The sequence below is a fragment of the Calonectris borealis genome, chromosome 3, assembly GCF_964195595.1.
Source record: "Calonectris borealis chromosome 3, bCalBor7.hap1.2, whole genome shotgun sequence".
Taxonomy (NCBI): domain Eukaryota; kingdom Metazoa; phylum Chordata; class Aves; order Procellariiformes; family Procellariidae; genus Calonectris; species Calonectris borealis.
In genome coordinates this window covers 116,534,643-116,678,012 of record NC_134314.1, presented here as the reverse complement: position 1 = coordinate 116,678,012, position 143,370 = coordinate 116,534,643, and the positions used below count along the sequence as shown (strand labels likewise).

The following is a 143,370-nucleotide window of genomic DNA, read 5'->3' as shown; positions in this document are numbered from 1 at the left end:
GATGCCCCTTAACAACTCCCAGGGTGCAGTTGTCCTAAAATGCAGGAAGCCCCAGGGTGGAGAGCTCCAAATAAGCACTGGGATGAAGCGCTCAAAATATCCAAAGGGTGAAACACTTGGAAAAAGCCCCAGGGTGGAGAGCTCCCAAAAAGCTCCGAGGTGGAGAGCTCCCAAAACACCCTGAGGTGGAGAGCTCCCAAAAAACCCAGGCGACAGAAGGCTTCAAAAAAGCCCTCGTGTGCAGAGCTCCCAAAAAGCCAAACGCTGATGCACTCCTCCAGGCCCGCGCGGCGATGAACTCCAAAAACCTCAGGCGTTGAAGAATTCCAGGAGAAAAACAAACCTTAAAGAGCTCTCAAAAACCAAAATGGTGATAGGCTCCAAAAAGCCCCAGAGTAGAGAGCTCCCAAAAAGCCGCAGGGTAGAGAGCTCTTGAAAAGCCCCACGCCGCAGCGCTCCCGAGAAGCCCCAGGCAATGGAAAGCTCCAAAAAACTCCACGGTGAAGCACTCCAGAAATGCCTGGTGGTGTAGCATTCCAGAAACAACTCAAACCTTAAAGGGCTCCCAAAAACGAAAATGGTGAAGCGCTCCCAGGAAGCCCCGGGGTGGAGAGATCCCAAAAAGCCCCAGGGTGGAGAGCTGCCAAAAAGCCAAACAGGGAGTGGCTGCCAAAAAACCAAACGCTGATGCACTCGTCCGGGGCTGCACGGTGATGCACTCCTCCAGGGCTGCGAGGCGATGGACTCCAGAAAAGCAAGGCGTTGAAGAATTCCAGATAAAACCCAAACCGTAAAGAGCTCTCGAAAAACAAAATGGTAAATCTCTCCAAAAAGCCCCAGGGTAGAGCGCTCCCAAAAAGCCCCAGGCTGGGGAGCTATAAAAAACAAACGGCTCCCAAAAAACCAAACGCTGATGCACTCCTCCAGGGCCATGCGGTCAAGCACTGCTCCATGGCCGTGCGGTGAAGCACTCCAAAAATGCCAGGTTTTCCAGAAGACCGGAAAAAACCCAAACCTTAAAGGGCTCCCAAAAACCAAAACGGTGAAGTGCTCCCAAAAAGGCCTCGGGTGGGAACCTCCCAAAAAGCACTGAGGTGGAGAGCTCCCAGGCGGAATCGAGGTGGAGAAATACAAAAAACAAAGCAGTGAACGGCTCCCAAAACGCCAAACGCTGATGCACACGTGGAGGGCTGTGTCGTGAAGCACTCCTCCAGGGCTGCGTGGTGAAGCACTCATCCAGGGCTGCACGGTGAAGCACTCCTCCAGGGCCGCGTGGTGAAGCACTCCTCCAGGGCGACGCGGTGAAGCACTCCTCCAGGGCGACACGGTGAAGCACTCCAAAAACGCCAGGCATTGTAGAATTCCAGAAAAAACCGAAACCTTAAAGGGCTCCCAGAAAACAAAATGGTGAAGCTCTGCCAGGGTGGAGAGATGCCAGGAAGCCCCAGGGTGCAGAGCTCCAAATAAGCACGGGGATGAAGCGCTCAAAATATCCAAAGGGTGAAACACTTGGAAAAAGCCCCAGGGTGGAGAGCTCCCAAAAAGCTCCGAGGTGGAGAGCTCCCAAAAAGCTCCGAGGGGGTGAGCTCCCAAAAAGCCCCAGGGTGGAAAGCTCCCAAAAAACCCAGGCGACAGAAGGCTCCAAAAAAGCCCTCGTGCAGAGAGCTCCCAAAAAGCCAAACGCTGATGCACTCCTCCAGGGCTGCGCAGTGAAGACTCCTCCAGGGTGGCGCAGGGAAGCACTCCAAAATTGCCAGGCACTGTAGAATTCCAGAAATACCCCAAACCTTAAAGGGCTCCCAAAAAACAAAAAGGTGAAGCGCTCCAAAAATCCCCGCGATGGAGAGCTCCCAGAAAGCCCAAGGGTGGAGAGCTCCCAAAAAGCCCCAGGCTGGAGCACCCCTTAACAACTCCCAGGGTGCAGTTCTCCTAAAATGCAGTGGGCTGAAGCGCTCGAAATATCGAAACGGTGAAACGCTTCAAACAAGCCCAAGGGTGGAGAGCTCCCAAAAACCCCAGGGTGGAGAGCTCCCAAAAAGCCCCAGGGTGGAGAGCTCCCAAAAAACCCAGGCGACAGAAGGCTCCAGAAAAGCCCTGGTGTGCAGAGCTCCCAAAAAGCCCCAGGCTGGAGCGCCCCTTAACAAGTCCCAGGGTGCAGTTCTCCTAAAATGCAGGAAGCCCCAGGGTGGAGAGCTCCAAATAAGCACGGGGATGAAGCGCTCAAAATATCCAAAGGGTGAAACACTTGGAAAAAGCCCCAGGGTGGAGAGCTCCCAAAAAGCTCCGAGGTGGAGAGCTCCCAAAACACCCTGAGGTGGAGAGCTCCCAAAAAGCCCCAGGGTGGAAAGCTCCCAAAAAACCCAGGCGACAGAAGGCTCCAAAAAAAGCCCTCGTGCAGAGAGCTCCCAAAAAGCCAAACGCTGATGCACTCCTCCAGGGCTGCGCAGTGAAGACTCCTCCAGGGTGGCGCAGGGAAGCACTCCCAAATTGCCAGGCACTGTAGAATTCCAGAAATACCCCAAACCTTAAAGAGCTCCCAAAAAACAAAAAGGTGAAGTGCTCCAAAAATCCCTGGGATGAAGAGCTCCCAGAAAGCCCAAGGGTGGAGAGCTCCCAAAAAGCCCCAGGGTGGAGCGCCCCTTAACAAGTCCCCGGGTGCAGTTCTCCTAAAATGCAGCGGGCTGAAGCGCTCGAAATATCGAAACGGTGAAACGCTTCGAACAAGCCCAAGGGTGGAGAGCTCCCAAAAACCCCAGGGTGGAGAGCTCCCAAAAAGCCCCAGGGTGGAGAGCTCCCAAAAAACCCAGGCGACAGAAGGCTCCAGAAAAGCCCTGGTGTGCAGAGCTCCCAAAAAGCCCCAGGCTGGAGCGCCCCTTAACAAGTCCCAGGGTGCAGTTCTCCTAAAATGCAGGAAGCCCCAGGGTGCAGAGCTCCAAATAAGCACTGGGATGAAGCGCTCAAAATATCCAAAGGGTGAAACACTTGGAAAAAGCCCCAGGGTGGAGAGCTCCCAAAAAGCTCCGAGGTGGAGAGCTCCCAAAACACCCTGAGGTGGAGAGCTCCCAAAACACCCCAGGGTGGAGAGCTCCCAAAAAACCCAGGCGACAGAAGGCTCCAAAAAAGCCCTCGTGTGCAGAGCTCCCAAAAAGCCAAACGCTGATGCACTCCTCCAGGCCTGCGCGGCGATGAACTCCAAAAACCTCAGGCGTTGAAGAATTCCAGGAAAAAAACAAACCTTAAAGAGCTCTCAAAAAACAAAATGGTGATAGGCTCCAAAAAGCCCCAGAGTAGAGAGCTCCCAAAAAGCCGCAGGGTAGAGAGCTCTTGAAAAGCCCCACGCCGCAGCGCTCCCGAGAAGCCCCAGGCAATGGAAAGCTCCAAACAACTCCACGGTGAAGCACTCCAGAAAGGCCTGGTGTTGTAGCATTCCAGAAACAACTCAAACCTTAAAGGGCTCCCAAAAACCAAAATGGTGAAGCGCTCCCAGGAAGCCCCGGGGTGGAGAGATCCCAAAAAGCCCCAGGGTGGAGAGCTGCCAAAAAGCCAAACAGGGAGTGGCTGCCAAAAAACCAAACGCTGATGCACTCGTCCGGGGCTGCACGGTGGTGCACTCCTCCAGGGCTGCGAGGCGATGGACTCCAGAAAAGCAAGGCGTTGAAGAATTCCAGATAAAACCCAAACCTTAAAGAGCTCTCGAAAAACAAAATGGTAAATCTCTCCAAAAAGCCCCAGGGTAGAGCGCTCCCAAAAAGCCCCAGGCTGGGGAGCTATAAAAAACAAACGGCTCCCAAAAAACCAAACGCTGATGCACTCCTCCAGGGCCATGCGGTCAAGCACTGCTCCATGGCCGTGCGGTGAAGCACTCCAAAAATGCCAGGTTTTCCAGAAGACCGGAAAAAACCCAAACCTTAAAGGGCTCCCAAAAACCAAAACGGTGAAGTGCTCCCAAAAAGGCCTCGGGTGGGAACCTCCCAAAAAGCACTGAGGTGGAGAGCTCCCAAGCGGAATCGAGGTGGAGAAATACAAAAAACAAAGCGGTGAACGGCTCCCAAACGCCAAACACTGATGCACACGTGGAGGGCTGTGTCGTGAAGCACTCCTCCAGGGCGACGCGGTGAAGCACTCCTCCAGGGCCACGCGGTGAAGCACTCCTCCAGGGCCGCGTGGTGAAGAACTCCTCCAGGGCGACACGGTGAAGCACTCCTCCAGGGCTGCGCGGTGAAGCAGTCCTCCAGGGCCGCGTGGTGAAGAACTCCTCCAGGGCCACGCGGTGAAGCACTCCTCCAGGGCCGCGCGGTGAAGCACTCCTCCAGGGCTGCGTGGTGAAGAACTCCTCCAGGGCGACACGGTGAAGCACTCCAAAAACGCCAGGCATTGTAGAATTCCAGAAAAAACCGAAACCTTAAAGGGCTCCCAGAAAACAAAATGGTGAAGCTCTGCCAGGGTGGAGAGATGCCAGGAAGCCCCAGGGTGCAGAGCTCCAAATAAGCACGGGGATGAAGCGCTCAAAATATCCAAAGGGTGAAACACTTGGAAAAAGCCCCAGGGTGGAGAGCTCCCAAAAAGCTCCGAGGTGGAGAGCTCCCAAAAAGCTCCGAGGGGGTGAGCTCCCAAAAAGCCCCAGGGTGGAAAGCTCCCAAAAAACCCAGGCGACAGAAGGCTCCAAAAAAGCCCTCGTGCAGAGAGCTCCCAAAAAGCCAAACGCTGATGCACTCCTCCAGGGTTGCGCAGTGAAGACTCCTCCAGGGTGGCGCAGGGAAGCACTCCAAAATTGCCAGGCATTGTAGAATTCCAGAAATACCCCAAACCTTAAAGGGCTCCCAAAAAACAAAAAGGTGAAGCGCTCAAAAAATCCCCGGGATGGAGAGCTCCCAGAAAGCCCAAGGGTGGAGAGCTCCCAAAAAGCCCCAGGCTGGAGCACCCCTTAACAACTCCCAGGGTGCAGTTCTCCTAAAATGCAGTGGGCTGAAGCGCTCGAAATATCGAAACGGTGAAACGCTTCAAACAAGCCCAAGGGTGGAGAGCTCCCAAAAACCCCAGGGTGGAGAGCTCCCAAAAAGCCCCAGGGTGGAGAGCTCCCAAAAAACCCAGGCGACAGAAGGCTCCAGAAAAGCCCTGGTGTGCAGAGCTCCCAAAAAGCCCCAGGCTGGAGCGCCCCTTAACAAGTCCCAGGGTGCAGTTCTCCTAAAATGCAGGAAGCCCCAGGGTGGAGAGCTCCAAATAAGCACTGGGATGAAGCGCTCAAAATATCCAAAGGGTGAAACACTTGGAAAAAGCCCCAGGGTGGAGAGCTCCCAAAAAGCTCCGAGGTGGAGAGCTCCCAAAACACCCTGAGGTGGAGAGCTCCCAAAACACCCAGGCGACAGAAGGCTTCAAAAAAGCCCTCGTGTGCAGAGCTCCCAAAAAGCCAAACGCTGATGCACTCCTCCAGGCCCGCGCGGCGATGAACTCCAAAAACCTCAGGCGTTGAAGAATTCCAGGAAAAAAACAAACCTTAAAGAGCTCTCAAAAACCAAAATGGTGATAGGCTCCAAAAAGCCCCAGAGTAGAGAGCTCCCAAAAAGCCGCAGGGTAGAGAGCTCTTGAAAAGCCCCACGCCGCAGCGCTCCCGAGAAGCCCCAGGCAATGGAAAGCTCCAAACAACTCCACGGTGAAGCACTCCAGAAAGGCCTGGTGTTGTAGCATTCCAGAAACAACTCAAACCTTAAAGGGCTCCCAAAAAACAAAATGGTGAAGCGCTCCCAGGAAGCCCCGGGGTGGAGAGATCCCAAAAAGCCCCAGGGTGGAGAGCTGCCAAAAAGCCAAACAGGGAGTGGCTGCCAAAAAACCAAACGCTGATGCACTCGTCCGGGGCTGCACGGTGATGCACTCCTCCAGGGCTGCGAGGCGATGGACTCCAGAAAAGCAAGGCGTTGAAGAATTCCAGATAAAACCCAAACCTTAAAGAGCTCTCGAAAAACAAAATGGTAAATCTCTCCAAAAAGCCCCAGGGTAGAGCGCTCCCAAAAAGCCCCAGGCTGGGGAGCTATAAAAAACAAACGGCTCCCAAAAAACCAAACGCTGATGCACTCCTCCAGGGCCATGCGGTCAAGCACTGCTCCATGGCCGTGCGGTGAAGCACTCCAAAAATGCCAGGTTTTCCAGAAGACCGGAAAAAACCCAAACCTTAAAGGGCTCCCAAAAACCAAAACGGTGAAGTGCTCCCAAAAAGGCCTTGGGTGGGAACCTCCCAAAAAGCACTGAGGTGGAGAGCTCCCAGGCGGAATCGAGGTGGAGAAATACAAAAAACAAAGCGGTGAACGGCTCCCAAAACGCCAAACGCTGATGCACACGTGGAGGGCTGTGTCGTGAAGCACTCCTCCAGGGCCGCGCGGTGAAGCACTCCTCCAGGGCGATGCGGTGAAGCACTCCAAAAACGACAGGCATTGTAGAATTCCAGAAAAAAACGAAACCTTAAAGGGCTCCCAGAAAACAAAATGGTGAAGCTCTGCCAGGGTGGAGAGATGCCAGGAAGCCCCAGGGTGCAGAGCTCCAAATAAGCACGGGGATGAAGCGCTCAAAATATCCAAAGGGTGAAACACTTGGAAAAAGCCCCAGGGTGGAGAGCTCCCAAAAAGCTCCGAGGTGGAGAGCTCCCAAAACACCCTGAGGTGGAGAGCTCCCAAAAAGCCCCAGGGTGGAAAGCTCCCAAAAAACCCAGGCGACAGAAGGCTCCAAAAAAGCCCTCATGCAGAGAGCTCCCAAAAAGCCAAGTGCTGATGCACTCCTCCAGGGTTGCGCAGTGAAGACTCCTCCAGGGTGGCGCAGGAAAGCACTCCAAAATTGCCAGGCACTGTAGAATTCCAGAAAAACCCCAAACCTTAAAGGGCTCCCAAAAAACAAAAAGGTGAAGCGCTCCAAAAATCCCCGCGATGGAGAGCTCCCAGAAAGCCCAAGGGTGGAGAGCTCCCAAAAAGCCCCAGGCTGGAGCACCCCTTAACAACTCCCAGGGTGCAGTTCTCCTAAAATGCAGTGGGCTGAAGCGCTCGAAATATCGAAACGGTGAAACGCTTCAAACAAGCCCAAGGGTGGAGAGCTCCCAAAAACCCCAGGGTGGAGAGCTCCCAAAAAGCCCCAGGGTGGAGAGCTCCCAAAAAACCCAGGCGACAGAAGGCTCCAGAAAAGCCCTGGTGTGCAGAGCTCCCAAAAAGCCCCAGGCTGGAGCGCCCCTTAACAAGTCCCAGGGTGCAGTTCTCCTAAAATGCAGGAAGCCCCAGGGTGGAGAGCTCCAAATAAGCACGGGGATGAAGCGCTCAAAATATCCAAAGGGTGAAACACTTGGAAAAAGCCCCAGGGTGGAGAGCTCCCAAAAAGCTCCGAGGTGGAGAGCTCCCAAAACACCCTGAGGTGGAGAGCTCCCAAAAAGCCCCAGGGTGGAAAGCTCCCAAAAAACCCAGGCGACAGAAGGCTCCAAAAAAAGCCCTCGTGCAGAGAGCTCCCAAAAAGCCAAACGCTGATGCACTCCTCCAGGGCTGCGCAGTGAAGACTCCTCCAGGGTGGCGCAGGGAAGCACTCCCAAATTGCCAGGCACTGTAGAATTCCAGAAATACCCCAAACCTTAAAGAGCTCCCAAAAAACAAAAAGGTGAAGTGCTCCAAAAATCCCTGGGATGAAGAGCTCCCAGAAAGCCCAAGGGTGGAGAGCTCCCAAAAAGCCCCAGGGTGGAGCGCCCCTTAACAAGTCCCCGGGTGCAGTTCTCCTAAAATGCAGCGGGCTGAAGCGCTCGAAATATCGAAACGGTGAAACGCTTCGAACAAGCCCAAGGGTGGAGAGCTCCCAAAAACCCCAGGGTGGAGAGCTCCCAAAAAGCCCCAGGGTGGAGAGCTCCCAAAAAACCCAGGCGACAGAAGGCTCCAGAAAAGCCCTGGTGTGCAGAGCTCCCAAAAAGCCCCAGGCTGGAGCGCCCCTTAACAAGTCCCAGGGTGCAGTTCTCCTAAAATGCAGGAAGCCCCAGGGTGCAGAGCTCCAAATAAGCACTGGGATGAAGCGCTCAAAATATCCAAAGGGTGAAACACTTGGAAAAAGCCCCAGGGTGGAGAGCTCCCAAAAAGCTCCGAGGTGGAGAGCTCCCAAAACACCCTGAGGTGGAGAGCTCCCAAAACACCCCAGGGTGGAGAGCTCCCAAAAAACCCAGGCGACAGAAGGCTCCAAAAAAGCCCTCGTGTGCAGAGCTCCCAAAAAGCCAAACGCTGATGCACTCCTCCAGGCCTGCGCGGCGATGAACTCCAAAAACCTCAGGCGTTGAAGAATTCCAGGAAAAAAACAAACCTTAAAGAGCTCTCAAAAAACAAAATGGTGATAGGCTCCAAAAAGCCCCAGAGTAGAGAGCTCCCAAAAAGCCGCAGGGTAGAGAGCTCTTGAAAAGCCCCACGCCGCAGCGCTCCCGAGAAGCCCCAGGCAATGGAAAGCTCCAAACAACTCCACGGTGAAGCACTCCAGAAAGGCCTGGTGTTGTAGCATTCCAGAAACAACTCAAACCTTAAAGGGCTCCCAAAAACCAAAATGGTGAAGCGCTCCCAGGAAGCCCCGGGGTGGAGAGATCCCAAAAAGCCCCAGGGTGGAGAGCTGCCAAAAAGCCAAACAGGGAGTGGCTGCCAAAAAACCAAACGCTGATGCACTCGTCCGGGGCTGCACGGTGATGCACTCCTCCAGGGCTGCGAGGCGATGGACTCCAGAAAAGCAAGGCGTTGAAGAATTCCAGATAAAACCCAAACCTTAAAGAGCTCTCGAAAAACAAAATGGTAAATCTCTCCAAAAAGCCCCAGGGTAGAGCGCTCCCAAAAAGCCCCAGGCTGGGGAGCTATAAAAAACAAACGGCTCCCAAAAAACCAAACGCTGATGCACTCCTCCAGGGCCATGCGGTCAAGCACTGCTCCATGGCCGTGCGGTGAAGCACTCCAAAAATGCCAGGTTTTCCAGAAGACCGGAAAAAACCCAAACCTTAAAGGGCTCCCAAAAACCAAAACGGTGAAGTGCTCCCAAAAAGGCCTCGGGTGGGAACCTCCCAAAAAGCACTGAGGTGGAGAGCTCCCAAGCGGAATCGAGGTGGAGAAATACAAAAAACAAAGCGGTGAACGGCTCCCAAACGCCAAACACTGATGCACACGTGGAGGGCTGTGTCGTGAAGCACTCCTCCAGGGCGACGCGGTGAAGCACTCCTCCAGGGCCACGCGGTGAAGCACTCCTCCAGGGCCACGCGGTGAAGCACTCCTCCAGGGCCGCGTGGTGAAGAACTCCTCCAGGGCGACACGGTGAAGCACTCCTCCAGGGCTGCGCGGTGAAGCAGTCCTCCAGGGCCGCGTGGTGAAGAACTCCTCCAGGGCCACGCGGTGAAGCACTCCTCCAGGGCCGCGCGGTGAAGCACTCCTCCAGGGCTGCGTGGTGAAGAACTCCTCCAGGGCGACACGGTGAAGCACTCCAAAAACGCCAGGCATTGTAGAATTCCAGAAAAAACCGAAACCTTAAAGGGCTCCCAGAAAACAAAATGGTGAAGCTCTGCCAGGGTGGAGAGATGCCAGGAAGCCCCAGGGTGCAGAGCTCCAAATAAGCACGGGGATGAAGCGCTCAAAATATCCAAAGGGTGAAACACTTGGAAAAAGCCCCAGGGTGGAGAGCTCCCAAAAAGCTCCGAGGTGGAGAGCTCCCAAAAAGCTCCGAGGGGGTGAGCTCCCAAAAAGCCCCAGGGTGGAAAGCTCCCAAAAAACCCAGGCGACAGAAGGCTCCAAAAAAGCCCTCGTGCAGAGAGCTCCCAAAAAGCCAAACGCTGATGCACTCCTCCAGGGTTGCGCAGTGAAGACTCCTCCAGGGTGGCGCAGGGAAGCACTCCAAAATTGCCAGGCATTGTAGAATTCCAGAAATACCCCAAACCTTAAAGGGCTCCCAAAAAACAAAAAGGTGAAGCGCTCAAAAAATCCCCGGGATGGAGAGCTCCCAGAAAGCCCAAGGGTGGAGAGCTCCCAAAAAGCCCCAGGCTGGAGCACCCCTTAACAACTCCCAGGGTGCAGTTCTCCTAAAATGCAGTGGGCTGAAGCGCTCGAAATATCGAAACGGTGAAACGCTTCAAACAAGCCCAAGGGTGGAGAGCTCCCAAAAACCCCAGGGTGGAGAGCTCCCAAAAAGCCCCAGGGTGGAGAGCTCCCAAAAAACCCAGGCGACAGAAGGCTCCAGAAAAGCCCTGGTGTGCAGAGCTCCCAAAAAGCCCCAGGCTGGAGCGCCCCTTAACAAGTCCCAGGGTGCAGTTCTCCTAAAATGCAGGAAGCCCCAGGGTGGAGAGCTCCAAATAAGCACTGGGATGAAGCGCTCAAAATATCCAAAGGGTGAAACACTTGGAAAAAGCCCCAGGGTGGAGAGCTCCCAAAAAGCTCCGAGGTGGAGAGCTCCCAAAACACCCTGAGGTGGAGAGCTCCCAAAACACCCAGGCGACAGAAGGCTTCAAAAAAGCCCTCGTGTGCAGAGCTCCCAAAAAGCCAAACGCTGATGCACTCCTCCAGGCCCGCGCGGCGATGAACTCCAAAAACCTCAGGCGTTGAAGAATTCCAGGAAAAAAACAAACCTTAAAGAGCTCTCAAAAACCAAAATGGTGATAGGCTCCAAAAAGCCCCAGAGTGGAGAGCTCCCAAAAAGCCGCAGGGTAGAGAGCTCTTGAAAAGCCCCACGCCGCAGCGCTCCCGAGAAGCCCCAGGCAATGGAAAGCTCCAAACAACTCCACGGTGAAGCACTCCAGAAAGGCCTGGTGTTGTAGCATTCCAGAAACAACTCAAACCTTAAAGGGCTCCCAAAAACCAAAATGGTGAAGCGCTCCCAGGAAGCCCCGGGGTGGAGAGATCCCAAAAAGCCCCAGGGTGGAGAGCTGCCAAAAAGCCAAACAGGGAGTGGCTGCCAAAAAACCAAACGCTGATGCACTCGTCCGGGGCTGCACGGTGATGCACTCCTCCAGGGCTGCGAGGCGATGGACTCCAGAAAAGCAAGGCGTTGAAGAATTCCAGATAAAACCCAAACCTTAAAGAGCTCTCGAAAAACAAAATGGTAAATCTCTCCAAAAAGCCCCAGGGTAGAGCGCTCCCAAAAAGCCCCAGGCTGGGGAGCTATAAAAAACAAACGGCTCCCAAAAAACCAAACGCTGATGCACTCCTCCAGGGCCATGCGGTCAAGCACTGCTCCATGGCCGTGCGGTGAAGCACTCCAAAAATGCCAGGTTTTCCAGAAGACCGGAAAAAACCCAAACCTTAAAGGGCTCCCAAAAACCAAAACGGTGAAGTGCTCCCAAAAAGGCCTTGGGTGGGAACCTCCCAAAAAGCACTGAGGTGGAGAGCTCCCAGGCGGAATCGAGGTGGAGAAATACAAAAAACAAAGCGGTGAACGGCTCCCAAAACGCCAAACGCTGATGCACACGTGGAGGGCTGTGTCGTGAAGCACTCCTCCAGGGCCGCGCGGTGAAGCACTCCTCCAGGGCGATGCGGTGAAGCACTCCAAAAACGACAGGCATTGTAGAATTCCAGAAAAAAACGAAACCTTAAAGGGCTCCCAGAAAACAAAATGGTGAAGCTCTGCCAGGGTGGAGAGATGCCAGGAAGCCCCAGGGTGCAGAGCTCCAAATAAGCACGGGGATGAAGCGCTCAAAATATCCAAAGGGTGAAACACTTGGAAAAAGCCCCAGGGTGGAGAGCTCCCAAAAAGCTCCGAGGTGGAGAGCTCCCAAAACACCCTGAGGTGGAGAGCTCCCAAAAAGCCCCAGGGTGGAAAGCTCCCAAAAAACCCAGGCGACAGAAGGCTCCAAAAAAGCCCTCATGCAGAGAGCTCCCAAAAAGCCAAGTGCTGATGCACTCCTCCAGGGTTGCGCAGTGAAGACTCCTCCAGGGTGGCGCAGGAAAGCACTCCAAAATTGCCAGGCACTGTAGAATTCCAGAAAAACCCCAAACCTTAAAGGGCTCCAAAAAAACAAAAAGGTGAAGCGCTCCAAAAACCCCAGGGTGGAGAGCTCCCAAAAAGCCCCAGGGTGGAGACCTACCAAAAAACCCAGGCAACAGAAGGCTCCAAAAAAGCCCTGGTGTGCAGAGCTCCCAAAAAGCCAAACGCTGATGCACTCCTCCAGGCCCGCGTGGCGATGAACTCCAAAAAACCTCAGGCGTTGAAGAATTCCAGGAAAAAAACAAACCTTAAAGAGCTCTCAAAAACCAAAATGGTGATAGGCTCCAAAAAGCCCCAGAGTAGAGAGCTCCCAAAAAGCCGCAGGGTAGAGAGCTCTTGAAAAGCCCCACGCTGCAGCGCTCCCAAGAAGCCCCAGGCAATGGAAAGGTTCAAAAAACTCCACGGTGAAGCACTCCAGAAAGGCCTGGTGTTGTAGCATTCCAGAAACAACTCAAACCTTAAAGGGCTCCCAAAAACCAAAATGGTGAAGCGCTCCCAGGAAGCCCCGGGGTGGAGAGATCCCAAAAAGCCCCAGGGTGGAGAGCTGCCAAAAAGCCAAACAGGGAGTGGCTGCCAAAAAACCAAACGCTGATGCACTCGTCCGGGGCTGCACGGTGATGCACTCCTCCAGGGCTGCGAGGCGATGGACTCCAGAAAAGCAAGGCGTTGAAGAATTCCAGATAAAACCCAAACCTTAAAGAGCTCTCGAAAAACAAAATGGTAAATCTCTCCAAAAAGCCCCAGGGTAGAGCGCTCCCAAAAAGCCCCAGGCTGGGGAGCTATAAAAAACAAACGGCTCCCAAAAAACCAAACGCTGATGCACTCCTCCAGGGCCATGCGGTCAAGCACTGCTCCATGGCCGTGCGGTGAAGCACTCCAAAAATGCCAGGTTTTCCAGAAGACCGGAAAAAACCCAAACCTTAAAGGGCTCCCAAAAACCAAAACGGTGAAGTGCTCCCAAAAAGGCCTCGGGTGGGAACCTCCCAAAAAGCACTGAGGTGGAGAGCTCCCAAGCGGAATCGAGGTGGAGAAATACAAAAAACAAAGCGGTGAACGGCTCCCAAAACGCCAAACGCTGATGCACACGCGGAGGGCTGTGTCGTGAAGCACTCATCCAGGGCTGCGCGGTGAAGCACTCCTCCAGGGCCACGCGGTGAAGCACTCCTCCAGGGCCGCGTGGTGAAGCACTCCTCCAGGGCCACGCGGTGAAGCACTCATCCAGGGCCACGCGGTGAAGCACTCCAAAAACGCCAGGCGTTGTAGAATTCCAGAAAAAAATGAAACCTTAAAGGGCTCCCAGAAAACAAAATGGTGAAGCTCTGCCAGGGTGGAGAGATGCCAGGAAGCCCCAGGGTGGAGAGCTCCAAATAAGCAATGGGATGAAGCGCTCAAAATATCCAAAGGGTGAAACACTTGGAAAAAGCCCCAGGGTGGAGAGCTCCCAAAAAGCTCCGAGGTGGAGAGCTCCCAAAACACCCTGAGGTGGAGAGCTCCCAAAAAGCCCCAAGGTGGAAAGCTCCCAAAAAACCCAGGCGACAGAAGGCTCCAAAAAAGCCCTCGTGCAGAGAGCTCCCAAAAAGCCAAACGCTGATGCACTCCTCCAGGGTTGCGCAGTGAAGAATCCTCCAGGGTGGCGCAGGAAAGCACTCCAAAATTGCCAGGCATTGTAGAATTCCAGAAATACCCCAAACCTTAAAGGGCTCCCAAAAAACAAAAAGGTGAAGCGCTCCAAAAACCCCAGGGTGGAGAGCTACCAAAAAGCCCAAGGGTGGAGAGCTCCCAAAAAACCCAGGCGACAGAAGGCTCCAAAAAAGCCCTGGTGTGCAGAGCTCCCAAAAAGCCCCAGGCAGGAGCGCCCCTTAACAAGTCCCAGGGTGCAGTTCTCCTAAAATGCAGGAAGCCCCAGGGTGGAGAGCTCCAAATAAGCACTGGGATGAAGCGCTCAAAATATCCAAAGGGTGAAACACTTGGAAAAAGCCCCAGGGTGGAGAGCTCCCAAAAAGCTCCGAGGTGGAGAGCTCCCAAAACACCCTGAGGTGGAGAGCTCCCAAAAAACCCAGGCGACAGAAGGCTCCAAAAAAGCCCTCGTGTGCAGAGCTCCCAAAAAGCCAAACGCTGATGCACTCCTCCAGGCCCGCGCGGCGATGAACTCCAAAAACCTCAGGCGTTGAAGAATTCCAGGAAAAAAACAAACCTTAAAGAGCTCTCAAAAAACAAAATGGTGATAGGCTCCAAAAAGCCCCAGAGTAGAGAGCTCCCAAAAAGCCGCAGGGTAGAGAGCTCTTGAAAAGCCCCACGCCGCAGCGCTCCCAAGAAGCCCCAGGCAATGGAAAGGTCCAAAAAACTCCACGGTGAAGCACTCCAGAAATGCCTGGTGTTGTAGCATTCCAGAAACAACTCAAACCTTAAAGGGCTCCCAAAAAACAAAATGGTGAAGCGCTCCCAAGAAGCCCCAGGCAATGGAAAGCTCCAAACAACTCCACGGTGAAGCACTCCAGAAAGGCCTGGTGTTGTAGCATTCCAGAAACAACTCAAACCTTAAAGGGCTCCCAAAAAACAAAATGGTGAAGCGCTCCCAGGAAGCCCCGGGGTGGAGAGATCCCAAAAAGCAGCAGGGTGGAGAGCTGCCAAAAAGCCAAACAGGGAGTGGCTGCCAAAAAACCAAACGCTGATGCACTCGTCCGGGGCTGCACGGTGATGCACTCCTCCAGGGCTGCGAGGCGATGGACTCCAGAAAAGCAAGGCATTGAAGAATTCCAGATAAAACCCAAACCTTAAAGAGCTCTCGAAAAACAAAATGGTAAATCTCTCCAAAAAGCCCCAGGGTAGAGCGCTCCCAAAAAGCCCCAGGCTGGGGAGCTATAAAAAACAAACGGCTCCCAAAAAACCAAACGCTGATGCACTCCTCCAGGGCCATGCGGTCAAGCACTGCTCCATGGCCGTGCGGTGAAGCACTCCAAAAATGCCAGGTTTTCCAGAAGACCGGAAAAAACCCAAACCTTAAAGGGCTCCCAAAAACCAAAACGGTGAAGTGCTCCCAAAAAGGCCTCGGGTGGGAACCTCCCAAAAAGCACTGAGGTGGAGAGCTCCCAGGCGGAATCGAGGTGGAGAAATACAAAAAACAAAGCGGTGAACGGCTCCCAAAACGCCAAACGCTGATGCACACGTGGAGGGCTGTGTCGTGAAGCACTCATCCAGGGCTGCGCGGTGAAGCACTCCTCCAGGGCGATGCGGTGAAGAACTCCTCCAGGGCGACGCGGTGAAGCACTCCAAAAACGCCAGGCATTGTAGAATTCCAGAAAAAACCGAAACCTTAAAGGGCTCCCAGAAAACAAAATGGTGAAGCTCTGCCAGGGTGGAGAGATGCCAGGAAGCCCCAGGGTGCAGAGCTCCAAATAAGCACTGGGATGAAGCGCTCAAAATATCCAAAGGGTGAAACACTTGGAAAAAGCCCCAGGGTGGAGAGCTCCCAAAAAGCTCCGAGGTGGAGAGCTCCCAAAAAGCTCCGAGGGGGTGAGCTCCCAAAAAGCCCCAGGGTGGAAAGCTCCCAAAAAACCCAGGCGACAGAAGGCTCCAAAAAAGCCCTCGTGCAGAGAGCTCCCAAAAAGCCAAACGCTGATGCACTCCTCCAGGGTTGCGCAGTGAAGACTCCTCCAGGGTGGCGCAGGGAAGCACTCCAAAATTGCCAGGCATTGTAGAATTCCAGAAATACCCCAAACCTTAAAGGGCTCCCAAAAAACAAAAAGGTGAAGCGCTCCAAAAATCCCCGCGATGGAGAGCTCCCAGAAAGCCCAAGGGTGGAGAGCTCCCAAAAAGCCCCAGGCTGGAGCACCCCTTAACAACTCCCAGGGTGCAGTTCTCCTAAAATGCAGCGGGCTGAAGCGCTCGAAATATCGAAACGGTGAAACGCTTCAAACAAGCCCAAGGGTGGAGAGCTCCCAAAAACCCCAGGGTGGAGAGCTCCCAAAAAGCCCCAGGGTGGAGAGCTCCCAAAAAACCCAGGCGACAGAAGGCTCCAGAAAAGCCCTGGTGTGCAGAGCTCCCAAAAAGCCCCAGGCTGGAGCGCCCCTTAACAAGTCCCAGGGTGCAGTTCTCCTAAAATGCAGGAAGCCCCAGGGTGGAGAGCTCCAAATAAGCACTGGGATGAAGCGCTCAAAATATCCAAAGGGTGAAACACTTGGAAAAAGCCCCAGGGTGGAGAGCTCCCAAAAAGCTCCGAGGTGGAGAGCTCCCAAAACACCCTGAGGTGGAGAGCTCCCAAAACACCCAGGCGACAGAAGGCTTCAAAAAAGCCCTCGTGTGCAGAGCTCCCAAAAAGCCAAACGCTGATGCACTCCTCCAGGCCCGCGCGGCGATGAACTCCAAAAACCTCAGGCGTTGAAGAATTCCAGGAAAAAAACAAACCTTAAAGAGCTCTCAAAAACCAAAATGGTGATAGGCTCCAAAAAGCCCCAGAGTGGAGAGCTCCCAAAAAGCCGCAGGGTAGAGAGCTCTTGAAAAGCCCCACGCCGCAGCGCTCCCGAGAAGCCCCAGGCAATGGAAAGCTCCAAACAACTCCACGGTGAAGCACTCCAGAAAGGCCTGGTGTTGTAGCATTCCAGAAACAACTCAAACCTTAAAGGGCTCCCAAAAACCAAAATGGTGAAGCGCTCCCAGGAAGCCCCGGGGTGGAGAGATCCCAAAAAGCCCCAGGGTGGAGAGCTGCCAAAAAGCCAAACAGGGAGTGGCTGCCAAAAAACCAAACGCTGATGCACTCGTCCGGGGCTGCACGGTGATGCACTCCTCCAGGGCTGCGAGGCGATGGACTCCAGAAAAGCAAGGCGTTGAAGAATTCCAGATAAAACCCAAACCTTAAAGAGCTCTCGAAAAACAAAATGGTAAATCTCTCCAAAAAGCCCCAGGGTAGAGCGCTCCCAAAAAGCCCCAGGCTGGGGAGCTATAAAAAACAAACGGCTCCCAAAAAACCAAACGCTGATGCACTCCTCCAGGGCCATGCGGTCAAGCACTGCTCCATGGCCGTGCGGTGAAGCACTCCAAAAATGCCAGGTTTTCCAGAAGACCGGAAAAAACCCAAACCTTAAAGGGCTCCCAAAAACCAAAACGGTGAAGTGCTCCCAAAAAGGCCTTGGGTGGGAACCTCCCAAAAAGCACTGAGGTGGAGAGCTCCCAGGCGGAATCGAGGTGGAGAAATACAAAAAACAAAGCGGTGAACGGCTCCCAAAACGCCAAACGCTGATGCACACGTGGAGGGCTGTGTCGTGAAGCACTCATCCAGGGCTGCGCGGTGAAGCACTCCTCCAGGGCGATGCGGTGAAGCACTCCAAAAACGCCAGGCATTGTAGAATTCCAGAAAAAAACGAAACCTTAAAGGGCTCCCAGAAAACAAAATGGTGAAGCTCTGCCAGGGTGGAGAGATGCCAGGAAGCCCCAGGGTGCAGAGCTCCAAATAAGCACGGGGATGAAGCGCTCAAAATATCCAAAGGGTGAAACACTTGGAAAAAGCCCCAGGGTGGAGAGCTCCCAAAAAGCTCCGAGGTGGAGAGCTCCCAAAACACCCTGAGGTGGAGAGCTCCCAAAAAGCCCCAGGGTGGAAAGCTCCCAAAAAACCCAGGCGACAGAAGGCTCCAAAAAAGCCCTCATGCAGAGAGCTCCCAAAAAGCCAAGTGCTGATGCACTCCTCCAGGGTTGCGCAGTGAAGACTCCTCCAGGGTGGCGCAGGAAAGCACTCCAAAATTGCCAGGCACTGTAGAATTCCAGAAAAACCCCAAACCTTAAAGGGCTCCAAAAAAACAAAAAGGTGAAGCGCTCCAAAAACCCCAGGGTGGAGAGCTCCCAAAAAGCCCCAGGGTGGAGACCTACCAAAAAACCCAGGCAACAGAAGGCTCCAAAAAAGCCCTGGTGTGCAGAGCTCCCAAAAAGCCAAACGCTGATGCACTCCTCCAGGCCCGCGTGGCGATGAACTCCAAAAAACCTCAGGCGTTGAAGAATTCCAGGAAAAAAACAAACCTTAAAGAGCTCTCAAAAACCAAAATGGTGATAGGCTCCAAAAAGCCCCAGAGTAGAGAGCTCCCAAAAAGCCGCAGGGTAGAGAGCTCTTGAAAAGCCCCACGCTGCAGCGCTCCCAAGAAGCCCCAGGCAATGGAAAGGTTCAAAAAACTCCACGGTGAAGCACTCCAGAAAGGCCTGGTGTTGTAGCATTCCAGAAACAACTCAAACCTTAAAGGGCTCCCAAAAACCAAAATGGTGAAGCGCTCCCAGGAAGCCCCGGGGTGGAGAGATCCCAAAAAGCCCCAGGGTGGAGAGCTGCCAAAAAGCCAAACAGGGAGTGGCTGCCAAAAAACCAAACGCTGATGCACTCGTCCGGGGCTGCACGGTGATGCACTCCTCCAGGGCTGCGAGGCGATGGACTCCAGAAAAGCAAGGCGTTGAAGAATTCCAGATAAAACCCAAACCTTAAAGAGCTCTCGAAAAACAAAATGGTAAATCTCTCCAAAAAGCCCCAGGGTAGAGCGCTCCCAAAAAGCCCCAGGCTGGGGAGCTATAAAAAACAAACGGCTCCCAAAAAACCAAACGCTGATGCACTCCTCCAGGGCCATGCGGTCAAGCACTGCTCCATGGCCGTGCGGTGAAGCACTCCAAAAATGCCAGGTTTTCCAGAAGACCGGAAAAAACCCAAACCTTAAAGGGCTCCCAAAAACCAAAACGGTGAAGTGCTCCCAAAAAGGCCTCGGGTGGGAACCTCCCAAAAAGCACTGAGGTGGAGAGCTCCCAAGCGGAATCGAGGTGGAGAAATACAAAAAACAAAGCGGTGAACGGCTCCCAAAACGCCAAACGCTGATGCACACGCGGAGGGCTGTGTCGTGAAGCACTCATCCAGGGCTGCGCGGTGAAGCACTCCTCCAGGGCCACGCGGTGAAGCACTCCTCCAGGGCCGCGTGGTGAAGCACTCCTCCAGGGCCACTCGGTGAAGCACTCATCCAGGGCCACGCGGTGAAGCACTCCAAAAACGCCAGGCGTTGTAGAATTCCAGAAAAAAATGAAACCTTAAAGGGCTCCCAGAAAACAAAATGGTGAAGCTCTGCCAGGGTGGAGAGATGCCAGGAAGCCCCAGGGTGGAGAGCTCCAAATAAGCAATGGGATGAAGCGCTCAAAATATCCAAAGGGTGAAACACTTGGAAAAAGCCCCAGGGTGGAGAGCTCCCAAAAAGCTCCGAGGTGGAGAGCTCCCAAAACACCCTGAGGTGGAGAGCTCCCAAAAAGCCCCAAGGTGGAAAGCTCCCAAAAAACCCAGGCGACAGAAGGCTCCAAAAAAGCCCTCGTGCAGAGAGCTCCCAAAAAGCCAAACGCTGATGCACTCCTCCAGGGTTGCGCAGTGAAGAATCCTCCAGGGTGGCGCAGGAAAGCACTCCAAAATTGCCAGGCATTGTAGAATTCCAGAAATACCCCAAACCTTAAAGGGCTCCCAAAAAACAAAAAGGTGAAGCGCTCCAAAAACCCCAGGGTGGAGAGCTACCAAAAAGCCCAAGGGTGGAGAGCTCCCAAAAAACCCAGGCGACAGAAGGCTCCAAAAAAGCCCTGGTGTGCAGAGCTCCCAAAAAGCCCCAGGCAGGAGCGCCCCTTAACAAGTCCCAGGGTGCAGTTCTCCTAAAATGCAGGAAGCCCCAGGGTGGAGAGCTCCAAATAAGCACTGGGATGAAGCGCTCAAAATATCCAAAGGGTGAAACACTTGGAAAAAGCCCCAGGGTGGAGAGCTCCCAAAAAGCTCCGAGGTGGAGAGCTCCCAAAACACCCTGAGGTGGAGAGCTCCCAAAAAACCCAGGCGACAGAAGGCTCCAAAAAAGCCCTCGTGTGCAGAGCTCCCAAAAAGCCAAACGCTGATGCACTCCTCCAGGCCCGCGCGGCGATGAACTCCAAAAACCTCAGGCGTTGAAGAATTCCAGGAAAAAAACAAACCTTAAAGAGCTCTCAAAAAACAAAATGGTGATAGGCTCCAAAAAGCCCCAGAGTAGAGAGCTCCCAAAAAGCCGCAGGGTAGAGAGCTCTTGAAAAGCCCCACGCCGCAGCGCTCCCAAGAAGCCCCAGGCAATGGAAAGGTCCAAAAAACTCCACGGTGAAGCACTCCAGAAATGCCTGGTGTTGTAGCATTCCAGAAACAACTCAAACCTTAAAGGGCTCCCAAAAAACAAAATGGTGAAGCGCTCCCAAGAAGCCCCAGGCAATGGAAAGCTCCAAACAACTCCACGGTGAAGCACTCCAGAAAGGCCTGGTGTTGTAGCATTCCAGAAACAACTCAAACCTTAAAGGGCTCCCAAAAAACAAAATGGTGAAGCGCTCCCAGGAAGCCCCGGGGTGGAGAGATCCCAAAAAGCAGCAGGGTGGAGAGCTGCCAAAAAGCCAAACAGGGAGTGGCTGCCAAAAAACCAAACGCTGATGCACTCGTCCGGGGCTGCACGGTGATGCACTCCTCCAGGGCTGCGAGGCGATGGACTCCAGAAAAGCAAGGCATTGAAGAATTCCAGATAAAACCCAAACCTTAAAGAGCTCTCGAAAAACAAAATGGTAAATCTCTCCAAAAAGCCCCAGGGTAGAGCGCTCCCAAAAAGCCCCAGGCTGGGGAGCTATAAAAAACAAACGGCTCCCAAAAAACCAAACGCTGATGCACTCCTCCAGGGCCATGCGGTCAAGCACTGCTCCATGGCCGTGCGGTGAAGCACTCCAAAAATGCCAGGTTTTCCAGAAGACCGGAAAAAACCCAAACCTTAAAGGGCTCCCAAAAACCAAAACGGTGAAGTGCTCCCAAAAAGGCCTCGGGTGGGAACCTCCCAAAAAGCACTGAGGTGGAGAGCTCCCAGGCGGAATCGAGGTGGAGAAATACAAAAAACAAAGCGGTGAACGGCTCCCAAAACGCCAAACGCTGATGCACACGTGGAGGGCTGTGTCGTGAAGCACTCATCCAGGGCTGCGCGGTGAAGCACTCCTCCAGGGCGATGCGGTGAAGAACTCCTCCAGGGCGACGCGGTGAAGCACTCCAAAAACGCCAGGCATTGTAGAATTCCAGAAAAAACCGAAACCTTAAAGGGCTCCCAGAAAACAAAATGGTGAAGCTCTGCCAGGGTGGAGAGATGCCAGGAAGCCCCAGGGTGCAGAGCTCCAAATAAGCACTGGGATGAAGCGCTCAAAATATCCAAAGGGTGAAACACTTGGAAAAAGCCCCAGGGTGGAGAGCTCCCAAAAAGCTCCGAGGTGGAGAGCTCCCAAAAAGCTCCGAGGGGGTGAGCTCCCAAAAAGCCCCAGGGTGGAAAGCTCCCAAAAAACCCAGGCGACAGAAGGCTCCAAAAAAGCCCTCGTGCAGAGAGCTCCCAAAAAGCCAAACGCTGATGCACTCCTCCAGGGTTGCGCAGTGAAGACTCCTCCAGGGTGGCGCAGGGAAGCACTCCAAAATTGCCAGGCACTGTAGAATTCCAGAAATACCCCAAACCTTAAAGGGCTCCCAAAAAACAAAAAGGTGAAGCGCTCCAAAAATCCCCGCGATGGAGAGCTCCCAGAAAGCCCAAGGGTGGAGAGCTCCCAAAAAGCCCCAGGCTGGAGCACCCCTTAACAACTCCCAGGGTGCAGTTCTCCTAAAATGCAGTGGGCTGAAGCGCTCGAAATATCGAAACGGTGAAACGCTTCAAACAAGCCCAAGGGTGGAGAGCTCCCAAAAACCCCAGGGTGGAGAGCTCCCAAAAAGCCCCAGGGTGGAGAGCTCCCAAAAAACCCAGGCGACAGAAGGCTCCAGAAAAGCCCTGGTGTGCAGAGCTCCCAAAAAGCCCCAGGCTGGAGCGCCCCTTAACAAGTCCCAGGGTGCAGTTCTCCTAAAATGCAGGAAGCCCCAGGGTGGAGAGCTCCAAATAAGCACTGGGATGAAGCGCTCAAAATATCCAAAGGGTGAAACACTTGGAAAAAGCCCCAGGGTGGAGAGCTCCCAAAAAGCTCCGAGGTGGAGAGCTCCCAAAACACCCTGAGGTGGAGAGCTCCCAAAACACCCTGAGGTGGAGAGCTCCCAAAAAACCCAGGCGACAGAAGGCTCCAAAAAAGCCCTCGTGTGCAGAGCTCCCAAAAAGCCAAACGCTGATGCACTCCTCCAGGCCTGCGCGGCGATGAACTCCAAAAACCTCAGGCGTTGAAGAATTCCAGGAAAAAAACAAACCTTAAAGAGCTCTCAAAAAACAAAATGGTGATAGGCTCCAAAAAGCCCCAGAGTAGAGAGCTCCCAAAAAGCCGCAGGGTAGAGAGCTCTTGAAAAGCCCCACGCCGCAGCGCTCCCGAGAAGCCCCAGGCAATGGAAAGCTCCAAACAACTCCACGGTGAAGCACTCCAGAAAGGCCTGGTGTTGTAGCATTCCAGAAACAACTCAAACCTTAAAGGGCTCCCAAAAACCAAAATGGTGAAGCGCTCCCAGGAAGCCCCGGGGTGGAGAGATCCCAAAAAGCCCCAGGGTGGAGAGCTGCCAAAAAGCCAAACAGGGAGTGGCTGCCAAAAAACCAAACGCTGATGCACTCGTCCGGGGCTGCACGGTGATGCACTCCTCCAGGGCTGCGAGGCGATGGACTCCAGAAAAGCAAGGCGTTGAAGAATTCCAGATAAAACCCAAACCTTAAAGAGCTCTCGAAAAACAAAATGGTAAATCTCTCCAAAAAGCCCCAGGGTAGAGCGCTCCCAAAAAGCCCCAGGCTGGGGAGCTATAAAAAACAAACGGCTCCCAAAAAACCAAACGCTGATGCACTCCTCCAGGGCCATGCGGTCAAGCACTGCTCCATGGCCGTGCGGTGAAGCACTCCAAAAATGCCAGGTTTTCCAGAAGACCGGAAAAAACCCAAACCTTAAAGGGCTCCCAAAAACCAAAACGGTGAAGTGCTCCCAAAAAGGCCTCGGGTGGGAACCTCCCAAAAAGCACTGAGGTGGAGAGCTCCCAGGCGGAATCGAGGTGGAGAAATACAAAAAACAAAGCGGTGAACGGCTCCCAAAACGCCAAACGCTGATGCACACGTGGAGGGCTGTGTCGTGAAGCACTCATCCAGGGCCGCGCGGTGAAGCACTCCTCCAGGGCCACGCGGTGAAGCACTCCTCCAGGGCGACGCGGTGAAGCACTCCAAAAACGCCAGGCATTGTAGAATTCCAGAAAAAAACGAAACCTTAAAGGGCTCCCAGAAAACAAAATGGTGAAGCTCTGCCAGGATGGAGAGATGCCAGGAAGCCCCAGGGTGCAGAGCTCCAAATAAGCACGGGGATGAAGCGCTCAAAATATCCAAAGGGTGAAACACTTGGAAAAAGCCCCAGGGTGGAGAGCTCCCAAAAAGCTCCGAGGTGGAGAGCTCCCAAAACACCCTGAGGTGGAGAGCTCCCAAAAAGCCCCAGGGTGGAAAGCTCCCAAAAAACCCAGGCGACAGAAGGCTCCAAAAAAGCCCTCGTGCAGAGAGCTCCCAAAAAGCCAAACGCTGATGCACTCCTCCAGGGTTGCGCAGTGAAGAATCCTCCAGGGTGGCGCAGGAAAGCACTCCAAAATTGCCAGGCATTGTAGAATTCCAGAAATACCCCAAACCTTAAAGGGCTCCCAAAAAACAAAAAGGTGAAGCGCTCCAAAAACCCCAGGGTGGAGAGCTACCAAAAAGCCCAAGGGTGGAGAGCTCCCAAAAAACCCAGGCGACAGAAGGCTCCAAAAAAGCCCTGGTGTGCAGAGCTCCCAAAAAGCCCCAGGCAGGAGCGCCCCTTAACAAGTCCCAGGGTGCAGTTCTCCTAAAATGCAGGAAGCCCCAGGGTGGAGAGCTCCCAAAAAGCTCCGAGGTGGAGAGCTCCCAAAACACCCTGAGGTGGAGAGCTCCCAAAAAACCCAGGCGACAGAAGGCTCCAAAAAAGCCCTCGTGTGCAGAGCTCCCAAAAAGCCAAACGCTGATGCACTCCTCCAGGCCCGCGCGGCGATGAACTCCAAAAACCTCAGGCGTTGAAGAATTCCAGGAAAAAAACAAACCTTAAAGAGCTCTCAAAAAACAAAATGGTGATAGGCTCCAAAAAGCCCCAGAGTAGAGAGCTCCCAAAAAGCCGCAGGGTAGAGAGCTCTTGAAAAGCCCCACGCCGCAGCGCTCCCAAGAAGCCCCAGGCAATGGAAAGGTCCAAAAAACTCCACGGTGAAGCACTCCAGAAATGCCTGGTGTTGTAGCATTCCAGAAACAACTCAAACCTTAAAGGGCTCCCAAAAAACAAAATGGTGAAGCGCTCCCAAGAAGCCCCAGGCAATGGAAAGCTCCAAACAACTCCACGGTGAAGCACTCCAGAAAGGCCTGGTGTTGTAGCATTCCAGAAACAACTCAAACCTTAAAGGGCTCCCAAAAACCAAAATGGTGAAGCGCTCCCAGGAAGCCCCGGGGTGGAGAGATCCCAAAAAGCCCCAGGGTGGAGAGCTGCCAAAAAGCCAAACAGGGAGTGGCTGCCAAAAAACCAAACGCTGATGCACTCGTCCGGGGCTGCACGGTGATGCACTCCTCCAGGGCTGCGAGGCAATGGACTCCAGAAAAGCAAGGCATTGAAGAATTCCAGATAAAACCCAAACCTTAAAGAGCTCTCGAAAAACAAAATGGTAAATCTCTCCAAAAAGCCCCAGGGTAGAGCGCTCCCAAAAAGCCCCAGGCTGGGGAGCTATAAAAAACAAACGGCTCCCAAAAAACCAAACGCTGATGCACTCCTCCAGGGCCATGCGGTCAAGCACTGCTCCATGGCCGTGCGGTGAAGCACTCCAAAAATGCCAGGTTTTCCAGAAGACCGGAAAAAACCCAAACCTTAAAGGGCTCCCAAAAACCAAAACGGTGAAGTGCTCCCAAAAAGGCCTCGGGTGGGAACCTCCCAAAAAGCACTGAGGTGGAGAGCTCCCAGGCGGAATCGAGGTGGAGAAATACAAAAAACAAAGCGGTGAACGGCTCCCAAAACGCCAAACGCTGATGCACACGTGGAGGGCTGTGTCGTGAAGCACTCATCCAGGGCTGCGCGGTGAAGCACTCCTCCAGGGCGATGCGGTGAAGAACTCCTCCAGGGCGACGCGGTGAAGCACTCCAAAAACGCCAGGCATTGTAGAATTCCAGAAAAAACCGAAACCTTAAAGGGCTCCCAGAAAACAAAATGGTGAAGCTCTGCCAGGGTGGAGAGATGCCAGGAAGCCCCAGGGTGCAGAGCTCCAAATAAGCACTGGGATGAAGCGCTCAAAATATCCAAAGGGTGAAACACTTGGAAAAAGCCCCAGGGTGGAGAGCTCCCAAAAAGCTCCGAGGTGGAGAGCTCCCAAAAAGCTCCGAGGGGGTGAGCTCCCAAAAAGCCCCAGGGTGGAAAGCTCCCAAAAAACCCAGGCGACAGAAGGCTCCAAAAAAGCCCTCGTGCAGAGAGCTCCCAAAAAGCCAAACGCTGATGCACTCCTCCAGGGTTGCGCAGTGAAGACTCCTCCAGGGTGGCGCAGGGAAGCACTCCAAAATTGCCAGGCATTGTAGAATTCCAGAAATACCCCAAACCTTAAAGGGCTCCCAAAAAACAAAAAGGTGAAGCGCTCCAAAAATCCCCGCGATGGAGAGCTCCCAGAAAGCCCAAGGGTGGAGAGCTCCCAAAAAGCCCCAGGCTGGAGCACCCCTTAACAACTCCCAGGGTGCAGTTCTCCTAAAATGCAGTGGGCTGAAGCGCTCGAAATATCGAAACGGTGAAACGCTTCAAACAAGCCCAAGGGTGGAGAGCTCCCAAAAACCCCAGGGTGGAGAGCTCCCAAAAAGCCCCAGGGTGGAGAGCTCCCAAAAAACCCAGGCGACAGAAGGCTCCAGAAAAGCCCTGGTGTGCAGAGCTCCCAAAAAGCCCCAGGCTGGAGCGCCCCTTAACAAGTCCCAGGGTGCAGTTCTCCTAAAATGCAGGAAGCCCCAGGGTGGAGAGCTCCAAATAAGCACGGGGATGAAGCGCTCAAAATATCCAAAGGGTGAAACACTTGGAAAAAGCCCCAGGGTGGAGAGCTCCCAAAAAGCTCCGAGGTGGAGAGCTCCCAAAACACCCTGAGGTGGAGAGCTCCCAAAAAGCCCCAGGGTGGAAAGCTCCCAAAAAACCCAGGCGACAGAAGGCTCCAAAAAAGCCCTCGTGCAGAGAGCTCCCAAAAAGCCAAACGCTGATGCACTCCTCCAGGGCTGCGCAGTGAAGACTCCTCCAGGGTGGCGCAGGGAAGCACTCCCAAATTGCCAGGCACTGTAGAATTCCAGAAATACCCCAAACCTTAAAGAGCTCCCAAAAAACAAAAAGGTGAAGTGCTCCAAAAATCCCTGGGATGAAGAGCTCCCAGAAAGCCCAAGGGTGGAGAGCTCCCAAAAAGCCCCAGGGTGGAGCGCCCCTTAACAAGTCCCCGGGTGCAGTTCTCCTAAAATGCAGCGGGCTGAAGCGCTCGAAATATCGAAACGGTGAAACGCTTCAAACAAGCCCAAGGGTGGAGAGCTCCCAAAAACCCCAGGGTGGAGAGCTCCCAAAAAGCCCCAGGGTGGAGAGCTCCCAAAAAACCCAGGCGACAGAAGGCTCCAGAAAAGCCCTGGTGTGCAGAGCTCCCAAAAAGCCCCAGGCTGGAGCGCCCCTTAACAAGTCCCAGGGTGCAGTTCTCCCAAAATGCAGGAAGCCCCAGGGTGCAGAGCTCCAAATAAGCACTGGGATGAAGCGCTCAAAATATCCAAAGGGTGAAACACTTGGAAAAAGCCCCAGGGTGGAGAGCTCCCAAAAAGCTCCGAGGTGGAGAGCTCCCAAAACACCCTGAGGTGGAGAGCTCCCAAAACACCCTGAGGTGGAGAGCTCCCAAAAAACCCAGGCGACAGAAGGCTCCAAAAAAGCCCTCGTGTGCAGAGCTCCCAAAAAGCCAAACGCTGATGCACTCCTCCAGGCCTGCGCGGCGATGAACTCCAAAAACCTCAGGCGTTGAAGAATTCCAGGAAAAAAACAAACCTTAAAGAGCTCTCAAAAAACAAAATGGTGATAGGCTCCAAAAAGCCCCAGAGTAGAGAGCTCCCAAAAAGCCGCAGGGTAGAGAGCTCTTGAAAAGCCCCACGCCGCAGCGCTCCCGAGAAGCCCCAGGCAATGGAAAGCTCCAAACAACTCCACGGTGAAGCACTCCAGAAAGGCCTGGTGTTGTAGCATTCCAGAAACAACTCAAACCTTAAAGGGCTCCCAAAAACCAAAATGGTGAAGCGCTCCCAGGAAGCCCCGGGGTGGAGAGATCCCAAAAAGCCCCAGGGTGGAGAGCTGCCAAAAAGCCAAACAGGGAGTGGCTGCCAAAAAACCAAACGCTGATGCACTCGTCCGGGGCTGCACGGTGATGCACTCCTCCAGGGCTGCGAGGCGATGGACTCCAGAAAAGCAAGGCGTTGAAGAATTCCAGATAAAACCCAAACCTTAAAGAGCTCTCGAAAAACAAAATGGTAAATCTCTCCAAAAAGCCCCAGGGTAGAGCGCTCCCAAAAAGCCCCAGGCTGGGGAGCTATAAAAAACAAACGGCTCCCAAAAAACCAAACGCTGATGCACTCCTCCAGGGCCATGCGGTCAAGCACTGCTCCATGGCCGTGCGGTGAAGCACTCCAAAAATGCCAGGTTTTCCAGAAGACCGGAAAAAACCCAAACCTTAAAGGGCTCCCAAAAACCAAAACGGTGAAGTGCTCCCAAAAAGGCCTCGGGTGGGAACCTCCCAAAAAGCACTGAGGTGGAGAGCTCCCAGGCGGAATCGAGGTGGAGAAATACAAAAAACAAAGCGGTGAACGGCTCCCAAAACGCCAAACGCTGATGCACACGTGGAGGGCTGTGTCGTGAAGCACTCATCCAGGGCTGCGCGGTGAAGCACTCCTCCAGGGCGACACGGTGAAGCACTCCTCCAGGGCCAGGCGGTGAAGCACTCCTCCAGGGCCGCGTGGTGAAGCACTCCTCCAGGGCGACACGGTGAAGCACTCCTCCAGGGCCGCGTGGTGAAGAACTCCTCCAGGGCCGCGCGGTGAAGCACTCCTCCAGGGCCACGCGGTGAAGCACTCCTCCAGGGCGACACGGTGAAGCACTCCAAAAACGCCAGGCGTTGTAGAATTCCAGAAAAAAATGAAACCTTAAAGGGCTCCCAGAAAACAAAATGGTGAAGCTCTGCCAGGGTGGAGAGATGCCAGGAAGCCCCAGGGTGGAGAGCTCCAAATAAGCAATGGGATGAAGCGCTCAAAATATCCAAAGGGTGAAACACTTGGAAAAAGCCCCAGGGTGGAGAGCTCCCAAAAAGCTCCGAGGTGGAGAGCTCCCAAAACACCCTGAGGTGGAGAGCTCCCAAAAAGCCCCAAGGTGGAAAGCTCCCAAAAAACCCAGGCGACAGAAGGCTCCAAAAAAGCCCTCGTGCAGAGAGCTCCCAAAAAGCCAAACGCTGATGCACTCCTCCAGGGTTGCGCAGTGAAGAATCCTCCAGGGTGGCGCAGGAAAGCACTCCAAAATTGCCAGGCACTGTAGAATTCCAGAAAAACCCCAAACCTTAAAGGGCTCCCAAAAAACAAAAAGGTGAAGCGCTCCAAAAACCCCAGGGTGGAGAGCTACCAAAAAGCCCAAGGGTGGAGAGCTCCCAAAAAACCCAGGCGACAGAAGGCTCCAAAAAAGCCCTGGTGTGCAGAGCTCCCAAAAAGCCCCAGGCAGGAGCGCCCCTTAACAAGTCCCAGGGTGCAGTTCTCCTAAAATGCAGGAAGCCCCAGGGTGGAGAGCTCCAAATAAGCACTGGGATGAAGCGCTCAAAATATCCAAAGGGTGAAACACTTGGAAAAAGCCCCAGGGTGGAGAGCTCCCAAAAAGCTCCGAGGTGGAGAGCTCCCAAAACACCCTGAGGTGGAGAGCTCCCAAAAAACCCAGGTGACAGAAGGCTTCAAAAAAGCCCTCGTGTGCAGAGCTCCCAAAAAGCCAAACGCTGATGCACTCCTCCAGGCCCGCGCGGCGATGAACTCCAAAAACCTCAGGCGTTGAAGAATTCCAGGAAAAAAACAAACCTTAAAGAGCTCTCAAAAAACAAAATGGTGATAGGCTCCAAAAAGCCCCAGAGTAGAGAGCTCCCAAAAAGCCGCAGGGTAGAGAGCTCTTGAAAAGCCCCACGCCGCAGCGCTCCCGAGAAGCCCCAGGCAATGGAAAGCTCCAAACAACTCCACGGTGAAGCACTCCAGAAAGGCCTGGTGTTGTAGCATTCCAGAAACAACTCAAACCTTAAAGGGCTCCCAAAAACCAAAATGGTGAAGCGCTCCCAGGAAGCCCCGGGGTGGAGAGATCCCAATAAGCCCCAGGGTGGAGAGCTGCCAAAAAGCCAAACAGGGAGTGGCTGCCAAAAAACCAAACGCTGATGCACTCCTCCGGGGCTGCACGGTGATGCACTCCTCCAGGGCTGCGAGGCGATGGACTCCAGAAAAGCAAGGCGTTGAAGAATTCCAGATAAAACCCAAACCTTAAAGAGCTCTCGAAAAACAAAATGGTAAATCTCTCCAAAAAGCCCCAGGGTAGAGCGCTCCCAAAAAGCCCCAGGCTGGGGAGCTATAAAAAACAAACGGCTCCCAAAAAACCAAACGCTGATGCACTCCTCCAGGGCCATGCGGTCAAGCACTGCTCCATGGCCGTGTGGTGAAGCACTCCAAAAATGCCAGGTTTTCCAGAAGACCGGAAAAAACCCAAACCTTAAAGGGCTCCCAAAAACCAAAACGGTGAAGTGCTCCCAAAAAGGCCTTGGGTGGGAACCTCCCAAAAAGCACTGAGGTGGAGAGCTCCCAGGCGGAATCGAGGTGGAGAAATACAAAAAACAAAGCGGTGAACGGCTCCCAAAACGCCAAACGCTGATGCACACGTGGAGGGCTGTGTCGTGAAGCACTCCTCCAGGGCTGTGCGGTGAAGTACTCCTCCAGGGCCACGCGGTGAAGCACTCCTCCAGGGCCGCGTGGTGAAGCAGTCCTCCAGGGCCGCGTGGTGAAGAACTCCTCCAGGGCGACACGGTGAAGCACTCCAAAAACGCCAGGCATTGTAGAATTCCAGAAAAAAACGAAACCTTAAAGGGCTCCCAGAAAACAAAATGGTGAAGCTCTGCCAGGGTGGAGAGATGCCAGGAAGCCCCAGGGTGCAGAGCTCCAAATAAGCACGGGGATGAAGCGCTCAAAATATCCAAAGGGTGAAACACTTGGAAAAAGCCTCAGGGTGGAGAGCTCCCAAAAAGCTCCGAGGTGGAGAGCTCCCAAAAAGCTCCGAGGGGGTGAGCTCCCAAAAAGCCCCAGGGTGGAAAGCTCCCAAAAAACCCAGGCGACAGAAGGCTCCAAAAAAGCCCTCGTGCAGAGAGCTCCCAAAAAGCCAAACGCTGATGCACTCCTCCAGGGTTGCGCAGTGAAGACTCCTCCAGGGTGGCGCAGGGAAGCACTCCAAAATTGCCAGGCATTGTAGAATTCCAGAAATACCCCAAACCTTAAAGGGCTCCCAAAAAACAAAAAGGTGAAGCGCTCCAAAAATCCCCGCGATGGAGATTTCTTTTCCCCAGAAAGCCCAAGGGTGGAGAGCTCCCAAAAAGCCCCAGGCTGGAGCACCCCTTAACAACTCCCAGGGTGCAGTTCTCCTAAAATGCAGCGGGCTGAAGCACTCGAAATATCGAAACGGTGAAACGCTTCAAACAAGCCCAAGGGTGGAGAGCTCCCAAAAACCCCAGGGTGGAGAGCTCCCAAAAAGCCCCAGGGTGGAGAGCTCCCAAAAAACCCAGGCGACAGAAGGCTCCAGAAAAGCCCTGGTGTGCAGAGCTCCCAAAAAGCCCCAGGCTGGAGCGCCCCTTAACAAGTCCCAGGGTGCAGTTCTCCTAAAATGCAGGAAGCCCCAGGGTGGAGAGCTCCAAATAAGCACTGGGATGAAGCGCTCAAAATATCCAAAGGGTGAAACACTTGGAAAAAGCCCCAGGGTGGAGAGCTCCCAAAAAGCTCCGAGGTGGAGAGCTCCCAAAACACCCTGAGGTGGAGAGCTCCCAAAAAGCCCCAGGGTGGAAAGCTCCCAAAAAACCCAGGCGACAGAAGGCTCCAAAAAAGCCCTCATGCAGAGAGCTCCCAAAAAGCCAAGTGCTGATGCACTCCTCCAGGGTTGCGCAGTGAAGACTCCTCCAGGGTGGCGCAGGAAAGCACTCCAAAATTGCCAGGCACTGTAGAATTCCAGAAAAACCCCAAACCTTAAAGGGCTCCAAAAAAACAAAAAGGTGAAGCGCTCCAAAAACCCCAGGGTGGAGAGCTCCCAAAAAGCCCCAGGGTGGAGACCTACCAAAAAACCCAGGCGACAGAAGGCTCCAAAAAAGCTCTCGTGTGCAGAGCTCCCAAAAAGCCAAACGCTGATGCACTCCTCCAGGCCCGCGTGGCGATGAACTCCAAAAAACCTCAGGCGTTGAAGAATTCCAGGAAAAAAACAAACCTTAAAGAGCTCTCAAAAACCAAAATGGTGATATGCTCCAAAAAGCCCCAGAGTAGAGAGCTCCCAAAAAGCCGCAGGGTAGAGAGCTCTTGAAAAGCCCCACGCCGCAGCGCTCCCGAGAAGCCCCAGGCAATGGAAAGGTTCAAAAAACTCCACGGTGAAGCACTCCAGAAAGGCCTGGTGTTGTAGCATTCCAGAAACAACTCAAACCTTAAAGGGCTCCCAAAAACCAAAATGGTGAAGCGCTCCCAGGAAGCCCCGGGGTGGAGAGATCCCAAAAAGCCCCAGGGTGGAGAGCTGCCAAAAAGCCAAACAGGGAGTGGCTGCCAAAAAACCAAACGCTGATGCACTCGTCCGGGGCTGCACGGTGATGCACTCCTCCAGGGCTGCGAGGCGATGGACTCCAGAAAAGCAAGGCGTTGAAGAATTCCAGATAAAACCCAAACCTTAAAGAGCTCTCGAAAAACAAAATGGTAAATCTCTCCAAAAAGCCCCAGGGTAGAGCGCTCCCAAAAAGCCCCAGGCTGGGGAGCTATAAAAAACAAACGGCTCCCAAAAAACCAAACGCTGATGCACTCCTCCAGGGCCATGCGGTCAAGCACTGCTCCATGGCCGTGCGGTGAAGCACTCCAAAAATGCCAGGTTTTCCAGAAGACCGGAAAAAACCCAAACCTTAAAGGGCTCCCAAAAACCAAAACGGTGAAGTGCTCCCAAAAAGGCCTTGGGTGGGATCCTCCCAAAAAGCACTGAGGTGGAGAGCTCCCAGGCGGAATCGAGGTGGAGAAATACAAAAAACAAAGCGGTGAACGGCTCCCAAAACGCCAAACGCTGATGCACACGTGGAGGGCTGTGTCGTGAAGCACTCATCCAGGGCTGCGCGGTGAAGCACTCCTCCAGGGCGACACGGTGAAGCACTCCTCCAGGGCGACACGGTGAAGCACTCCTCCAGGGCCAGGCGGTGAAGCACTCCTCCAGGGCCGCGTGGTGAAGCACTCCTCCAGGGCGACACGGTGAAGCACTCCTCCAGGGCCGCGTGGTGAAGAACTCCTCCAGGGCCGCGCGGTGAAGCACTCCTCCAGGGCCACGCGGTGAAGCACTCCTCCAGGGCCACGCGGTGAAGCACTCCAAAAACGCCAGGCGTTGTAGAATTCCAGAAAAAAATGAAACCTTAAAGGGCTCCCAGAAAACAAAATGGTGAAGCTCTGCCAGGGTGGAGAGATGCCAGGAAGCCCCAGGGTGGAGAGCTCCAAATAAGCAATGGGATGAAGCGCTCAAAATATCCAAAGGGTGAAACACTTGGAAAAAGCCCCAGGGTGGAGAGCTCCCAAAAAGCTCCGAGGTGGAGAGCTCCCAAAACACCCTGAGGTGGAGAGCTCCCAAAAAGCCCCAAGGTGGAAAGCTCCCAAAAAACCCAGGCGACAGAAGGCTCCAAAAAAGCCCTCGTGCAGAGAGCTCCCAAAAAGCCAAACGCTGATGCACTCCTCCAGGGTTGCGCAGTGAAGAATCCTCCAGGGTGGCGCAGGAAAGCACTCCAAAATTGCCAGGCACTGTAGAATTCCAGAAAAACCCCAAACCTTAAAGGGCTCCCAAAAAACAAAAAGGTGAAGCGCTCCAAAAACCCCAGGGTGGAGAGCTACCAAAAAGCCCAAGGGTGGAGAGCTCCCAAAAAACCCAGGCGACAGAAGGCTCCAAAAAAGCCCTGGTGTGCAGAGCTCCCAAAAAGCCCCAGGCAGGAGCGCCCCTTAACAAGTCCCAGGGTGCAGTTCTCCTAAAATGCAGGAAGCCCCAGGGTGGAGAGCTCCAAATAAGCACTGGGATGAAGCGCTCAAAATATCCAAAGGGTGAAACACTTGGAAAAAGCCCCAGGGTGGAGAGCTCCCAAAAAGCTCCGAGGTGGAGAGCTCCCAAAACACCCTGAGGTGGAGAGCTCCCAAAAAACCCAGGCGACAGAAGGCTTCAAAAAAGCCCTCGTGTGCAGAGCTCCCAAAAAGCCAAACGCTGATGCACTCCTCCAGGCCCGCGCGGCGATGAACTCCAAAAACCTCAGGCGTTGAAGAATTCCAGGAAAAAAACAAACCTTAAAGAGCTCTCAAAAAACAAAATGGTGATAGGCTCCAAAAAGCCCCAGAGTAGAGAGCTCCCAAAAAGCCGCAGGGTAGAGAGCTCTTGAAAAGCCCCACGCCGCAGCGCTCCCGAGAAGCCCCAGGCAATGGAAAGCTCCAAACAACTCCACGGTGAAGCACTCCAGAAAGGCCTGGTGTTGTAGCATTCCAGAAACAACTCAAACCTTAAAGGGCTCCCAAAAAACAAAATGGTGAAGCGCTCCCAGGAAGCCCCGGGGTGGAGAGATCCCAAAAAGCACCAGGGTGGAGAGCTGCCAAAAAGCCAAACAGGGAGTGGCTGCCAAAAAACCAAACGCTGATGCACTCGTCCGGGGCTGCACGGTGATGCACTCCTCCAGGGCTGCGAGGCGATGGACTCCAGAAAAGCAAGGCATTGAAGAATTCCAGATAAAACCCAAACCTTAAAGAGCTCTCGAAAAACAAAATGGTAAATCTCTCCAAAAAGCCCCAGGGTAGAGCGCTCCCAAAAAGCCCCAGGCTGGGGAGCTATAAAAAACAAACGGCTCCCAAAAAACCAAACGCTGATGCACTCCTCCAGGGCCATGCGGTCAAGCACTGCTCCATGGCCGTGCGGTGAAGCACTCCAAAAATGCCAGGTTTTCCAGAAGACCGGAAAAAACCCAAACCTTAAAGGGCTTCCAAAAACCAAAACGGTGAAGTGCTCCCAAAAAGGCCTCGGGTGGGAACCTCCCAAAAAGCACTGAGGTGCAGAGCTCCCAAGCGGAATCGAGGTGGAGAAATACAAAAAACAAAGCGGTGAACGGCTCCCAAAACGCCAAACGCTGATGCACACGTGGAGGGCTGTGTCGTGAAGCACTCATCCAGGGCTGCGCGGTGAAGCACTCCTCCAGGGCGACGCAGTGAAGCACTCCTCCAGGGCCGCGCGGTGAAGCACTCATCCAGGGCTGCGCGGTGAAGCACTCCTCCAGGGCCGCGCGGTGAAGCACTCCTCCAGGGCCGGGTGGTGAAGAACTCCTCCAGGGCCGCATGGTGAAGAACTCCTCCAGGGCCATGCGGTGAAGCACTCCTCCAGGGCCACGCGGTGAAGCACTCCTCCAGGGCCGCGTGGTGAAGAACTCCTCCAGGGCGACGCGGTGAAGCACTCCTCCAGGGCCGCGTGGTGAAGAACTCCTCCAGGGCCACGCGGTGAAGCACTCCAAAAACGCCAGGCGTTGTAGAATTCCAGAAAAAAATGAAACCTTAAAGGGCTCCCAGAAAACAAAATGGTGAAGCTCTGCCAGGGTGGAGAGATGCCAGGAAGCCCCAGGGTGGAGAGCTCCAAATGCACCGGGCTGAAGCACTCAAAATATCGAAACGGTGAAACGCTTCGAACAAGCCCAAGGGTGGAGAGCTCCCAAAAACCCCAGGGTGGAGAGATCCCAAAAAGCCCCAGGGTGGAGAGATCCCAAAAAGCCCCATGGTGGAGAGCTCCCAAAAAACCCAGGCGACAGAAGGCTCCAAAAAAGCCGTTGTGTGCAGAGCTCCCAAAAAGCCAAACGCTGATGCACTCCTCCAGGGCCATGCGGTCAAGCACTCCTCCATTGCCGTGCGGTGAAGCAGTCTAAAAATGCCAGGTTTTCTAGAAGACCAGAAAAAACCCAAACCTTAAAGGGCTCCCAAAAAACCAAAATGGTGAAGTGCTCCCAAAAAGGTTTGGGGTGGGAACCTCCCCAAAATCACTGAGGTGGAGAGCCCCCAAGCGGAATCGAGGTGGAGAAATACAAAAAACAAAGCAGTGAACGGCTCCCAAAAAGCCAAACGCTGATGCACACATGGAGGGCTGCACGGTGAAGCACTCCTCCAGGGCGACGCGGTGAAGCACTCCTCCAGGGCCACGCGGTGAAGCACTCCTCCAGGGCCACGCGGTGAAGCACTCCAAAAACGCCAGGCGTTGTAGAATTCCAGAAAAAAACGAAACCTTAAAGGGCTCCCAGAAAACAAAATGGTGAAGCTCTGCCAGGGTGGAGAGATGCCAGGAAGCCCCAGGGTGCAGAGCTCCAAATAAGCACTGGATGAAGCGCTCAAAATATCCAAAGGGTGAAACACTTCGAAAAAGCCCCAGGGTGGAAAAGTCCAAAAAAGCACAGCGGTGAAGCGTTCAAAATATCCAAACAGTGTCAAAAAAGACCCAGGGTGCAGGGCTCCGAAAAAGCCCAAGGTGGAAAGGTACAAGAAAAGAAGCAGTAAACAGCTCCCAAAAAACCAAACACTGATGCACTCTGCCAGGCCATGCTGTGAAGGTCTCCAAAAATGTCAGGCGGTGTAGAATTCCAGAAAAAAAAAAGCAAACCTAAAAGAGCTCTCAAAAAACAAAATGGTGAAGTGCTTCAAAAAGCCCTGGGGTGGAGATCTCCCAAAAAGTCCCAGGCTGCGGAACTCCCAAAAAGCCCCCAAAAATCCCAGGCTGGAGCGCCCCCAAAAAGCAACAGGGTGAAGACCTCCAAAAAAGCACTGGGGCAAAATGCTCAAAATATGCAGTCAGTGAAATGCTTCGAAAAAGCCCCGAGGTGGAGACCTCCCAAAAAGCCCCAGGCTGGACCGCTTCCAAAAACCCCAGGGTAAGAGAGGTTTAGGCGAGACCCCTAGGCGACAGAAGGCTCCAAAAAAGCCCACGTGGAGACATCCCTAAAAAACGAACTACAAACTGCCCCCAAAACACCAAACACCGATGCACTCCTTCAGGGTGGCATGGTGATGCTCTCCAAGAAAAAACGGGCATTTTAACACTCTGAAAAAAGCTGCACAATGAATCACTCTGAAAGAGCCAAATGATGATGTGCTTCGAAACAACCAGGCAGTGAAGCGCTTCTCCAGGGCCATACACTGATGCACTCCTCACATGCTTCAAAACATGGGCAATCCCAGATTGTGGGCAATCCTAAACACAGCAGTGGAATACTTATTTTTATTCCCCTTCAGAATAGCCAACAACTATACAACATTACTGTCAATCTCCTAGAGGCAGTCATTCCTAGCAAGTCCCGTGAACGTCCTTGAATGCATCCCAATTCATCATCTCCTAGGAGTTTCTGAGAAATTCCTCATTACTCCCTTGTTTTGCTGTGCCAAAGAACCACAGGGCACATTCCTACAGCGGAAATGCTGCCTGCGCATAGCTGGACTACATCTGATGGGGACACAAATGCCGCACCTCTTCCCAGAGCCCTGCTATTTATTGCATAGGGATTAGTCACCTCTGCAGCCAGCCGCTCTTAATACTTCCTAGACAGACTTCATCCTTCACAGGTGGCACCTGCGCAGGGGCACAACCCACTTCTTTGCCTTTGAAGAAACCTGCAAATCACAGAAGGCCCTTTCTGGCTGAGATACAAGGTGGCCCCCAAAACATTTCCCTCAGCCCCTTCAAACCACCACCTGGAGAGCTCCCGTTTCACCCGGGAGCCACTTCTCTGCTCCTCTGGTCACTCTCACCTCGCCCTCGCTGTTCGACCGCTACCCAAGAGATACACAAGCAGCACAAAGTCCACATCTCTGGCAAGCAGAAGGCTCAGCCAAGCTCCCCAGGCTGAAGCTAGAAGACATTCAGACAGCAGAGACTCGGCGGACGGACAAAACGGTTTGGACTATGTCCCTGCTTTCCATCTATAGGTTGAATAGAACTTGACAGTACGTTTACTGCCTACACTCGGAAGAGTCTGGCTGAGGTTTTTGCATCTGTGAACAGGGCATAAAAAAGGACATACGTAAAGACATAAAGCGTAGCTTCCCCTCACCTGTCTATCTGTTTTGTGTAGTACATACGCAATTGACAAATGGTATGTCTATTCTTTATGTTCTGTGTTTGTGTTCTGTGTAGAGGGTGCATGTGCAGAGAGAAAAACATGGTTGTGCTTCTTGTGTCTGTCTACTTTTTTATGCGCAGATAATGTATCTTCTGAATCGAGAGAGGAAAAAAGCCTCAGTGAGATGAGGTCAGCTGAGGCTTCTCTTCATGGAGATAGAGAATACAGCGTCTGCAGATGTTCTGTGTTTTGGGGGGGTGTTTGCCTCACTTCTCACTCCTATTTCTCTCCCTCATTGGAGGAAACAAAGCCAGATTCTTCCTGAGGGGTACACTGGACGGACAAGGGGCAACAGACAAGTTGCAGGTTCTGACTCAAGACAAAGAAAGTTGCTCACCACGAGGGTGCCCAAGCACTGGAACAAGTTGCCCAGAGATGATGCTGAATCTCCATCCTTGGAGATACCCCAAACGTGACTGGACACAGCCTGGAGCAACATGATCTGACTGGACCTGCTCTGAGCAGGAAATCAGACTAGATGGCATCGGGAGAACCCTCCTGACCTACACCATTCTACAAATCCCCAGAGGTTTCTCAATTCACTCCAGTCTTCTCCCAATTCATCACCGGCCACTGCTCATGTTACGAGCTCTACAAAAATGTTTGCTCCTAGGACATCAGGGGAGTTGCTGGAGACAGCAACCCTTACCTTCCATCACTTCTACGGAGCTGAAGCATGGCAAGCCTAAAGCCATTTCAGACAGGTAACAGAAGTGAAGGCAGAGTTTAAAGGCTAGGTATTCCCATCTGAAGCCATCTGAGGCCGGATGGGGGCAAGTATAACAGTTCTAGAAAGCAGAGGGCTGGCAGGCATTGAGAAGACACAGGACAGCTCCTCCTGGGGAAAGCTGGCTGTGTTCAGCTCAAGTTCCTCCCTACGCCTTTCTCTCCCCCAGGAGGAAGAAGGAACCACATTCAGCTAAACTTGCTTTCACCCTGTTGTGGAGGGCACCCAGCAACTCAATGAACTGGTCAGACTCTTGGACAGTAGCTGATACAGAGACATCGCCCTTCCGGGCTCAATGGAAAAGGCTTTATATAGATGTTCTAGAAATCTACATACAGATATCAATATTTACAGACTTATAAAATATCAGTACTTTTACAGAAATATCATTCATAAAAACATGCCCATTTAAATATAACTGCGGGTAGGACTACGCTTCAAGCAGAGAGCGCCACATACAGAAAAGGGAAAGCGTGTTTACCCAGGACAGCTATCTCAGGACAACTCAGGTGCGATACTGCTCTGCGAGGGTCCACAACAACTGCAAACCTTGCTACTAGCCTCCCCACAGGGAACAAATGTTCCTCGCTTGCTTTTCCTGAATGCAAGATGCTACCACAAGCACCAGATATGATACTGTATGTACCAAGCAGAAAGGGGAAACCCTCCACCCCACCAAGTGAATTCACCTTGGGAAGCCAGAGAGGAAGGAACCAAGGAGATCGCCCTTCAGGAATGCAGAACAGGCTTATCTAAGAACAGAGATGAATTTTTATGAAATGCGTCAAGTGGAAGGTATTTTGGCCTTGGCCGTTTCCCACTTTCTAGCAAGAAGTAATGTATTTCAAAGCAAAGGCTAGTCTAGAATAATCTGAGGTGCTGTCCCCATTTCCTGTGGCTGGGTGCAAACAGACCTGTCAGACAGACAGACAGACAGGAGGTGTCAGGTACCGGTACTTGGAGAGTACGCATACAGGAAAAGCTAGGAGAAGGGAGAAGAGGCTACACTTGGCTTTCAGTTGGGTCAAAGCATCCCACATCATCACTGAGCATGAGCGTGAACATGAGCTACCGCTACACTAGCTTGTGAAATCTGGACTAGGTGTCAGCTAAGCGAGGCATTCGTTTCTACCAAGTTTTGTTTCTGTTCAACTTTTCACCTTCAGCATACTCTTTCTTTGCAACTTGAGTCTCTTACCATCAAGCCTGAAAGTCATCCAAGAAGGGGTCCCCACTGTGTATTGCAGAGAAGCCGACTTGGTGACCAGTCTGCTCTAGTCTCCTCATCTTAGTTTCAAGCTCATCAGAAGATGCTGCAAGAGACAAGCAGCATTACTGCACTGTGACACAGAAGAAAAATAAAGCAGCAAGACTCATTTCTGGGCTGCCAAACACCCAAATGCAGCAAATTCTGCAAATGGGTACTTAGCAGGGGAAGCAATGTGCAAGCCAGCGCAATTTTGACTAGGCCCTACAAGACTTTCACAAGTATGAGGGCTGGGGGGGCCTCTCTGAAAGCGAGTCCCCTCCTCACCCCGTGAGCAGCAGGGATGGAAGAGCAACAGGCACCCCCACCACGAGCAAAGGCCCATTTGTGACACTGCTCTGAAAAGATGACTCCACACCACCTTTTCAGTCAAGCTCCACAAAGCTGGGCATGGCTAGAATTAAGCCTGCTCAGCAGCTCCTGCTGGGCTCAGGGGTGATGTACATGGCCATGGGTATTTGCCAAGCCAGGTGCCTTCTCCCCACGTCCAGCACAGAAGACTGGAGCTCCCTGAGCACAAAGGCCTTGGCTGGGTTCTGCCCCAACAAGTCCCCAGCCGTAGCTCAGTGCATGGGCTAGGCTTCATTTATTCCACATGAATAATTCTGCCTGACAGAGAGGTTTCAAATGTGCTTGCTTGTGTTTATGAACCTTCTTACCTGCCCCTTGCGTCAATACTACAACCATAACCAACTCTGTTCATTTCCCGATGCCAAGAGTGGTGGGGGGCTGTGATGATCTCTGGTGAGGAGGAAACAGGCAGCACCCAAGGTCCCCAGCCTGCGACTCCAATGCCCAGCCTCTGAGCTGCTGGGACCTCAGGCTTCAAACACCCAGTGTGGCACCCATGTGCCTGGAGCACACCCGGTGCCTGTGGCAGCGCCGGGTCCTCACGGCGGGGCCGGGCACAGGCTCTGCACCTCCAGGCAGGCTGCCTGCCGCCTGCTCCCCGCAGCAAAGCGGCTTTCTCCCCTCGCCAATACCTCGGGACAAGGTGTCCGCTCCCCCGGCCGTCCTCCCCGAAAACCTCCTCCCCCTCCTCAGGGCAGCGCCGCTCCGGCCGCTCCGGCCCGCCGGCAGCTCCACACGCAGCGCCCCGCGGCGGCGGCCGTTGCCTCCAACGCCCCCCTCGCCTCGCGCCGGCCGTTACCGCCCGAAGCTTCCCGAAGCCGCGCGTGCATCCGCCGCCCGGGAGAGGGGCGGGGAGGGAGCCCTGGGGGAAGGGGGGCGCCGGCAGCCCCGGCCCCAGAGGCCCAGTTGACGCCAGGTTTGGCTCCCTCTCGGCTTTTCCCCCCCTCCTGACGTGGAGGAGCTCTTCCACGTCAGTATCGACAACTTTCATGTTGACTCCCTGAAGCAAAAACATCAAGGAATAAACTGGGAATAAACTTGGTCAAACTCTGTAATGGAGCGTGCGGAAATCTCTTCTTCCCGTCTTGTCCAGACACAACTTTGGCTCAGCACAGGCAAAATACCTGTTGCGGCTTCCACAGAGACAGTGTCTTGTGGATGCCTTATTTAATAGACAGATTAATAACCAGTTACAGTATGAGAGGAAAAACTACATATCCAGAAGCCTTCTGTTAATCTCAAGGACACCCCACGTATATAAATGATGATCTTTGTAGAGCACTTTGAGGTCTGCCGGCTACCAGCGCAATACAAAAGTTCAGCATTTCACCATTTCAGCAACTAATCTGAGTCCTTGCGCACTGACACGGGGAAAATGCTATCAAAACTCCCACTGACGTGCAGGGTTTGCTTTAGCTTCTTGCAGAACTGGCTCTCCAGTTCTTCCAGAAACAGCTCTGGAAAGCTCCCATGTTCTGGTATTTCCCAGTTTTTGATCTTTCACGGCACAGACATGTCCTTTGGCAGTGCCGAGTGTAGAACAGCCCTGAGGAAAACCCAGGAACAAACGCAAGCTGTCCGAGGGGTTGCCGCAAAGAGCATGGCCTTTCCTCAGGGCTGAGTTTAACGGGGTGACTTTATGGCAGTTTGGCCAGTAGTTACTACAGGCACGGACTGGTAGGGAAGTGTGGCCAGAAGGGCTTCTGCCAAACCGGGAAAGGACGCACAACAAAGTGGAAATCATGGATATTCTCTTCTTTTGAGGACGCAACCGTAACTTGTCTTGAATCTTGCTAAAATTGAGGCTATTGTACCTGGAAGAGCTGGTTAAAACTTCCAGCCTCCTGAGAGAGAGACGCAGGTCTGGCTCCGTGGCGGAGGGGTTTAGGGCATCAGCATCCCAGTGGGAAGACGCAAAATGCACCACCCACCTCTCTTCCCTCCTCCTGACTGCTGGAGGTGCCTTATGAGGACAGCAGTGAGGCCGGGCACTCAATTGTGAGGTCATCTGACTATAAGTGACTGTCTCTTATGTCAGGCATTTGTTTCTGGCCTGACCACCACAAAGGGAGAGGGACCCCAGTTTGCTAACTGTGGCCCTCACTAAACACAGACGAGAGCAGGCACAACAAAAGCTGCAGGAATCGTGAAAATAAATGCTCGTGCTGACTCCAGTCAGGCTGGTTTCTGAAAAGGAAAGTGTGTCTGTGGTCCAAGAATATGCACCAGCCCCACTGGCCCTGTACAGTTCAACCGTGTCCCCAGAGCAACATGGTTTGTCATGGCAGGATGGTGAAGATTTGATAATAAGAGGGAGGAGGAGCAAAGCAAAATTAAATTAAAATGCGAATTCATTCATTTCATTTAGAAATGAAATCATATTATTTTAAGCAGTGAGTTAAATTTCCATTCCCACCCACAACAGTACTCAAAAAAAGAAGTTATCCAATAGCTCATGTGTATTCAGGCAACCACAACAAAAAATGGCAACAAAGAGGGGCCTGTGCGAAAGGAGCAACAAATCAGTTTCCTTCTCCAGCAGCGTAACACCTTGTCAAGGGCAGGTACCTGGATGTGGACTCCAGAAAGCCTCCACACCCTCTCACCTGATGTTCCTGTAAGCAGGCTAACAGAGGTTAGTCTCGATCAAATTACTGACGGCTGATGGAAAACCGCTCCCAGAGTCACGCCTGGGCTGGGATCTCCTGTTAATTCCCCCCTGACACAGTGTCCGTTTCTGAGGATCACCGTTCAAGAAAGATACACGCCAATTAGAGGCATCCGGAGAATATGACTAAGAAGGATCAGAGTTTTGCAAAACATGGTCTCTAAAGAAGGATTAATCATAGGGTGAATGGAGTTGTTGTTTAACGTCAGGAAGAGAAGGCAGAAGAGAGCTGTGTAAGGGCCTTTAACTATCTAAAAGGATGCTACAAAGAAAAAGGGAATTGACTTATCCTCGTGCACCGTGTTGAGGACAAGGAGGAATGGGCTTGAAATGAAGCAAATGAAAGGCACTTGAAGTGTTATGGAAGGAGAATTCAGAGGCAGTCTGAAAGAGATCTATGGTATCATGAGTGAAAAGAAGGAGAGAAGAAGGAATTACGGTTTGCACTACATCATGCAAGGATCAGAGAGCTTTAAATGAAATGATCAGTTGGCAGATAGAAAAGAAACAAAGGGACGTGGTTCTTCACACCTCATGCAGTTGAGCTGTGGAACGGACGGCAGATGTTGTAGGTGCCAAGGCCAGGTACATTTAAAAGACTGGATTGAATCCCGCCTAGTGTGAATTACAGAATCACTGAAGTCACAAGTTTCTGAGCTCTCTACTTTCCACAGTAATTAAATCTGACCTGCCTACCTGGCAGACATGAGAACCTCTCTGAAAGTTGGCCAGAAATGGTCTCGTGACACAAGAGGTTCTTTTTTGGAAGCCTTGTGGGCAGCACCCTGAGGCTGGGCTTACCCTGAACTGAGCCCGGTTGCTCTCCTGGGGGACCCCACATGGTCCCCAGCATTTTCAGACAAATTCAGAAGCACAAGCAACCTGAAAATAAGTCCCCAGAGGTGCCTTAACCATTTCATATTAGATTTTCAGACAAACCCTTCCCAAATGGGAGAGGGTGCCATTTGGAGCCAGTGTGCGCTGTGGCTCTATTCTAGTGGAAGCTGGCAGAAGATATAAAGGGGATGGTACTGAACTCAGTATAGCATGCAGGAGTGAGCACATAGCGCAACTCTTACTGAATAATGACAAATTGCATGCCAAGCCATCTCTAACACACGCTGTCACACAACTGCGGCAGCAGCCGAACACATCTTAGCCCTGTCTCATGAAAATCGATGGGGACCGTCTAAGGCGACAGCTGAAGAATAGCACTTCTTATTCACTTTGTCTGAAGTACAGTGTTTCAAAACACTTATTTTGCGGGGGTAAAGAATGCACCGGTCTATTTTTTCAGAGCTAATAAGCATAGATTAGGGGGTGATTTGATGCAGAGCCTACGTGATGAAATGTTATTTTTATGTTACTTTCCACTGTTAGTAAGCAGGTTTACGAGCTACAGGTGAGGCTGATGGGTAAAAGAGAGCTTTACTCTTAGCCTTTGTAAATGCCTAATTTGAAGGGATTTCGGAAAAGTACTTAGTCTCAGGAGCGTGAACTACTACAGCTCTGTCTCCTCCAGCGTACAACTCCACAAGCTTTTACCAGCCAACATCTGGCCAGGAATCCTTGTCCTTAGGAGTTCAGTCCCGATGGAGAGACCGGTTTGGCTCTGTCTTGGAGAAAGATGCAGTGAATCCATAAATTCATTGGAGTTCACAGGGAGGCCAGAAGGGAGAGGACGAAAGTTTATATTGATCTGAAGTGGTAAATAAAGAGCTATATTATTTCTGTACTAGCAGAATAGGGCAATAACTTCACAGTCCATAGCTGTGAAGAGCCGAGTGAGAGATACGGGTATGGTATCACTTGGCTTTTGCTGTGAACCCAGAGAGAGAGAGAGATGATGATGATGACCTAAACAACGAGCAATTACCCTAAGATCTGAATGAAGTCAAATGCACCCGACCCATGTGGCAGAAGTTTGTATGGAGCACACCAGTGTCGCATGCAAACTCATTGGCAATAATGACCTGGAAAGATGGACAGGAACAAACGGTGGATGAATTGGCTGGCCAACTCTGGCAATACGAAGAAAGTCTCTTTCCTCCTACAGGCCTGCATCTCTGCTGTGAAGAAACTGTCTCGGGAGTTCCAGCAACTCAAAGAGGATATGTCCTACTCCCCATCTGCACGGGCCAGTGTCTCAATGTCATGGTTTAACCCTAGCCAGCAACTAAACACCACGCAGCCGCTCACTCACCCCCTCACTCCGGTGGGATTGGGGAGAGAATCGAGAGGGCACAAGTAGGAAAACTTGCGGATTGAGATAAAAACAGTTTAATAATTGGAAAAAAACAAAGTAGAATAGTAATAACAACAATGATAACAACAATAACAGAATATACAAAGCAGGCAATGCACAATTCAATGGCTCACCACCCACCGACTGACACCCAGCCTGTCCTGTAGTCCCGAGAGACCCCCCTTCCCAGACCATGCCTCCTAATTATATACTGAGCATGACGTTATATGTTATGGAATACCCCATTGGCCAGCTGGGTCAGCCACCCCGGCTACGGTCCCCCCACCAGCTTCCCATGCACCTGGCAGAGCATGGGAAGCCGCAAAGTCCCCAGTGCAAGCACCACTCAGCAACAACCAAAACATCAGTGCACCATCAAAGTTCCTCTCATACCAAACCCAAAACACAGCACCCCCCAGCTACTGGGAAGAAAGTTAACTTTGTCCCAGCCAGAACCAGGACACTTGACCATTAGGAGTAAGTGTCCCTCTGCTCAAGAGAGAAAATATCATGAGTACACACCCCACGTGGTTTTACCTGCGTGACCATGGAGAGGACATGAGGAAGTGGGATGGAAAATCTACCTCGACCCTAGAGGCACGGGCACGTGAGTTGCAAGGAAAAACAACCACAAAAGGGGGTTCTTCCAGGAAAACTGCTGCTCCAGTCTCCAGTGAGCTGTTCCCCAGACAGAGTAGAAGGGCTGATTCCACTTCTGATCCTCATAAAAGGACTTCTGATTTGTACTTACAAGAAGTGGGTAGTGAATACGATGACCAGGACTAGAGGGGCCCTGCCTCCAGCCAGGTGAAGGAAAGGGATAACCGGGTTTACTGGACTGTGTGGATTTGATGGCCTGGCACATCAGATCCGCAGAAGTATAAGACTCTTGTAGACATGGGTGCACAGTGTACCCTAATGCCATCAAGCTATAAAGGGGCAGAATGCATCTGTATTTCTGGAGTGACAGGGGGATCCCAAGGGTTAACCGTATTGGAGGCCGAAGTGAACCTAACCGGGAATGAGTGGCAAAAGCACCCCATTGTGACTGGCTCAGAGGCTCTGTGCATCCTTGGCATAGACTACCTCAGGAGAGGGTATTTTAAGGACCCAAAAGGATACTGGTTGGTGTTTGGTATAGATGCCTTGGAGACGGAGGAAATTAAACAGCTGTCCACCTTGCCTGGTCTCTCGAAGGACCCTTCTGTTGTGGGGTTGCTGAGAAAAGGGAGAGAATAGTCCAAATCCTTCTGAAGGCTGGTTTTGCCATAAAACAAAGTAAGGTCAAAGGACCAGCACAGGAGATCCAGTTTTCAGGAATAAAATGGCAAGATGGACGTTGTCAGTTCCCAATGGATGTGATCAATAAAATAACAGCCATGTCTCCACCAACTAGCAAAAAGGAAACACAAGCCTTCTTAGGTGTTGAGGGTTTTTGGAGAATGCATATTCCAGATTACAGTCAAATTGTAAGCCCTGTCTATCAAGTGACCCAGAAGAAGAACGACTTCAAATGGGGCCCTGAGTAACGACAAGCCTTTGAACAAATTAAACAGGAGAAAGTTCATGCAGTAGCCCTTGGGCCAGTCCGGGCACAACAAGATGTAAGGAATGTGCTCTACACCACAGCCGGGGAGAATGGCCCTACCTGGAGCCTCTGGCAGAAAGCACCAGGGGAGACTCGAGGTCGACCCTTAGGGTTCTGGAGTCGGGGATACAGAGGATCCGAGGCCCGCTACACTCCAACTGAGAAGGAGATATTGGCAGCACATGAAGGGGTTCGAGCTGCTTCGGAAGTGGTTGGCACTGAAGCACAGCTCCTCCTGGCACCCCGACTGCCGGTGCTGGGCTGGATGTTCAAAGGAAGGGTCCCCTCTACACATCATGCAACTGATGCTACGTGGAGTAAGTGGGTCGCACTGATCACACAATGGGCCCGAATAGGAAACCCCGGTCGCCCAGGAATCTTGGAAGTGACTCACTAACTGGCAAAGATTTCAGAGTACCTCCAGAGGAGGAGGTGACGTGTGCTGAAGAGGCCCCACTGTATAACAAACTACCAGAAAATGAGAAGCAATATGCCCTGTTCACTGATGGGTCCTGTCGTCTTGTGGGAAAGCGTCGGAGGTGGAAAGCTGCTGTATGGAGTCCTATAGGACAAGTTGCAGAAACTGCTGAAGGAGAAGGTGAATTGAGTCAGTTTGCAGAGGTGAAAGCCATCCAGCTGGCCTTGGATATTGCTGAACGAGAAAAATGGCCAGTGCTGTATCTCTATACTGACTCATGGATGGTGGCAAATGCCCTGTGGGGGTGGTTGCAGCAGTGGAAGCAGAACAACTGGCAGCGCAGAGGTAAACCCATCTGGGCTGCCACATTTGTGTGTGGCAAGATATCACTGCCCAGATAGAGAACCTGGTTGTAAAAGTACATCACGCAGATGCTCATGTACCCAAGAGTCGGGCCACTGAAGAAAACCAAAACAACCAGCAGGTGGACCAGGCTGCTAGGATCAAAGTAGCTCAGGTGGATCTGGACTGGCAACAGAAGGGTGAATTATTTATAGTTCGATGGGCCCATGACGCCTCAGGCCATCAAGGAAGAGACGCAACATACAGATGGGCTCGTGATCGAGGGGTGGACTTGACCATGGACGCTATTGCACAGGTTATCCATGAATGCGAAACATGCGCTGCAATCAAGCAAGCCAAGTGAGTAAAGCCTCTCTGGTATGGAGGACGATGGTTGAAATATAAATACGGGGAGGCTTGGCAGATTGATTATATCACACTCCCACAAACCTACCAAGGCAACCGCTATGCGCTCACCACAGTGGAAGCAACCACCGGAAGGCTGGAAACATACCTTGTGCCCCATGCCACCACCCAGAACACCATCCTGGGCCTTGAAAAGCAAGTCTTATGGTGACATGGCACTCCAGAAAGAATTGAGTCAGACAATGGGACTCATTTCCAAAACAACCTCATAGGCACCTGGGCCAAAGAGCATGGCATTGAGTGGGTCTATCACATCCCCTACCATGCACCAGCCTCCGGAAAAATTGAATGATACAACAGACTGCTAAAGACTACATTGAGGGCAATATGTGGTGGGACATTCAAGTATTGGGATACACGTTTGGCAAAAGCCACCTGGTTAGTCAACACTAGGGGATCTGTCACTCGAGCTGGCCCTGCCAGCTACTACTGCCACCCCCTACTGTAGAGGGGGATAAAGTCCCTGTCGTGCACGTAAGAAATATGCTGGGGAAGGCAGTCTGGGTTACTCCTGCCTCAGGCAAGGGAAATCCCATGCGTGGGATTGGTTTTGCTCAAGGACCTCGGTGCACTTGGTGAGTAATGCAAAAGGATGGGGAAGTCTGATGTGTACCTCAAGGGGATTTGATTTTGGGTGAAAACAGCCAATGAACTGAATTGTATGATGTTAATTGCTATATAATACTGTATGTCATCACTTCTATGGTTGCTATATGTCATATCAACGGTATTGCAATAAGAATCACCCAGATTAATGAAGAGTGAACTCCAATGAAACCAAGAAAAGTGGAACGATGATAGGACCGGATGAGCCCAGCGATAATGGCACCAGAACTGACCTCAGCATGCAACAATCCAACACCATACACGATCTCTCCTGCCCTGAAAGACAGATGCCCCTATGACAGATGAAGCCCAAAGTCATGGACTAAATGAATTTTAGAGGGATGGCCAATAGACTAAGGGAATGATATCTGTGTGTATATATCAAAAGATGGGAAAAGTGGTGATGGTTAATTGGAATGTACTGGAAAATGTGAGACTTGGGCATGACGTAAATGGTATAGAATAAGGGGTGGATACTGTCCTGGTTTCAGCTGGGATAGAGTTAATTCTCTTTCTAATAGCTGGTGAGTGCTGTGTTTTGGGTTTGGTATGAGAGGAATGTTGATGGCACATTGATGCTTTAGTTGTTGTTAAGTAGCGCTTACACTGGTCAATGACTTTTCGGCTTCCCATGCTCTGCCAAGTGCACGAGAAGCTGGGCGGGAGCATGGCCAGGACAGCTAACCCAACTGGCCAACGGCGTATTCCATAGCATATGACATCATGCTCAGTATATAAACTAGGAGGCGTGGTCCGGGAAGGGGGTTCACAGCTCGGGGACAGGCTGGGCATCAGTCGGCAGGTGGTGAGCAGTTGCATTGTGCATCGCCTGCTTTGTATATTCTATTATTGTTGTTGCTATTATTATTACTACTGTCCTACTTTGGTTTATTTCAATTATTAAACTGTTTTTGTCTCAACCCATGAGTTTTCCCACTTTTGGCCTCCTGATTCTCTCCCCCATCTGACCAGATGGTGGGGCGAGCGAGCAGCTGTGTGGTGTTTAGTTGCTGGCTAGGATTAAACCATGAGAAGAGCCCAGGTCCAAAACGGAGACCTGCCACCTAGGGGTCCCACACAGAAGTGGCCAGGAATGAAAGCTGTTGGTGGCTCTCACCTTCCCTCGGCAGCCCCTTCACAGCCCCATCAACACTGCGGCTCTGTACTTGCTCGACCACCTAACCCTCACCCTCACCTACCCCCCCAGGCCTCTTCGAGCACCCCTGAGGCCAGTCTGACATGTCCTGCCAAGGCTGCGCAGGGACTTTGCAGGTGCTCATTGTCCTTGCAATGCTTATAGCAAGTCCTAGTGATGATTGTTTTTCAGACAGGTTTGATGCTCCAAACCACCTGGGCTTAGGCACATGCTGGAGGATCCTTCTCTTTCTGGTCACGTTCTTGTGCATGTTGTATAAAATAAGGTGGGGAGATCCTTAAAGTGGGGACCATCCCCCTCACTTAATCTGCTTATTAAAAGCATTTGTCCAATTTTTCTGATGTTGCAGCCTCCTCCAGCCATCTGCCCCGCTGCTTCCTCTGTAAGGGAAAGTTTTCACACTGTCTTCCTTTCTTGCACTTGATGCCCCCAGTCTCTCTGTGTCCCTTGGATTCAGGGCAGGTGTTTATTCCTTTCCTCCCTACAGAGCTCCCCCCATTTCCTCCTGTCTGCCAGCCTGCTGCAAAATGAACCCATCATGCTCCCACCAGAAGGATCTGCACCAATGGTGCAGATGCCACCATTATTCCAGAGAGCAAAGCAACAGAGCAAAGAACATGACCCCCCTTGCAGCTGTGAGAAGGCTGGCTGGAGGCTCTGGGCCAGGGCTGACGGTGGCAGTTATCAGAGCCGCATATGCCAGGAATGTGGGGCTGGGAACAAGGCAGTCCTACCTCCCGCTCCAGACTCTGCGCCAAAGCCTTGTGCATGGGAGCAGCTGCGGAAGGGCAAGCACCATATATAGGGCCTGATGGAAATGGGCACTTCTTTCGTGGGTCACCGGTCCACAGCAATATGCATTGCCACATTGCTCCTTTTATTTTCCTGATGTTTCCTGTCTTTGGCCTTAGCTTCCAGTAGTGTGGTTCTACTGGTTATCCAAGTGAGCGTGTTAAAAAGAAGCGAACACTCCATATTATGGAGAGGGGAATGACTCACTCCCATGGACTCCAGATTGAAAAAAAGCAAAAAAAGGAAGCCAAATGGCTTGGGAAATCTCATTATTTTAGGTCATTTTTGTTACCTTGGCATATCCAGTCTCCTTCTGAGACGAAGGAAGTGGTTCGCCCTGCAATTCAACTGCCCTTGTCTTGGGGTGCATCTCCATCTGTGAGACATTTCTCAGCCCCGCTGTTTGCCAGTAGCTGGCATGTCCTGGCTTGCCCTGGCCACCAGCTGCCCTTGTGCCCGCTGCTGTGGCCAGCTCATGTGGGTGCGGGACAAGCTGACTTACTGTGCAAATAAAGGAGATGAGAGGCTGCCCAGCAAGATGGGTATAGGTCTTCCCTGTTTCGTTCAGATGTAAGCCAGTGCCACCCACCACCGCCCAGGGACTTGCCCTGTGTGCTCAGCTTGTGCAGAGACAGCTCTGCTCAGAATGCCTCAGGGCTGCCCACGTCTCCTGAAAACCTCCCGTGTGGCTCCCATCAGCCACCAAGTAACCCCTGGTCATAGGGTTTGGCCACACCTGTGCCATTCACAGCTGTCTTCACCTGCCAGCAGGAAGGAGGGAGGGAAGAAGGAAGAGCAGGAAGAAGGGGAGGGAAGGAGGAAGAGAGAGAGGGAGGGAGGGAGGGAAGGAAGGAGGCTGCATTTGGCAGCTACCTCCGGCAGCTAGAGCCAGAGCGGCTGACAGTCACCCTGGGAGAGGCTCGCAATGTCCTCGGCAACTTCCACCACTTCTTTGCCCAGCGGCCTGGCTGTCCTGACAACTTTCCCAGATGTGCTCTTCATTCCTGAAATCGTGAGTGCTGTTTTTTCCCTGGGGAGGGCAGATGCTGCTTGTGGGGCACCCAGCACACTTCATGCTGCAGGTGTCTGAGGGATGAGACCTGACCCAGAGCATGCGGTTCAGGAGCCACGCCAGGCCCCTGAGCCACAAGGGTCTGGGGGCAGCCCCTGCTACCTAGCTCACTCTCCAGGAAAACCACAAGCCCTGAGCTGAGGGCTCTGCTCTGAAGCTCTCCTTTAGTCTGCAGGGGATTTCTGTGGTGCCTCTGAAAACCTTTTGTAATTTCCTACCTAACAAAGTTGAAGGGGTTGCTGGTGGGTTTAAACTAGGTTGCCAAATTGAGCCAATTAATTAATTGGAAGACGATTTTAGCAGCTGATATGGGCAGTGGATAAACTGCTTGCTTAAAGCAGGGTGTAAAGGCTAGCTGAGGTAATTGCTCGCAGCAGCAAAGAGCCTCGGCTGCCAAAGCTGTACTGCTCAGCTGCAATGTTCCTGCACTGGAGGGGCAGAGTGCTGGACCCAGCGGCGTGGGCAAGAGTTACACGTTGTAACTTCTTTCCATATTGTGATTTCATTGAGCAGGAGAAGATCATAATCTTAATGGATTTGGCAGAGGTGATTAAAAGCCATTGCTGTGAGCACTGACTAAAAGATGGAAAGTTTCAACTAGAACCTTCTTCCTGTGTCCTCTGCCCCCGCCCATGAAACCTGCTCTTCTCACAACAGTTTGAAAGGCTTTTTCCAAAACCTGAGCACTTTCATCCAGCATTGAGGGGTTTGACTGAGTGTTATAGGATGGCACTCAGATTATTTCATGCTAAAAACTTCAACTTTGCTATCTGGGACCAAATCGTTCCCTGTCACCCAACTCAGTCCACACTCCTGGGATTTAGAGCATTTACTTCATTCTTCTAGTGATAGCAGTCAAGCAAAGGGGAATTGGGTTACAGCAGGCATTACCGATGTGTGGAGATTTGCCTCAGCTCCTCCAAATATGCTCTGGGGACTTGGTCTCTGTGCCCAGGCCCTGAGAGCAAGGTCCAGGTTTCCTGCAGCTGCGTGAACGAGGATGCAAAGTCCCTGTGGACACTCTGGCTGGGCAGACGCTTGCCAGCCACCCCTGCCACTGGGTTGTGCTAGTCCTGGTGCTGAGCATGCTTACAGTACTGGCTGTGCCTTGAACAGTTTGTTTGTAATTCCTGTCTCCAGGGGATTTGGCAAAGCAGCTTGCTTAATGAGGCAAAAATAAGCACCCTATCCTTTGGTTTGGGTAAGATCTGGAAATGTGCATCCTAAAGGCTCGGGAACCACCCAGGAAAGAGAAATGCTGCATAACCGGATTTCTCCATCTCTGGAGGTGTATGACTCTAGGTTGTGCAGCTGCATTACCTCTGCTGTGTACAAAGGAGGCGGCTGCCTTGAATCACAGCATTCAGAAGGATAAAGAGTTTCTCAATCCTTAGTGGAATCTGAGGTTGCCTGCAGTGGGTTAATACGGTAACTACAAAAACAATTTGGCATTTCAAATGTTAAGACAGTTGCAAAAATGCCAGAAGGTTCTGCCTGCAGCTCAGATGATGCCACATCTGGATGTGCTGATTAAGAACTACCATTTTTATTCTGTGAGGCTGGGTTTAATTCTTGTAATCTGCTTTATTTGAAGAGCTTTCTGCATAGGTGCATAGCCAGGCCCATGTGGAAAAGCTGAAACAAGCTGAAAACAGATATGTTTGCTTTGTAAAAGGCTATTTAAAAGATAAGTTTTTCTTAGACTGCTGTCCGCAACCTGCTGTGGGTTGTTACTGAAAGCCTCTTGACCTTTTCCTCATTTTTAAGAGTCTGCTGAAGAGCAGCACCATAAAACCAAAGTCAGTAATCAGACCATGTCAAACATACTTGCCTGAGTGAGAAATCACATCCTGCAGAAAGGAGAGATGGGGAGTGGTAAGAAATGAGAAGCGATACGTCTTCCCCCAACCTCATATCTCACCCCAGTTGTGTTGGATTTTAATGGGGCAACTGTAAGGTTTTCTCCAGGATCTTTAGCTGCAATGCACTCATGGTGTCTCCACAAGAGTTGTTACAGGGACTGGATTAATATTCAAGTGTCAGTCTTTGGTTGTTACAAGAGGCACCAAAAGAGCAGCACTTTGGACGACATATTTTCATTCAGATATTTGCAAGGTCTCAACCACATCATTGATTTAATGTATCAATTTGCGTAATGTAACCAATGAACTTGCCTACAAATGTGGGGTGGCACAAACGATGTGACATTTTCTGAGTATCATAAATCAGAAACTTTTTTTCCACTTGCAAAATGCCTCCAAGGAAATGGTAATGTGATGATTTGTATGAGTGGGCACTTGGATGCTGGCAAAGGCTGGCCTGGGATACACTGGCGATCAGAATGATCTTAGCGTCAGTGAGGCTCTCTTACCTCTGGAGATTTGCCTGCAAATCCAAGACCAGCCAGTGATGAGGGATAGGTCTCCACAGCAGCACCAGTCTCCACACAGTGTGGGTTCAGCTGAGGAGCTCCTTATCATAGGATGCTGCATAGACTAAACTTTGCACAGGTTCAAGGAACAACTGGGCTGATTTGTAGCAGAAGAAAAGCTGCTGAGTGGATTTTAGTGCAAAGACACCACTTGCAGCTCAGATACTCTGCAGCATTGGACATTGTGCTCTCATCGTCTTGTGTAGGAATCTGGTGGTGGAGAAAGGATGGAGCCTAGATATAGGCCTAGATATATGGAGCCTTGTGTTCCCCACCCCACCAGAAAACCCATAGCAAACGCCCAAGGCTGGCTGAGAAGAATGGGGTCCCATCTGCTGGACCAGCAGCTGGTACCTTGCACAGCTCAGGTGTAGCCAATGAAGGATGTCCCAATAGCTGGAGCAGTAATACAAGCCCCCTTTCCCAGGAGTTGCTGGGACCCTCAACCTTATTTCCCCTACCTCAGAGAATAAAACTGTCCCTATTACCTCTCTTCAACCCGTTCTCTCTCCTTTCAGGGTCCGTTTGCACATGGCCTTCATTAAGGCCATGTCTGTGGCCTTCATGAGGCCACATGTCTGTGCTGTTAGTGCAGGTGAGCTGGGTTTGACACCACTCCTTCCAGGGATCTGCCACACTGGGTGTGAAGCAAACATGCCCTACTGAAATATGCCTCCCTGTTCATCGAAACCAGCCTTCAAAAATGTCTGAACCAGCCTCCTGAGCACACTGATGTGGGGAGGGCGTGAATGGCAGTGACGCCAGGAGGCAGGGCTACAGCGAGGCTTTTTTTGGGTCAAGATCAGAGGCAGATGCTCCCAGCTAAATACCCAGTTTCAAGTGGAGGCTGGGAAGAACTCAAAGGCATCCCTGGGCTATTGCCATGTGCAGTGCTAGTGCCAGAGGCGTGCATGGCTTTTGGCTCTGCTCTGGATAAGCCAACTGATCCCATGCCTGCCTTCTCTCCCACTTTCTCTTGCAGATATTTGGGGGCCTTGTCTGGATCCTGGTGGCATCCTCGAAGGTCCTGACACCCATGCTGCAAGGCTGGGTGATGTTTGTCTCTGTGTTCTGCTTCGTCATGTCCACCACCCTCCTGTGCCTCTATGTCTGCGGGGCGCATGGGGGCAGCAGCTCTTGGGTCACCTTGGTAAGTGGATGTGACAAACCTGAGGGCCCCTCCCCTCCCAAATCGCAGGCTGGGGCTTGCTTGTGTGGTTCCTTTTTTTTCCCCTTCGCCCTGTGCTCCCTCCTTGGAAATGACTGTGTGATCCTTGCTTCTTAGGATGTCATCTGCCAGGAGACAGCAGCTCTGTTCTACCTCAGTGCTGCCGTGTTGGAAGCCTACTTCACTTATGACATCGCCTTTTTGTCTAGTGACCCTGTGATAATGACCGTCTACCAGGAGAACATTGCTGCTGTGGTGAGTGCCTGGCAAGCAGGGGAGGGAAGGTGAGGAGGTGACTGTGGAGTGGCCCCAAGGGCAAATCTTTACTTGCACCAACCATTCAGGGAGGGGGGAGAGAAACTAGTCCCGGTCCTACTATGCATGAATGTCTCCAAACATGCAAGAGTCAATAGAGGTGTTTGTTCAGTGCAGGAACTCATACCATATAATAAAAAGTTAACTGGCTGATGTGTTTTTCCATTGCAGGTATTTGCATTCTTAGCTACCCTGATGTACGTGATCCATAAGGTGTACTCACTCCTGCGATGGAAATCATCCTAAGCCTCCCCTTGCAAGCGTGTCTTGTGGTCACCCCATGAACACGGAAGTTGTCCAACGACTGCAGTTTCCAGGCTGGCTTTGGGTTTTGTTTTTTAATGTATATACTATAAACAAGCAGCTTTTTATGTGGGACCATGGCAATGAAGACAAAGAGCCTGCCAGAGAAAGCTATATCCTGGCACAATCTGTTTCCCTTCAGTCTTTTCTGGGTTGGGTGCAGTTTGATGCTGGTAATCATGGCCCAAATAGAAAAACATCCAGTTTTAAAAAGAATAATATTGTTGGGTTCAAAGCGCTAAAATCTCCCTGAACCACACCTTTATGCCTCCAGGGTTGTTATTGCTATCAGGGGAAGCCTGAACAACTCGCACTAAGGAGCATGGGTATGAAACTGGGTCATTTTAATTGCTGCCCGTCCATGTAAGCCTGTTTTCCTCCCTAAATGTGCTGTGCTAAAAGAACATTTTCATGCAGTTTCTGGAAATGCCATCTCTGACTTGTGATGAGAAACGGAAATAATATTTAACTTGCCTCAGGGGCAATATGAGTTATTGCAAGCCCTGATGGATATTGCTGAATTATGAGGCACATCGATAATGCCAGGAATTACCGCTGTCTTTAATCCCCCTACAAAATACAACTTAGAAGGTGTGCGGTAGACTGTAGGAGAATTGTATGGATGATTAGAATAATCTTGAATAGGCAGAGGCAATCAACTCTTGTCTTTGGTGCGTGGCTCCTCTCACATACACCAGCACTATGTCGCTAATAAAGATGGGTTTGCTGTGATTTTGCGGATAGACAAGAGTAATTTCTGCTGTTTTCCCTTTGCTGCACACAGGTACACAGCCCTGTACAGCCTCAGGAGCACTGCACTGTAACAGGGCAATGCCTAAGGAGGAGGAGGCACACACTTGGGCATGAATGAGAGGGCTTTTCTGGCAAGGGGAGCCTGTGGGGCTCTGTAGCCAGGGCCAGGGGCTAAACCAACTCAGGTTAAACTCAGTGATGATGTTCGTCTGAATACTGGAATTCCTGCAGAGTGTTAACTTGAGTGAGTGTGCTGGTTTTGGCTGGGATAGAGTTAATTTTCTTCATAGTAGCTAGTATGGGGCTGTGTTTTGGATTTGTGCTGGAAACAGTGTTGATAACACAGGGATGTTTTCGTTACTGCTGAGCAGGGCTTACACAGAGTCGAGGCCTTTTCTGCTTCTCACCCCACCCCACCGGCGAGCAGGCTGGGGGGGCACGAGAAGTTGGGAGGGGACACAGCTGGGACAGCTGACCCCAACTGACCAAAGGGTCATTTGATGTCATGCTCAGCATATAAAGCTGGGGGAAGAAGGAGGAAGGGGGGGATGTTCTGAGTTATGACATTTTGTCTTCCCAAGTAACCATTATGTGTGATGGAGCCCTGCTTTCCTGGAGATGGCTGGACACCTGCCTGCCGATGGGAAGCAGTGAATGAATTCCTTGTTTTGCTTTGCTTGCGTGCACAGCTTTTGCTTTACTTATTAAACTGTCTTTATCTCAACCCACGAGTTTTCTCACTTTTACCCTTCCGATTCTCTCCCCCATCCCACCGGGGGGGAGTGAGCGAGCGGCTGTGTGGTGCTTAGTTGCCGGCTGGCGTTAAACCACAACACTGAGTTAATTTAAATGGGGTTTAGACCCAAGAAGGGGTATTTTCACATGTTAGAGATGCCTAATAAACAGTGGTACCAAATTAGCCCTTCCAGCTTGTGGGGCAAAAAATGCTTCCATTTTGAGTCTGAAGTTCCTGGATAATAACAAAAGAACTGGAGAATGGAAGGGAAATTAAAGTTGACTTGGAGGTACCTCTGTTGCTTCAGATCCAGGAGGGACTTTTGAGCTGTGACTATGGGTTTGGGTTGAAGCTTTTTAATTGCAATGTGAGGAAAACATTTGACTTTTTTTCTTGTTTTTTCCTTGTTGAAAACCAGCCTGACCTGTTTTGCTTGTGTTAGTGTGACAAAAGCAAGCTGATTGCAACAGAGGTGGAAAAAGAAACCCCTTTTCAGAGCAGGGAAGGAACTCACAGCCACTTTGGACAATGGCACTTGGTTTTAAAGGTTTAACATGCACCTGTTGAAACTAGTTTCAACATCACGTCACCATGGGGTGTGTGTGTGGGGCGAGGAGGGGTGTTGGTGCCCAGATTTGCCCTGCTTCTATTAACGCCCATGAATTTAGCATTAAAACACAAAGACGCCTTTCTTTTTGGGTCTATTTACAAAGGCAGACATTTGTGGATGTACCCTGGACCCTGGGATGCGGTACCTCTGTCCACCTTCTGCACCCAGGTGTGGCCAGCACCTCTGCGCCAAGCAGTGCTGTCTGTCCCCTCAAGCCAGGTCCCTATGCCTTGTGGCTATCACATTTGCAGCCTATGTCTTGGCAGGGCTCCCATCTCTCCTCCCCAATTCTTTCTGCCTTGCTTTGCCCTTTACTTCTCCCTTTCCTGCCACACACCAGTTTACACCAGTCTGCTCTAGTTCACCTGCTCGTCCCTTTCCTTCTGGCCCCACCTGGTTTGCTGAGATACCTTCCCCCCAGCATTAGCGTAACCTTGCTGTAAACCAGCACTGGAAAAAAACAGGCGGGTGCTGCTGGCACGGGAGTGCTCATCAGCCCCAGTGCAGCTGGGGAGCGGGCTGAGACAAGGTTGCGGACATGGCATTGGGAGGGAGGCCCTGTGGCCCCAGTGTAACCTGGCCCCAAGTCTTTGCCTGGGGAGGGCTGGGCAACCCCCAGGGGTCACCACAGGGTCAAGAGCATCCAAATGAGCAGTGCTGCAACTTTGAAATCCCCCCAGCTTCAACCCCATGCAGCTGAACAGCTTGCAGGTGGGTAAGTGTCCCTGTTTGGCACAGGGGGCTGGGCCCCAGCACAGGACAGTGACACAGTGTGGTGTGGCTTTGTTGCACCAGGCTGCTGAATTGCACCTGTCAGGTGCCAGGTGAGTTGCAGCAATATGCATGTTTCCTGCATGGCAGAAAGAAGAGAAAAAAAGAGAAAAAGAAAATGAAAAAAGCACCCTGAGGTTTCCATTGCCCAACATGGAGATGGGCAATCGTCCATCGTCAATCCTGTCATCTCAATACAGCCATGAAGACCCACGTGCCCTGGAAGCTGGGCAGGTCGAGGTACCTGCTTAGAAAATGGCACACCTTAATGCTTCTGAAGGGAAAGATGCTGCCCAGAGCTCAGAGGATCTCCCAAGACCTACAAACCATCTAGCATATGTGCACCAGGTCTCCCCACAGAGAGCCCTGAGAATAGCATTGGCCTGAGAATTTGCTGTCACCCCACTGGAAATGTTGGGCATGATGAACACTGCAGGCTTGATCCTTCTTCTGTGGAGATACTTCTCTGGGGTTAATTGCATATTAGCATGGCTCCCCAGAACGTGAGATGGCTGGCTCTGCTCACACATGGTTGTGTGACCCCAAGGCACCTGCAGTCCTTGCCTGCAGAGCTGCTCCCAGCCTGGCCCAATATATGGGGCTGCTCCATCCCAGGCTCTGCATTTGCTCAGACATTTCCAGATCTCCCCAGACCGGCACCTGATCTCCAACAGCATCCTCCTCATGCCATTTCATTCATCCTCCCTATCCCTTGCAGATGTAGCTAAATGGAGCAGCCCATTTAAAAAGCCACAGATCAGCCCTTTTTTCAGAGCACTTAAAAGTCCCATCACACTGTTAAAACCAGTGGGCCTATTGCATCCCCACATCCACCATCAGCTTTCAACTGGTAGTATAACTTGAGTTTCCGTCTCTGCTCTTCTCCTCCAGCTTCCTCAGCAAAATACGGAGGTCTGCAGGCATCTAATCTAGAGAGCAGGCAATTAGACTTTAGTTAAAACAAACTATCCACTTGAAGGCACTCAAAACCTCAGCTCCTGTGATAAAAGCAAGATTACAGGCATATCATTCATTAACTATGCCCAGATTGTAATCTTGATTGCTCTTGCTTAATGAAATAGCTTCTTAACCGCAATGTTTGCTTTTCCCCAAATATTTATATATTGGATACCTTGCTTCCAGTGATGCAATGACTGGAAGGTAGGAGAATGGCAGGAGAAGAATTTGCTTTGTCTGAAAGCAAAGAAACTTAATAGAAAATTATGGCCAGCTCCACGGAAAATGCAGGAATTTCTGATGTTTCTCATTTTACAGTCAGCTTTATCCACGAGTGATGAGCAAACTGTATGCTGGGTAAAACATCTATACAAGCATCTATATGAATACGAACAAACTTGTGAAAACAGGAAACCCACAAAAGATGACTTCTATGGAGGGATCAAAGCTCCATGTGGGTCTGTGGCAGAGTCTGATTCATGGCTGGCTCGGTCTGCCTCCCCCTCTCCTGACCCAACTATGGTCCATTCCTCACCTCTGACCTTCACACCAAGACCACGGCCCCCGCCTGCTTCTTGGTTTCCTTTGTGCTAACAGAATCAAGCACTGAAACCCCATTTGCTTTGAGGACAGGGACGGAAATGCCTTATTCCCAATTGATGAAAATGCTCCAACATGAGTTACTGTCCTGTGGGTCTGACAAGAGCCCTAAACCTCCTCCAGAGAGCAGAGGCAAGGCAAGAGGAGTCCTGAGGACCCTCATGGGAGCAGATGCAAGTACAGCTAGTGTGCAGACATTGGGGAAAGTGGGAGATGGGTACATTACTTTCTTTAAGTTCTGAAAAGGCAAATGACGTTTACCCTACCACTTCCTTACCTTGCAGCTCCTCCTTTCTACTAGCACACAAGGTGGACCTGCAAGGCTTGTGTGGATTCTCTTGGGGGCATCAGCTAGAAATCAGTCAGACACTTCCCAGTGCTTTGGCTGATGGAGAAAAGAGCCACTGAGAACGATGTGTTGTTTTACGCTGCACTAGCAGTGAGAACAGATACTCCTGAGTGACCAAGAAGGGTTCAAGGGAGATGTCTGTTTGCAGATCTCTACTCACAAAAGACAGGCTGGGACCCTTGTGCTGCGTGATGGCCTGTGCACCTCATGAGCTGGGAAAATGTGGTGTGAGATCTGTTTGGGTTGCACAAAGAACAGTGTTCAGGCCCAGGTCAGCTGGGGACAGCTGGACTTCACAACTTGGTCTGCCTTGGGTGCTGCTAGCTAAGGACCTGTCCCTACAGCTTGTCTTTCTTCAGCCCTTCCAAGATCACACAAGGGCCTGCCCAATTCTGCCATCTCATCCCACTACGCAGATGGAGACCTTGACATCACCCACATCCCCAGTTTTTGTGCAGCAGTGGCCTTGTATGACCTCCTGTGGCACCATCACCATTCTTAGGCCAGAATATGGGGGGCTTCTCCATATGTGTTGGGTGAGGAAATGCAAGAACAGAGTGCAAGGAACCAGCAGGACATCTCCCAAGCGTGGATGCAATCACCTGCTACTGACACGCACCTTATTCCTGATTCTGAGAAGAGAGAAAATGCTGGCATGATCCATCTGCTCACTGCAACACAGGGAAGCAAATGACAAACAGTTGATCCAGTTAGTCACTTCAGGCTCTCTCTACTACCCAAGCTGAGGCTGTTTTGGGTCACTGGCAGAGCCAACTCACTTCAGCTCACTGTTTCTGCAAGGACAGAGGCAAACTGAAGGTCATCTAAATGCAGCAAGATTTGATTCCTTTAGGCCAGGTTTATTAATTCTTGATTTTGCTCAACAATTAGATGCAAGCTAAATGCGAGCACATATTCTTGAACAGTAGTTTGATACGCTGCTTACAAGGAAGTTTGCAAACTGAACACTTTGCAGTCCTATTGAAGGTGGATTTAGACTGAGCTGGCAAACAGGAATAAAGCCTCCAATCCAATGGCCTTTGGATTAGAATTTTCATTACCAGAGTGAGATACAACTCGATTAAACTCACCATGCCTGTTTGTATATACATGACTGCTGTCTTTAGAAACTTGCATTGAAATCAATGCAAAATATTGCTCCTACATGTCTTTAACATCAGAACTTCAAATGTAAATTCCCAGGCTGGTCTTGAAGTATTCCTACAGTATCTTCTCCTGTACTAACAAAAGAGGTGGTACAAGCATCTTTTAGCATACACAGAAATGCCATGACAAGCACTCACAGACTGGGAGGCACAGAAGTTAAATCCTGACTTGTTTTATAGCCTAGATTGCTCTAATACATTGTGATAAAACATTGTTTGGGTTCGGTTCCACTGTTTATTTTGCCATGCCCAGGACAAAAACATGGACTTGCCAGGTAGAGCATCGTGTCCTAGCATGTGGATACAGAGCCTGTTTATCTTCTGGTGGGACTTGGATGATGGATCCTCCGACAAGTGAGTTAATCTAGCATCTAGCACATACCTCTGTGTGCTTCAGTTGGAGATCTGCTACGTGAAGGGATTTACTCCGTTTCCAGTCAGAGGCTGGTGTGTATCACGGACTTTCTCCTTTAATCCTCTGACAGCTGTAGCGCTTTCTAAGTTCTGGGTAGAGTCCGAGACTCTGCTATGCTCAGTACCAAATTGGCAGAAAATGAAGTTAGGTCTTATCCCAACGCACATGCAGAGGAGAGTACCCTAAGAAAGGCTGAATTGCAGGTTTTGGACTGGACTTCCAATGCCAGTCAAAACACTGCAATATCCCACAGGAGACTGTGGGGTGGCTGTCCTCAGAGATTTGGGCTCTGCCTTACGTGGGGAACTCCCTCACTTGCGTAAGTAGTGTTTGCACAACTCCAACTGTTGCCCACCATCACCTTGCCCTCCTTCCCCCCCACCAGAAGACACACAACTTCTACCTTCTGATTTCACAGTTCCCCCACCATAATAAGTGAGCCTAGGGCGGGAGATGGAGAGTGCACACATTAACTCCCACTACTGCTGCTTGCTTCAAGATCTCCCAGACATTGGCATTTTGCAAAGAAGACCCCAACAAACCTACACTGAACTCATTCTGAGGATTCTTTATTGCTTTCACAATTTTATCTTTTCAGTAGTTTCCCAAGAGCTTGTGAAAGAAACACGGGGTCTGTTGATTAAACATCATCTTCAGGAATCGAGTAAATACATGCTTGAAGTCAAAGTCATGTTCACTGGCTGTTTCCGTCTGAATGTCCCTAGTCGAACAGTGGTCAGAAGAATTGTGGGAAAGCAAACAGTGTTACTGAATGGTAGCAATGGGAGCAGCACTATGAATGGCATGAGAGAGCTATTGGTGCCCTCTGAAATGTAAGCCTAGACGACCTGTCCATTTGGGCTGGGCTTTCCCAGTTGCGTCTCTGAGCAGAAGAGACAGGTGGATTGAAGCTTTTACCATACTGTCCGTCTGACATTCGCCCAGGGAGACTTCTTCATTCCCTGAGCTTCTTTCACCTCACTCCATTCCAGCTTTGTGTCTGGAACCTCATCTTCAGGCTCGGGATCCTCACGGACAGTCCCCTCAGGCAGTGCCACGACGATGGGCAGAGGGCCCTGCTCCTCCCGGAACTCCACTACATAGAGACTCTTCTGGTTCGCTAGCTGTTGGTGAGTCTCCTGGAAGTAGGAAAGAGAAAAGACAATCAAAGAAATGATGCACAATGTTGGTTTACTTCAGGTCAAACTCTACATGGTATATGGGGTAGGGGGAAAAAAAAAATTTAGTAATAAACAGTTTAAACACTGCATGAATTAAATGACTCGTCAGGCTCATCCTCATGGGTTTCAAATGAGCTAATTGCATAAGCAGCAGGAATTCAGGTAGCTAGACTGCAGATATACCAGCATTACAATGTCATCCTAGAGAAACTTGCTTCTGGAAAGGGTCTGGCCAGAAAAGGCACATCCTGCTAATAAGGATGCATGTTGGCGTGTTAGTATCGTGCAGTAACGTTTTTATGTCTTTATATGGATATAAATTTTGCTTTGACAACAGTAAAGTGCTTATTACTGCCCTGACAGGTAATATTAGCTAATATAATGATATAAATTTAACATTATTCTCAACTATACCTCTTCCTTGCATACAAGTTGTTTTGTTAACACTCAGATTTCACAGAATAAATGTCTACTGGGAACAGGAAATTTTTCCCATTCAGGGCAGTCAAGAAAATATATCAAGTGCACATCTCTCAAAGCAATAATCTGTACAGCAGGCCCTTCTTCTATTCTTCTATTCATTCTGTGAAAGACTTCTCAGAGACAATGCATTGAAAATACATGACGGACTTCCTCAAGTCTGCTAATCCTCAGATACTGATAAGCATCTGTAACTATCTCATTAGGCAAAGAGGATCATAACCCCCTTCCCTCCTGAGGCTAAACTGAAAAAGTTGGCTAGGATGGGGTGACAGACTTGACAACTATAGTTTTGCAGGGCTATATTGGGAACGTAAGCAGCTAAATTCTGGCAGCTACCAAGATTCTACGACCAAATGAGATAACCAGGAATTTCCAAAGGACTGACTCATCCTAAGGCTGGTGTTCAAAGGAAGTCAGATGAAATGCTGCATGTTGGATCTTTCCATCAACTACAGACAGCTGGCTCAGAGAGAGACATCTCCATTGTGAGCACTTCGAGTTACAGGAAATGACACCATCTCCCTGACTTATTTCAGAGATTTTAATTATACTAGCGATAGAAGCAGCTGTGACATTCAGTCCTGAGGCAATGAAAACTTACAATGCAGACAAACAAGCAGCAGCAACCAAAGCTGGGCCATAACTTCCTCTGCCCATGATTTTTCAAATGTCACCAAAAATACTATGAATGAAACCCCAGAAATTCAGATGTCCCCTGGAAGCACTTGGCTGTGGAATAGATAGAGTTACATACAGCTGTTTCTGACTGGACAACTTCATACAACTGCTGAGGAATTATTTACATGCTGATTTTGTTTACTCTTTGGAAAATTACTTCATTTTAAGCCTAGAATATTAACTGTTTCACCACAAACTATTACAATATCAATCCCATTCTGTCCCTTGACCTAATGTATAGAACCACTGAGAGTGCAATCTACCTGTTGTGTCAAGCCTTTAAAGAAAGCTCTGGTAATGTTAATCAAGTTTTTGGATCCAGAAACCTTGGCATACATGTCTTTAATGCCAATTAGTTTGCAGATGGTGATGATAGCTCGGTGGCAACGAAGACCATACCCTGGGGAAAAAAAAATATAAAGTGGCATTATGTGATTATTTGTAAGCAAACAACTTAGCTAAGGAAGAAGAGAGAACTAAGACCTCTTCTTAGTTATTTTTGTCACCTAGCATGTTAGAATACATTATATCTTAAAAACAGCAAAACCATTCTGGGAGGACCGTTCTTGCCAGTCTTTGCAGCCATGCTAACATAAAGATCACAGGTTTTTTATACTAAATATACCTTACTTAACATATTGCAAAACCAAATGAAAATGTCACCACCCGTAAACTCAAAACATAAAACCATTAAAAATGCAACCTGAAGAATTGTTTAATACCACAGGTTTGAGTAGTATTCCTTAGAAGTACCATTGGCAGTTTTAGAATACTCTTCCACAAACATACCCCACCACCCTGGGAACATTCACCAAACAAAAGGCAATTTCCTTCTCCCACTCAGCAGAAAAATAACACTCAAGTACGTCCCAAAACTAAAAATAATAATAATTAAAAAAATAGCAGAGAAGCAAGGCAACAAGTTTACTTAAGAGAGTATTAAAAAGAAGCCATTACATGGGGAGAGGATCTAAATGTAACTGGATCCTGACCAAGACTGTCTCTTCTAAAAAGCAATACCTACATAGCTTCAAAACCACCTGCTTTGCCATTTCAGGTGACCAACTGCTGAATGACAGCTTCAGTAACTCCTAATGATGGTAAATCTGACTTTAAAGTCCTGTTTCACATAGATGATGGAGTGATTTAAACTGGTCTCCTATGGTGAAGTTACTGCTCAAAACAACTGGTATGCTCAAGCACTGCTGTCCTTTCGGCTTCCTTCCAGAAGGACCTTGCAGTGGAAGGACCCTGCTCCCCTGTCTCTCATTCCCAGGGAGATTGCTGCTACATGAGAGGCCTACAGTGCCTTCCTAAAGCCTCGGATTGTGCTCGAGATCTCAAGATCAGACACACAGCAGGCAGAGAAATTGGGGAGGGAAGGAAAAGGGAAGTCCAAGTAAGTCTGTGGGCAGTAATGCTCCAACAGAAAAGTCTGGTCTAAACACAGAGCTGCTAGGAAAGAGGGTGAGCGCCCACTGGCACGGGTGTCTCTTGCTGCTCACAGGCCTTTGGGTAGCCAAATAAAACCTACCACATTTTTATTTTATTCAGCTCTTGGTAAGCAAAGCTTTGAGCAGTGGAAGTGGGACTGAAGCTGCCTGCAAATTGAGGAAAGCATCATTGCACCCACTTACACCAAATTCACACTTTGCAGTTGATCTCCAAAATGTGAACCTGTTACTTGCCTCCGACTCAGCACAGCAATTCACCGCTTCACAGTCTACGCAAAATATAACAGCCACTAGCCACCAGCCATGAAAAAGTTATGCTTGTCCTCTTCAGGTTACAAAAGCTAGCGGAATACTATGTACTATCAATAGAGTAAGACAGCACAGATTCTCAAGATACTGTGCAGAGACACCACTTCCTTTCTCCTGGCCCAGCAACCGGCATGAATTACACTTTGTTATTACATTAGTGGCACAACGTGAAGGACGGGGAATGGAAATAAAGCACGTAATAGACTCCTCAGAGTTAAAACTACATTGGAAAGACAGCAAAATACTTTCTATATTTCTAGAAAAAACTATTCTTTTAATCAGGCTTAAAGAACAAATGGGTGTTGTGACACTCATTTGCTTTCAACTTGCTGTTCAAAGCAATGAGATCATTGAAAAAAGTTTGTGTGTGTCTGTGGAAACCACAGGCCAAATTACAAAAGCTTGTAACTGTAAGAGCTTGAAATTTGTAGGTGAGTGGGGAAGAGAGACAAACATATTTCAAAATCCACAAACACAACAGAGGTTTGCATGTCATCTGTATCCATCTCCATCACAGAGAAATATTAGCTCCAGTGCATAATTATAGTACATTAGCATTAATTGCAAATGGTTTCTTAGACTTGCCAGATTTTAATGGAGGAGTTATTTTTTGAGGAGTCTAATTTTGCTCTCTTGTTCCCCAGAGAGATTTGTTTCACATGGCCTAGCTCTATTAATCTTTAAAAATTGGTTTGTGATAGTTCTAATGTATCTTACTGAAAAGCTGAAAAGCCAGGTTATTGATTAGTCCGCTCTGCGGGACAGTCTTGCTGCTGAGTAAATGAGGAAAAAAAAAACCCTATTCCAGCGCTGCATGTTTTATTGTGCCAATATGTCCCTTTTTCTTTTAACCTATAATCAGAAAAGAAACTATAAGCATCCAAAGCCATTTGTTCTGCCATTTGAGAAAATACTGTTTTCTATGCTACAAGACAAAGTCAAGTTTTAGACACAATTACATGTGAATTACCTCTGAAAGGCAGTTTGTCAAAGTTTCATTTTCAGTGACTTAAAGCATTTAATTTCGGCGATTTTATTGCTGCTTTTCTCCCACCTTGTCTCAATCAGGTTTCTGCACACTGTTAACACATGAAACTCAGAAGCCAGCAAACTAGTCAATCAATCACTGAACAAAATTTATTCCAAACACAAAAGCAAAGGATTCCAACTGCAAACTCCAGCTGTGGAGAAAAAGTTGGGCTCAGACATTTTTAACTTGTCTGTGGCACTCACGCTGCCTTACTGCGATTTAATTCAATGAGGTCTATGTAAGAGAACAGGGTCGTTTGAATCTAACAAATTTTCTCACACTGAAAGAGATACAAAGGTAACCAAAAGAAGTATTTAAAACGTATCCTTCCTATAAACTAACACAACCTGTTATGGGCAATCTATGTTAGATTTTCTGGGTAGCCACTAACAAAGAGTTTGGAAATAGAAAATTTACTTTAAATCCACACTAAGGGACTATTCTGAATTAAGTTCACATTCACATGTTGACATTACATTACTTTTCTAACTTGGATTTTCACTTGTCTAATATGTAATACTGACTATATAATGGGGGTTTTCTCCACTTTGCAGGGATTAGGAATAAATTCAAGAAAGGAACGTTTAAGTATAACAGTGACTTTACCTTTTCTACTAAAACATCAGGCTTTGTTGTGATCATTTGTTAAGATAGCTGCCTGAGTCCTATGTACAGGAACTGGAAATAAACTGCCAGCAGTAATTATGCAAAGCGAGATGCTTCAGCATACATAACTATACAGCTGTAACGCCATCGGCAAACAGAAGGAATCTTTTATACTTTAAGTGAAGACAGTCTACGTATGTCATGGTTTAATGTGAAAACTATTCTTGTACCTATTAATTACAGCTACAGGGTATCGCTGCTGGGCTTCACAGCCACGTAAGTGTATTTGACAAACTGTTTTGCATTTCCCCTTATTAATTCATATTAGGAACTAATTTACACTACTTAGAGAAGTATCAATGTGGCTAGCAGAGTAGTCTCATGACTACTCTAACTGTAAAGACAAGTCAGAGATGAAGATTAAGAGCTGTCCACACTCCAAAAGGTAGCATATTCTGCAGCACAGATGAGCAATACCCCCGGTAGTTTCCATCCAGCTGGCATGTGCTAGAAACAGGAGCTATCTGGAATGGTGGCAGACATGAAGTCCAGAGCCTGCCTCAAGTTAAATCTTGTTCTGTAGTATGTCCAGAAGTCATTTAATTGTTCTAAAATTACAGCCAGCTCCCACTGCTGCTATGAATCCTTCCCTTAGAGTATAACACAAAAGCCTGTCAGGGACTAAGGTAAAATCAGGAAGAGCTTTATCTATACAATCCCTAAAAACTCAATTTTGCATAGACAGATCTAACGTTACAGCTTGTTTTCAGGTCATGAGCACGTAAGTGTCTCTCTCACACACACGCACATACAATTCACCTACAAAATTTTACATACTGATCTATCATTACACTTCTTAATAAGGCCAACGATGCCTGCTGCCCAGAGCACACTGGACATAAGCACAATTTTTCTTAGACAACATCAAAGCCGTTTCAGCAGATGCATTGGTTCCATCACTAGTTCCATCAGTTATAAAACAGGGAAAATATTCATTAAGTGGAAAAGTGTTTCCTGGTTTTTGGAGGATACTCGCATATATGTGAATGTGTTGTGTAACTGAGAAGGCTGACAAGATACTCTAATAAGGCAAAGCACTGGCCAAAAGCACTAGCAACAAGCTATCAAGGCTAAGGTGCTAATGTGACAGAACTGGACTTGTATTCTGACACAGTTCGGCATGATACTCCCAGAAATAAACTAGGGAAATAAGAACCAGGCAAAATCATCATTAAAGTATGTACCCCCATTAGCAGCAGTCTGCTGCCAGGCCAAGAGCACTTTCCAGATAGGATCCTGTTGTGGATTTGTTATGGCTTTAATATGTGCAAGTATCTTCACTGACGACTTGGATGGGGGAACAGAGACTGAAAAAAATGGGTTGAGGATATCATCTTGGGAAAGGCTGCAAGCGTACTGGACGTCAGGAGACCTCAATGTAGGTCTGACAAACTGGAGACACAGTTTGAAACCAAAACACTGAAATTCACAAAGACAGATGCAGAGCGCTTTGCTGAGAAATCAAAAGCACAAGTACAAAATAGAGGAGACTGACTGAACAGCAACAGAAAAAGGATCTGGGGATTATAATGGACCACAAAAAACCCCCCAGAGATCAACAGAATTATCCTGCTGCAGCACATTTGAAGCCTAGAACAAAATGCACACCATTTATGTTTTTCCAAGCATTATCAATCAATGGTGTTCACGTGTGTTAAATGTTGCGCAATGGTGTTAACAGCTTTAAGAGGCCTAGACCCCACCTGCAGTGCGGACACAGGCACAGTCCAGTAGAATGGCAAATGCAACCTCCAGGGAAGGTGAAGAAGGGAAGCCAGAGGGCTTCAAGAGGAGGGCTCCAGCTCCACCTAAAGGCTTGCCACTATGAAATAGGTTCACTGCCCTCAAGGCTGAGGAGGAGCCAGATGTGCTTTCAAGCATCTGGGCCAGCTGACCCCGAACAATGCAAGACCACTGGGAGGAAGCAGTGACTGATAGCAGTGGGCAACTCCCTGCTGCAGGGAAGAGGCACCCTTCTGCTGACCTGACCTGTCATCTGGAGAAGTTTGCTGCTTGCCAGAGGCCTGGATCCCAGATGGAGAGACTGCTGAAGTTTGTCTGACTCTCTATTACCACTTGCTGTCCTTCCATGAAGGCACCAATGATACTGCCAGGAGCAGGCTGGAGAGTATCAAAAGCGACTACAGAGCTCTGGGGGCGATAGTCAGGGGCATGGGGGCCCAGGTAGTGATTCTTCTCAACTCTGCCAAGAAAAGGAAAGGGTGTAAGGAGGAGGGCGCTGATAATGCAGGTCAACAATTGGTTGCAGAGGTGGTGTCAGCAATGGGGTTTTGGCTTCTATGACAATGGGACCTTGTTTGAGGATCAGTCTGTGCTTGGGAGAGACGGGATTCACCTTGCTAACTGGTGCAAAGGTATCTTTGCCAGTAGGATGTCTGACTTGATGAGGATGGCTTTAAACTAGGAACAACAGGGGAGGGAAAGAGTTATCAGCAGCCCTCTGAGGGGGTGACAGACAGGGTCAATGAACAAAGGTTCTGGAGTGATGTGAATGAAAGGGAAAGCAAAAATCATCAAAAGAGGGCTTGAGTGGGGTCACCTCCAGCATTAGCATGCAAGCAAGGAAGTGTCTGCAAGGCACTGTTATGGAAAAGTGCTTTCTGGGAAATCAGCATGCTAAGGTGCCTCTCTGAAGTGCCTGTACACTAATGCATGCAGCACGGAGAATGAACATGAGGAACTGAGAGATGTGTGCAGTTGCACGTCTATGGTCTTGTTGAAATCACGGAGACGTGGTGGAAGGCCAGCATGAATGGAGTGCTACAGTTGAGGGATACAGGCTCTTTAGAAAAGGACAGGCTGGGAAGACAAGGAGGTGGAGCTGCCCTTTATGTGAGAAAATAGCTGGAATGCATGGAGATCTGCTCTGCTCTGGGGATGGATGATGAGCAAACTGAGAGCTTATGGGTAAGGATTTAAAAGCAGACCGATATGGGTGACATTGTAGGGCACGTCTGTCTGCTAAAGGACACCTGATCAGGAAGAAAAAGTAGGTGAAGCCTTCTACAGACAGCTAGAAGGAGCCTCACATTCACAAGCCCTCGTCTTTATGGGGGACTTCAACCACCCCAATAGATGCTGGAGAAACAATACAGAAGGGCATAAGCAATTCATGAGATACCTGGAGTGCACTGACAACAACTTCCTGGCTCAAGTGACAGAGAAGCCAACAAGGAAACGTGCTCTGCCGGACCTCATACTCACAAACAAGGAAGGACTTGTTAGGGATGTGAAGGTTGAAGGCAGCCTTGGCTGCAGTGACTATGAGATGGTGGCATACAGGATCCTGTGAGGAGGGAGCAGGGCGAAAATCAAGACCGCAATGCTGAACTTCATCCTCTTCAAGGATCTGTTTGGAAGAGTCCTGTGGAATAAGGCCCTGGAGGGAAGAGGAGCCCAAGAAAGCTGGTCATATTAAAGGATCAACCTCCTCTAAGCTCAGGAGTGGCCCATCCCAACAAGCAGGAACTCAGGCAAAAATGCCAGGAGGCCTGCATGGATGAACAAGATGCTCCTGGCAAAACTCAAACATAAAAAGATGGAAACAGTGACAGGTAACCCGAGAACAATACAGAGACACTGTCTGAGCACAGAGATGCAGTTAGGAATGCTAAAGCCCAACTGAATCTGGAAAGGCATGTCAAAAGTGACAAGAAGGGCTTCTGTAAGTATCTAAGTGGCAAAAGGAAGACTAGGAAAAATGTGGGCTCACTGCTGAATGGGGCAGGGGACCTGCCGACATGGGACATGGAAAAGACTGAGGTATGGAGGACTCAGGGAACTACAGGCTAGTCAGCCTCACCTAGATCCCTGGAAAGCTGATGCACCAACTAATTCTAGAAACCATTTCCAGGCACATGACATACAAGAAGGAGTAGTCAGCATGGATTCACCAGGGGTAAGTCACGCTTGACCAACCTTATAACCTTCTGATGATGAATGATGAAATGGAGAGCTGTGGATATTATCTGTCTTGACTTCAGTAAGGCTTTTGACACTTTCTCCCATAAGATCCTCACAGAGAAGCTGAAGTATGGGCTGGATGAGCAGACTCATAGAAAACTGGCTGAACAGCCAGGCCCAGAGGGTGGTAATCAGTGGCATGACCTCTAGAGGCCAGTAACTAGTGGTGTATCCCAGGGGTCAATACTGGGCCCAATCGTGTTCAACATCTTCATTAATGACCTGGATGGTGGGGCAGAGTGTGCCCTCAGCAAGTTTGCTGATGATACAAAATTGGGAGGAGTGGCTGATAACCAGAGGGTCATGCTGCCATCCAGGGGGACCTTGACAGGCTGGAGAAATGGGCTGACAAGAACCTCATGAAGTTCAACAACAGCAAGTGCAAAGTCCTGCACCTGGGGACGAACTGCATGCACCAATATATACCAGCTGAATGGCTGGAAAGCAGCTTGGCAGAAAAGGGCTCGGGGGACCCTGGTCCACCAAGTCGACCATGAGCCAGCAATGTGCCCTTGCAGCAAAAAAAGCCAACAGCATCCTGGGCTGCGTTAGGAGGACTCTTGCCAGTGGGTTGAGGGAGGTGATCCTTCCCTTCTATACTCAGCACTGGTGAGACACACCTGGAGCACTGTGTTCAGTTCTGGGCTCCCCAGTACAAGAGAGACATGGACATACTGGAGAGAGTCCAGCAAAGAGCCATGAAAATGATTAAGGGACTAGAGCATTTGTTGTCTCAGGAAAGGCTGAGAGAGATGGGCCTGTTTAGCTTGGAGAGGAGAAGGCTCAGGGGGTATCTTATCAATATACATAAATATTTGAAGGGAGGGTGCAAAGAGAACGGAGCCAGGCTCTTTTCAGTGGTGCCCAGTGACAGGACAGGAGGCAATGAGCACAAACTGAAACACAGGAGGTACCATCTGAACATCAGGAAACACTTTTTCACAGTGAGGGTGACCGAGTACTGGCGCAGGTTCCCCTTAGAGGCTGTGGAGTCTCTATCCTTGGAGATACTCAGAAGCTGTCTGGACATGGTCACAAGTATGACCCTGCTTGAGCTGGAGGTTGGACAAGACAACCCTCAGAGGTCCCTTCCGACCTCAACTATTCTGTGATATGCAATTTTTACTGCATAAGTTGAATGGAGCAGGGAAATAGTAGTATGTCAGCTACAAAAGGATCCCTCCTGGGAAAAAGAGAAGGTAGTGGAGAGGCAGTTTGTTTCTCAAATTTAATAAAAAAATGGAAATACATTAGGACAACAGTCTGGTGAGGTAAAATTAATCATAAGGTGACCCTGATTGTTCTTGCTTCTGAGGTTCACAAATGTAACATGTCGGATGAAGAGGGAAGGTATGTCTTATTCTATGTTCCACTACAAGAAAATACCATCATCTAATGCGAACCTTCCTTTACCATTTAACAGTAATAGCATTATTTGTTTGAACGTACATGGTCAAATGTGTAATTCAGTTGTGCTACTCCTGCTCTGTGCATGTTTTTCATTCACTATACTGAAGACTAAACTGAAGTTTCTTTTAAGTGGTGATCTTAAAAATTATAGCCCAATTACCTAATTTACCACCTTGAGAGCCCCTTAAATGCAGAAAAACTGCAGAAACGTAAATGATAAGACAGTCTGACTCCATACCTGTTAACTTGTAAAGATTTTTCTAAGCCCATGATATCACTTTACTGTCACACTGATTAAAAAAAACCCTCATCCCAGAATCAAAATGTCATTAACTAATAAAATTGTGTTGAAGGTTCATAGCAATTTTAGATGCTTTTGAAGTACATTAGTAACTCTGAACATTAATAATTATATTCTCATATTACTAATGTGACAGTGCAGAACAAGAATACCAGATACACAAAATCAAACAGTATGTCCAAAACATCAATGTTTCAGCTTACTCAAAGGTTGTAGAAATTGATGCATTAAGTAGTTGAACTTGACAGGGTTCTGACTGGAAAATTATCCCAAGTTTCTGACTTATTATAAGCTAATCATTAAATGCTATTGCAGTTTAGATCTTATCATAATGAAACTGAAGTGATTTACAAAGCCATGTAAATGAATTAGTTTCCTATTTGTATATTAAAACTAGAGGACCAATTAAGAGTGCTCAGCAGCAAACTACATCTGTTTTCTATAGAACAGCAGTTACCCTTATCTGTCCTGAAAGCAAAGTTAGGCTAAACAAGTCAAATCAAACCTTTGTGCATAAAGGTCTAACTCAAAAGATTCATGCAAAGAAATGACCTGATGTTATCACTGCAGGTCTTCAAAGAAAGACTCTAGAATGTAAAATGGATCACGCTGAAAACTGCAATGCATTAGAAATAATGCTAACCTTTAGCTCCCCAAACTACCTCATGTGTTAAAACTTTTTTATGTTGCAATCCTGAAGAACATGACAGCAGTTTACAAGGTTGCTCTGGATGCATCCCTGTAATTTGCAACTGGCAAAGCAGATATTGCAACAGCTCTGAAGGTGAGGAAAGGGACAGCAGAAAGTCAGCAACGTGTCTTCAAAAGGTCAGCGTTCATGTGGAAGCTATTAGAGACAGCATACACACAACTGAGGGACAATGTGTGGTGGGCTGTGTATCTCTTTGGCTGAAGCTGGGAGGGGAACACAGTCATGGCCCTCTGTCAATTTCCAATCCAATGATAAAGTCTGTGCTGTGTCTTGCTGGTGCAGAACTGTTGACACTAGACATGATGAGTTGCCATACTTCACAACTATTGACAGTGATTTAGTACTACTGTGGACTGGAAGTATTTTTAATTGCAAGTACTTCCAATGGACTGGTAGCTGTAAGGGTATGTTGAAGGAGAGTGACAAGAACATACAGGGACACAAACATGACCGACAAATAATAAGGGAGGCAGCGATGAAAACCAAACCTGGTCAGCCACACTAATTGATGAGAGCATGTGAGAATGTGAGAATGTTTATTCTAGTGAGGTTATCTGATTGGGGACCTTGTCAGTTGGGAAACTGAGGAAAAAGGGGGAAACCAGAAACAAAATATACAGAGACACAGACCTGACAAAACAAACATAGAGACAATGACAAGAAACAAACATCACCAATAACTGATGGGCTATCAAGAAACTTCAGGTGCCACTGCCAGGAAGATCAACCTGGACTTTGCAACAGGTAAGACTGTAAGCCAGGGGAGACCTGGACTGGGAGAGATGTGAGAATCGATAGTGCTATACAAACCCACCAGTGGTTGGAGCAGGACTACGAGGCCTGTCTGCCTGGTGGTGGCTGCTGGGGGCGCAGAGCATCTGTATCTTCCCCAGTTCTGGTGTACATGCGGTGTGCATGTGTTTTCACTAGCAAACTTTAAGTTGGACTCGCCGGTGAGTAAGGGGACCTCAGGTCTGGGCTGGGGTATCAGGTGGGGAAGGGGTCCATGCGTGTATCCCCAGGGGACTTGTGAATGTGGAGTGCATGAGAGACAAGTGCGTGAGCACACGTGTGTTGGCTAGTAAGCATCAAGCTGGACAAGCCAGCGAGGAGGGGACCTGTGAAGTGGGTAAGAGGACCCAGAATCTGGACAGGGGTGCTGGGCAGACAGAGGGGCCGTGCTGATACTCGAGGAATCCGCAAATGTGTGTGTGCTTGTGAACCTAGAGAGTGCTGTGTGTGCCTGCACCAGTGATCTTCTATCTCTGCCACCCGAAGAGGAGGTGGGGACCTGACTGTCCGTGTTTACATTTATGAGTCCTGTATGTAGGTGCTGTTGAAGGCAGTGCCTTGAGTGTGGCCAACCGTGTCAGTGTCCTGTGTGCCTGTGTGTGTCCGTGTGTCTCTGGGATGCATACTCAGCTTTGCTACTGGTTGAACCTGCAAACGAGAAAGTGACAGCCGCATCCCTCAGCCGGAGCAGAGGCCCTGGGTCCCTGGGCATCAGGCTGGGCTCCAGTGGTTGGGCAGGAGGGCCCAGGGCTGAAGCGGCTGGAGGAGGCAGCTGCAAATCTAACATCACTTAACAGTAGCTTTGTGGAAGAACAGACCTGTGAGCTGAGAGCTACCAGGCATGGAGTTACTACTACTCACATCTAACCTACGGAGTCTAAAGAAGCATTTGCCTGTACTACAACTGGGATGAAAGTGAAGAACAGCTTGCAAAGATGGAGAAATAAAAACACTGCTGCTGTGTAACAATGAGATGGTCTTTGTGCTGGTATGGTGCACAACCAGGGTAGTTTTCTAGTTTTTTTTTTCTAGTTTCTCTAGTTTTTTCTAGTTTCTCTACTTTTCCACACTCCACAGGAGCTCTTGATTTTAGGGAAAATAAAGCAGTTATGGTCTCGAGGAAGTAGCAGGCTGGATGCTGTCCTGGCTCCAGCTCATGACCACAGGTAGTCTGAGGCAGTTGAGGGAGGGTATCTGCCCATGCTATCCCAGTATGGGTTTAGGAGCGACAGGCACACAGAGGCAGCTTGCACTCTGATTCCCATTTAAAACACTCCCACTACTGCATACTAAAGTACCTCTGAATCTTGTCTTGAAAACAGCAATTAAAAATCACTGAAAAGTAATGGAATGAGCCTATCAGTTCTCCAAAGCATGCGTGGGGCATATGGTGGGAAAAGAAACCTGCACGGTTTTTCTAAAGGTCTTTGCCTCCAACATCTATGCTATTAGATTAGACTTTTCCACATCTAGAAAATTTAGAGCTGAAGGAACTACACTTAGGAAGCATGAAAGAAAACCAGGAAGAGAGCTCCCACCAGTGTAAGAGGGTCAAACCCCAATTTACAATAACAAAGCCACGTCATAACGGTAGGTATTTCTAATGAAAAATAATTTATCATCTTCAACATTTGAAACATGGTAGACTAGCACCAAATGATCTGTCTCTGAAGTAAATAGACATTGCACAAATATAACATCAAATAAATACCAGTCAGTAATTAATAAAACTTCAACATTTCCAGGCAGCTTTAATTACCTTTGTTTTGCTTCTTCATGCGGATGGTTGTGCTTTTAAATTTCACTGTAATATCATGGTAAACTGGAGGGGAGGAAAAAAAAGGTATTACAGCTAAATTCTTCCTTCTAGAAAAGCTTTAGCTTAGCACATTTAAGAAGTGCCTTTCTTTTGCGGAACTGTGAATGGGAAGTTTGTTTTACTCTCCTCTGAGTTCTTTAAAGAGAAGGGTTAATTTAGGAAAATTTCTGGAATAGATTAGGAATGTTTACAAATCTGTGAATACTATGTTACTATTGTAAACAAAACCAAGCTTCACTAGAAAAACATGAAGCGTCTGTATGACTCAAATGATCATCATTTAGCTTTGAAGTAAGCTCACGTGATACCATTTAACCTTCTTCCTCATAATCAGGTATTTATAATAATTCAGCTTTTAATCTAAGTTTTCCCCATAGGCTTCAGTGTTCTTGGATTTTCCATACAGAATATTTACCATTCCAGTCTTCCTGCTTCTCTCTGCTTCAAAAGGAACCCCAAACTCATATCCTCTGGTGAGTGGCTGTTATATACATCTGATTCAGTGGCTCAGTCTCTGCATAGTGGATTCTAACACTGCAGTCAAGATGGCTCAGAGACAACTTCTATGTTAAGTAGAATGGAAAGCACGGTGGAAACGCCACCAGTTTTTAATCAAATCCCCAAACTCTTAGTGTGAAATAATAATGCTCAAGGAATAAACTCATGAGGATAACTGCAGTTTTGTATTTGTAAGCTGAAGTTTTATTATACAGAATATTTATCTACACAATTACTTGGTTAAATATTCATACACTCTGTAAGGTACTATCTTTCAAAATTTTTCTGAAAGATAACCAGTTATTTAGTATATTGGTACCACGTCCGACATCAGAGAGGACTTGTATGGTATTAAATTGAATTAACAAAAAGCTACCATGAAACATCAGACTGACTTCTTCAGCCCACGTTCTCCCCAGCTGCTGGGCTTTGTCAGCATACATGGATTGAGTCAACAGGGAATCATCTCTGACATACAAAGGGGAAAAGCACAGAGGAGTTCACTGTAGAGAAGAGATGCCCAGACAGTATTTGACTTCCTTAACTCAAATTGTGCCAGCAGAGATCTAATCTTGCTACTACCCCCTTCCCCTGCCCCCATTTTTAAAGAGCCTGAAATACTATGCATTAAGTATCCAAATTTTAAACACGGCAAAGGCAGGAGACTAGAAGGGAGATAAATCTCTCAATATTTTAACAACATCTCGTATTATGTAATCTTAACTTTTCTTCGTGGACCTTCCTACAACTATTGATACAAACCTAAGTGAAAGTAAAGAGTAAACCACATACTCATTCCAGGTAATGGTGATTTACTTTACACGGCGACTGACAGACTATGTACATTTCCATTGTCTAGCTAAAACAGTCTGGGACTAAGATTTCATGCAATATGCTGAAGAAAAAATAATGCATGCATAATAATAATACAATGCATCAGATCAGAAAGGTTTTAGTTAACATTTTTTTATACTTTGTAACTAGTTGCAACCAGTTCTTGTTGGTATATTCAGTACTTATTGAAAGTAAAGGAGTTGTCTAAAAAAATCATAATACTTACTTGTGTGATTCTGATACCGCTCTATAAAATGTAAGCGGCTTATTGCTTTATTCTTTGCCTATGGAATAAAAGCAGAAAACATTTTTTCTTGAATTGTTCTGCCAAGTATTTGAAATTTACCATTGTTCAGTTAACCAGACAGAAAAAAGGCAAGAAAGAAAACTTAGGAAAACTTAGGTTTGCCACATCTAAACCATTTACTTTTTGGAAATGAAAATGTTCTCTTTAAAGAACTGCTTTCTCTTAACGAATTTAATATTTAAAAAGATTTCTCAATATAGTAACTTTATCAAACTTCGTGTATTTTAGCATCGCTACTTTGATAGCTTAGTTGAGCATTACAACATAAACTAGATTAATGTAGACGGACAAATAACACTTTGAAGACTAAAGGAGCCTTAATATGGTCATTATGAATGTGTAAGAGAAAAATTCCTATACACTAACTGTATAAGCAGATTGTATGCTATACAGATATTGGAAACAAGTGAGCACAGAGGGATACGTATAGCCCATAGAAAAAGGAGTAGAAAGAAAATAAAGAGTGCATTAACAAAATCTCATTGCAGGGCAACGTCATTATGCACATCCGAAGAAGAGCAACAAAGCTGGTGAAGAGTCTAGACAACAAGCCTTATGAGGAGCAGCTTAGGGAACTGGGGTTGTTCAGCCTGGAGAAAAGGAGGCTCAGGGGAGACCTTATCGCTCTCTACAACTACCTGAAAGGAGGTTGTAACGAGGTGGGTGTCAGTCTCTTCTCCCAAGTAGCAAGTGATAGGACAAGAGGAAACAGCCTCAAGTTGCGCCAAGCGAGGTTTAGATTGGATATTAGGAAAAAATTCTTCACTGAAGGGGTTATCAAGCATTGGAACAGGCTGCCCAGGCAAGTGGTTGAGTCACCATCCCTGGAGTATTTAAAAGACGTGTAGATGTGGTGCTTAGGGACATGGTCTAGTGGTGGACTTGGCAGTGGACTTGGTTTATGGTTGGACTCAATGATCTTAAGGGTCTTTTTCAACCTAAATGATTCTATGGTTACTTTTATCAATATGGACAGATCATGTACATGGACTTACTTCTTTGCATAGACTACAAAACATACCGATTATTAAAAAAAAAAGTGTAGGTATGAATTATTTGTGCTTGTCATCAAGCAACAAATAATTCAAACAACATACTTTCCGTAAAGCATTCATCCTGTCACCTGCTTTCCCCATTGCAAAACCTGCAAGACAGAAAAGAGTAATTTTATTACTGAAAAATACATGAGGCGGGACCTTCAGAAAGCAAAGGGTTAAAAACAGAACACTTCACAACCACATTTAGTACCTGTTATTTCCACTCCATTGCAGAGATCATACTCAGAAAATAATCCAGAGAAAACCACAGAAATCATAGAAAGTAACCGTTTAGGAGTTATGAATACCTAGCAATTGGATGCCAATTGCTTGTTGTCAAATGAAAACATAAAAAATAAGGCTTAAGTTATTCCTCTGTGTATTTGTCCAAACTTGTTCCAAACAATTGAATAGTGATGACTGCTTCAGCCAAAAAAAGTCCAGTCTTCTGCTTAAAAAGAAAGAAGAGAAGGAAGAAAAAAAAGGAAGCCAATACAGATATATCAACTATGTCTGTACGAAGAGTAGCTCCAAGATCCTAGAAGCCAAGAAGGAGACTGGTTTTCTATTAGCGAAATAGAGAATATGAAAACCAGGTTTAACAGAATAGTGCATCTGCAAAAAATGCATGCCTGTAGAACAGAGAAAAAACAGACTGCCAGTTTACAAACGGCTACCTAATTCTTTCTGAACCCTCAGACCTACTCCTATTTACCAGGTGAACTGTGGTAGCGATGAAGAGATTTCACAGCAGTCTCGGAGTATTTGCAGTCAGCTCAGAGCAGGGCATCAACTGACTATATGGAATAAGTAAGAGGACGTGACAACTGTTTTTACAAACTCTGTAGTCCAACAACGTCAAAGTAGATTGAATTAAAATCATTTAACTTCAGATCAGCAGATCTAGCTTCTCTGGTCCTTTGATGTTTCTGTTGTGTCAGCTGGGGCTGTAGGTTACCTGTATCCAAAAGCCTAATCCAAAAATCAATGGGATTGGACCCATTGGCCAACACTGACTCACTATTTTCATGCGGACATTACAGGAAAAATGTACAGGGTGGCTGCATAGTTCCTTTATGGATGCCTTTACAATTAAGTGGTATTAGCATTATCTTTTTTAATGCCGTCTCAGAATCTGACCCATCCCAAAAGCTGACTACCAAAAGCAAAGCACATACCGTCAAATGAAGGATGCCCAATAACTTTTGTAACCGACAAAGTGAAACAGAAAATGCTTAAGAGAAAATATACTTTTCTGGGAATATCTGCTAGCCTTTATGGATTTTTTAAAAAGACAGTGACAGTTTTGTTTTTTGGTTTTTGTTGTTTTTTTTTTAAGACAGTGACAGTGACCACCACATCATGGAATGTCTCCTTGTGCTTTAGCAATATGTAATGTTGTTAAGTATTATATATCCAGTAATATCCAATATATAAAGACGTGGCTATACCATTGCACTGAAGTACCAATATGTGCTTGTCAGCCTTGTTTGTTTTCTTTTGGTTGGTTGGTTGTTGTTGTTTTTTTTTTTTTAAATGCCACCTGCTCATTTAGAAAATTTGCAACCATAACACAGAAACTACTTCAGCCTTTTCTACACTGAGTTTCCCATCAACAGCAATAACTGATTCAACTAAGAATTTTTCTTGCAACTTTTTACTTTGCATACAACCCCGTAAAAAGCTGCAGTAGAGTGAATTCTTTTCTCCTCATTTTGTAAAGACCAATTCTGACCAACTCAAAGGCTCTTCTGGCCAAGATTGCTAAACACTTCACTTGAAGAAAGAATTGTCATTACTTATTGCAGTGTTTTCCAAACTTCTGGGGAGAGGAACATGACACAACATGTCAGGTATCTGTCATCTATGTCTTTGCTGTGAATGATCTTACTAACATATGAAGCAGTACCATGACATCAGCTGGGATCCAGGGCTAGTTAATCCAAGTTAGATGCTGCACTGAGATGGTTTGATTGCTTTTAGACATAGCTTGGTCATCACTACCCTGCATGCATAACTGCTTAGAGTTCCGTTACAAGGAAATCACAACTAAACTGAACGCCTCTGACCAGTATTCTTTCTTCAGTTCTTGCTGAGAAAGAAAAGGAAAAAGGTCTCTTTTCACAGTTTCTATTAGAAAATCCTTCATAACCTTATGTTTCTTTTGATTTGTCCTATTTACTCTATGCCGTAGACAGCACTTCTATGGTTAGACTTCAAATTGCTTGCTGAAGAGACCATTATAAAGAGTCATAATGGAGAAAGCCGACAAATGGGTCAAGCCACAGATCATTGAAGTTACTATGAGACCGGACTCAAACGGCCCTGAATATTCTATTTTTTCTTAAAAGTGTAGATACAGTATTTGTAGGAAGCCCATAAAGTGGAATTTTTTTTTCTGATTAACTTCAATAAAATAAGAAAGTTTCCTGAGGAGGCTGAATCAGAAGGAAAACTTAGGGTCTTCTGATTTGACAGATTCATTACGAATTTCTGAATCAAGATGCTAGCTGAGACTACCAGTAAACAAGCCCTTTTTAACTAAAAGCAGTAATACTTCCAAGGGACTCCCCTGAGACTTAGAGAGACGAAAAAAAAAAATCATTCAGATTTATATTAATTCTAGCTAGAAATACTAGCACTAGCTAGAAAATAACCCAGAAAAAACACACAACCAGTCATGCTGCCCCTCGCTGCAAAGTGGTCACTGCTGTTAAAGCAAATGAAAATAAAACCCCAAGAACCCCAACATGAAAGTGATTTTCAAAACCAGAAAGACAAATCCACATCCACTGACTCCTACTTCTTTATGACTCTATCTGCTCTACTAACCATGGAGGCCCCGATTCATTTTAGTCAAGCACAGGCACCTCTGTGAAGAGCACACTCAGCTGAGTTTTCTTCCACCATCAGTGCAAGGGGACGAACACTTCCTGGCGCATGTCAGCCCACCTGCAATTCCAGGCACCTTTTGCAGGTGCCCGATTCTTTTGTTTGACTTGAGAGTAAACAACTATACTCTGCAGCAGTTAGGTGCCTAAGGCTAGGTGAAACGAATGCAGATATGCATGGCTGAATACTTTCAGGCTTTGATTTTTTTTTAAACATAAATAGTATCTACAGTAAAAAGAAACAGTGTGTACAGGAAAGCATAGATGATCCCTCCTGGTAGGATCTACCAGTGGTTAGTTCTATCACTCTAGAGTTAAATAAAAAATGTTTTTACCACTGGATAAGATATGCTTCACACCTAATTACATATTACTACTTTTCCCAATTTCTTTTTTTTTTTAATACAGAACAAAGTGTCCAAATGAATACATACATAATTTGATTATAAAGCTTACTTTTATAGATGAAATTCAAAATTCTTACAGGTATTTCAATATTGCCCAGTGGAAAAAAGGGTAAATTTAAGTATAAAAAAGTCCCTTTAAATCACCGTGCCTCATGAAGTCCAACCACAAACAATGATTAATTTGTAAACACACATACCTGCAGCCCCTTTACCATTTCCAATAGCCACTAATGCACGTATTGATTTTTTTCTGCCTTCCTTTGCCTTCATACAAAACACATTTTTCACCTGAAGAAAAAAACCACAGGGCATCTTGTTATGGCACAGTCCAACTGTATTTTTGTTTTTAAAGAGAGTCAGTTCACCAAAAAGGAATTAGAGATCTGTGATGAAACCTTACAATATATACTGTCTTTGTCAATGGGTATCATCTGCAGTGGAATAGTGGCTTCAAGGCATTAAATACATAAAGGCTAAGAACCTATGCTCGGACACAGAAGTTGTTACCTCAGTACAATTTCATTAAAATATCCCCTCTGTTGTGGTTAGCTGCACAACAGATAATGTTTCAATGCCGCTAGCTTCATGTATTATTTCAATCGTGATGAAAAAACTTGGAAAAAAATTGAAAGCGACATTAACATCTTACTGCCCCCCTCACATTTTAACATATTTTAGAAGCGCCCTCAGGAATTGCTGAAGGCATATTGTTGCTTTACATGGGTTAAAACTTAGGATTGAAATCTACTTGCAGACTGCAGAAGGCAGTCTCATTACTGAGATGACAGCTGCTAAAAAGACGACTTCATTTAAGATAGGGGGAAAAAGAAAATGACATTTAATTCCTGGAACTAGAAATGTTTACAGAAACTCTGCAAGAAATTCAAGCAGAGATGGAAGCAAGCTAGTTAGTTTGGAGTGGGGGGACACAACAACGACTGGGGAGACAGGTGGCCTTATGGTTAGCATTCTGGAAATCTAAACTTGCTTTTGCCTCTGCTACAGACTCCCCTATGTGACTATCGGCAAGTCGCTGCTTTATCATTGCCTACCTTAAATGGTCTAATATATCACCTGAGATCCTTTGTCCATCTAGCTCCTGTTCTAGTTTCCTTGGTTTTGTTTATATATTAAAATATATGTTTTTTTAAATATAGACATATATTTTTATATATAGCTCATATACTGTATATAGTAGATAAACTATATATAAAATATATTATAATATATAGTATATATAAAAATATATATACATATAAAATAGCATACTGGATATTGCTTGACTGTGTTAATATCTGTACCAGTCAAAAGATACAATTTACTTTATGGTTCATTTCTCCCCTTCCTCTCAAATGCATCAGGGTCTACTTTCTTGAAGCCTCAATACGACTTCCATAAATTACAGTAACAGTTAGATTAAACATTCATTGTTAATACATGAATTAAGCAGTGCTCCCCGCTTTTCCCTATAAATAATTCTTCAGTAAGCTAATCTGGTTGTAGTGTTATACATCTGAAAGTAGATTATTATAAAATACTTAGTCATGGCTTAAACATTCTTACTAAAATTCATTAAAAAAAAAAAACAAACCAAAAAATTCCACTGACATCACTAGGTACAGATTAGGAACACGTGCTTCTGAAAAATTCCACCTTGCTTTCATTAAAATAAAGATGCTGTTAAATTCAAGGTGCCTATATATTCTAGAGAGCACTTCAAAGAAATATCAGCTTTGCTAATTGCTTATTCCATGCTATTTTTCTTTCTGCAATTTTATTGCTTACAAGAACAAGCTAAAAAACCAAGCCCCCTAAGCTGAAAGTGTCTGTGGGAACAGGCTATTTACAGAAAATGCAAAATAATGATGAAAGAATGAAAAGAGAGTGAAGTACTGTGACCTCTCCAGGAGTATCAAGAGCATACTATTTTTGCTTTGCACATACTTTTGTCTTCCATTGCCAATAAAATCTGAATAAGTACTTGTACAAAAAGAAAAGTTGGCATGCGTACTGTCAAAAATGAAGGACATGATGTATGTAGAATCGACTCAAAAATTATTCTTCTCCCTTTCCAGAAGGTGGCAATAAAGACACATGCAATGAGCTGCTCTAAAGCCTTCCTAAAACTGCACTCGTCAGCTGTTTCTGAGCAGCTCTGAAGGAAAATGTGTTCAGTCACCCATCACAATCAGTGCTATTGCATCTCTCCTGAAGCGCTGTAAAGGTCTTTCAAGCCTGATAATGTGCCCAGGCAGCCATGACGGCTGGAACAACAGTATCCTTAGATCCTCCCCGCCACAGCCCCGTGCCTCCTTACATCAAAGGAAGCAGCGCTCTTTTGGAGTGCGCTTAGCAATGCTTCCCTTCCATCTTGGAAATAAAGCATGCAGCTGAAAGCCTATCATTAAACTGCACTGCAATTAATTAACACACAATGAACAATGTGCCACTTTTAAAACAGCATGACCTCTGAAAAGTGACTGAAACTAAGACACAACTACCCCTATTTACTAGATTGCCACTCAAGCCAGATTTAAAGCCAGTTTTTTAAATTTGAAAACAGATGCATGCTCAACCTTAATCACAGTGTACCTCAAATTGACTGTCTCCCTGCATCTAGTGGTGATAGTGCAAATTCAGCTTTCTTTCGAGAGATGAGGGAAGAACAGCACCTCTCAAATACAAAATGAAACCACCTCAAACATTTATAAGAGGAGAAATGGCAAGCAACAGTTTCAAAGGCGGAGTTGAATGTGTGGATATAGGCTACAGTCAGAGACAGGCGGCTAAAGGTTATTGTGATTTCAAGTACTTATCAGTTTCTGCACTCTGTTAGAAAAAGGTAAAAACACAACATTTCCCTAGGGGTTTTGTTCTTGTAAAAGCAGAATGAATGACAGGCCAAACTGATTGCCCTTGGAAAGTCCTCCTTTCTAGAAATCATATTCTAGTCAGGATTTTTAGGAACCTGCCACCTCCAAGCCACACTCTTGACAGTTCTCTTCTTTTGCTGCTGTTACACAGAGGAGAGTGCCTGCACAGGCTGATCCCCTCACAGCATAAGGTCCTCTGGTCCCAATACTTCTCTAAGGTACAAGGTGAGACAAGATAAAATGAGAGCAGGGTGCAGTGCTGAAAAAAAAGCACTTCCATGCAAGTGAGCCTAGAGAGGCTCAAGGACATAGCTAAAAGGCTTGGGAAGCCAGTTACCCAAAAGAATTGAGTAATAAACTTGTAAACAAAAATCAAGCCCATGTTAGCTAGATCATGTCTGTATCAGCCTTCTCTTCTCTGTGAAAAGTACCAAGGGCAGAGCGGATTTGTACCACAGTGACAGAACATCTCCCCGTTGTAACTTAAACCTACAGTACCTAAAAGTCAGAAATTGCACAAGCTAGTTGGAGGACAGAACTAGTATTGCTGACAAGTGACAAGGGTGTCATATGGTTTCCCTAAAAGTGTGCAAATGGTGGACAGTGACAAGGACAGTGCTTCAGGAGAAGGCAAATTAGTCTGTCTTCTGCTACGATTACTAAGATATGACCTAAGAACAGCTAGTTAGTGAATTTACCAGTCCATACTGATGTTTAATATAAATGTTAGGGAGTAGCCCAACAGAGGCGAGGCTGCCATAGCTTCACGCTCCCAGGTCCAACAAGTAGCAAGGTGTTAAGGGATGTCAGGAGTGGACACCACCTCCCGCAGCTCCGGGCCTGGGACTTTGTCCTGCCTGGCCACTGGAGCCCAGCCCAGCCAGGCTGAGGGATGTGGCTGCAGGTTCAGAAAGCAGCAAAGCTGAGTATATATCCCAGAGACACGCATGCAGGGCACTGACATGTCTAGTTACAGTCTGTCACAGACAAGGCACTGCCTTAAACAGCACCTACATACAGGACTTGCATAAAACCCAAGTATAGACAGCCACGTCCCCTTCCTGCTCTTCAACTGGTAGAGACAAGTTCACTAGTACAGGCACATATACACCGTTCTCTAGATCCACAAGCGCATGCACATTTGCAGATCCCCCAAGTACCAGCATGGCCCCTCTGTCCATCTGATACCACTGCACAGGTCCTCTTACCCACTTCATGGATCTTTTACTTGCCAGCTCATCCAGCTTGGTCCTCACTAGCAAACATGCAGTGCTCACACACTCGTCTCACAGGAACTCCACATTCGCAGGTCCCCCTGAATACAAGCAACTGGTCCTCTGCTTGCCTGGCCCCCCCGGACCTCAGGCTTCCTACTCACTGGCTAGTCCAGCTTGAAGTTTGCTCATAAATTATACCTCCCCCCCAAACAAACATCAGGTTTGAGGAAGATACAGACCCCCACCTCCCTGCTGCTTCCACAGCAGCTGGCACCAGGCAGACGAGCTGTGACCTGCGGTGCTGCCCCAGGCACCAGCGTTGAGCCCCTGACTTGCTTCACTCACCCTGGTCCCTGCCAGTAGCTGATTTTCAGGACGCACACCATTTCTGCACCAGCAGCTGCACCTGCTCCAATAGCTTGCACTGAGACCCCACTCGCTCCAGTCAGGGGTGCCCACACCCCCAGTCTGATCGCAGTTGCTAGCACCAATTTCACTCCCACTGGTCCCCTCATGTAGCTGGCATGAGGGACTCAAATTCTGTAGGACCCTCCCTAGATCCAGAGAGCTATGGCCCCTCCAAATACTGAAGCTAGGACCCTCACTTGTTCCAGTAGCTGACACCGCAGGCCACGAGGCACCTGTGCCCCCAGTCTGACTCCAGTTGCTGGCCCAGTGTCCACTCAACGCCAGTCCTGCCAAGAAGTCCTTGCCCTTAGTCCCTGCAGACCTCACAAACACACATGACACAGTGACATTAGACAGAGAGATAATTATGAAAGGATTTAATAAGAAGATAGATTGTAGTGATCAGGTGCAGGGCTCAGTCAGACAAGCATACGGGCTGGCCCCGTCTTAAAGGCAGCCAGCCCTTTTTATACTCCTCCTTTCTGTCTATTCCTCCTTTTTTCCACCCCAACCTCTTCCCCTGCACACTCCTTCACCAGTTTGCATAGTTCCAATGACACCCCTCCAACATCCTGGACCCTCAGGTTTGCAACTTTATCAGTTGCAAAGTACTGGTTTGCCTGCAGCTTTCTGATAGCCCATCAATGACTGTGACCAACGAGGTTTGTTTCTTTTCTTTGCCCTATTATGTCTGTCTGTCAGGTTTGTGTTTCCGTATATTTTGCCTACAGCTTCCCACTTTTCCTCAGTATCCCACTGGATCTCTATCAGATAATCTTAATGAAATTAACATTCTCACATTCCACATACCCTTAGCAACTAGTGTGGCTGACCAGATTTGGTTCTCGTTACTGCCTGCCTTATAGTTTGTCTGTCAAGTTTGCGTCTCTGTATGTTCTCTTTTATGGCTCCTCCCTTATTAGTCCCTTTTTACATTGAAAAGGTCCTTAATCATGCACCCTTAAAGGAGGAGATGCTCCCTCCATCCATGTACCCTTACAGAAAGATGGGAATGCAATCCCAGTGGGCACAGACATAAACACACCTATACAACACATATATGCATATATACACAGCAAGTCCTGCAGATCAACACAAACAGAAATGAACAGCACTCACACAAACAGCACTAATAGCCTCATCCTGTTCCTCTCTCTGGCTGATCGGGCTGAAGGTCCACTAATGGGAAATATAAATACTCCAGTTGCTGGCACTTAGACCCCCCCTTACACACATGTGCACACAGTAAACAAGAGTCCCTAGCCCAAGAAAAGAGTTAGAAATTGAGTTTAATAAGAAGTCAGGACAGACTGTATTGATCAGACACAGGTCATGGCAAGACAAGCATACTGACCAGCCCTGCTTACATGCGAGCTACCCTTTCTATGCCCTTATCCCTCTATTTTCTCACACTTGTTCCTCCCCCCAAATCACCTAGATCCTTCCCTTGCTCTCCCTTTGATTCCTACCCTAGAAATCCCGTAAGTCTTGTGTAATACTGAAATGCTCTTCCCCTGCAGTCCATAATGTGTCCCCTACCCCTTGGCAGTAACGCTCCCTCTCAGTCTGTGGGGTGCTCTGGAGAGCCTGATCTTGATAGTCATCACACGTGGAGCACGAGGCTGAGGCTACCCCAGTACAGCCCCAGGAGGAGCCAAACAGGGTGTCTGTTTCTCTGAGCATGTAATTTTGTTTCCCTTGCCTGTCTCCGTGCTCCTCTGGTCTGTGCAGATGAGCCACCGATGCAGTTATGGCTCTCCTGTGATGGTCCTAGGAGCAGAGCCAGCAGGGTGTTACTTGGGTTCTTCTACCTGCTATTGCCTCTGCGCTCCTTTGTGTGTGGGCAGACAGGCCTTTTATCACATAAGCTAACAGTCAGTACTCTCTCCATCTTGGCCATCGGTAGAACAAATAAAGTGCTTCTCTCTCGAAGAATTTGATTCAGTAGCTATAACCTCTGAGAAGCAGGAAGATTAGAACCAGCCATCCTGTTCACAGTGCATCCATCCCCCAAGGACATGGTAAGTGGAGAAACTACAATACAGAAAATAATCTGGACTCCTCTACCCCTCACATTCAGCAAAACAGATTAAAGTTTTTGACCAGATACTTGAAGTGTTTTTCATATAGGCTGACTCATCACAGCTCTGGGATAAACCCCAAGTGCAGCTCTCATCCAAATTAGTAACAAGCCCAATCTGCAGAGAAACTATCAACTAAACCATGTTTAGTGCTGATAGTTTTTCCCTGTCACATAAGTGAAATTCTCTCTTTTATAACTCACTAGGAAAAATAATATAGCTCAAATGCTCTACTGACACAGAATGTGTCTAAATGTGGCTTCATACTACAGCTCACATCTGAACACCGATCCTTTGGATTAACCCCACAATAATGCATGCTCAAAGCCACACTACATCTGAAATGGCTTCCTTTCCTTTTCAAAGGATGATCCATAATCATGCCGAATTATAATTCACTTAAAAGCTTCTGAATGTTCCAAATGCCAATTATTTCATCCATACAGGCTGACAGGTAAAAGAGATAAAAAGTTTTAATTATTTAATCAACAGAACCAGTTAAAGGTAGCATCCCTAAACTCTACTTTAAAGGCAGGCCAAAACTCTTGAGAACTCCAAGAATATCAGAAATAAATTGTAGTGCACAGCTCTGACCTCTCATTATTTCCTGTGACAGGTTGCTTCAGGTGCTATCTTAAAAACTATCTGAAATTTTAACTGTCAGTCTAAAGACACTGTCAGTATCTTCTAGGGAACTTCTGAGTTCTGTTCTGTAGTCTACTGTTCTGTAGTTCTAAAAGCAAAATGTAGAGCTCCAATACCCCAAAAGTACTTTTGAGCCAACATCTCATTTGAAGTAAATTATTACTCAGAGAGTATCCTGTATACCACATAATTTTTCAGTCAAGGATGTCAAACAATGGATCTCAGACGCTGTAATTTCATGCAGCATTTCCTTTTCACAAGCCTTTTTTATTGCACCCTTTGCAAAAACAATAGCTAGAAAGCAATTTCCAATGATGTATAAAAAGAAACGAAGGTATTTTAGACTGCATATTAAGGAATATTATTTTTGTCACAAGTAGCAAGTCTACTAAGATTAATTCTGTGGTCTTAAAACAAACACGTACTCGTGGGTTTTTTGCTACTTCACAGAAAGTTGAAACTATGGCCTTGTATTCTTATTAATAACCCCCTGCTGCACCTAGACAATTTATTTTTGTTTAGTGGGTGCAGAACAAATGACTATAGAGTGATATAACTTTCTTCTCTTCTCTACAGATAACTCTCCACAGTTGCATGCACTTTTGTGACAACACATTTAGAAATACTTAGGACAAGGTCCTTCATATAATTTTGTCCCAACAAACCTTTGTTTTTCTGACTTCACCTCTGCTTTCCACATGCCAACATAAAGCTACTGTTCCTAAGGCAAATAAATTCTCCGTGGCTTGGTACAGAAAGCCTAGTGGTTCCTAGTGTCACCATTCCTGAACAGTCCCAGAACAGAATGAGAGTCCCCACACAACCTTCTCTACTGCCCCATTGATATTTGCCAACGGCTGCATTCAGATGATCAAATGAGTACAGGTGACATTCAACTGCAAGAACATAGATCTTGAAACTTTTCCAGCTAGGACTACTGACTGTTCATTCTACTCCTGCTCAGATTTTGGCTAACACACAGCTCATGCTAAGGCTTGATGTATGCTGGGAGCAGCTCCATTAGGTCAAAGTGAGGGCAACACATAGGCAAACACGATAGCCAGGAAGGGCTAAAGGTCATTATGCAGCCCCTGCCACCTCCAGCTTAGTGTCCCCTGCAGCCATCATCCTTACATACTGATTGTCTGGCAGTTTTTTCTTCAGAATCCCCTAACTCATGGCAATGGTACAGACCAAACTACCAAGCTGGATGGTATAAATATGGCAGCTTACCCAAAAAGATATTGAAGTGCATCTGACAGCAGACAGACTGCTGAGGCTTTCATGCTTCCCAGTGTGATACAAGGGATGCCTGCACCATGACAGAGGAGGAAGGATGAGCACTCTTACTATTGGTTTGACAACTATTTTTCTCACAGATGCACGAGTTAAAAGTTGCGAGTTACGAGTTATGAATTAGAGACCTTTTGAGTTAGAAACCTCATGAATTAAGTGATGAACTAGTGAATTCACGTCTTAGACTAGTCAACACAAAGGGGATTGAGTGCTTGTTTGATGTGTTTGTTTGTTTGTTTTTCTTCATAGTCAGCTCATAAAATAAATTTTAATTTACAGAGTATGTTGCCCTGTAAATTTGAGTGACCCAAACGGACCGTGACAAGCACACCTAACACTACTTTGCACATGGGCAGCACAACCCACATCAGATGCAAGCTGTGGAGACCCTGATCAGAAAATTGTTTTTTTTCCCGATTGCTCTTTTCAGTCTTGCTTCTCCAAAGTGCCATACAACAGTTGAGGTAAATGCTGCATCCAAACAGGTCTCAGATAATCAAAACAAGCATGCTTGAATCCAGCTGAATGTCTAAAAAAACAGGGGAAGAACAAGCAAACGACCAAATTCACTTGACAGAAACCACCAGCTTTAAGAAATTACAGGTTGTGCATGAAGTCTTGCCACATCAGGACTTGGATATGAACTGCCAATACTATGATACAACTCTGTGAAGCATACCCAATCTCAAGTCAATTCAACTAAGAATAAAGTCTGTAAAGAATACTACTGCAGGTAACATGCAAAAAAAGAGAGAGGCGAGAGCTTAGAATCTGGCTTCATTTACTGCACACTATCTTGATTATAAGACAAAAGCATTTCTTCTCAAAGGCTTTCTGTAGAGTTCATCATTAACTCGATTCCTGGGAAAATATCATCCATATGCTTTTCAGAATATCCACTCAACTATCCACTCAATACAATTTACTTTGCTTGATTCTATCTAGGGAAGAACCAGTTAGTTATTTTTACTATGCAAGTGTTAAAAAAGACCTCTTTTGTCCTCTCTTCTTCCCTCCCTTCCCACACTCTTAGAAAGTAAAAACAAACAAACAGAAACCACATAAACACCCAAAAGAAAAAGGTCCACATAAAGTTTTACCTACAACATAAGAAAGAATGAGAAATAACCCTGAACTAAAATAGCAACATAAAATTATTTTGTATTTCAAGGACCAAAAAAGATAATACAAAAATCCCAGTACCCAGCTCATGACATATGAAGGTCTATATATAAACCAAAGCACCAGTGTACTTACAGAACAGGTTTTGATTTAAGGATAGTATCAGTGTCTTTACGTTGCTGCCTTTTGCACCATTTCTCTATACAAATGGGGTGTATTGCCTGACCTGAACTTTTTAAGCAAGTCTATAACTTTCTGTAATTTAAGACTCAAACACAAATCAATGTTTTTTTTGTTTAAAAATTACAGTACCATATCCTAACCATCTGGCTGAAAAAGGGAACTATTCTGACACTGGAAAGGTTGCACTGACCCTGTTACAATGGGGCCATGCTTCCACAAAATTCTTCAAGTAAAGTTACCTTTATTAGAAACAGGTAATGAAAACAAAAAAGCATGACCATAATGGTAAGTGACCAAAAGGCAGAGTTTTCACAACTGGCAGAGGACAACTTCAGTGTTGGACAAAAACCCGAGATCTCTCTTTAGCAAAGGGCATTATTTATAATTTTATCTTCTCCCTTAGAAAGCTCCCCTTCGTGAAAGAATCAAAGGGCCACTAACCTCATGTTATGTGCTTTCAGGCCTTACTGATTACTAGGTCTCACTTTCTGATTTTGATTGCACTACAAGGCAAATACTATCATAACACAGGATATCATGTAGGCTACTTTTTTTACTATGTTACCGTGTTGATTTTGGAGAAAAATAGAAGAAAAATTCATCTGAGGATGGATGATACACGAAATGAAGCCTTCCAGTTAAAATAAGAATGGCATATGTCAACTACAGCTGTAAATTTTAGTTACCACTATTACTACATATGTTAAACAACAGTAAATACTACCACCAGTTCTATTCACAGAAATTCTTCTTATGCGTCATATATGGGCAAAACAGGAAATGTGCCTTCAGGTTGGCAAGGAAAAAAAGAAACAGATAGCACAAGTCACCTACTCTAATTAACGCAATAGTCTATAGGAAAGCCAGAAACAAAAGCAATATGCAGTCCCTGCTGCTGTCCCTTCACACTCACTCAAGCTAGCTTTTTCTCTATGACAACTTTAGCTCTAGTTTACATGAAAATCTGACCTTGTCTGCACTTTATTCTACAAGCAGGGAAAAATCAAGTTAGCTTTTCTGTTTCTACGTTATAAGAAAACACTTTAATAAGTGATTTCTCTCTTTTAGCAAGGGAGCCTTTTTACTAGCATAATCACAACAGAAAAAGCCTTTTGTATCTTTGTTCATAAGACAATCCTTTAAAAATGGCTTTCAGTTTCTTGCTGCAAAGTATAATTTCCCAGCAAACATTATTTTAATCTCCTGTACTGTTGTAAAGATAAAGATAATGGAAAAGACATACAGAAATAGCATCATGTATGCCATCTGTTTAAAATAAGAATGCTAAAAAAGTTCTGTTTATTTCAAAATTCATACTTGTTATCAGAAAATTATAGGACTCAATTATCTTGGGGTCACTGCTGGCTTTGAATATAGAAGTTTTTGCTGCTGCTGCTATTTTTCTGCAAAAAACCACTCTTTCTCAGTTCACATCTGTGGCAATCTCATATAGCAGCCTGCTTCCAAAAGCTTTTTTATTATTCAGATATAATAAAACAGTGAAACAGATTTCTATAGCACATGGAAGCATTGCATAACAACTTATTTTGTTGTTTAATAAATTTGACTGTAAATAATTATGCCAGCACAGAATGGCCAACTTTAGTAAGTATCCACTGTAGTATCCAAACTGACAATCAGTTTTGACATGTCACAGTAACAAAACAACAGCCACTTTTCTGCAATGTGCCCTTTCAATTAACTGAAAGCACTGCCAACTGCAGGGCTCATTAAGAAAAATGACTTCTTTTATGAGTGGTGCCCATGCAACTCAACTATTACAAGTTGCCTTCCAACACAGACACAGCTAAAGGCTAAGCGGTCCAAATGGTCTTTGCTGCATCAGAGTCAAAGCCCAGTCTACTCCAAAAACTCATTTACTTAAAGAAGCTTTAACAAATTGTGTGGGTTTTCCAAAACCCACCACCACAATCTACTGTGTGTACAACTACTCCTGATCTAAGAGGAACTAAAAAAAAATAGAGAAGGCTTTTCTGATTCTTCAGCATCTCAAATGAAACAGCAGACGTGTGGTTTTAAACCTGAGAAGAATAGATTAATTTTGCTTGTTAAAATATGAATGCATAAAAAGTGTATGGTGCAATTCAGGACATCTCATTAATGCTCATGTAAATGTTCATTTTTGTTGCATTCTTCATTCTCAACATAATCCCTAAAATACTATTAAATGGGGATTTGGTAAGTAAATGAATCAGATGACCCGCTTACACATGATCAGATGATCACCAGTCTTTTTTTCCAATAATAGCATCCTTTAAAAGCTGTTTTGGGGAAGTCTAGACATATGCACACAAGCAATAAGGTATAGAAGCATGCAACTCATTTATTATTGCAACAAACCACCTGTGACATTAAGTGCAAGTTTGCTGCTCATTTTATTTTCTATCATCTCTAGGCACCAATGACAAATCTGACAAGAATATATTAGATACTTGAGAAAACAGAAAAAAATCTTGATACCAAACTCATTTGCATATTCATATCTGTTTAGATATACATGACATATAGAGCATTAAATATGAACTGCCAGTGAAGGTCAGATCCTTTGATAAATGTTATCTTAAGATTTAGACTGAATTCACTCATTAACTGAAAAGATATCGCTCATTAAACTAACTTTAATTTCATTTGTTCTTGTGCATACCAGTACCACTTCACACATTCTGTTGAAGACTCTGAAAAGTCAAAGGTGACCTTAAACAGGTGACCTTTTAGTTTTAAAATAAATAGTGATCATAATCAAAGAATAAAATAGCTTTGTCGAGATAACAGAAGGGACCCTACAAATATTCATCTTACTCTAAGGTCTAAGTGCTGGAATACTAAAAAATTAAAAACGAAAAAAAATTATGAGAACTTAATTCAGGAAAAAAATGACTCGAGCAGCAAGGCAAAGAAAGGTCTATAAAAAAAGTTTAAAGACAATTGACAAAAAAAGCCTGAAAAAGAAACTATTTTTCATTTGCAAGGATGTTATCATCACTCTGAGCAGCAGATATTGGAAAGTGATTTTGCTCAACGTCTTCATCGTCACCATAAAAGAGCACTACCAAGTAGCAGAGACATCTGAGACAACGTCTGCATAATGCTGTTTCAGGGCAAACAGAACACGAGGAAGAAACATGAGTCCAGTGATGGAGGGATTCACTACATTTAGGGGAAGAGGAGACTCTAGAAATGAGGAGAAGGAAGGAAATATATTTTTAACTCAGGCAGGACATTTGCTAGAGCCCCCTGGAAGTTCCAACAGGACAGCATTCTCAAATGCATCCAAAGAGATGCTGGGGAGAGAGAGAGAGATGGACTAGATCACAGACTACTCCCAGCTGCTGCCAGGAAGGAAAGCATTCCTCTTCTCTCCCATCACATATCCTGAGAATAGTACAGATCTACTTTCACCTCATGATAGTGTCAGATGAATACTCCTTGGGAGCAGAGTGCATATTTCTGAAGGTAAATCTGCCCTAACCTTAATAATTATGCTACTTATAAAGTAAAATAAAGTGGAGTGCACAAAGATGTCTACAGATTGAATGAAATGCACCTGTAAAGTCTTAAAGAATCATAGGAAAATGGCTTAGAAGGTTACCAATTTTGTCTCCCCACCCGCTCTTGACAGATTTATCTAACTTGTTTTTAAAAACCGCCAGTGACAGACATCCCATATACTCCCAGACAATCCATTCTAGTATTCAACTTTCCATTTGCAACTCATTCTTTACGTCTAAATTTCCCCTGCTCGTTATTTAAATCCATTGCTTCTTATCCACAGCAGACATGTAAAACTTATTCCTTTCCCCTTCAGAGGATTTTTTTAAATATATAAACCAACTCATGACTTTTAATTACCCAATCTGACATTACAATACAACATCATTGTCTTCCATGTCTCAGATGATATTCAAAACCACTGCAACAAGCAAGGATACATAGGATTAATCTAGAAATCATTCAAGCCACTGGATGGATTCCCAATTGATGGTCATCACAGCAAAATGCAGGAAGATAATCAAGGACAAAGAAACCCGTTTCCTCATTCATCAGGACAGGAGAGAACCCTCAGAGGCTTTTCTGGACTAGAGCTGTCAATCAACTCAACTTCTGATTTGCCTGATTATTCTTTTAACTTTCAGACAAGGAGTTGCTGTGAATCAGGCTATTCTGTTTAAGGAAATGTTTCTCCTAATCCCTTTCTCCCAATTAAATAGACTTAAAGTAACTCCCTTTCCAATAGGTTATGCTTGTAGAGACTTTAAAAGAAATGAATGCTGCTCTCAGTTATATTAACTTTGTTCTTACTCTTGCACCCTGTACACACTATTTTTTAGTTACTCAAGGCCATTTAAAAGGTATTTTATTTTAATTCTGGCAAAATCTTACCCACTCGTGACACATATATTTCAATTAAGACAATGGATAGACTCCTATTATCACACCAAATACAACACTAAATTTCTCAAGTGTTGGTGAAAATAATTTCTGAATAAAACATTTCTTCATGGAAAGTACCTCACCAAGGAATAGCAAACAATTTCAAGCAAAAGTCAGTTGACCATCATTCCAAAGACAGGTGCCACAAACAATGACAGGGAGTTGAGAGCTAAAAACTAAAAGGACAGAAAAGTGTTTCTTGTCTCCACATGAGATACGTTTCACAGCTGGTATTCAGTACTTCTGGTTCCACCCTTTATCCTGAGCCTCTAAATAAGTCACCGTGTAAGAGTATTATTATTAAAGTACATTATTTCCCTAAATTGACGTATCTGCTTTTTTCTCAGAAGAGACAGTGATGGAAACCAGATACTGATGTACCTTTAAGCTCTTTTGCAGATCTCGCATCCTACTCCTAAACCTATGCAGGCTTGTGTTGCAATGAACCCTGCAAAACTGGCAGATAAAGGGACTCTCTGCTCTGTACATTTGGTCCTGATCTGGACTGGGACATGGCCATCTCCTTCCCTCTTTGACTACAATTCCATTTAAAGGGCAACCTTTTCCCTTCTCTCCAAACCAGGTCAACACTTGATTTCACAGTTCTTTAGGCAGCAGCTCTGATTTTATTGTCAAGGGACGGGTTCACTTTTTCCTGTCTCAAAAAAGGAGATGTTTGGCCATGTTCCAAGAAAAATGCAATCAGACATAAGGTCTGGCACGAAAATCAATGTTTGGCATTTATAGCTTGCTTAGAGATATGCAGTGCAGAACAAAGTTGCAGTCTCAAAGAGATTAAAATCTGAATGAGATTTTACTATGACCACAATGCAAAATCTTGAGACAGAATAACTGTTTTCAAGTGCATCCTACTAATTAAGAACATGTTATTCCTTGCCAGACGAAGGATTTTAAAAGGATTTGCAAGAAAGAAAAACAGCTGTTCCAACAGTATATACAGTGCATGGTAGTGGACAGAGAGAGTGTGATCCCTTCCAAAAAGGGCATCACTAGTGAACTTTGGTAGCAGAACACAAGATGATATGCTGTGAGTGAAATGAAATAGAAACTCAAACACAGATACTTTGGAACAAATACCTTGTCTGGACACAGGTACAACATAATATTGGCTAAAAAGACAGGCAATGTTTCACAGAACTGTTTGGCAGGTGAAGCTGTAGTAATGACAAGAGTTAAGTGACGAACAGTCATCTCTACCCATTTAAAATTGCATAACAACATTCATATTAAGCAAAGAGACCTGATGTGCATCTATCATAGAATGTGTATTGACTCAGGTTAATTCCTTGGCTCTCAGATCATGGTTAGAAATGAGAGAAGCCTCTTTTTCAAAGCAGCAGCTAGACCAGTATAGTTTTTCAATAATAAAGCAGTTAAATATGAATTGCAAATGGAAGTTCTGATGATAATCCTGAAAGGAACATAAATCTAATAAGGAATTTCATCTGTAGGTAAGTAAATAACATGAGACTGTTCTAAAGTGACAAATTTACGCAATTGGTCATAACCAACACAGGTTCACAAGGGGAAAGTCTTGTTTAACTAAATTTCCTTTATGACAAGGTCACCCATCTAGTTGACAAAGGGAAGCCAGTAGATGTGGGTTTTTTGGATTTTAGCAAAGCTTTTGATATTGTTTTCTCACAGTATCCTTCTGGACAACATGTCCAGCATATGGCTAGACAAGCCCATAATACAATGGGTGAACATTTGGCTGATGGGTCGGGCTCAAAGAGTTATAGAAAATGGGGTTACATCAGGCTGGCGGCCAATCACTAGTAGGGTTCCCTAGGGCTCAATTTTAGGGCCAGCGCTCTTCAATGTTTTTATAAATGATCTGGATGCAGGAGTCGAATGTACATTAATTAAGCTTGCTGATGATACTAAACTAGGAGGAGCTGTGGAGTCCCTTGAGGGTAGAGAGGGCTTAGAGAGAGATCTGGAGACTGGAGAGCTGGGCAATCACCAACCATATGGAATTTAACAGGAGCAAGTCACAGATTCTGCACCTGGGACAGAGTAATCCTGGTTATACATACAAATTGGGGGACGAGAGGCTGGAGAGCAGCCCTGTGGAAAGAGATCTGGGGGTTTGGGTTGATAGCAAGTTGAATATGAGTGAACAGCGTGCCCTGGCAGCCAAAGGGGTCAACCATGTCCTGGGGTGCATCAAGCACAGCATAGCTAGCCGGTCAAGGGAGGTGATTGTCCCACTCCAGACTGCACTGGTGCAGCCCCACCTCAAGTACTGTGTGCAGTTTTGGGCGCCTCAATATAAGAAGGACATCAAACTATTAGAGTGCGTCCAGAGGAGGGTGACCAAGATGGTGAAAGGTCTCGAGGGCAAAACTTACGAGGAGCAGCTGAGGTCACTTGGCTTCTTCAGCTTGGAGAAGAGGTGCCCTTATTGCAGTCTACCACTTCCTCAAGGGGGGCAGCAGATGGGGAGGTGCTGATCTCCTCCCTTTGGTGACCAGCGATAGGACATGAGGAAATGGAATGAAGATGCATCAGGGGAAGTTCAGGTTGGACATTAGGAAAAGGTTCTTCACTGAGAGGGCAGTTGGTCACTGAAACAGGCTCCCCAGGGAAGTGGTCACGGCACGAAGCCTGTCAGAGTGCAAGGAGCATCTGGACGACACTCTTAGTCATATGGTTTAGTTTTAGGTAGTCCTGTCAGGAGCAAGGAGTTGGACTCAATGATCCTTATGAGTGCCTTCCAACACAAGATATTCTATGATTCGATGATTCGCATTACTTTACACACAAATCTACCGGGTTGATTTATGCACCATAGTATTTGTACAACAAGGTTTAACTTAATTTATCAAAGCACAACACAAATTTTGACAAAAAGTCCTTAAGAATTCATTTGGTCTGTGAGAGCTCAGTGGCAGTTACTGGAGGCTCAGATTCTTCTACTCTAGGTGCCTAAATACGCAAAGGAAGTCACCTTACAGAAGCTGTTTCCAGAACGGCAGCACTCTTTCACAACCACCTCTGCAGAACGCTCTGCAAGGATGCCTTCCTCCACCCTGCAGGCGATCTGAAGAGTCACAGGCCCGGTGGGGCTCCACAGGCTGGTGAGGTGGGCTTCAGGGCAGAAATGCTGAATATGGCTCTAAGATCTCACCCCACCAAAAAGTGCTGCAAGTAACACTGAATTTCTCCCAGCCCCTTCTCCTTCACTAATAACATCAATACTTATGAAAATAAAAACTTGGCCAAATTGTATCTTATCTGGGGGCTTTCTGATGCCCCCAGCTGGAAGTGATCAATTTGCCACACTGTAGAAGGTTTTGCTTTCTAATGGATCAATCATTTTAGCAAATATGAAGTCCTTTTAACACATTAGGTATTTAACTAATTAACTAACTAAATAATTTTGAGATTTCAGTTGCCTAAAAAACAAACTTCTGGACACAGATAGAGTTGGAAATGACTTGGACACTGCTACCACAAGTCTCACTAAAATTACAATGCAAGTATAAAGGAAGGAAACATGCAACGATAGAGAGCAAATAATTGTTCTCACTTCCAGAGCCGCTCCCTTTCTGGATGCTGTGCATCACCTGACTCGGGACTGGGAGCAAATGAGTCACAAGAATCTATTTATTTCTGAAGTCATGATTCCCCCCAACAATGCTTACACTAGTTCTATGGTTTCCATAGCAACTAATGTATTTAAAATGAAAGAAAAACTAATAAGATAAATGGGAAGCATAAAATGTCTTGCGATAGTGTGGTCTGCTTTGGAATGAGTTGCAAGTTGCCTTCTTCAGTAATGGCGTTTCCACAGAGAAGTAACATGGGTCCACATATCTGCGTTACTAACACTTCACATTTCACCAGTAAAAAATTATTACCGATGGATTATCTTGTTTTCGAACTAAAATCCACCTTTATCATAATTGAAATAGGTATCTTCTCTGACCACATTCTGAGTGTGTTTCTGTTGAAATCATTAAGAATTTGGGTCACTAAAGAACTTCTTTCTGTAGTGTTAAGGACCTTACCCTTTAGCTTGAAGTTTTGCTGTCAGTCAGCAAATATCTTGAGTGACATAGATTTAGTAGTCAGCTGATATCACTTCACACCAAGCAAGGAATTGCATACAACCAGTTACACATTGGAAAGCTACTGTATGTTTAAAAAAGGTGACATCATCATGAAACGTAAGAGATTAAATATTTTTAAGCCTCTGTAGCTTCTTAACTTACCACAACAACATTATTCTAAGGTGATTCACTGATTTTACTGAATAACTAGGATGTGCAGAATGCATTTCAGCACATATGCTGTTCTTTAAAATATTCCACACATCCATTAAGAAGCCCTAGTCAGCCAGTCACAAAATTCAAGAGTACAGAGAATAAGTCTGTGAAGTCCAACCAGGAGTAAATTCACAAGATAAACATGTGGGAGTCAACCTTATTATGTGCAAATAAAGATAGCGGGATTTACAGCATATACTAGATCTTATTTACTAAAAACCAGAGACATGGAAAATACCAGAACACGGACATCTTTTGTGAGTTACTAGTTTTGATTGATAGCTGTTTTTGAAATGAGATGATGCAATACAATCTGTTTAGAAATGAGGGCGGAAACAAAACTTGCATTAGTCCAGTCATAACCATCATCCTTACTCTGTCAATAAGCACAAAGTGGATATAAAACTATGAATGGGAAATTTTATCGGAGTATTTTTCCCAGAAGATACAAGTATCATAGGTTAATACATCTAGGACAAGTGAGTATTTTATTACTTGAGGCACACAAAATGGGTTCTTCATCCCACTAACTCTGCCCTGTGCCACCGCTCCCCCCCTTTAATTATTTATTTGTTTTACAAGCAGAATTACACAACTTCCTACTTGTAGTTTTGTCTGAGAAATAACCCTAACACTTTACTACGTTCCTTATTACATTTGTATGTGAACTATTAAAGCTTTACCTGCAGGCATTTGCCATTTCAGAGTTGCTCAAAACCACTTTTGAATTAGATATTATTTGCTCAAAGGAGAAGATAAAGCCCCAATGAAAAGAACGACAGATTATGTAATGCAGTTGAAACAGAATACCAGACTAATTCCTATTGCTGTAAGATTGACTTAGCAAAGACTGGTTAAATAATTGCAAAGTCATAATAAAATAGTGATAATTATTTCAAGTCCTTGAAAAGATTTGTAATGCTTACCTCAATGACTCTTGTTTCAAAATCTTCATAAGTTTCTGTTGGGAGAAAAATAGGATATTACATTTCCTTGCATTATTTACCTATCAGCACAGCTCCCTGTAGGTGGTATAATTTAAAAAGGACACTATTTTTATGTAACTGTATTTTATAGATTAATCTCAGCAGTAGAAAAGCTAAGAATAATTTGAACAAAGGTATCTAAAATGAGCTTTATTAGTTGCTTCATTTTAAAAAGACCTCAGATATGTTTTTTTACTTGACTCCATTCATTCAATCTCTTTTAGAATAAGGTCAGTGAAAAAAACAGAATATAGCTCTTATTTATAAGGCATAGTTTTTTTTCATTTCTTCAGTAAAATCAATATATGTGAAGAAAACCAGCTTAAAAAAAATCCAGTTAAAATGATAACTTCCCAGAAAGTGTAATACTACTCTTGTTATAATTACAAGAGCAGCTCCTGCTATAATTAAGAGATAACAACTGTTAAATAGATTCATTGTGCTCTATTAGGGACCCCAACCACCAACCGCAATCAATATCTCATCTTTTTAAGTACCATACATGCAGGGAAGTACTTACATTGAAACACTTTTGTTAAATTATATCTGACATTCTTCCTAATTCTTTCCAACTGCAGAAATGCTATGAAAAATAACTATCCACAGCATGTCAGGAAAACAGAATGTTTTGGGTTTTCACTGCCTTCTTCCCTAAATACTGCTCTAAAACTGTGAATGAACCCCAAATTTCACATACACTGAGCAAAGGCTGTAAACGGTTAAAAATAAAAAGGTAAATCACCAAATGCGTCACTTTCATCATGGCCAAACTATTACCCAGTATTGTTCAGAATATTCTGAAACTTGTAGACAATCAGACAATCAACAGGGATTCAAAGAAATTGCAAGTATTTCTTGACACATATTTCTGTGAAATTCCAGAAGGGGGGGAAGGGGGATTAAACAAAACAATACATAGCCACTTCAAATAATCAAGAATCACATAGCCAGACTTTTTTTTTTCCTCTTTCAATTTCAAATGTTGCCTGAAAAAATGTCTTTGCAATCAAAGGCAATTACAGCATCATTTATTTTGTCTAGTAACACTTAAGGTGTTTTGCACTGTAAAATAAAGATCGCTTCTGTGTCACATCTGTGTTCGTCTTTTCATCACAGTGGTAATGAAACACTGAACACAGAGCTCTGTTCAGGTGAACATGACATATTCAGCTCTTAAGTGGCGAACGTATCCTTTTCACTGCACAGAAAGTAAGTTTCTGCTCTGTCATTAGAAGGGACTTCAAAGAAGTAAGATGTTTTTGAAATGTCTTACAACATTGTGGGGGAGGAAAGAGCAAGAATACTGGAGAGCTCTGGGCATGACATAGGCATCTGCATGTACTGCCTTCAAAGACAGTAAGTCAAATGAGAGAGCACAAAACCATGCAAACTGCAGCCCAGTCAGATCTTATCCATAGGTCTTCACCCTGACATGCACTGTAAGTCAGCAAGCAAATCCCTTAGGCTTGGCTTTCAGCACTTCTACCAGCATTTCTCAAAATCCATTTCATAGAAGCAGGCAAAACCGCTGCAAATCATGGATATTGCCAAAAAGATCTCATTTTCTCCGAGTTTCTGTTTCAAAACCTGATGACCACACAAACACCGGAATATAAATTGCAAATATATTTGTTTCCTTTTATGCAATTGAGAGCATACTTACAATTGACCTGTATTTTAACACAGACACATTTTCCACAAGGAATATCCTATTATCAGCTCGGTTGTAGAAAAAAACCTACTGACTTTGAAAACAATGGAAAATGGAGTAAAATGCAGTGTCTTGGTATAAGAAGCAGGGATCCTTCCAACATCCTGCTTTTCCAATTTATCTCATGAACAAAAGCATTTCAGTATAACATAGAAGACCAGTGTTAATTAAAGCATTTAATACTTATTTTATTTGCCATAGCCACAGTGAGATTCTGGAGCAAGGCTTGGGAGCTGAAAACAGTATAATGGTGAAGAACTGGGGACTCATTCCTTCACCAAACATTGCTTTATCATTTACATATAACCTCCAAGATGATTATAAACATTATAATCTCGGCACAATTTAGAGATCTGTTAGTTTACAAGAAGTAGACTTCTAGCTCACAGTGGAGGATATGAATGCCAACAGGCACTCTGTTCTCTCTCTGAAGCCTCTTCAGTTGCATAGAAACACCATAAACGTGGAAGAAAAATAATTTTATTTCCAACTGAAAAATACTGTTCTTTCTCTACTCATAGCTAGCACAATAAGTAAAGGTGTAGTGGAAGAAAATCCCCCTGAAAGAATGAAACATATAAAATCACAGTGTGTCCCCAAGTTTTTTTTTTTTTTAACATATTGGTTGATTTCAAACAAATTTGTCAGATGTTGAAGGCTAACAACATTGAGGTTTTTACAAACTTCCTGTAGCTGTTTTCATTAGAAAATATGAATGCTGCTGAGGGGAAGCTGCAGCACATGCTCAACCTCCGTTTGTTACTAGAGAATCTATTACCAGAATACTAGGAAGGGCTGAACTGTAGAATCTCAATCAGAACTCATGCTTGCTTAGACACCAGGGAATCCAGCCACCCCATAGTCTCAGGACAAAAGGATTCATTGGGTTTGGCAGTTTCAGGTCTATTCCTCCTACCACCTTGACAGTACTTTGGACACAGCCAACGTCCCAGTTCATTAATTCTCTGAATAAAAAGATGCTGAAAGAACTATGGGGACCTGAAAATCCCTGCAATTTTTAACAGATTAAAAGGAAATTAGTGTATACTAATTGGAAACTGCTTTTTCTCAAGCACATTTATAATACAAGCTGACAGTTTCATTTTCCTATTTTGATCGTAATACCCTTTCCTCTTTTTGGCAGAACTTGACCTGACTACCACAGCCTCCACACAGCCAACTTTAATGCAAGTAATCAACATCAATAGTATCAACCAAAAGCAAAATCAAGGAAAGCACCGGAACGTAAAATTCATGCATGCATAAATGTCGTCTGCAACAGCTGCCACTTCTTTTAAGGGAATAAACTACTTGAAAATATATTTGAATTTAAAAACAACATAGTCTTGTGTTCACAGTACGGAACTAGAACCATGAAATTTTCTGACTTTCTCTATATTCCACCACTGACTTATGGGGAATTTGGAACAATTCATTAATTTCTCAAATCTTCTATTTGTCAGTTTTAAGATTCAGCGACAGACTGCAAAGTCCATTGTCACTTCACTGCCTTCCATGGAATATTTGCTTTCACAGTAATAAAACAAACTGCAGGGAAGTAAATACGGGAAAACTTTCATTTGTACACTGCAGTATTATGCTGATATTAAAACATGAATTTTCTTAAATTGCTCTTAAAATTGAAGACAACTAAAAAATACTTGAAGAGATTGGCAGGCAAGCTCTCCTTAAATTCACAAGGTAAATCTGAGGGAAACAACATATCTCAGACACTACAGCAACAGAAGCTACAAAATCACCTATACCAGCTACAGGAATGGAAAACCTGGGAAGGGAACAGAGAAGTAGTAGACAGCAACAACGGCATGAATTTATAAAGGAGAAACCTACAAAAATGCCAGCGTAACTTCAATCTACAGTCAAAGACATTTATCACACTGGAAAGACAATGCTCTCACTACCTTATGGCTTGATTCAAAGCATCTCTGAATTTTTAATTATCATCCAACAGAACGTAACCAGAAAATATTCACAGACAGAAATAAATTAATAAACAAAGCACCAAGCAGACTGGGGAGCAAAGGTGACTGCAAGAAGATCAGACAACAATATAATTGTGATTACATGCATGTAATTCCCCATTTCTGTTGACTTGCTGCAACATATGTTCCAAGAGCCAAGCTTGCACTGGGAGAACATATTCCTGGACAAAGAAAGCTCCAAAACATGAGCAAGCCTAACTGTTAGAATGACTGGAATCTGCAATAAGCCTGAAACAACAGTGCTAGAAACCTTTCTTAGCTCATCTTACTACAAAAGCCTACAGAAAGGCAACAATAAACATAGAAGCATCATTAAGTGCTTCACAAGAAAAACTCAGCTGAATATGAGTAACAACTCATTTTCATATTTAATTAGTTGCAAAGGATTAGGCCTCTAAATGTTAAACAAAGCTACTATAGAATTTCTAGTCGTCTGAATAACAGCATTGTAAAAAAAGTTAAAGTCACCTCTCCACTCCTTGTATAGGACCTCTAGTTTCACTGATATTTAACTATGCAGCAAAGAAATGAATAAATAAATAACTTCTATCAGCGACATTCAAACTACATCATCTTTAACCATATTTCATTATATGAACTAGAAAAAAAAGCCTGATTTATCCCACAGGATCCTTTAAGAAACTGTAAAAAACCATGGCTGTATTTCATACTCAAGACAACTGACATTGAACACAGAAAAATATTTCCATACTTCAAGTCTCCTATAACAGCCCACAACATAATACAGTATTCTGTAATACACTATAACATCATACAGTCTATAACATAATATAATAGTTTAACAGCTGTATTAAACTAAGCAGTGATTTAACAAATTTCACTTGTGTTAACATGTTCTTTGATTTAGCTGCCTTGCTTCATGTATGGGCATATAAGAGAGAAGTATAAAATTGATTTTCAATCACAGGAATCTCACTTTCTCCGAGTCCCTTATCAGAGAGGCTAAGTAAGACTAAGATAGATAGTTTTCTTACCTCCATTAGGACCTGGGTCAGGAGGATCCAGAATGACACCTCCCCAACACTTTCCACTCCATCCTCCCTCCCTCTTAACTTTTATTTTTCTTTTCTTCTCCCATGTATCTCTCTGCTGAACAATTTCAGACTGAATTCTCTCTCGTTCTTCTTTTTTTCGTTGGGTAACTGCCTGGACTCTCCCACTTTGTATCACAGGAGCATTAAGACCAGGCCAGAGGAAACCAGAACGTCCTTAAAAATAACAGAGAAAAATTACATTTTATGCCGAATTAGGACTGAAACTCTGCATACTGGAAAAATGCAATAAAAAGGAAGGTTCTCACATATTTCAAGTGCATTTTATGATACAGAATTCATATTTAAAAACCAAGAATAACATTAAACAACCATATCAGTATTTTTTTAAAAGTCAAAAATATCTCAAGCAGTTCTGACACCACAAAAATTAACAGCAATTTGTCAATTTATTAAATTTGTTAAAGAAACACTATGCACGAAAAGGCCAAGACACGTCTTCAGCCCCTTATTTGTGAATCTACCTTCACCAATCTCCTGGCCCTTATTCAGATTCTTCCTTAGTTTCTTCTTCCTTCTCTTTCCTCTTCCTTTCTTTACTCCCACACCAGTCTCTGCCAAAGCTCCTTTCCATAGCTCATCAGCTGTCACTGAAATTAAAAAGTTTTAATAAGTAATGTACAAGTACAGTTTACATTGGAAACCGAAGCTGAACAAAAAAACACTTTAAATGTGAACCGTTGCTTGATCTTTGCTGGGATTTAAACTGTAGAATTACTGCCTTGCTAAGAAAGTGATTTCCTATTATGTGTATATGTATCTGGTGCAGATATGTGCCTCTACTCCTGATGACTGCAATCAGATAGGCACATAGCCAGGTGCATGGTTTTAAAAGGATTTTCAAAATCGATTTAAAGGCAAACATTCCTAACCAATAACCAGTAAGGTATTAATTCCCAGATCATTAAAAGAAAATCATTCATTAGTAACTCAGAGCAGCAATACCTGTAAGCACTTATCCAAGGACAAATATCAATGACAGTCACCTAGAATCACTCCTAAAAATAGCCAAGGGTTAGCCTGCTTTAAAAAGCCATAAAACACAAGAACTTAACCAGCAACATAAATCTGCTGCTGTTCTCATGTTCTGACAAAATACATGGTCCTCCATATTGCCTGTATAAATGCAAAGGAATGTAAGGAGGAAGGAACGTAAGACATTTTAAACAGCCTCATCACAGAGCTCAGGTTTGGTCAGGCCTCCTCGCTCCCTGGCTGTGTACACGAGATCCACTGTCTTAAGATGTTTCACCCAACATATGAGAGCATGACTTAGGAAGCATGTATTTGCCCTACTATTTGCCCAATTGATGGACATATAGGATATCCTCATAACTTAGACAAAAACGAACTACACCAAAATGGAACTGATGATGTGAAGAAGACACCACAGACAGTATTTCATCCTGTTAGTCCAGACAAGAAGGCTACCAACACAGAATACACAAGCGTCGCCATTGTTATATTTGCAGATTAATGCTATTACGTGTTTCACCCAGGGACAATGTTGCCATGGCAGTTTAAATCTCTTGTCTTCTCTGATTAGAAACTGGTTTTGTTTATTTAAAGTAGACAAAAAAAGTCAGTAAACACTGTCAACCAGGGGAATTAAAATAACTATGCTCAAATCACTACAGTAATTCATCCTTGTTAGATTAATGCATGTGAGAGATCCTGTCTCACAGACTGGCAAACACATTGGAACTGCTATGTTGACAACACGGTGAGGAACAGGAGCTATCCAGAATTTCTAGAGGTACCACTAAGCACCCAGGTTTATTTTTGTATTGAGTAAGTTTGTATATAGTGTGAAGGTGGTTCTTCCAAAAGTATGACGCCTATCTTTTCAGTCAAAAATCCTTTTCAAAGTGGGATGCATAACTGTGATTTTGTTTTTTGAGAAGTACAATCCTGAGTCAAGTAATCAAAGCTCAGTACATTGGAAAGCAAGCATACAAGGAAGGACACACAACACTACAAGTCCAGGAAGCTACAAAATAGTATTCCCTCAAGATGGGCAAGAGCAGAATGGCCTAGAAAGTCACTACATGCCCAAATAACATATTGTACAAATAGTACAATAAGCCAAAGTATGTAATACAGATTTTGTCTGTATTACAGACAAATAGAAACTGTGTATTATACACAAGGAGAAATGCCCATGGATTGCACATAACAGCAACATTATCACACTTCTTACATGCTGTGAGGCAAGAATTGTATTTGCTCCTGGCTTTAGTCCCTGTAAAAAATAAATTTCTATCTGAAATTACATTCTCTTTTCTAGACATTCAAGTGAACCCTAATGTCCAGAGGTTTATGGTTAAAAAAATCCCACAAACAGTAACTGCATCAAATGGCTTGAAACCAGTGTCTGAACTGTCAGTCACTAAAAGAATTTCCAGCTGATTACATCAAACTGATGCATATAACTGTGTGCTAAACTCAAAAAAAAAAAACCCCAAAACCCCACAACCTTCAGCTGCACAGAACTCACCAAACAGAACAACTTCATTGCTATTTCAATAAAAGCCAGACTGTGACAGGTACTAGACTGCCTACAAGTAGTCAATATTACCCTAAGACAACACTGCGTTAAAGTTCAGTATACAAAAAGACTGGTGGTAAGTAGGTAATGCATGACGCAGCTTTTCATGTTCTAAAGTGGACTATAGGACTGTTGCATGAGTTGGAAGGTTGACAATCAATCATGTTAAGCTTCTTAGCTTATTCAGAAAACACTGTGTAACTAGCAATTTCTTTTTTTTATGATTATCCTGCTAGCCTGGAAACATGGAATTACAATAAAGGTATTTACATGTTTCTTTGCAAGGTTATTTTTAAGCTGGAACAGTTCCCCAGTCTAGTGCTGTTTGTGTGGCCTCACAAAGCATCATAACAGCTACAAAGGAGGCTGCAGAGAGGCAGCAACAAGCAGTTGAGAGACAAGAACAGGGAGCTCTTGAGCTGGTAATACACTAAAAAAAAACCCAGCACTTTGAGCTGCATCCTAAATATCTGTACAGTAAGATCACTTAATCCCAAAAGAGGAAAGTAGCAAAAGTCACAGAGTAAGATTGTTTTGTACCAAAGGAGACCAGTCAATGCCAACAGATCCAGCGAGATGAGATCAGACTGAGTCAAATTTTGGCCTCAAGCACCACACAAATTCTGACAAAATTAGAACTAGAGGAAAACGTCACATTTGGTACCAAAGTGCAGTTCATCTAATCAGTCTGTAACAATATCATCATCAGTTTGGAAAGCAGCTGAATTTAATGAAACACATCAGAAGCCTGCAGGCTACAGAGCTGAGAGTCCTTTATAAGATGGCAGATATCACACCGATTTTAAATCAAAGTGACAAGGATGGAATACGGAAGGGATAGGCTGCAGTCGGGAAGATAACAATGGTGAGGACATTGCTTACGACAGACAGACAACACAGCAACAAAGAAAATAAAAATCTGACCATAAGAAAGGTCCATCTGACTTGGCAGCAAAGCACCAAGATGATTGGAGAGCATATACAGAGGCAGGAGAAATGTCTTGTAGTGGAGGAAATAACCCCGAACAGAAATGAGCATCGCTGTACTGCTTTTCACATTTGCAGAAATGCTCTGAAATGAAGACAGTACAGTAGGTATGCAGTCTCTTAGTGATTTGTAGCCTTACCTTTATTTTGCCTTTGTAAAATGGGAGGCTGCATGCATTCCTCCACAGCTAAAATAGACTCAGTCATAAAAGCCACCACACATTTCTAGTCAGTTACCGAAAAGCACATAGCTACTAACTGAAAAAAATAAAAGAAAATGTGTCATATATAAGATTTTATTTTATGTCCTACAAAAAGATTCACTATTGAATTTTGCTGAAAGTATGCTTTATGCAAGCTGATCGCTAACAATCACTAATAGTAAGTCTGTATGACACCACTCCATTTTGCTTAATCTACATAAAAGATGTTTGCAATATTTTGAAAAGGATTTGGTTTTGTGTCTTTTTATACTATCCCTGAATTTCAGGAACCAGACAGCCCTAGCGCTTATTTCAGAGGATGAATATTAGACCATATCTCAGTAACTCACAAGTATTACTAAAAACACTTGCTTAAACCATATCAGAAAACAGTATCTTAGGTCATAATAAACTGAGATTAAAACTGAGATTTCTTTGCCTCCTGCAAGATGAGTTCCCAGCTTGCTTAGAATATAAACTACAAAGAAAGACAAATAGCAGTAAATTGGAAAACTTAAGGGAGTAGAAGGAGAATAATCAACTTTGTAAAACAGCTAAGTAGGCTCACTTCTTCCACTTACAAGCAATTTTTCCTTAAGTTTTTTGATGACAAATAGCCTTGTGGCAGCACAGCAGCAGGGATCCAAAGACATTAATATTAATGACATAATAAAAAGACTAATGAACATGTTATAATAAACATGTTTCTTTCAATGTACTGTTGCCCACTAATGCCATTACATCTATGCATCTGTATTACCTTAAGGAACTTAGTAAGGTCTTTTCAATCACTAACATTCTCTTCCAGGTTTCAGCTTGGAATACATCCTTTTATTAGCAGATGAATTCTAAAAAGGTATGATATTTCAACCTCTTTCCTTCTCCAGACACCAATGGTTTTGCCACCTTCTCCAAACAAAAATAGGATTTGGAAAAAATACTTCACATGCATGAAACATGAAATAGCATCTGCAAAGAGAATGTGCTGCTTATGTATTCTATTACAAATTGCATGATAAATTACACAGTCTAGACTCGGCTGCTTAATGACCACAAGGAGACATTTTTTCTCGGAGGCAGGTCAAAGGCTTAAAAATCAACTCCTCTAGGAACTGAACCTCACAGACCTCACTATACTCAAGTGCAGAGGGCATTTCCTTGTCCTTATCTGCTCTGACGAACACATGCTTACCCATCTACAGAAAAGAGAATGCACTCTTGTCAGATCATTTATATGGGTTCAAAAGCAGCCAAACAAATTCACAGAAGAAAAAGCCACCTAGAGCTATAAATTCAAAAAATTCCATCTCACAAATCACTGAAGGTTGTGAGGTTTTTCTAAGGAAGCATCCCTACATGCTCATCCCATTCTTATTTTCTTCCCATAGCATCAGCTGCTGTTGGAGACACGATGCTCAGTTAGACGGACATTTGGTCTGATGAGGCAAGGTTTTTCTCATGTTCTAGAAGTTCATTTTTAACTTACTCCTCTAAGACACCACTGTAAGATATAGTTTTCATATTCAGTATCTGTTGGTTTTGAAAGACATTTTCTGAAAAAACAGTATGGACTCCATAAGTTCTTAGAAAACACACACGTTTCTATCACCTCACCACAACTGGAAGCACTGTGGACTGATTAAAAGTAGGCCAAGCTTTAAACAGGTATGAAAAGCAAATGATGGGCCCTGCCCTCAGAGCTGGTCTCTAGGTATAGCTGAAATAGGATGAGAATAGGGAAAACGTATGTCACTTATTTGTAAAACTTCGCCTATTAAGAGGTTGCAGTTGTAAAACAAGACGTCATTGTGTAAGATGTTAAAAATGAACCCATACCCACTCTTCTGTTCTCTGACATGGTTGTACTTTCAAAAGCCTACTCTTATGGCTAACATTTTAAGGATGTGCATCTCTGATAAGAACTATGCAACTGTATATTAGACAGTGAAAAGTGTGTTCATGTCCCAGACAGCTTATAAACAAATTCTTCACTACTAAGAATTGCATTTCAGTATTTTTTCTGAACAGGCAAAGCCTCGAGAGAGAGGTCATTCTGTCAGTGTTCATGAACAATTAGTATTAAGTCACCCTTCTAAAGCAGGATGTGCTGAAAGTCCAGAAAAATAATGAAGTTAATCTTTATAACACTTTGATTATATAGCTAGTATCTAATACTGGTATTAAGGTGAACACAGTAATACACTCACTTTTAAATTACACAAGTTCTCAGTGACAACTCCACTGCCAATAAATTGATATCCTGTCAAATAAGAATTTTTAACATGGCACTGAACTGACATGATGAAACTAAATTAAGCAGTCTCATCACTGAGGTACAGGCAGAGCTGGATTATTCCAATTCAATTGGGTTTTATGATCTCTCCAAAAAAGACAACTGCAACCCTGTCTCATGAGAGCTAACTACAAGAGTTCTAAACATTAGGTTTTCCTTGTAAATAACAGCTTTCTTCAGAAGCCTGGAAAGCCCAATACCAGTTGATTTTTTAAAAAACCTTGATGGGTTTTAAAAAGCATTGGCTTTTAACCTATATTACTGTTATTTTTGATAACATATCACAACAATATTTTGGCATTCTTTCACCAATTTAACCAAAACCAGTTTTCAAGGCTCCAAAGCCAAAGAGAACTATGGTCAGATACTTCCTCCATTTGCAAAATGGAAGACAGCAATGACTAAAATGCTGTTCAGAAATCTTATCAAAACTCTCAAACTTCTGGTAAAGCTACACATCCAGTTACAGCCACCTTTCGGTAGAACTGATTGATGCATAAACCTGCTAGTTCTGGTGAAGTACACCATTAAATGAATCCTCAGTCACATGCCAGGGTGCTGTATCACTACAAAATTGAAAGTGGTGTACTTTTTTTAAGCTGCACGTTTCTGATGATCTGAGAAAGTTAATCACTCTAACATTGTCCTTGTGAGTTACGTACATTATGGGAAATAATTAAAATTTACAATTAAAAATTTTTTAGGAACCAGAGTTTAAATCATGTCAATCTACAAAATGTCCCAATAAGATTCCTCTATGTATTAAGTTTGGTACTTTGGGTTCCATTCAGAACTTCCATGCTAAACAAGGGTTTTTTTTATAATTTCATGGCTACTACACAATCACCAGATGCCCAGAACCAATTACTGAAGAGCAAGACAAATATGCCAATTCAGGAAAGAAGTTATTTAGAGAAATTAGAGAACATAAACACTCTGCACACTGAGCTTGTTTCCAAGTGGTCATCAGAACTCTTCACCCTAAAAGCAATGCTTCTTTTCTTCTGACAGGTTGTGGGCAGCATTTCAACTGTGCATTTCTCGTAAAAATTCTGCAACTGTACATTCAACATGTAGTTTTTCCACAATATTTCAACAGTTGAAGTGGCCCTGGACATTAAGTTGATTCCACAAGTGCACCATTCGAGATATTTAAGGATCATTCACCATAATGAAGATGTACTTAAGAGACAGTGTAGGCCCCACTGCTGCAGCACCTAAACAAGAAGGATGTTCTCTAGCTGCGCACAGTACACTGTCATGGTGGGAAGTTCTAAAACACTTTTTCTCCTGCCAGGCACAGTAATCTTGAGAATAGTAGGTATCTCTCTTTAATTTCTGAGATTCTGATCTTAAGCTTTAACTAGATACAAAGAGAGTCTTAAAAATTCACGATAATTTGCAGTCTTAAGCATGTATGTGGTTTATCTTCCATTAGTTTTCCTCTCTCCTTGTATAACTATAGCTTCCTGAAGCTTCAATTTTGACTATATAATTAGCCAAAAAACTCAGACTATTTCTGATTATATATGGTTTTATTAGGAAACAAAGCAGCATAAGGACAGCATAAAAGATAAAGAACAAGCTAAGACAAAGGCACTGAAACAATGCTTAAAATTATTCAAAGAATTACCTGAGAACAAAGAAAAAAAAATTAAAACATGACTCCCAAAACACTCAATCCACTCTCCCCACTGGATCTAAGTTATTAAGTCACTAAATTTGAAGTTATGAAAATCTATTGTTCCTTCTACTCTAGTGTCCTGCATATACAGGTTGCAGCTTACAGAACAAAACTACAGTACAAAAACCATATAAGCTGAAAAAAGCCTATTTTCCATGTAAATTAGGCCTACAAAGGCAAATATCACAATGAAGTAGAAATAAAAAAACAAGAACCAGTGTAAGTTAAAGAGACTTCAGATTTTTAATGGATTCACATCCATCAATGAGACTGGAAGAACAAGAACAACAAAAGTAGCTTTTTTTTTTTTACTCCTTTGCAAGCACATTATAAAATAGTATATTTCAAATAATTGAGCATAAAGCTTTTTTCTCTATCAGTCAACAACAAACAGTCAGGTCATTAAGCGACCCAAAGTTAGAAACAGATTAAAAGAAACCTTTGTTTTTGATAGAAACTAACACTTAGAATTCTTAATTCATATTAATGCTAAATTTATTTTGATTTAAAAGAAACTTCCTTGAAGGAGTCAGGGCCATCCGCTAATATGAATTTGCCATTTTTTTTTTGCCTAAGTGACCAAGCTCAAAACATTGTTTTCTTCAACTGCAAAAGAGACCCCTTACATTCTAAGTGGAAGTGTATCATGCATATCTGATACTGAGTTCTGCTGAAAGATAATGAGAAGATACCCGCCCCCCGCCAAGTGATGCCTAAATAAAAGGGCTGCTTTAGCAAAATACGTGTTCCTCTTCGCAACTCTGCCTCAACCCTCTTACGATGTCGACTTCTGAGGATATTATCTGTTAGCTCTATAGGGCCTTTATTCAAACCTAGGAAGTAGTGAAGAATATAAAGCATTCAGGCTAGACAGCCCACTACTGAGTCACTCAAAAATAATTTGGATAGCAGGTGGTATCTAACTGCGGAACTGCAGGAATATGGACATTGAAAATGACTGAGAAAGACAAGGTCTACTGCAAGACCATAAAGAGGAACCTGAGGCCACGTAAGAGATTAGTACCATCTTACTAATGGTAAGATGGTATTACTTCACAGAGTAAAAATTAAAACTGCAACTATATGAAATGTTTCCACTGAAAACTTAAGCTCATTTCTACTTCTCACTGCTAGCTGGATTTCCACAACAGTGAAACAGGAAAAAGCCTCATCTACTAACAAACTTTCTGGCTTCTGTTTGTTTTTGCTAATACAAAGCTGAAGCTCTAGGGGCTACCTGCTTATTCACAGAAGTTTAATATTATTGTAAAAAAAAATGCAAAAGTTCTTATTATATGGATTGCAGAAAAGATTAAGTTTAGGTGTGTCTGCAAATTTGTTGGCAGCAAAAGATGTCTCTATAATCTAACTATCATTCACATAGGATAGCATGGGAAAGTTTTGGGCAACTTCCCCAAAACCAGAAACAAATCTATTGCATTATGATAGTACAACAAAACCTCTGGAGCTGGAAAATATTATTCTGAAAGATGCACTCATACTGCTACAGAGACACAGTGACAATAACTCCACTTAACTGCAAACCTTGAGCACACTTTCACAGTGCACTTGCCATTAGAATTTCACATTTTTTAAAACTGGCAATTTAGCACAATGTCAGCAGGAAATTGCAGACATAGGATTTTCAGGTTAATCACAGTTCCAATCCTGAATAAACCCAGCTACAAACCCAGTTATTAATAGACTAAAAACTTGTTAGCTTAAACAAAGAACCAAAACTGCTGTAAATTATCCTGACAAACATCTGAGAAATTGTATTTTTTCTTCATAACATCTTATTAAAAACCCAGGACCTTAACTTAGCTAATACTGCTGTTGTAAATGCTACCATCTTTTGAAGGTTGCTTTCATTATTAAAGCTTTCATTTGCAGCTTTTTTTTTTAAATAATAAGTATTATGAAGCTGGCCTCAGCGTCACCAGATGGATATGGAGACCAGAGATTTCAGTGACGTTTGCAAACTAAACACCATTGGCCTGGTTCATTTCCTCAAAAAAAAATAAAAACCAGAGACCAAGTGTCTTCACAAAAGTTACACTGCAGAGTGACAAATTAAACCCCAATAAAATAGCCCCCACCATTAAGTACAATTAACTGTAAGGCTAATTAACTTTTTCTGACTAAAAACAACTATTCTTCAACACACAAGCACACACAGGCATCCCCCTTGTAAAAGGAAAGAAAAAAAAACAACACAGTTGTATATTTGGAGCTCTTTACATCCTTAATGCTGAAACATCAAAACTCTTCATAAGTTACTACTGACAGTGACAAGTGGTAACTCAGTAATTATTTATCTGGAGCGTTCATACTGAAAGAAAAGTTCTTTAAAAATGGGGAAAAAAAGAATCATTTTTTCACTCTGATTCTTGAATTAGGAAAGGCAGAAAAAATGAACAATTTAATCCAAAGAAAAGTCACATAGGACTACAAAAATTTAATATAAAATGTTAATTAAGGAGCAAGCTTTCAGGAACTGATGTTTCCAATAAAGAACACAAACACAAAGATTTATACTGAGAACAATTGCTTCCAGTAAGCAAAGCCTCTAGAGACAAAACGTGTTACTCTGAGTATGATTTTATATTATCGATCTAAATTATTCTCCCTTGATTGTTACAATCTAGTTCTATAACCTCTGAAAAATCATCATATTCCTTATTCTGTATTCTAACATAAGACGAAACATCACCTAGCAGCAGAGAAATTAAGTTCTCTTTTTCATTTGTTCCCAAGGGTTGCTAATGGAATTAATACTGTAAGTAGCAAAGCATAATTTTTATATAGACCCAGTATCAAATAGAAGTTCTTTAGTCTCACACTCAGATACACAGCAGATATTGAGAAAATTATGCTTGCTGGTTTGGATGATTGGGGTGAAAGATAACTCCTATGGCTGGGAGACAGCCAAATCGTTTCAGTTATTCATGACACATCTGTGTGCCTCTGCTGCCTTCAGGAATGACAGCCCGTATCTTTCAATCCAATTCAGTGGCTATCAAATTTAAACGGTCTATATCTCACATTTTCCTCATCTACAGGTCAGACAGATACATGCTTCTTCCATTAACATATAGCACTTTCTATCAATGTTTCTCAACAACTAAAGCTTAAGCATCTGTTCAGAAAGTCTGGATTGGTGGGATTTCCCAATCTCCTGGTTTTGGCTGGGATAGAGTTAATTTTCTTCCTAGTAGCTGGTATAGTGCTGTGTTTTGGATTTAGCACGAGAATAATGTGATAATACACTGATGTTTTAGTTGTTGCTAAGCAGTGTTTATACTAAGTCAAGGACTTTTCAGCTTCCCATACTCTGCGAGCAAGGAGGTGCACAAAAAGCTGGGAGGGAGCAAAGCCAGGACAGCCGACTGAAACTCGCCAAAGGGATATTCCATACCATATGATGTCATGCTCAGTATATAAACTGGGGGGAGTTGGCTGAGGGGCAGCGATCGCTGCTCAGGGTCTGGCTGGGTGTCGGTTGGTGGGTGGTTTTTTTCCTGGATTTTGTTCCTCTCCCATTGTTTTACTTTTCACTACAATTTTTTTTATTATTATTTTTTTATTTTATGTATTAAAACTGTTCTTATCTCAACCCATGAGTTTTCTTACTTTTGCTCTTCCAATTCTCTCCCCCATCCCACCAGGGGCGGGGAGGGTGAGCGAGCGGCTGTGCGGTGCTTGGTTGCTGTCTGAGGTTAAACCACAACACCCAGTCTCTGTGCCTGCATATAAGAGCACGTAAATGTACTGAGAGGTAAGGAAAACAGACCTGCCCTATCCTCTCAGACAAAAGTTGTACTGAAACAGGCATAAGCAAGACGTTATCTGCAAATACCAGGTCTATTGAGACACACTGAAAAAGAAGGTAAAACTTTTCAGAGGAAGTCACTTATTTTTTAAACATGATCTGAAAAACTCCAGGCCCTTCCACATCTCTAAATAAGGATGTGAAATTGTTAAGTAAATGGAAACTGAACTGCTTCCCATAGTGGGAAGGGTGGAAAGGGGAAAGGAGGGAGGGACAGAAGCTAAGCCTGGAATAACAAGATCATTTTAAATTACTTCATTACAAACTCGCTGAAATACGTCATTGGACAAGAATAAACCCCTATGTATTTTTCTGTTAGTGTTGCAGGAGACAGCTATCTGGGTAAGGATTACAGACTGCCTAAGATAATTGCTATTCCTTCTATTTAAATGAGTTAAACTGTTTTTAATAGTTAAGTTGAAGGTACAGATGACCCTACTAACAAGAGCATGTTAGTATTTCTAAAAGTGTAATGGAAGAGAATTAAACCTTCACTAATGAGATAGAAAAGTATAGTCACCTTTCTCAGTCACAAAGGACTGCCATTTGGTTGACATTTCACTTGAAAATTGTTTCACATAAAATGGTCATATCTGCATTTTTAATGTTACCACTTCTGAAGCAACTGCACTGCTAGAGGATATGAGTGATTTATACTGTTAATATCTACTTCATTTGAATTTTGAAGATTTTATTTTTGACTTCTGTAAGAGAAACTATTCTTATAGTAATTGTACTTTGAAATACAAAACCTTCAGTCTTCCGAATCTGATAGCTACTGCCTCTGTTGAATACTTAAAGGAGGTATATTTAAATTCTTCCAAGTTGTTACATCTTATTAATTAAGCCAATAGTTTTAGGTAGTTTGCCTAAATACAACTTGTTTAAAATTTTATTAAGTCAAACAATGGGTATGCCATCACAACAAACATTTTTAATTCAGTCATCTAACAAACATTTTTCATTAAGTCATCAAACAAGACAGCTGGCAGAATTCCTGGTAAAACAGACCTCATCTAGACTTTGTAAATATGAACATAAGCATAATTAAGGAAACATCTAACCTACAAATTGTAATCACATTGCAATCACTTGCAGTGCTGTATTTTAAACTTAAGATAAACAAAATAACAACAGTGCTTAGCTTCTTACATATTCTTATCTTGTGACTGCTTGGGTGCCTAAGAAAAAGTTCTAAATTAATTTTTCCTGCAGTTGGCATCCTTAGGAAAACCTTCATCATGCAGAGCCTCTCGTTCACACTGCAGCCTTTTGCAGGTCTTTTGAGACCTCTCTACCCTCAGCTGTTTGAAATCAGTCAATGGTCAAAATTTAATGGATAAGACAGACAGACAGACAGACAGCATGACTGCTTAAACCCCATTTCTTTAGCAAATGTAAAGAAAGCAAATACAGTATTCTGCTACTCTGATGCTGAGAAGAATAGGAAGAAACCACCAGTTCTGAAAGCCTCATTTTGCAGAGCTCTTATATTCTATGGATTATAAACAGTCGAAGAACTTTGACTCTCAAACTGCTGCAGTCATCTCCTCCAGAGATTACGTTCTTACTATTCCTTCTCTTCCCCTATGGGATAGGATAAGGAACTGCAAAACAGGTGGAACGGCCCCTCAACTATCTCAGTTCACAGTCCCAGCATGAATTTAAAGAGCCATCATTGCTCAATTATGTTAAGCATGTGTGTAATTCCTTTCAGGACTGGAGGAAATACTGCAGCTGGCCAGACAATTAGCAGGACATTATCAACAGTTTTTGTTTAACACACTATTGCATTTTAGTTATTTCATTTTTGAAACAGCACAGCTTGAATAGTATGTCTTGCCTGTGGCCCAAAAATCATTTGGAAAATAAACACACAATTTATATTCTCAATAAAGGACTAGGAAACAAGTATTTCCCCCTTCCATCCAATGATGTGTATTAGATGGATTCACTGTGACATAAATCAAACCCTTGCTTGCTATTAAAAGATAATAAACTGACCCTGTGCACGCACTTCTGTCAATAGCTGTAGTTACCACTATAACCTTAGGAGATATGTAACTGGAGTAGATACAAAAAGTTACTATACATAGATTTTCATGACTGTATCTCTCCAAAGCAAAATTTTCTTTCCTTCTTCTGTTTACTACAGATAATAATTTTAATCCAACCCGACACTTACACGTATTGAAGAAACTGCTTTGTCTGCATTGTTCAACTGTCACTTTCCAGGGGGCAGAGATGGAACACCGTGTCTGGAAAGCCCACGCCAGGCTAGAATACGAACAGCAACTCCCTTTCACTGGCACAGAAGCAAACCCTGAGAATGAAGACAGAAAGGTGTTTATATACAGCACATTTTCTTCTTTAAAACAGCATTTCCTGCAAAAATACACACCAGAAGAAAAAACAGAAATATTTACTCATACAACTTAGTTTCCAAAGGGAATCAGACTTGAACCTTCTGTCTTGAAGTGTAAAGCAAGTTGCAGAAGGAGGAAGAAATATTGCAATAGAAAATGTCACAAAGAGAAGAAGGCTAGAAGGCTTCTAACATATTGCTGACAGAGGGAGAATGCACCCTCAAAACCTAAAAATATTGTTCTAGCAGCAAACCATGCAATAATGTTCCTGGACACAATCAAAAACGATAAATAAATACATCATTAAATACTATGCGCTATGAAAACCAAATCTGAAATCAGCCCAATAATCCTGTTCAATATCTTAATTAATGATATGGATGGTGGGGCAGAGCGTACCCTCAGCAAGTTTGCTGCTGATGATACAAAACTGGGAGGAGTGGCTGATAAATCAGAGGGTCGTGCTGCCATCCAGAAGGACCCTGACAGGCTGGAGAAAGAAACCTGACAGGCTGACAGGAACCTCATGAAGTTCAACAATGGCTGCAAAGTCCTGCACCTGGGTAGGAACCGCATGCACCAACACATCCTGGGGGCTGAACGGCTGGAAAGCAGCTTGGCAGAAAAAGGCCTGGAGCGTCCTGGTCCACCAAGTTGACCATGAGCCAGCAACGTGCTCTTGCACAAAAAAAGGCCAACAGCATCCTGGGCTGCATTAGGAGGACTCTTGCGAGTGGGTTGAGGGAGGTGATCCTTCCCCTCTACTCAGCACTGGTGAGACACACCTGGAGCACTGTGTCCAGTTCTGGGCTCCCCAGTACAAGAGAGACTTGGACATGCTGAAGAATTGAACATTAGGGAAAGGTTCTTCACTGAGAAGGTGGTTGACCACTTGAACAAGCTCCCCACAGAAGTGGTCATGGCATCAAGCCTGTCAGAGTTCAAGGAATGTCTGGGCGACGCTCTTAGTCATATGGTTTAGTTTTAGGTAATCCTGCGAGGAGCAGGGAGTCGGACTCGATGATCCTTATGGGTCCCTTCCAACTTCAGATATTCTATGATTCTATGAGAAAGTCCAGCGAAGGGTCACGAAGATGATTAAGGGACTGGAGCATTTCTCATAAGAGGAGCATCTGAGAGAGCTGGGACTGTTTAGCCCAGAGAAAAGCAGGCTCAGGAAGGATCTTACCTACGTACATAAATATCTGAAAGGAGAGTATAAAGAAGACTGAGCCAGGCTCTTCTCATTGGTGCCCAGTGACAGGACAAGAGGCAATGGGCATAAATTTAAAACCACAAAATTCCATCTGAACATAAGAAAACATTCTTTGTTACTCTCAGCTGAACATGGTCCTGGGTAATCTACTCTAGTTGACCTTGCTCTGAGCAGGGAAGGTGAACTAGATGATCTCCAGAGGCTTCCAACCTCAACTATTCTGTGAATTCATAAACCTGACTTACTCTAGCATCCTGAAAGGAGAATGTACCTCCAGAAGTACCTTCCTCATGGCCCTCCGGATTTGATTAGCTAGCCAATTACACATGCTCTTATCTCCAGAACAGATTACTTCAATACAGCATACATGGTGGTGCGTTTTCTGCCAGGTGGCTCAGCTTATGCAGAAAGGTTAATATTCTATTAGCCAGTTATAACTGCTAAGGCTCAGGTGCTTACCTACAATAATGAAAGCAAGATATACTTTCATTTATTGACCAGCACAGAGAGGCGGTTCTTCAGAAGTAAGGAATCCATATTTTTCCTACTTACATAATCAATCAAACCAAACAGCAAAAGGGCTATACTACCTTGAAATCAATTATTCAGCATGTTATTCAGAAAATGATAATAAATTAAAAAAAAAATTAAATCAACTTCTTCCTAAACTACATTTAAATTCAATCTTTTCAGCTAGATTTTAAAAGCAGAAAATAAGCATGACTTTTGTCATGTTCTGTTACCATCCAGTATCAATAAAACAACAATCCATTTTTTTAAGTCTGGACAATAGCTCCTTCTAGGCAAATAACAATCAGTTCAGTTAACTGGGGCAATGTAGCAGGAAGTTCTAAAAAATTCCTCTCAAAGTAGTCTTAAAATGTAAATTTATCATCATTTATTCCTATGAAAAGTTAAAGTTGACAATAAAACTCTATTACGAAAATTTAGTGAAAAATTGTTAATTTTCACAAAATAAAAAGCTGCCTAGAAATAAAAAAGCAAAAAATAGGAATAGAATATTCTTAAATATCTGGTTAAATTCACAGAGAATACAGAACATATCACTGAGTCATAGTATGAGACACATACAAACAATATGCTATTCACTACTCAAACACTTCAAGCTGCTACTGAACTAGCAGTCACTCCTAATACAAACTACATACACAACGCTAATGATAACTCTATAAGCACACACACTTTTTGAGCTGTTTTATGTTTTTAATATGCATTTAATGACAAACTGTTAATCTACAAGATTAAATTAACAGTTCATTTGAGAATAATTTTCACAAAAATTATGTGCGGTATTAATATATTTTTTTGAATGGTATGCAATTAAACAAATTATTTTAAAAAAATAACATCACATATCTACAACTAATTTAAAATTGCACAGTGTGGCAGTATTTATAATTTCCCTTGTTGCACCCTTTAATTGCCTACAGCTGGAAATTGCTTGCAAAATCTAATCCTGTCTTCTTCACACACTTACAAATTTTGTCATATCTCAAACATGACTTGAAGTGGCACACTTTTCCCCAGTTCACATACTTCTTGTTGGCCTATAAATGATCTTTTCATATACATGAGCATACCTACTGATAATTTCCTTGGACAAGCTTCTTTTAATACAAAGACTTAATAACTCCTAGTTCTTAACACCTTTTTGAGAAAAATGAGAAAAAAAAAATCTGGACAGTTATGAACAGATGCATTGGTTCAGGCTAGTGGCCTAAGTAGCTCAGTATTCTGTCTCCAGTAAGCACTATAAACAGCTGCCTGGGGAAGAGTAAAAAGTGAGTGAATAGGTACAATACTGTCCTCCTCTGTATTTTCTCAGTCTCTGACTACTTTCAGTATAGGTGATTTCCTCAGAACCATGCAGAATCTTGCACCCACAACACTCCTTGGTAAGGAGTTCCACACATCTACTTCTCACCACATAACGAACCAGATGCTTTTTTTATTATTATTATTATTTTCAGCCTGTCTTTTATTAGCTCCATGGCCTAGTTGTCAGACTGGAAGAGAAAGTCAATTCCTATCCACTCCACATGTGATCTAGCGGATTTCCCTCATACTTCTCCAGGAAGCCTTTTCCAGGTTAAATGCTGGACTGATGTCTTGCGACCAGCAAAAGACACATCAACAAAGTAGAAAAAAAAATGCATGGTTTCTTTCACAGTTCTGTAATACAAAAGCACATTCTAAATTCTCTGCCTAAGAAAAAATACACTCATTTGGAAAACAAAACATAAGAGTATTAGTTTACTTCACTATCAAAAATATTTGCAATGCAATTTGCTTTTGGTTGTTTGTTTTACTCCTACTTTCATTAGCAAAAAAAGGTTCCACATTCTAAATACCATCTCCTTCTGAAATTATGATGGAAAGCTGAAAAAAGTCTATAAAGAAGCAATGAAGTCAGGACAAAATGACAAAAGTAAGAATAATAAAGAGACAGTGGAATCAGATGAGTAACTGCTGCAGAAATAAAATTCTGCAGAATGGCTGGGGCACAGAAGAGGAGAAAAAGTCAAATGTCAGAAAAAGCAGCAGCCAAATAAACACTGGTGTGAGAGAAAAAGGTCAGAAGACCTTCAACCGATCTCAAGAAGTCTGGTGATCCAAAGCTATTTTAAAAAAGTACTACAACATCCAACTATTACAATTCATAATAGAAGTTGTTAAAGCTCAGGGCGAGATCCTGGCTCCACCGAAACCAGTGACAAATCTCCTATTTTCTTTACAGATTCAATCTTTTTTAAAGTGAGAGCAATTTATACTTTTAAGACTGGCAGCGAGAGAATACCAGTTCTGAGCTGGCAATCAAAATTATACATCTAGGAAAGCCCAGGGGCTCTGTTGACCATATTCTGGACATGAGATGAGACTGTTTTGGTCTCTGAATTGCAGCAGGACAAAAGAGGGAGGAGGAAGACATGGCAAAAAAAAAAACCAAATCCACATGATTCCCAAAGTCTGAAACACTGAGTGCTGGTATTTAATAAAGTACACCCACACACTTCTGTACACATACTGCTACCAAGGGAATAGACACTTTGAAAGGAGAGCAAAGAATAAAATATTTATGGAATGTAATCAGTTTGAAATGTCACATCTCAATAAAACAGCATTTTGACATGTAAGTATGTACAGTTAATGCACCATATCCTCCATTTCCCATACATCCTCCAAACATCCGTATGGGATTTTTATTTAAAAACTAAAATGTCTCTTACAATAAGCTATTCAAAACTGAATCGTTTGTAAAAGCAAGACAGGTCATGAATGCTGGACTGATGTCTTGCGACCAGCAAAAGACACATCAACAAAGCAGAAAAAAAAATGCATGCTTACTATATTTAAGTCATGCTCTGCACTAACATAAAATTAACACCTCACTGATACTTACTTCCCTGCTATAAACATTACAATTAAAACCCTGCACTGACTTTTAAGTGTGTCCTTCGCTGGCTAAATACAAAATTTTATATCAGTATAAATATACATATATTCAGCACTAAAAATTCACTTAACAAAACCACTATAAAACCATTTTATTCTTCTCACAAGATGCAACAGAATAATGAATCTCAAGATAGGTGGAAAAGTAAACCTAACGGGTTAACAGTCTTATTTCTGCAAACTTTAAATCCCTAACAGTTTTCTTTCTAACACTCACCCTAGTTCATATACAAGTCTACTACTTTACTGTACCCATTTCATTATAACTTTCCTAACCCTTATTTCAGTTACATACTGGTTTAATATGCCACCTTTAGAAGATTTATGCACACGGGCAGCATCTGCCACCACAGACGATGCCCAAAATTGGCATGCATTGCCATTTGCTTGCTATATCACCTAACATTCTGAAAAACAGCAGGCATGCTGAACATGCACATATTTACTTTACTAGTGAATGCAGTGTTCAGCAAGCCTGAGTGCTAATTTTATTTTTTTTAAACAATTGGCAACAATTTAATAATCCCCTCTACTCCTGTAATTATTTTCCACAGGAATTAAATACTGAAAACTGTTCTTACTCAGTTCTATACCTAAGAGAAAGAAACACTGCATGAAGTTGATTTCAGCAGTGAGAACTGCATTGTAAAAAAACTTTTAAAAAGAGCCATCAAGATGCTTATTGTGTGGTTATAATTAGAACTTTGGAAAAATTGCCCGAGTATAGTTCCAGACATACATATGGGAGGCTCTAGGCTGAAATAATCACAAAATTCTCAAAAGGTTTATGTACAAGAAAACAGAGATGTTCTGATTAAATTCCAAATTGCAGTTCTGAAGATATCAAGCGCTATTAACTTAGCCTCTAATGGGCAATGAAGTTTGGGGGTTTTTTGCCTGTTTTTTCCGTTTAACATTTTGCTTGCTGCTTTTTATTCAAATGAAACTGTTATGCACAGAAATAACACATCATACAAACAATTGCAACAGGGAAGACACTTCAGAATCGTTACTATTTTTTTCATATTATCTCATAAGTGCTCAAAAAAGGCCCATGTAGTAATGAAATCTTTGCACTGATACAAACTGCTTTTTAAAAAACCTTGCAGCTACCTTGGAAAAATTTCAATGTGAAGAACTTAATTTCTCAATCTAAACCCATGCATTTAAAATCATAGCATACGGAAAGGGTCACTATCTACCTGGGCTAAGCATGGAACACAAAGATAATCAAATCAGAAAGAGTTAAGAGGGTCACATCTTAAAAGACACAGATTATTTTACTAAATTATTTAGGAGCAGTTGCAGCCTTTTACTTTTCCTGGTCTACTTGCATGAAATATTTTTTTTTTTTTTTTAGGATATACTCTGTGACTAGACAGTGAAAATGTTTCCCTCCACCAAGGAAACACCACTGGCCTGCTTTCAAACCTCCCTGAATGCTCAGGCTTTAATTGCAGTTTGGTTACAGAATGGGCATCACTTCATTACAGATTGCCCTGAGGAAGAAAAGAGACCAGAAATTCATTAACTGCTTAGATTATTTTTTGTAGGAGTTGAGGCAAGGAAGTTTTTAGAGGGCTGTAGAAGCTAAAAAGAGCTATAGAACTTTATTTTGCCTTTGATGATGGGGGAGAAAGAAGGGACATCCTCTGCTGAAAGCAAAAAACATGCCCAGCTTCCAGGTGTTCTAATACCAAGCTTGAATATACTTTTACCAATGTAATCTGGCCCTTCTTCCCACCTCAGTCACCAGCTTTGCCTGGAGAACACACAGGCATTAATGTAGTTCATTACGACTCTTGCCTAGAACTTAAGTGCATACAAGCTACCTAGGCTGTAAAAAGGATTCTGAGACAGGTTCACCAAGATTTATTAGCAGGGTGCACAGCTGATGGCATACAATGACTAACGATGGAAGTCACTTTGGAGGAAAAGTGAAAACAAAAGGAGACAGAAAGATATAACATGTCCCAAGGCAGTCTCCAGTGCTGCAGATGATTTCCCCCAGTAAGAATTTCCCACAGTACACATATACTTTTCATCAGGACCCTTTTAGACTCCCCACTGCATACATGCAGGCTGGCTGGCTGTTCAGCACTGTGAAGGCATGTCATGGCATCCCCTAATGGATCCAAAACCTACAACCCAGAGGAAAGCAAAGGGAATAAGAGAAGTTTTTCCGGCTCCTGCCAGTTGCTACCCAGGAGAACCCACCAAACACTACTGGGATTCACAGCTGCAAGGCCATAAGGACAACAGTATGAGAACAAGGGGAAAATACTGCCCCAAAGGCTCTACAACAGTGCCAGGGCAGCTTGGGTGAATGGGGACAGAGCTGCTGAAAGGCAGGCAGCAAAGTTGCAAATGGAGGGCACTTAGCAATATAAAAGGCTAAGGTACCCCTGGCACTGCAATAACTACACCTATACTGCCTTAAGTTTGTGTCAAAACCTCAGTATTCACTGCTTAAAAACACTGTATAATGAAAAGACTTCAATTTTCTCTTATGAGAAGCATGCAGGTCAAAAAAAAAAATCTATATCAAAATTAACTATATATTTAGAAAATGCCACCCAGCAGAAGTTTTCAGTTATACAGTATTATTTCTCATACATCAAAAGACAATTTTCCCAATTTTCTAACCACAATTTTTGAAAGACATATCCAAAGTCAACTCTGATCCTTAGTGGAAAAAATATACATGTTCTCCCTTCCTCCTAAGAATACTTTAACCTCTACTGGCAAAAATAATACATTTGAGTTTTGAAAAGTGACTGCAGAGGATTAAAATCCAGAAAGAAATGGCTACTGAAGAATCAGAGAAGTCTAGAAAACAAACTTAGATTCCTATCAATTAAAAATGTCCAGGAAGACATAAGAGGAGAAAGGTAGAAAGCATGGGAAGAAAACAATTTGAATTAAAAAGCAAACCACCACCTCATTCCATTATCTTAAGGCATATATTACTGCCCACATTACCTGGATGGCATAACAGATGACTGATACAGGTTTCCAAAGGCACAGCTGGCTTGCCCCAAACCCTGTAATGATGAGTGAAATCTGCATGCCTAAAGCCCATTTATGATTTAGAAGCACGTTTACTGCATGTGAAGAAAGAAATATGGAAACTGCTAAGTAATAACAAAAGCAACCTTGTCCACTGATGACAATGCAAGTGTAAAGCTGGTTATTTCATAAAGTATTTATCATATGTCCTGGAGAATAACACATGCAAGAGCAACTAGGTTCACACTACCTAGCAAAATACAGGCTTTAAAAAAATAACATTTGGTTAGAAAGTCCCATTAGCATTGTTTAGATATAAACCAGAATTCCCACCTAGCTCTTGTAGGACCCAGAGTGATTGAACAGACAAGGGAATGTATGCAACTGTGGTGTGTTCTGATCCATGCACATACAGAGGAGCTCCTGCTTCTCTATGTATTGTTTTCAGGTTAATCACTAGCCATTTAATATGGTGCCACGGTAACCATTGCCAAGTCTCACAGATGGAGCTGAGTCCAACAAACTGCAAGGCACTTTTTCCACACTGGAATTAATACAATGGAGGAAAAATCAGTGCAAGAGCTTATAAAATACAAATATACGCATCCACAGACACCCACGTATGACAACGACCAGCCTCCCTGAAGCACAGACACGCTCTTGATCTCCCTCCGTCCCCCAGCAGCCCTGCCGGTGTAAGCCCAGAGCGGGCAGGCAGCAGGCCGCAGGGGGAGCAGGTTGCTCTTACCACGAAGAGCTCTTACCAGGTCATGCCCCAGAGCTATGGGAAGGCGGCAGGGACATGACATACCCACCTACCGCGCTCACGTGTGTATATACATACACACCTGTATGTATATACGTGCACCCCCCCGGTCTGCGGGGAACCGCTCGGGGCCCTGCCTCCCCTGGCGACTGCCCGGACCAGCCTGTTGCCACGGGAGACGGGCCCGCAAGCGATTACCGCCTCCGCTCCCCGATGAGGCGCCCCGGCACCATACCCTCCCTCATCACCTCGCCACGCCGCTCGGAAGGCACCATAGGCGCACGCCCGGCCGATGGCCACCGCCACCGCCGCCATACTGGCCCCTTCCCCCGCTCCCGGCCACCGTACTTAGCTGCCCCGCGCACTGCCTGATGAGAAAGCGAAGGCAGCGAGTAAACACCTCGGGGGAAAACTAGAGAGGAGCGGCGAAAACCAACGGCTGACACTCGGCTGAAGCCTTACTGAAACACTTTCACCGCCCCGGTCCCTTCCCGCGAGCAGTTAATGGCTCAACAGGCAAGCGACCGAACAGCCCCGTAGTAAAAGCCCGTCGCAGGACCCCAACGGTCGCCGAGGCGCTTCCCGACGTCGGTGTGGGACCGCCTCGGGGCGGGGCCAGGCGGCGGCGGCGCTCGAGGCCGCGACGGCGGTTGGGCGGGCGCCGCGCGCTGGCTGCCTTCTGCCGTCCGGCCCGGCCCGGCTCGGCTCCGGCGAGGCCCTCGGCGTGAGGGAGCTGGAGTAGATAGCCGTCCGCTCGTACCTCTGCGTCTGCTGCCCTCCCAACCGCCGGTGCCGTCAACTGTGGGGGTGGGCTATGGATGCAGGTGGGGGCTCACCGGTGCGGTGCTGCGCTGGGGCTGGTGCCGGGCTCTGCCCAAAACCGAAGCTGGCACGAACACCAGGGCGGCAGCTCTGCCTGGAGCCCGTACAGCTTTCCTAGGAGTTAGGATCTCTTTCCCGGTGGTTCCACTCCGCTTTCACACACCTGCGGTGCAGTGGGCTGTGCAGTGCTCCTGGGGCACGGGGGCTCGGTTGTCTCCTCACGGGCAGCTTTTTCCTAGCGGCTTTGCGTTGCTGGTCAGTGGTAGCCAAGGCGTGCTTGCTGTTGAGTGAATGCTGGTGGCCATTTGATCCAGAGGGTGTCCCGATCCAGTGTCGGGAGAGGTTTCAATATGATCCCAAGAGCGAGATTAAGACACAAACGAGGTCAAATGCCGCATATCCTAAACAACTTTTTATTATCAAAAGTGAAAATTAGTAGCGATATCTGATCTGGATAACTCAGAACAAAGATAAAAATCAAGCAAGCATTTGGGATAGAGTTTCAAGAATAGCCACCACCACGCATCCGTGGCGTCCTGAGGGTCCATCTCTTCCGGTGTTTCGGCGGTGGGCGACGCGCTCCGGAGTCCCCGGTGGGCACCGGGCTAGTTTTGGCAGTCCCTTTTATTCGTGTTCAAGGGCCGTAGTTTCCATGGCAACGGGACCTCGGTACATTCCTGTGCTCAACCGAGGCTTGCACACAGCGCAGCCCCTGCAAACCGGACGTCTCCGTGGCCTTGCAAACCGCTTTTATCGTATTCAGAGCAATCTTCAGTCTTTCACACGTATTCAGAGGATACTTTGCTTAGATAAGCAATCTTTGAGATTAATGTTCTAGAGTTCAGTCTTTCACACGTATTCAGAGGATTCTTTGCTTAGATAAGCAATCTTTGAGACAAATGTTCTACAGTTCAGTCTCTCACAGAGGGGCAGGTGAGCTCCAGCAGAAGCTGTTTCCTGCACAGATGAACTTTGCCTGTGACTTAGAAGGCTCCCCTGTGCCTGACCATAATGCTGTCAAACACAGCTTGCAGTCTCCCCACAGCTCTCTTGCTCCCCTGAACTGCAGCTTAAGCACCAAATGTGCTTTAGGAACTGCTCAAGACCCTGAACTCGCTCATACAGCAAGTGTAACAACAAGACCAGGAGGCTCAGCGTGCTGCACAACGTTGTACCCTTCGGTGTACCCTTGGGGCGGGAACCATCTGCTAGTGTCCTGCACAGTGCCTACCACTGTGGCTATGAGGCATTATTATACCAAGAATGAAAAGGCAGAATGCTAGGGGATGAATTCTTGCTTTTTCAGAACAGTTTTTGGGGCAGGGAAAACTTCGCTGGAAATTATTCACAGCAGCTTTTTTCCTTCTTATTTTTCTCCTTCCTGTGCGGCAAAGCCAGTGGAGTTACTGGTCTGACTGCCGTCTTCTGCAATACAGGCATTTTCATATACTGCATTACTGTTCTTCTTCCTGATATACTAGTTCCATTATTAAAGACTACAGTGATAACAAATAGCTTAATTTGCATTAGTGAGCAGAAGCACACGACCTGCAATGTGTCATCCATTCAACATGTAACACAACGATTGCCTTGTACCTTATGGAGCAAAAATACACTGAGAAGCTGTAAAGAAGAATTTCCTGTAGTGTGCTGACAGACCAGCTGCTGGCAGAAAATTGATGCAAGACATAATCTTTTAAACAGGATTTTTATCTTATCTTCAGGCACTTTAAATATGCCCATTCTCACAGCATTAAGATACCACATATTTCAGGACATAACCCTGTCAGTGTCACTAAGGATAAAACCAATTAGTCTCTCATAAATTCCTGCAGATAAGTTCACTGCAGTATTTATTTCCAGTTCTTCCTTTCGGAAGTAATTGTGTAACGGAGAGAATTAAACTCTCTTTTTTATTTATGCACTGGGTGATCTAATGGAAATGCCACTTTCTGCGCATCATTTACTGGAGAGAAAGAATTTGTCGTGTACAAATTTGTTAGATAGAAAAAAAAATGCAGCCAGTGAAATGGCGGTTTAGCAACTGTACCTTGTCACACTGCTACAGCTGGTCAATGCCAGCAGTGTAGAGGTGAGTGTGTTTTGTCTTGTGTCAATGGGAATTGGTTTATGCAGTAGCCAGTCTCTCAGTATGCTACACAGACTACAAAAGATGGAGAAAAAGTAATATGCAGTCCTGAAAGCCTGCATGGAGTTCACTACTGGTCATTCAGCTTCAAGATCCAACTCAAAGAGGACAAATTTCCTCCTTTGTGGGAGTTGTTTATTCCAATTATTTTTCTCCCCCCCGCCCTAAAAATGGACCTACATTTTAAGAAAAGTCTTCCCAAAAGGCTAAATCATCTTGGAGCAAAACGGAACTTCCAAGTCTGAAAAGTTAACGAAGTTCTGAATTGACTCAGAATGGTTTTGCAGTTGGGGGCTTGCTGGTTTCACTCAGACCCTCCTAAAAAAATCTGGTTCCATTAGCTCTGAACTATTATTATATTACCTGCTTGAAAAGTTCTCTCCCTAGAACTGGAAATAGCATGCTAAGTCTCCCCATGTGCCCTGAGCTCCACAGAGACCCAAATAGGCTGCAAAAGTCTTTGTGTTAGGGCTGGGGCCCCAGAAAAGCACCTAGTGCTAGTACTTGGATGCTGTGCAAGAAGCTGGTGTGGGTGATGCCATGAGAAGCTAGAGAGAGAGCAGATTACCTGAGCCGTTGGTAGCACCTGGTTAGCACCAGCATAGCGCTGTCGTGGCAGGCAGGAAAGGATGTACGCGTGGTGGGGAAAAGGAACCAGAGGGGTGATCAGCCCAGAAGGGGGAACAACTAATTGTTAAAACACCATGGTGCAGCCACCATTCTCCCGTGGTGAGAAGCTAGGTGGAAAAAGCCCCACTCCAGAGTATCCATCAGGCAGCCTGGTGCTTTTAGAATCGCACTGCACTCCTGTGAGACACATATCTGCTCTGTCCAGCATTGGAATGCTTTCAGCAAGTGATGTTATCAGCTATTTCTTTGCTGTCTCAGTGTAGAGAAAAATGCCATCATATCTGATAACCTACCAGAACTGAAAACAATTACAGTAAGCCTACTGTCTGGGCAGGCTGTCATTTACATTTTGGAGCAAACCTTATTTGCTCCAATTTTTTCACCAGTGATAACTGTTTTACTTGGCAGTAAAATAGATTTGAACCAGTATTAGTCATTGATGTGTGAATAGTGCTGCCACTGGGAGGGACAGCAGGCTGATAATGGACCATTCAAAGGCAGGCTGCCTGCTCCAATGAAGGATGAATAGTGCGCTCTAACGCCAGCAGACAAAAATTTCAGAGGAGATGTGGTTTTGATTAGGGTTTTCCTATCTTTGAATAATAGCAAAGTCTCAATCTAGCTCATTTGTTTCAGCAAGACTGATAATTTCTAACAACTGATAACATAAACACTGTTTTTTTGCCTGGCTCATTGCCTGTAAATCTCTATTGTTTAAAGTTACTCCCCAATGTATGCTTTCCCATTGTAAAAGCAATGTCAACTAAATACTGCTTTGGCTCCTCCTTGATAGGAACTTCTGATGTGCAAGAAGAAACATCTCTAAAGAAGAGGAGCTCTGAGACCTAGTGGAGTCAGGACTTCACTCACTTTGGGTCAGCTTCAGCAGGGAAGAGGCTGGTGTCTTGAAGAGTTTCTGATAAATAAGTTTCCAAAATAGCAGAACTGGCTGTTTGGCATAGGCACTCCGCTGTCCCAGGGAAAATCAGCCAGACCTGGCTCCCAGGGCTCAAGGTGAGAAAGACAGCACAGGCAGTTGTGGGTGGCCTTATAATGTGGAAGCCTCAGGAGTATTTAGCTGTTTAGCAACTAATGCTAAGAAATGCATTTTTAAAAAGGAGTAGGAAGATCCTCCAGGAGTGGTGGAAACAGCTGTGTGCCAGGGAACAGTAACACCCCCCCCAGGTAGAGGAGATACAAGCTTTTGTACCCTTCTTACCTACCTGGGCCACTGGATAGTGAGGAACCAGGGAGCTTTCAGCCCAGATGCCCACCTTGATCCCAGGCCTTGGTGGCACATGGAAGGGGCCCCATTCCCAGCTTCCTTGCTAAGGGCCAAATCAGCCCCGCTCTGCAAACACAATAGCCAGTTGCCAGTGTTGCCTAGGGGAGGGTTGCCAGGAGAATGCATAATACATTCTCCATGGAAACCTGCGTTTTAACAGTTTGCTTTTGTACATGTTGGGGACTGACAAGCACTGTCAAGGATCCTCTTTCAGGAAGGTGTCATTAAAAATGCCAGAGCAAGGCCATCAGCAATAGCCGTGAGGGCATGACGGTGTACCTGCCAGATTGCTGCTGCCTTTTACTACCAGAGTGTTTTTAGGGTGTCTGCCAAAACCTCGTGTTTCTCCTCAGCCTGTCAGGAGTAACTGTGGCACACCATCTCCCGGGTGGTCACTCCTTTGCTCTGTGCCAGCAAAATCAGCTATTCCCTTTGCAAATGCTACCCTTTTGCTCCTGCCTGCAGTTTGCATGGTGTTTCATTTCCTCCTCTGCTGTGCCAGTCTGTGGAGGTTCCTGTGCTGTAAAACCCCAGTATCGCTACAGAAGTGTATCTCTGGGACCAAAGAGCAGCTGCCAAGGACACTGACAAAGATAATACAGCTCTTTGCTAATCTAGAGATGCTGCCCAGCTGCTGAAACCAGACAGCTTTCAGTAATTTGAAATCTTCAATGGATGTTTAATATACCCGCTCACTGAATTATAGTCAGAAACATTCCTGGCCTGGTCAGTATTCTCTCTCTGCTTCTCTGCCTCTCCCCCTCTTTTTTTAGTCCATGGGTCTCACACTTGGCTGATCGCTTGTTTTCTTCAACAGTTCTGGGTGCTTGACTTTTCTTATTATTTGGACATAAGCACCAGTTTTATGGAGGAGATGACACGTGAATCCCAGGTGTCCACATTATCGGGGATACGCCTGACAGTTATAGCAGCTGTAGTGATGCTGCATCTAACAACATTGTGTGATGTGGCAACAGGTGAAACCCTTGCTTCTTCCCAACACAAAATTATACCAACATATGTATCTAAAGCAATTGCTGCTTGCTCTGCCTGGTTACTCTTCCACTTTTGATATGTAGGTGGTCAGCATGGGCCTTGCAACTGCTGGTTGTGCTCAGAGTCAAGCAGGGAAATGAGCAGGTGTGCTGGCCATTCATAACAGTTAAATGCAATTGCACAGCGGTATTGCTAATGAAGCCACAAGAAAGGTCATAAAAGGACTTGCAGTTCTGAAGGTGCCTGGGTATTTCTGCCATTGCTGTTATGAGTCTTTCAGCAATGACATTCCTTGGTATTTAATTGTTTCGAGATGGCATCTGTGAATCCCAAAAGCCACTGCCAGGCTCTTAGCAGAGAAATGTGAAACCAGCATGTAGCTGATTGGAAAGGTTAATGTGACTACTGCTGTCATTTCTCTAGTGTTGCTGAGGTACAGTGTTACAAGCTACACATCAATAACCTGCCAAAGTGAAAGTTGGAAATAGATCGAGGCTTTCCTGTGGCCAGCTCCATTAAGGTATACTGCATTCCAGGCAGGACAAGATAATTTACATGCTTCTTGAAATAGATGGTTACTGCCAGGCACCTGGTGTGAAGGCTGTGCAATCGGAAAAGTAGTCAATCAGTTATACAGAACAGATAAACATATATGTAAAGCAGGGTCTGGCAGGCCCAGAAGGCTGCTCAAAGATACCTCTCAGCCAGGGTAATGTTCATATGGCAGTACTGCTCCATCTTTTAAAGAAATACACATTTCCACTGAGATCTAAGTGTTATTGCCACCTGGCATCAAATGCATCATAGTTGATTTCTGTATGGCAGCAGCCAGAGATACAGGAGTAGTAAACAAAACAACTGTTCAACTCTTCACATTATTTATGTGTTCTCCTTCCCATTGCTGGCAGTACAAATAATGCTCCACCTGTCTCATATGGATCATTTGCTAAGCAGAACGCTGCTATCTCCAGAAACCAGCTGCTAGCACTCAGAGGCACAGTGGACTCTGGCTCGGAAGAGCTGCTGCTGGACTTCATACTACCAGCATGGTTGGGGGACATGGACACTGGCTCTGGCAGGGTTACTGCAGTGACAGCACACTTGGCCAGTCCAGGGTCTTAGCACAAATCCATCGTCGCTATTGTGCTGGCATGAGCAGACTGCAAGAGCAGGAACTCACAGTGGGTCCGTCACACCAGGTTTCACTACAGGTGTTCAGCACTTGACTTCCCTGAGAGTTGATGTGAAACAGAGGGTGCAGTGAGAAATCATACAGGAATAGCAGCTGCAGTTAAGCTGGACACTCACATCTGCAGACCTCCTCTTGCAAAGACTGTCTTGCTAGGGCCACTGTCACATGGCGGCAGGAAATGAAATAAAGCTGCAGGCTCTTGTTTGCATGCTCAGATCTCTGCCTCTGGCACATGAGTATAAACAACAAAGAACAGAACAGGCAACTTCGATACTGGTCATCTTGAAAGATATCAGTTGCCCCAAAGGAAGGCAGAAATTCTGTACAGGACAAAGGCATTCGCTACCAGCATTAAATCTACAGGGTTTAAATTGAATTGCTCCTTTGACTATTTGGGGTCTCTGTTTTCTTTCTTTAGAAACACTGTACTTAAAGATGTAAGAGCAAGTAATGTAGTGTTTGTCATTGAGTCACCCCATACATATCTTTTATTGATATGGTTTAATGAAGCATGCCAAACCAACAGATTGTTTATTTAACTGCAGTATCTCAATTTTTGCAATGACTCCAGGACCCTCAGGACACCTTTCTGTTGCATATGCATAAGCTTTAGCAGTCAGTGTTGGGAATACAGGTGACACAGTGCCAGCAGGTAAAGACAGCTTAAAGAGTTCTCACCCGGCCTGCGCTTAGTTATTTGGTTTTGCCTCTTTCCTGTGCTGGTGGCAAGGATGCATCATGAGCTGGGGAACTTACTGACACAAAGATCATCGTCTTTTGGGCTGCTGTCCAGGGTTGTCCTGCTATCTGGCAGCCAAGCATCTTACGTTCTATTGCTTCCTATCTGCATGACTCGAGCAACACCCAGCTCGACTTATGCGCCAAAGGCTTATTCATGAGGTAGCAAATGTAGTGAAGAACCAAGCAAAAAGTGAATTCTCATGTGAGCTGCACCCATTGGTAGCATAAAATGAAGAGTCTGGAGCGCCAGGAGCTGGTACTGGGGGACTGTTTCTCTCACAGCAACGATGAGAGCCAGGCTGCCTTGTCTTCCTGAGGTGGACCCCAGTGTCCTCCCAGAAGCCACTCAGGGTCTGTAGAAATCAGTCCTAATAAGTGACATGTTGCCAGGGACTGGGACATCTCTAGGGAATGTCAAGAAACAGAAGGACACATTATGAATAACAGAGATTAGAAGTTATGGCTCAGAAAATGGATGCTTTCAGGCACAAAATAAATATTCATTTTGCTGGAGAGAACTTTTAAAAGATTAAAACATACTGTCATCTCCTCTTAAACTACATTTCTAGAGAAAAGAGGTGATGAGATTTTCTTTCTTCCTTCCCTTACATGTCGGAGTATGAGGAATTTTAAAATTAATGCAACGCTCAAAAAATTTAAAAAAAAAAACCCTCTCCTGTCTGCAGATCCTGTGAACTGGTGGAGATGATCTGGGCCAGGGCAGCTGAGCTGCTTTATGGCAGGGTCTGAAATAAATACAAAACAAACATAGACAGACTAGGTGTGAGTCTGGTCTGTACTCTCTGCCTCGGACATCCCAGCATCTGGAGGGGAACCTCAGACCCTTCTCTTTTAGGCATGGTAAATAAGCATGATCACGCTGTAAAAGAGGACATGAAGAGCTACCCTGTCAGTGCCGACTTCAGCACCTCCAACTCCCTGCAGAGCAGAGAAAAAGTCTTTCTGTCCTCTGCTCAAGGGAGCACCCAGGGAAAGTGCTAACAGGAACAGCAGCTGTCTGGGCGCCTCTGGGACTCGGCCACCCCCACCACTCAAGTGCTGCTCACTCTCAGGGACTTAATAGGGCCTGTATTGGATTTATATGGCAAGGTTTTGGTAGGGGAGGGAATGCAGAGGTGGCTTCTGTGAGAAGACGCCAGAAGCTGCCCCCATGTCAGACAGGCTGAGCCCACCAGTGATGTTGGTAGCGCTTCTGTGATAATATATTTAAGAAAGGGTAAAAAACACTGAGCCACAGCAGCTAGGAGAGAGGAGTGAGAAAATGTGAGAGAAACAGCCCCGCAGACACCAAGGTCAGTGAAGGACGGGGAGGAGGTGCTCCAGGTGCCGGAGCAGAGGTTCCCCTGCAGCCCATGGTGAAGACCATGGTGAGGCAGGCTGTCCCCCTGCAGCCCATGGAGGCCCACGGTGGAGCAGATATCCACTCTGCAGCCCATGGCAGACCCCACACTGGAGCAGGTGGATGTGCCCTGAAGGAAGCTGTGACCCTGTGGAGAGCCCATGCTGGAGCAGGATTCTGGCAGAAATTGTGGCCTGTGGAGAAGAGCCCACACAGGAGCAGGTTTTCTGGCAGGACCTTTGACCCCCGCTGGGGACCCACACTGGAGCAGTCTGTTCCTAAAGGACTGCACGCCATGGAAAGGACCCTTCCTGAGCAGTTCATGAAGAACTGCAGCTTGTGGGAAGGACGCACATTGGAGAAGGTCATGAAGGACTGTATCCCATGGGTTACACACTGGGGCAGGGGACCCCATGCTGGAGCAGGGGGAAAGCATGAGGAGGAAGGAGTGGCAGAGACAAAGTGTTATGAACTGACCGCAACCCCCATTCCCCATCCCCCTGCGCCGTGCGGGGGAAGGAGGTTAGAAAAGAAGTTCAGTCCGGGAAGAAGGGAGGGGTGGCGGGAAGGTGTTTTTAGATTTGTTCTTCTTATTTCTCATTATCCTACTCTGTTATTAATTGGCGATAAATTAAATTAATTTTCCCAAGGTGAGTCTGTTTTGCCTGTGATGGTAATTGGTAAGTGATCTCCCTGTCCTTATCTTGACCCATGAGCTTTTCATTGTATTTTTCTCCCCCTGTCCTGTTGAGGAGGGGGAGTGATAGAGTGGCTTGGTGGGCACCTGGTGACCAGCCAAGGTCAACCACAGGGCCAGTCAGCAGGGCTGGATGCAGCCTAGGACATGCGGTTAGGAAATACTGCCAAGTCATAGCCCAGGCATGCACAAGGCACACTTACATCCCCACGATCAAACACAGCCATGGATGAGAGCTGCCAAAAAGCCTGGCAGCTGGCTCTGGGAGAGGAGGCTGGTGAGACGGGCTCCCATGAGCTACCTGTCTCTGCAATGAAATGGACTGGGGAAGATTCACAGCAGGGCCAGAAAGCTGCAACATTTCTAACACAGTCTGCTGATGTGTTCCTCCTCCTTTTTATTGCTCCCTACTTATGTGTGTTTTCCACTTTTTATCTCTAATGCTGGTTTACCCAAACCATGAGGTAGTACTCCTAGAGGGACCCTGGCTGATGCTGTGATATGTTTTCATGGGCTCTAGACAATTAGAGACTGATGGGAAATCAGTGGAACAACTTCACAGCCACATCCTGTCAAGATTTGATCTAAGCCATTGTACAAAAATTGAGAAATAGTATCTTCATATACATAATGCATACTTGGATTTTCTGCTTGCTTGGCATCCTTCTAAAGAAGCTGTTGAAATATTCCATCAACAAATGAAGATTTCAGCAGCAGCCTGAGATAGCACACTTAAGGAGAAAAAAGCAAAGCATGTGAGACACTAGATTTTCCTGAAGTCAAGTCCTTTTCTGCTCCTCAACATTCATGTAACAGATCCTGACCTATGAACAGTCCAACCCACTGATGAGGGCCCGAAGGCCAAGGTGATGTCTGGCCTTGTTGTGGACAATGCTGTCCAGGAAGCTGAACTAACAACAGCAGCAACTCCTGAAGGCACAGCTGGAAGCATGCCCACAACAAGAAATCACCGCTGAGGCCAATGCTGTCTTTCCAGAAAAGCACCAAACTACAAAACTTTATGTTTGTACTGGGCTTCAGGAAAAAAAGAAGAGTTTTTGGAAGCCCAAAGAAGAGAAGCTACAGTCTCCTAAGAAAGAGGTTTCATTTCCATGTTGAGAAATTTCATTGGAACTCCAACTTCAGTTAAAGCAATACTTTTTTGCAGTGTCTATAGCCAGTAATAAAATAACTACTTACAATAGCTTTTCCCTCTCCCTCCACCCCATCCCAAGTAAAGCAACGCAATTTAAATTAGCTACAGTGAATCATTTAAAAAATATTGCATAGAAAGTTGCTTGAGCATTTGTAAATAATTGAAAGATATGTTTTTTAACAGCATGTTTGGGGTGCCCTGCTCCAGAACACTACCCATGGATTGCTGTTAGCACAGAGGGGCAAATCTTTGACTGATGGGAAATGGCATAGCCATTAACCCCACAGAGTGCATTGACCACACTGCTTCACCTCCTTCCTCCTGCCTTAGGGGAACCCTGTCTGGTTTGCCCGACAAAGGATATTTCAGCCTCAGAGGGAAAAACTCAAAGTTACTAATAACCAAATCAAGTACAATATATCAAGTCCATGGCGTGCAGTCAATGCAGGTCTTTGCAACTACTCAGGGTGTGCAAATGCCTCCATTTTACAAGGGAAGAAACATTAGAGAGGCATAAGTGCCCATGGAGTCCCATAGAGGTTCAAGACCATTAACTGGAGCTAACATTTTGGGAGCTTCAGGGCTTAAGTGCAGGATAAACCCTGGCAAGAAAGTATCGTCTTTAGACCAGATGGCCTATGGTGTGACTATTTGTCATTTAGCAAAGAATAGAGGTCTTCCTTGGTGAAGGCACATCATGTCCTCAAGCATCCTATTTCCAAGCAATAACAAACCTGTGCAGAGATCTTTGTTCAGTCTCTATCTTCAGGCCATTTGAAAAGATTCCCAGAAGAAACAACCACCATGGAAAAAAGTCCTAGTCATTGTGTGATCATGCTCTAGAAGCGAACAGGGAATTTTGTTCTCTTTTTTTGGATGGCCATTGAGAAAATGTTATCATATATATCCTTGCAAGGGTATGAAGCTGAACACTTGACTTCAGAAACTAGCAATTCCTTGCCAAGGGAAATGAACTGAGGGCCTTTTGCTTTTGGGAAGCCAAGAGCAAAAGCTGGGGGTTTATTTTATTTTTTTATTTGCCTGATATGTTGTCTTCAGTGTGTGAGTGAAAGGCACATGGAGGAATATCTGTTCCCTATCAGGGTAGGAGTCAATAAATCCTTAGACCGAGTTTTTGCCTGGCAAATATTATCAGGAGATGGAGATCAGGATTGATTACGGAGGTCTCAAAGGCCTTATAAAGAAGCAGGTGCCCCACCCCTATTGACCATCAGTAGAAAACATGTATTGAAAATTGTTTTGAGAACCTTCCTCTGTTTCCTATAAATGAGACAGTCCCAGACACCCATTGCAGCCTAGAAAATTACAGCACAAAAATATGTTCATGCCGGAGACTTAAAAGCTTAAAGACTCAAAGGGTTACTTAAATATATCACTAGCTTCAAACCCGGTGGACCTTCTGCTATATCACCAGGAGTGAAATAAAAAGAAAGAACACTGCTGAGAAGTTAAACCATTGCTCTGTTTAAATTTATCCTGAAGAGAATGGATTTTTAAAGGCTGGTTTAATCATCAGACCAGCCAGGAATAACAAAGGAGTAGAAAAATGAGTTATCCAAGCTGCTAGCAAAAACCTGCTCCAGACGTTGTGAGAATGGCAGGTGTTGACCTGTAACAGGTTCACAAAAAGTTCTTGAACTATAGGCCTCCCATGCTGAACTGGCAAAGCATTTGTAATGCTGGTGAAAGCCCAGAAAAACATGGGGAAAACCATGACCTGGCAGGGATAAGCAGTGCAACCATCATTAAGGAAAACAGACCATCCTACTCCCCTCCTAAAATAATTTGAGCTAGCTCATGAAATGGATACTATTGCCACAGGAAGCAACCGGAGCCAAAGGTAAGGACATCTCTGTGGACTCATGAGGATGTCAGATATCGTACCTCATGATGCTGTTTTGAAATCAACATAGAATCATAGAATCATTTAGGTTGGAAAAGACCCTTAAGATCATTGAGTCCAACCATAACATCAGACCTTTTGCTTGAGTTTAAGCATTCCTTACTAGATGATCTCTAAGGCAGAGATGGGGCATACATCCACCTAGTGCTGGCCTCATATGGCTCTGAAAGCACTTGGGGTGATCACTAACATATTCAGATGGGAACAGATTCCTGCCTGAAAGCAGCAAATACTCAGTACAAGATCCCTGGCAACCTCCAGAAGTTCCCTATTTTGCCTCGGGGGTTTGTTTAAGCAGTGGATCTCTCAGCAGCTATGTGAGATTGACTTGAATCAGCTGTTCAGGGATGTAGACGCTTCAGGGTAAGCAGGAAGTAACACTCCCATTCAGCCTGCATTGAGGGCCCTCCTTACTCTGTCACTTCACCCACTCAAGGGGTGTGTGGCACAAGCTGGCTCACAGGCGCCGTCTCTCAGAAATGCTGCAGAGGACTTCAGTGTGCTCCCAAAGCCAAAGTATGGTTGGTCCATGCAAATGCCTACAGTTGCCAAGCAAACCTGTCACCTCTCATAAAAATAAAATCCAGGTCAAACCTCTTTTCCAGAAGACCCTGTTAACAGCCACTAATTATTAATTTCATCCACGTTACCCCAATCTCCTCTTTGTCTCTTCATTATTTTTGCTGTATCACATAACACTTACCAGGTCATTCCACTCACTGTCTGCACACGTGCAAAATGTTAGCGTGTCCCAGACTCTGGAAACTCCTCCACTGTTTCCACATTTGCTCCTGCAGGAACCATATCTAGCTGGACCAGCTCTGAGAGTGTTTGCTTGTGTTGTGGGGAGTTGGACTAGATGATCTCCTGAGGTCCTGGGCAAAACTCCTTTCCTTCCAACTGAAATTATTCTAGTATTAGTTAAGAATGAACCTCAGTGAGCTGGATTGCCTCCTCAGCTGTTGTTTTGGGACCTATGGATACTAATGATTGGGGCCTACTGATCAAAATGTGTTTGTCTGTAATAAACACAGTTTGACGTGGTGTGAAGTGTGAAATATTTCCTCCTGCTCTGATACATGAACAATTTCCTGATCCATTCCAAAGTCAGGCAAGGCAAAAATGCAGTTTGAGTGAATGTGCATTTTCTCCACCATAGTTAATAAGTTCCATTGCTTGGCATTCAGTCTACTCCATCACTACAATCTCTCTTTTACTCACTGTTATCATAGACCTCCTTTCTTGTTTTCTTAAACCCTGCCAATCCTAGCCATGCACACATTGTAATGTCTCATTTTTATTGACTGCTTTCGCTGTACAACTTTTTCAAGTTTTTATACAGTTTG

General features: G+C 45.5%; 2 protein-coding genes and 1 long non-coding RNA gene across 8 annotated transcripts; 2 read left to right on the top strand and 1 right to left on the bottom strand.

Annotated features, from left to right (window-relative positions):
* Window positions 1-31,212: 31,212 nt before the first annotated feature.
* On the top strand, window positions 31,213-35,426 carry LOC142081052 (uncharacterized). 2 transcript variants are annotated; one of them, XR_012673212.1, is made up of 3 exons: window positions 31,213-33,056; window positions 33,109-34,695; window positions 35,258-35,426. It is a non-coding gene; the product is annotated as an uncharacterized LOC142081052 (long non-coding RNA). The 2 variants fall into 2 exon arrangements; XR_012673213.1 differs by having other exon boundaries at window positions 32,684-32,770; window positions 33,298-34,695.
* A 15,409-nt stretch (window positions 35,427-50,835) lies between these two features.
* On the top strand, window positions 50,836-56,023 carry MAL (mal, T cell differentiation protein (MAL blood group)). 2 transcript variants are annotated; one of them, XM_075148185.1, is made up of 4 exons: window positions 50,836-50,922; window positions 54,396-54,563; window positions 54,699-54,836; window positions 55,068-56,023. In XM_075148185.1, the coding sequence occupies exons 1-4, from the start codon at window positions 50,836-50,838 to the stop codon at window positions 55,140-55,142; spliced, it is 468 nt and encodes a 155-aa protein (XP_075004286.1). In that variant the 3' UTR covers window positions 55,143-56,023. The 2 variants fall into 2 exon arrangements, with proteins under 2 accessions (XP_075004286.1, XP_075004287.1); XM_075148186.1 differs by lacking the exons at window positions 54,396-54,563; window positions 54,699-54,836 and having other exon boundaries at window positions 55,068-56,021.
* A 6,086-nt stretch (window positions 56,024-62,109) lies between these two features.
* Window positions 62,110-129,549, bottom strand: MRPS5 (mitochondrial ribosomal protein S5). Of its 4 annotated transcripts, XM_075147547.1 has the most exons (13): window positions 129,535-129,549; window positions 120,427-120,564; window positions 111,193-111,338; window positions 110,370-110,487; window positions 107,159-107,284; window positions 106,617-106,850; window positions 101,848-101,882; window positions 82,547-82,637; window positions 79,112-79,158; window positions 77,934-77,991; window positions 76,316-76,378; window positions 64,162-64,298; window positions 62,110-62,695 (listed from the first exon to the last, which is right to left on the bottom strand). In XM_075147547.1, exons 4-13 carry the CDS (start codon window positions 110,434-110,436, stop codon window positions 62,471-62,473), a joined length of 1,083 nt encoding a protein of 360 aa, XP_075003648.1. In that variant the 5' UTR covers window positions 110,437-110,487; window positions 111,193-111,338; window positions 120,427-120,564; window positions 129,535-129,549; the 3' UTR covers window positions 62,110-62,470. The 4 variants fall into 4 exon arrangements, with proteins under 4 accessions (XP_075003648.1, XP_075003645.1, XP_075003646.1 ...); XM_075147544.1 differs by lacking the exons at window positions 110,370-110,487; window positions 111,193-111,338; window positions 129,535-129,549 and adding an exon at window positions 129,321-129,425; XM_075147545.1 differs by lacking the exons at window positions 110,370-110,487; window positions 111,193-111,338; window positions 129,535-129,549 and adding an exon at window positions 120,668-120,686.
* Between the last annotated feature and the right edge of the window lie 13,821 nt (window positions 129,550-143,370).

Coding starts and splice junctions, on each gene's coding strand:
- MRPS5 (XM_075147544.1), bottom strand. CDS start 129,387: ATGGCGGCGGTGGCGGTGGCCATCGGCCGGGCGTGCGCCTATGGTGCC. Junction 101,883..106,616: donor TGACCCAGGTCCTAATGGAG/GTAAGAAAACTA, acceptor TTCTCCCAACAG/AAACTTATGAAGATTTTGAA. Junction 79,159..82,546: donor AAATGGTAAAGGGGCTGCAG/GTATGTGTGTTT, acceptor TCTGTCTTGCAG/GTTTTGCAATGGGGAAAGCA.
- MAL (XM_075148185.1), top strand. CDS start 50,836: ATGTCCTCGGCAACTTCCACCACTTCTTTGCCCAGCGGCCTGGCTGTC. Junction 54,564..54,698: donor GCAGCTCTTGGGTCACCTTG/GTAAGTGGATGT, acceptor CTTGCTTCTTAG/GATGTCATCTGCCAGGAGAC. Junction 54,837..55,067: donor AGGAGAACATTGCTGCTGTG/GTGAGTGCCTGG, acceptor TTTCCATTGCAG/GTATTTGCATTCTTAGCTAC.